This window comes from Clinocottus analis, unplaced genomic scaffold, assembly GCF_023055335.1.
Source record: "Clinocottus analis isolate CAN_PGR_092001 unplaced genomic scaffold, fCliAna1.0.p SCAF_6, whole genome shotgun sequence".
NCBI lineage: Eukaryota > Metazoa > Chordata > Actinopteri > Perciformes > Cottidae > Clinocottus > Clinocottus analis.
Window position 1 is genome coordinate 14,326,573 of NW_027176218.1, and position 115,968 is coordinate 14,442,540.

The 115,968-nt window shown below is 41.7% G+C and overlaps 1 protein-coding gene across 4 annotated transcripts; it reads left to right on the top strand.

The window, feature by feature from the left end:
- The first annotated feature begins 6,619 nt into the window (after window positions 1-6,619).
- Window positions 6,620-75,441, top strand: ldlrad3 (low density lipoprotein receptor class A domain containing 3). Of its 4 annotated transcripts, XM_068603149.1 has the most exons (7): window positions 6,620-6,742; window positions 7,827-7,941; window positions 31,067-31,213; window positions 40,799-40,924; window positions 42,325-42,459; window positions 72,607-73,003; window positions 73,542-75,441. In XM_068603149.1, exons 2-7 carry the CDS (start codon window positions 7,890-7,892, stop codon window positions 73,735-73,737), a joined length of 1,053 nt encoding a protein of 350 aa, XP_068459250.1. In that variant the 5' UTR covers window positions 6,620-6,742; window positions 7,827-7,889; the 3' UTR covers window positions 73,738-75,441. The 4 variants fall into 4 exon arrangements, with proteins under 4 accessions (XP_068459250.1, XP_068459251.1, XP_068459252.1 ...); XM_068603150.1 differs by lacking the exon at window positions 6,620-6,742 and having other exon boundaries at window positions 7,466-7,941; window positions 42,328-42,459; XM_068603151.1 differs by lacking the exon at window positions 6,620-6,742 and having other exon boundaries at window positions 7,467-7,941; window positions 31,067-31,153.
- Window positions 75,442-115,968: the final 40,527 nt, after the last annotated feature.

Consider the following 115,968-nt stretch of genomic DNA (forward strand, 5'->3'; position numbering starts at 1 on the left):
GTGTGTTTTGAGTCTGTGTGTGTCGGGAGACTCATTTTTTTGGTGAACCACATTGCCTCGCAACATTTCCACTCTGTTTTGAATGCAGTCAGAGACATGTTTAGAATTAGAAACGTGTCGCCTTCACACCTCAACGGATGTCTATTGTTGAGATGCCTCTGATGACTGGCCTCCTTTTGTCAGTGAGTCAGTGCTGACTGACTGACGTGTGTGTGCGCGTGTGTGTGTACAGACTGGTATCCCCCCGTGTCACTGTGTGTCACGGCCCCATAGCTCCTCTTCGACTCTAACAAGAGTTCGCCCAGGGCAAGGCAACGTAACCAAAACATTTCTTAGTTTGTGTGTGTGTGTGTGTGTGTGTATCTCTGTCTATGTGCCTGCCAAAAAATGAATAACAGTTGTGTAGCAACAAAGGGGGTTGATATTTAAATATTAACATTTCCCATGGTGCTTTGTGGTCGGGGCCCAGCAGCATTGGGCATTTAGCTGGTAAATCTTCCTCCCTGTGATCAAAGGCCCGGTTCTCAGCAAGCTCCCCTGCCACTTCTTGCCCTTCCCCTTATTTTCCGTCCTCTTCCCTAGCTGCTCCAATCAGAGGCCAGAGCCACCAGGAGTGAGTTATAATCCAGAGGTGGTGTATTTTAATATGCTGGATTCTAGCAGATCATACTGGTCCCACCTGACAAGTAAGCTCTCGCTGTGCCGACCGTCCAGATCCAAACTTCCTCCACGCTCGAGCTGCACTCAGACCTAAACAATCTATTTCGGTCTAGGAACCTTCCGGCAGCGCTTCTACCTCCTGCCTCCCCCGTGTTCAGTCTCTAGAACAGCTTTGAGCTCCACACATGATCCACTCTATCACGCCCTTGACAAAACCTCTCCTAACGCCCATAACTTTCAGTTTAGTTAAGATATTTCATGCTCCCTTTCCTCCTAACCCAATTTTCACACACACCATCTATATTCATGTACTTGACTGCTGAATCTTATGTATGAACCAATTATTTCTTCCCTGTTTGCTCCAACTTTCTTTTGTTCTCAATAGCTGCCCGCTGCTCCTTCTATTCTAATTCACACTTCAATAGCTCAAACACGTCACTCACTCACCGACGCTCTGCACATTTGTTCATCTCGTAGACATACAGCACTTGTGTAATATTCTCAAGGTTACCCCCCCAAACACAAATATGGCCTGGGGCACCATGCAATCTGATGAAAAATGCAGAACAGGGCCAGTGCGTGTGATTGGCCAACTTTAGCCCGTGAGAAAACCACCTAGGACAGTTGGTGGTTCACTAAACGAAGACGGCCTGCGGGTGTGAGCAGTGGGCCAAGCCAGAATGATTGCTATGAAACAGGACAACCCTGCTGGGAGCACTGGTGCCTCTTTTCATCCTGGCCCCACTCCATCACATGACCTTCTGGCCGCGATGCTCTCTTCTGTCCTTCGTTGTCCTCCTCTCTCTGGCTCAGTCTCTGTGATATCCCCACCCCTTCTATTCCTCAATATTTTATTAGATTTTGTCTGTTAAATTGGTCACGTGTGCCCAGACTTATGCACAATGAGGAGTGAAGCAAAATGTGAAAGGTTCAGTTATTTTATTCTGTTTAATCCCATTTTATTTGAACATCGCCTTTGATAACCAGAGTTTTTGACTTTAATGTGAACACCCGCTTTGCGAGATGACACTTGCAACACCTGGCAGAGGAAAGAAAATATAATTGAAGAGGTGGACATTATGCCGCAAGGAAGCACTCAATGTCTTGAAAAAGGATGAATGAGAATAATTGTTTTACTTTCTGAGACAATTTGCTTAATGCTTTGTTGAGTTTAATTCAATTCTGGTGCTTGTGAGTCGTCCAGAAAGTCCTCACAGTGCCTTCCAAAGCAACACAAGGAAACAAGCTTGCAGGCACATATTGTTTGTCTGCATCTTCCGAAAACCTGGACTATTATCAATGAGCATTGTCTGACGGGCCATTGTTATGGTTGGGATTTGGTTAGGTTGAAGGGGAAATTACTTTGTTGCTGTTAAAGGACTGGGCCTCTCCTCCTTCAGGGGTTCAGTTCCTGCCACTTCCACCTTTACGTCTGAGTGAGGACAATCACTGTGGTTGGCAGTGTTGAACAGCCGGTGCACCTCTTTGGTCCAGACTGAAATATTTTTGCCAAATCACATGGATTGACATGCAATTCAGTGCGGACATTAATGGTCCTCATGTGACGAATGCTGACGACTTTGTCGATCCCCCTGGCTTTTCCTTTAGTGCCACCTTGAGGTTGGCAATCTTGGTTTTGTGTGAATTGGCCCAACAGCTGTTGAATAGTGAGGTTAAGTGTTATACTCAGGTTTGCCTTTATGGCCCTCCTAACTTTTAATCTAGCGCCACCAGCAGGTCAAAGTTTTACCTTCTCCTATCTTACTTTTTTTATCTCTAAAAATGATCTTTACATTACCGATATCGACTATCACAGAGTCTACCGTGGTTACCTGACGTTTTATGTTGCGTCACCAGCAAGTTGACAGTTGCAGTTCAGATTGAAATGGCTCAATAATTCGCTGCCATGATGTTTGGTGCAGACATTTATACTCCCCTTATGATGACATGTGACAACTTTGTGATCCCCTGACTAATCATTGAGTGCCATCATTGGGTCAATGTTTCAATTAATCCAATACGATTGTTAACTGCAAAAACTAATGACATTCTCACCAGCCCCAGCTGCATGGTGCTCAGTGCACCTCTCGAGCCTCATTCTGACATACCGCCTCTGGTGTATCTGCTGTCTCTAATCAACCATCATTTAACCTTCATTGGCAATAATTTCCTCACATGGAGTGACACCTAAGATTGTACAAACAACAGTCTTATATTTTGCCTTAAGACAGGGGCACAATGTGAGGGATGAAACCTTGATGGGTGGTTGCAGTTGTCTACTAATTACATGTAAGTGAGAGAAGATTTCCCATTGCTCAGCTGGACCTGACCTTGTTTGAGGCTGTTATTTAAAAATGCCACTGCCTGTTGTTTTGAGACCCAATGTGGTAGTGGACTAGTGCTGCCACAGAGAGGTTTTTTGGGCTCATTTGGATCTTTATTCGTCAGAAACAACTGCTCTCAATTTAAATGACTGTGCATAGTCTGGTTCCCTGTCATTAAATTGCATTTTAAATAATACATTATTATTACTCACATTGTTGTAGAATGAGGGTCCATTATTACGTTTTACTCTATTTCAGATCTGTTTTAATCTATTTCACCATTAACATAACAGCTATTTACATTTACTGAAATAACCCAGGGATGGATCTTATTCTTTGGTATTCACATGCCTGCTTTCTCCAGTCTAATAATGTTATGCTAATGCTATATTTACCATACTTATTATCACACTTGTATTTTGCAATTTGCCGTGTCACCCATTCCAATCTGTACATCATTTTGTCTAGCTTAATTAAGAAAGTAATTGTTGATGCTGCGGGCGCTTCTCCCTCAAATTGTTATCGGCCCTCGCCTCTGAAATCCCAAATCAATATCTGTTCCTCGTTTGATTCTCTGCCTGGGCCTTATAGATTGACAGTCTCACACACACACACACGCACACGCACGCACACATAAATTACCCTTTCTGTCTCCCTCTGATTCAATTGTTGATGCCTATCTGAAGTCCCTGCAGCCCTGCCGGGCTGGACGTCAGATCTGCTAACTCATGTCAGTGGAACCAGGCATTGGTCACATAATTGAATGATTATTCAATTAATGACTTCAAAGAAGCATGAAGGAGACTCTGGGTGAGCACAAGTGTGTGCAAAACTCTGCAATTATGCAAGAACGTGTAACTGTGTGTGTTTGTGCATGTGTTTCAATACGATTGGTCACATAAGTGTGTGTGTGTGGGGGGGTGAGGTGTGAGGTGTAGGGAGCGGTGTGATTTTTCTTTTTCTGTATATTCTCCACTAAAATCAACTCCTTCATGGACCAGCAGAAACATTTGCTGAAATCTTAAGTGCATATTCCCTGAATGTGTCCTCCCCCCTGTTTTTTTCTCTCTTTGCTGCTTTCTGACTCACACACTCACTCACAAACAGAGATGTCCTTCACATTGGTGAGCTGGTTATTAAATGTAGAATGAATGTCAAGAGACTGGCGCCAGAGAATGAGCCCATCCTTGGCATATCGCAACTACCTTGATGGCATTCTGACATGACAAGGACATGTCATCCTGAAGCTGAGTTATAATATGGCTCTCTCGCCCACATTTTACACGCTCATTAGATTTTCTGATATACCAGCAAGCAGAACTAGCAGTGACAGTGAATTCAGCAACGCTCGGTGGCAGAGTTACAGTATATTTACATTCAGCATTACCATACACTTGAAAGTTCTGTAAAATTACATTTTTATTCAGGTTCATTTCTCCTCTCGTTTGCTATTTCTTTCTCTGACAATATCTCCCCTGATTTTTTTCTCACCTCTTTATGCTCACACCTCATCTCTCGCTTCCCTCATCCATCCCCCGATACTTTTTCTTGCCGCCGGCTTCCTTCCTCATTCTGCTTCCCTACTGGTCTGTAAGTGTTGTTTTCTCTCTCCGCACCCACACAAACACACACTCACTCAGAATCCCTTTGTGCTGCTCCTGTTACACGCTCTCATACCTCTCGCTACATCTGTGGCTGAATCTCTCTCCCTCTTTCTCTCAATGCCACCACTCACCCACAGGCAAAGTCATCAGAGGTTGCGACGCCCCCACCCTCTTAGCCAATCAGATCTTCTCACTACCTCAGTCATTTTCCAAAATTTGCCACTAATTGGGTTCTCCTGCGATTAAGTCAATAACAACCTTCATATTAGAGTTTAATGTCCCCTAATGAGTCTATTTGTTGGCCAGCGGCTTATTAGGTCTGAGCTGTTTATAGATAGCCTAAACTAATTGATGGGCATTACTGAAACACTGCGTCAATCAGGAACATAGTTGAGCCCATTTCTGCTTTTGGCTTGCAGCACCCACCCCCCTCCCAAAAAAAAAACAGATTATAGCGTTGTGGTTCATGGATCACGCTGTATAATTTGTGAAACAGCTCGGCATTAACATTAATGATAACTCCAGGGGAGCCAAATGAAATCCATTTAACATTGACTGACAAATCATCTTCCTCCTCAGCAAGCATTTAGTTTTATTAGTGTTGATTGTATTCAGGATTTGTGCTGAGGATGCTCGTGTTAGCTCATTACGATATTCATATCTGCCAACTATAGTCGCTTCAAGAGCAGTTACGCAGCACACATGGAAAGCCGTCTCACATCTGGACTCATAATAGAATGAAATGCATAAGACCCTGCAGGCAGCAATGGAGGGATGTGAGGACAACAGGCCCTTGCAGCAGCTATCAAGCTGGAATCTTTCACGAAGTTTTAACAGTCGAGCGACATGCCAAGACCTTCCACTGGAGTTTGAGCCTGCACGAGGCTTCAGCTTGATAAGGCAGTGTGTGGATGAATATAAAGTGAGCTGGAGGAGTCTGATATTGGGACTTGTCCCAATCTTAGGCCTCCAGGTTAGCATGCTATCAAAAGGGGGGTTTGTTTGAAGCACGGTTGTCTGTCTGCGCACAGCTGCAGTTCTGCGATAAAGAGGAGAGAGGTTTGATAGGTGAAGCCTCCTGTCGCCTTTTAATTCAATTCAACTTAAACTGGCATAAAAATACTAAAATAAAGCGTGACGATACATTCTTGTGTCTTTTCTGCCTTGAGCTCTTTTGTATGTATGTTTCAGTGGCTGGACAGTACTCCATCTGGGTTGTCAAATATTTAACTCCTTACTGTGTGGAAGTTACTATTACTGAGTTTGTATAGGAGTACAACTAGTGAGAGATGTCTCTTTCTTTGCTTCTATCGCTCTCTTTTTGTGACAGCACCAAACACTCTTCCATGCTTTGATTTTTTCTCTTTAACTTACATCAAGGCAAACCATCTGTTTAAAGAATGCTCCAAATAGTTTTTCCTCGTGCCATCTGTTGCATTCAGATCTATTTATTTTAGAGTTTCAAAATATTTTTATTCCAGTTGAAAAAACATTCAATATTGGTCCGGCTGCTTATTTTGTTTGGTGTGGCACATTCAGTTCAACTGTAAATATTTCTGTAATATGAACCTATTTTTCTGTATACAAACCATAAGGGAGAGGGGATGAATGGTGACGCAGAAAACACAAAATGTAAATGACAGTGCTGCTGGGCCCCATCCTCCTGTTACCAAGATTAAATGTACGAAGTTATGAATTTACCTTCCATTCATACAAATAAAGAATGAAGGGGCACTTTTAATGTCTCCTGCCTAGATGTAATAAAGTCAACAGGATGTCTATCCACTTACCAAATCATGTTTGTTGTGGGGCCAAAAAAAAGATTGCTAAGCTGTTGACTTCTTCACTGTTAGATGGCATCATGTTTTGTCATAGGTGACTGTTAGGTTTGGCATCTCCAAAGACTGCTTTGTTGGAGCTAAAAAACAAACACAGTAAGTACTCCTAAGATGTAAAGTAAAAATACACATCGTCTGTCATGAATGTCCAATCGTTGGATACATAATACAATGGTTGCTTAATTGTCTTTGAAGGAACCAAAGAGGAAAACTCTGGATTGCCGGTGATGACTGAGGAGGATCTACAGGATCTTCCTGGGAGGCTTAACTGAGAGCAACACTGTCTCCACCTGGCTGTGACTCCTCCTTTGGAATTGTATTGATTTATCATTTCATGCATATCTTTGTGGACTCGAAACAGAACATGAGATACATCAGTCAAATTCAATACATTGCTACAAGGTGTCGGTCTAAAATATAAGACCACATACTATGCGCGTACCTATGTAGTTTCTCATAATCATATTGGTTTGCAATATTTATTTTGTATAGTCTTTAATATAATATGTATTCAGCAAGTTTGTGTCACAGAGACTCTTTGTATGCCTAGTGAACTTAATTATGTGTAAACCCATGATAATGATTGAACAGGGTGGTTTTTATAGGCCATTCTCAAAATGGGATTTACAATTTACATGATACACTATCTTAAAGGTGTTATCGGCTGTCTCTTTGTGGTTATCTTTCACTCTTTCTAATAGTGTTTTAGTTTTTAGAAACAATAATAACCCCATGCTAAGTTTTTATCAGTAATTCAGGAGAAAATGAGTGTGTAAATGGTCCTTGCCTAGGCCTGCTCATATCTTTATTTCATACCAAGGAAACCATATCACTAAGCAATTTGGCCCTCATTTTGTAGACGGAGGTTCTCTCCTCGCTAACTGTCCCCATTTTCATTTACCCTCTGCCGAGCACCGTCTCTGCTGAATATCTGCACGTGAGATAACGGTGCATTCAAACAACTCCTGGTTTCCACCAGTGGGGTCCGTTAGCGGTCCCTCGCCCGCAGTTTGAGAACCGCTGTCCCGGACTAAGCGACCTCTGCTCTCCGGCTCTCTGCCTCCGACTCCGCCTCTCTCGGCACCAGCGCACGGAGCGACCGTCTCCCCAGCTAGCCCGCCAGCCAGCCAGCCAGCCAGCCCGCCAGCCTTCCGCCACCCTTGAGCCCCTCTTCCCAGCTCCAGCCTGTGCGCCCTCCCACTCCCCAAACCGGACTACTTATGTCCCGACGCGAACCCGCCGCGCTCACGCCAAATGCAGTATTAGTATAATTGCCGGATGATAAAACAAACAAAGAGAGCGAGAGAGAGAGAGAGAGGAAAACTTGAGAAGTAGGACTCCGACAGGCAGTAGCAGCAGGACTGTGTCGGATAAGTTTTTTTCTTCTTCTTTGCCCCCAGTTTTCGGCCCCGCGGCGGGGCAGGACAGCAAGGGCAGGCCGGGGGGGAAAAGGAGACCGTAGGATGTGGATCTGGTACCTTCTGCTTGGTTCGGGGTCAGGCTCAAGAACTGTTGGTAAGTTTTTTTTCTTCTAAAAAAACACACGGTAACTAGTGTAGTTGTCACGACACTATCTTCAGTATACGGGTGGGTTAGAGAGGAGGGGGGGCGATGTGAAATATGTTTTAGTGATCTCTGTATGGCCGGCTAAAGCTGCACTGTTATAGGACGTTGTTGTTTTTAGCTTTTTACGTCGACGGGTGGCGTAACGCGCAAACTTTGCTGGAGCAACTTCTATGAAAAGAAGTTATCCGACTTTTCATTCCCATCGACTGAGCGGTGTTTCGTGTCTGGAGATTTGGATTTGAAGCAGCACGCTCTCTGTTGTTTAGTGCACGTCCCCCCTTCACTCCTGAGCGAGAATATATTTCCCCCCTGATCCCCCGTTTCCATCGCCACATCCACCCACTGAGATGTAAAGAGGTCATAGCCTCCTACAGGTTAGGGTTATGACGGAGGGCTTGTTGACAGGACGGTGTTGACAAGTCAATCCTTTTCCCCGGCCCCGCCATGGCCGCTTGGGGCCCCTGGTGGAGGACGCGTGTACGGGAGAGGACAGCCAGTTTGCGTTTGACTCCTTATTAACTGTGCGGCTGAATAGTTTCGAGCTGGTATCCCAATCAGTGATAACACACGTGGACATTACAGTGGACTTAACAAGTCATTTTTTACCGATGGCCTGCAATGAATAATCACGGTGATGCGAAACACGTGCGTGACAATCAGTGATTTAGAAGTAAGCAGCCCCAAATTAAGTGAGATCATTGGGAAAATTATGCTTTTTAAAAATAATCTTTTACCCTTAAAATAATTAATGATGGGCGTTTTCTGATGTGTAAAAATAGATTGCACTTTTTTAATCACATTTTTCATCACCATCACCATCATCTACTGTATAGTGTGTGCATACCAATGAGCCAAACTGTTATTACAGGAGCATTGGATGTGCATAGCTAAAACATCTCTAAAGATGCTCCGGGTCCTTTCTGGAAGATGTTTTTGCATGGCACTGTATGAAAGGCACAGGAGTACACGATACAAATAATGATCGGTGGTGATTTCTACTTAGCTGCTTTGGTTTTCAGGGTTCTGATATTGTGGATGTTGGCTCACAGTCACAAGGTCATGGCTGACTCGAACACTTTGATAGACAGAGAATCATTGTAGGTTATGAGTGACACCTATTCATGCAGCACATGTGCACATGAATATCTGTTTTTGTCACTGCAAGTGAAGTGTGAAGTGAAGTGAAGTGTACATGTATTGGGTGTGGAACTGTTTAGCAAACCCCACCCTGTTTGCTTGTACACATGAGTGATGTCAGACATTTACCTGCAGTCGTTTCTTCAATATTGCTTGTGTGTTGTCAACTTTCAATAAACAAGTTGTGCTCAACCTTTTATTAGCTCTGAGCTTCTACTAGCCCTTAGCCTGACCAAAAAATATTGTCAACTGGACTCTCTGTGTTTGTGTAGATAAATAGATGGATGGATGGATAGATAGATAGATTATTCAATTATTCATCCCCAAGGGGACATTTGTTTGTCACAGTACTAAGCAAAGAAGACACAAAATATCAGGAATGAAAAATACTTAATATATACAACAAAACAGCAGAGAAAGTGCAAAAATGCAAAATATATGAAGTGTGTATAAAAATATGTACAGTGACTAACAAAACAACTAAAATGGTTCAAGGGCTGTTGATACTGTATTGGTGCCCAGACCAGTAGCAAGTTATAGATCATCTCTATTACCAACCACATTTGTCCTTTAACAGGACATTGCTATTGGTTAATATTCTTGCTACATATGTATTGATATGTTGCAGATGTGGTTGCAGTTTATTCCTTTCACAGTGGCATGTGGAACCTAGGAATCACAACCTAGTAAACATTGTTATGCATGCTGTGAGCAATGAACTCGCATTGACACTAACATTATGATGTTGGATTATGAAACCCTCAAATGGAGTATTTGAGTCTTGCAGTGAAATGGGGTTCAGTCTACCGATGACAATGGCTTTAATACTCAACAAGATGTAGATATTATTGTGTAGCTCCTACATACTTAATGAGCCATACAGTATACAGAACCATGTATTAGCTGGCCCATGCCAATTTCAAAGCTAAAAAGACATTCACAGTCTCTAATACATTTCTGAAATTTGCCAGAAATATCTGGGTTAGATGCACACCCTGGTAAAGTTCCCAAATGTGAATCTTATCAAGTGTCACTCCTAGTTTCCCTTAATTTTGAACTGTATATATGTGTGCATTTGGTTGATGAAGTGGTTCTAGTAGTTCTTTAATGTGTTTTAGCTCAAAACAGATAGAAAGTGCTCAAATCCTGTGTCCCAGTATACGTACAGCATCTGTCTCATGGTAATAATGAGATATTGAATATAGCAAAGACTTCTTTTTGTGGGCCAACTCCCTTTCAGAGGATGCTTCCAGACTTTGTTTTGCACTTCGCAGCCTTGCACTCAATGCTGCCAGACATAAATCAGTGCTATTATGTATTATGGGATTTAGCCACACGACCCACTGATGATGGAATGTTGCAATGCAGTTACAAATGAGGCAAATTTATGGTATTGGGCTGTGCAGCCTGAAATTACATTTAAGATGTTGAGCTGGTCTGCCAGGCCATGCACCAGGGGGATTATTGATATGAATGAAGGTACAATCTCAGAAAGATGAGTTAGCTTTACATAAGTTATTTCCCAAGGATGATCATTGCTTGTTAAGGATCAGCATTGTGATGTGATGTATGTATGTATGTATGTATGTATGTATGTATGTTGTATGTTTGTATGCCAACCTTGTACATTGTTCTAACACAGACTTCTGCCCTAGTTCTTGGACAGATTTTTAAAACCCTTAAAACTATATATTTAAATACTTGCTGCAGTCCCACAGTTCAATAAGCATTGATATAAAATATCACACAAACGTTCAAAATGCATGTTCTTGTCTGGCACTCCAATATGCGAATACATAGTGTAAATGGGACCACTTCCCTTTGATATATTCCCCAATAAAATCTGTGTTTAAGCTTGTTTTCATGCGTTTAAGCTTCAACATTTCTTGTGCATTTGGATTAGCATCCTCTTGACGTGTATTTTCTACCCTTTATCTTGAATACGTAACCTCACTGAGCTCTGAAAGCCAGTGGCTTGCCTCTGTGAGGAATTCTGGAGGAAACCTTGATGCTTTACATGTTGTTGTTCCGCTCTCCAAGCGGAACAGCTCAGGGCTTTAGTTCACCCGCTCACCCACCACAACTGTACAGTACAATCTGCAATACGACTATCAAAGCTACTCCTGAGTTCCTTTGCTTTCCCAGAGTCTTGTATGTAAGGAGACCATACACACTGTCCTGACACTAATATGGCTCAGTTAGCCAACTGACACAGCCACTTAAGTATCTCCTCAATCAACACAAATGACCGCTCTGTTGCCTGCTCTGTGTTACCAGGCCACACACCGACCAGGTGGTTGGATTTTTTCATTCAGAACCAAAGACAGACCATTCGGGTCATTTCCCTATTAGAACGGGGAGACAGAATCACATTGTCTTCTGCTTATTATTCGTTGTATTTCGGCACTGTGGCTTCCCAGCGACGGGCCAGTTCTCTGTGCTTATCTTTGCGTGTCTTTGGAACAGGAAAGAGAGAAAGAGATGTTGTGTGTTTGTGCTGGCAGACATGGTTGATGTGCTTCCAGCCACAGTCGCACAGAGAAGGCCAGGAATTAGAGGGCCAGCGTGGCTTTGTTTCCTATAGCTGCTAAACAATGCCACACTACTGGAGTCAAGTTTCAGACAATGATAACACAGCGGTGTTAAGGCAAAGGTTGGTAATGTTCTTCAAACTTTTTTGGTTATATTTGTTAAAATTCTCTTTGCATCCCGACAGCAATCAATAAAACGAATGCTCTGACAAAAATAAAGAAAAAAAAACTGAAACTGTGGCTGTTGCAGGACTGCAAAACTCCTGTGTATTCATTTAATTCGGGCAGAATGATTTACCAACTCTATATACTGTAAGCATACATTAGTTATCAGTCAAATGTGATAACACGTTACGCATGCTTCGTGCCTTCTGCCAGTAAAGCATATGTGCACAGTGTAGGGTCTTTCACCACCAGATGTAAGTCATATTGTGTTTTTCTCTGCGTGGGATGTCAGTTCTGTCTTTATTCTCTTTGAGCATCTGTGATCCATAAGTCATGAAGCTAAATGTTTCATGAACTCTGCGATATATATGAATCAAATGAGACCAAGAGAAACTGAGAGGTGTAAAATTGACTGGAAAAAAGTTTGGAGACAGCTCATTACATATTGATTTTGGATTGATTTGAACTAATTTGCCATGCAGTGATGCACAAACCTTGTTAATCCCTGATGGTTGCCTGATATTGATCCACCACATTCTTGGATGCCAAGATCAGACGTCAGTCTTCAAAAAATCTGCTTATTTACTGAAGAGAGTTGTTTTGAGAATACTATCCATTCGATTTTGGCATTTTGTTCACTTGTTAATAGATGGTACTCTTGCTTTTCACCAAATATAGTGTTTGCTCAGTCTGTATGCTATCTATAGTTATTCCCAGTGGAGATAACTATGAGGACAGTTTGTGCGAGACATTGATTTTAACCGTCTACAGTGCCATCGCTAAAGGCAAGGGTAACTTAAGATGTGCTGACAAGTTTGTTTTCTGGTGAAGCCCAAGCTGAGAATGTTTTTATAAAGCATTTTTAAGATTGCTGCAGTCTCTGTGTATGTTTACAACACATGTCGTGCAGATAGCCATACCCACTGTATGAGAGGCAGAGCGCCTGAGAGATGACAGGAGATTTACCATCACTGTCAAGTTTTACGGTGGACTATAAGGTAGAAACATTGTAAACTTACTTCAGTTTTACAAGAGAAGAGATGGAACTTAAAAAAATCCCACCCCTCTGTCTTATCAATTCAAACAGCTTCTCCCTCCTTAAATGATCCCATTGTTTCTGAGTTTAGAATAATGAAAACTCTCTCACTGTATATGCGAAGATAGTGACGCTGCAGCATCCCATTTGGGCAGAGTGGAAGGACAAGTTAATGTAAATGAACTGTAACTGAAAGAGATGAGGAATTGCAACGTGGTAACCAATCACATCTGACATTGTTTGTATATTTTATCAGAATCAAGAAATTTGACTGATGAAATAAGATAGTGTTGGACGCAGGCTCTGCACAGATCAGATCCTTCAGCAACCATTGGAGCGAGCAGCAAACTGCATGATTTATCGAGTGGCGGTTTGTGGGATGTATCAGCAGCCCGACAGTCTGGCCACGTTGGGTTTGTCCTCATTGTGTAAGTCCTCACTTTGTATTGTGCAACACCAACATCTTGTTTCAACATGAACTAAAACATAACATTAACAAACTTTAAGTTCTCGCAAATACTTTAAATAGGCTACTTCTAAAGCGTACACAATGTGTCCAAACTCTGAAGCTGTATCCACAGAAACAAAGTCCAGGATGAACGGGATTGTTACCTACCACACCCATTCTGTTTCTTGTTACTCCAGAGGATGTTCTGTTCCTAACATTTATATTGTATCACTTTGAGAGTAGTTAAGCTTTTGGATATACTCAGATTCTGCCAAAACAAATTTGAGGCAATTTAACACTTACTTGTCTTCATGTTGTTCTGCTTTACAGGTGAAAGAAACCTTTCCCAGGTATGTTTGCAGGTCATAGTGTAGGGCTCTCACAGTACTGTAGACTGTAATTACTTTGATTTTACATAGTTGATGTTTGAAATGGAAAGTCTTGCAGAGTACGAGGTGTCAGCAGCGGGCCGGATGCCTCTTAACTTGAAGTTTTGAGGCTCTGCAAATGCTTGACCCTGAAGTCGCTGACATACTGTATGGTGATGTATTCAGACGTGGAATGCAGACTTTGGAGGATCTGAACTTCGCATTAGGGACTCGGTTACAGTTGTGGATCATTGTGTTTGGAAGTTCCAAACACAATGATCACAGTACATTTGCCCCTTTTAATCCTGTCACCTTGGATTCCCCACTTGTATCTTCATCTACGCCAGTGTCCCCTCTGAGAGGAGACTGACCCGCTGCATGAGTCCCCTGTGTTGCTTTGCCTGCTGTCAGACAGGGAGCGAACACTGGCAGGCTGACAGCTGGCTCCTCTGCTGTCCCTCGTGATCAGCCGTCATTTGCTGTACTCCGTCTCGCAGCCAGTGTGGACAATGACAGGCTATTTTGGACTGGCATTCAAGCATCCTGCTGTCAAACCAACCAAACAAACACCTCCTTAAAGGTCAACAGCACCCATAGAAAAACACAGGTCACATTAGGGCCACCTATCCTCTGTGTGTAATTTCGACCCGGGTGAACGTACATAGTGTGTTTTTATATATTTGGTTTGTCATATGACTTTGATTTCATTTGAGACACTGAGATGACCATGGCGCTGAAAATAGGCTCAAGATTTTCTCCTCAGCTCAAAAAATTGCTCCTTTTGTCATTAGGTGAAGTCAGGGAAAATAAATGATCGCTCACTTTTTGGCTGTTTCCAGTCGGTATCGGCCACGGAGGACTGAAAACAACTTTCTGGACCGAACGGCAAAAACAATAACAAACAGTTTGAAGTAATGGCTCGACAGCAAAACGGGGCCGAAATATTTTATGTGATTTTTTTTCTTGTGATTTTTTATTTTTGAGTTATGTAGACAACTTTCTCTTTTTTATCACCTGCGTAGGAAAATTGTACATATCAGCTGCCAAAGGCGGTGATGATTATACAGCAGTAAACTTTGGTGCGGACGTACCTTTAGCTTTATGCATAATTGATTTGTAATTGTGATACAGTTCTGGCAGTTTCATCCTTCCAGTGAGTGGCCCAACTCCAGCCAGCAGCTTTTGATGCTGTAATTGGATGCAATTTTCCAAACATCTAATCATAAGTAAAATGGTTATTTTGACTAGACACAGTTTTTGATTGCAATCACACATGCATTTTTCTTTCCTTGGTTCTCTCTCTTGTGTGCCAAGCGTGATTATGTAAGCATTCAGTGTCCTGTGTGATGAATATGCAAATTGTCTTAATGGCATTGTAGGTAAAATCTGTTTTAGAAGCACAGCGTTGCTGCTAATGCATTTATCTGCAGGATTAGATTAATCTTTAGGATCATGGGGACCTTTTGTGGAACTCTTTTTCTCCTTCTGTTACACAACACAAGGATTAGGCCAGTGGTAAAGTCTGAGTCTCACATGTCAGAAATGCTGGCTCATGAAATGAGCCATTTGCTGAAGTGAAAGTCCCAATTATAATTGCAGAGTGCACTAAATTTTCTTCCCCCCTCAAAATGTGTTATTGATAGTGATTTCAAAGATTGCGTGCCATAGTTGTGCCAATGTAGATTTTTTGCATGCCATGATGTGTTTTATATTCCAGTAATCTCATTCTCAGAGCAAACAAATTTGGCCAGGTATGTCGGAGCGATACTAGCAGACCCATAAACCCTGAGTTACACTGATATCCAGCCCTATGCATGGAGAACAAGTGCAAAGGACTGATGTGTCCCGCCCTTCTCTTTGCACCAGACATTTCACTTCACCTAATATCGCGTGCTCGCTCACATGGGCACACGTCTGATTTAGCGACCTCTCTGAAATGCCAACCTGGTGATGTACAAGCTATCATGCACTTGATGCTTCTCCTCCAGGCGAGTGCATAAATTAACAAATAAGATCAATCACAATGCGGCTGACTTAAAATAATTGCCTATTTGTCACAATTCATTTCAATGCTTTGACCCAGGACCCCTTGATATTGATATTGAATTTTCCATTATTACATACCTGAAAAGACACTCATTTAATGGAGCTGAATCCAAAGAATTAGTCTCTGTGTTAAATGGATGATAAAAGGGTCAAGGCAGGCGGGGGTAATTTGAAGACTCTTTTAAGGAGGAGAGGCGAAGTGATGTAGAAGCAGGAAGTTAATGTCTTGAGAGGACATGACTCCAGCTCTGTCATGTCACAAACATGGCTTCACCCTTTGAACTTTCAGCCCTTCGCTTCAAGTGTGCACCCATGTGTTTTCTCTTTCTTCTCTAGTAAAGTCTGTGTATATGTGTGTGTTTGTGTTTAAATAAGGTGCTTTGAATGCACTATATGTATATATATATATATATATATATATATATATATATATATATATATATATATATATATATATATATATATATATATGGTAATCCTCTCTTGGACAGGACCCAGGGGAGGCTTATCTTCACAGGAACTAATCACCTGGTCCCGCCTGCTGTTTACAGAGGCAGTGTCGACAGCCAAAATTAAATGCAAAACCCATGTTAATTACCTTAATTCTGCTTCCCTGTCAACTATGGCTTGGCAAAAGCTTGAGACTAAAAAGTGAATTATTGTCACTTGTTCAATGAATTCCAAAGACAAAAGAGGGCTCCTGGTACTCCAAGAATGAGAAGCAGAAACCCATTGTTACCCTCTGATATTTTCAACCGGGCAGAGCAGAAGAGAGGTAAGGGAGGGCAAATGAAAGTGGAGGTGGGTTTGTTGGAGAGGGCAGGAAGTTCAGGCCTGGGTTCGGTCATTATCGGACCGAAGCCATTAGTCTTGCCCGGGGCTACTGTGTCAGAGATGGTAATTGAGTCGGTCTCTGTGCAGCCTTCTCTAATGAGAAGCTGCAGGACTGAGATTTGACTAATTTCTTTTATGCCCTGGACGATATGTCAGCCCGGCCTCCCTGTGCCTAATGACTCCAGATACTTAATGAAGGATTGGTGGGATTTCCTAAGACTCTGATGGAGCTTTGTATTAATGTACTTCAAAAGTTAGTGCACTCTGGAGACTTGTCTAATGACTTTCATAGACTTTTGATGTCCTGACTGCATTATGCCATGGCTCAAAACTGGTGTGTGTGTGTGTGTGTGTGTGTGTGTGTGTGTGTGTGTGTGTATATATATATATATATATATATATATATATATATATATATATATATATATATATATATATATATATATATATATATATATATATATATATATATCTATATCTTTACAAAAAATAAAATAATATTGAGCACATGTATTCATCTAATTCCTATGGTCTTAATTTGAGGAGATTGAACTTTAATTAAATTACCAAAATATAAATATTGATGTGCCCACATACACAGACATAAAAAAGCCAGGTCCATCATTCCATCACTACAACATCAAATGGGTGATCTGACCTTTCTGGTGCTGCTAAATCTCCCAAGTGACATTTCCAAAATGATAAACGTGCGACCGCTTTTTTTATGAAAGGTTCCTCAATAACTGCATGCTTCTGTAGATGTCCTGACCTGTACACATTGTCCACACAGCCCCCAATATAGTTGAGAATGTCTTCTACAGAAAGCAGTCAAGCTGGTGAACATCACATTTCACCCTCATGTGAATCTCATCTCCACCGTGTGCTGCCATACACGGGTCAGGAGCTCTTCTGTCCTGAAGGAACAGCACAGCACCTGATTATGATGGATTATGATAGATTCCTCCTTGACTGACCTCTGCATCCAGACACACCTCCTTCACAGCCAAAGCACACACTCTCACACACACACACATACACACACACACACGCACACACACGCACATATCAACAAGAAATGTAAACACGCACATAGCTGGTGATACTCAAAAATGTGACAGTTGGTGGAGGAAGGTACACATAAATGTTACCACATATGTACCTAACCCTTTTGCAGGTTAGCTCACATCTAGCACAAGCGAGTCTTAAACCAAACCCAATTAACTTGTCGCAAACTCACATGAAAGCAAATAAACCCTATGGGGAAATAGAAAAGGAAAAAAAAACAAGCCAAAGAGTGGGAGCCACTTTCAGGGGAAGACCATTTGTTTTCGTTTGGTTTGGTGTATTTACTGATGCCGAGCTGAGCCTTTAGAGCAGTGTGTCTCTGTCAGACTGCCCCACCTTCAGCCCCACCCACAACCACCACCCCTCGTTCCATTACCACAGATACTGGTGTGGCTGCAGTGAAGAGAAATGTGCCGCGTGGCGCTAATCTGATGCCGAATGATGCACGTTCACTCGCCTTGTCAACAAGGTCCTAAAGCGTTGCTGTTTGCGTTTTCTTCGGCTTAGAAGTGGAGCAAAGGCCACCACAGACAACAGCGAGTGAAAGATGTCAAAGCAGACGGGGGCGATGACCCCGCAGAAGCTACAGAGGTTTCAAGGTGCTACGGCTCTTGAGCGTGAGTCTGCATGTGATGTGCGCAGCAGGAGCACAGATCTGTTACGCAGTGAGATGGAAGTGGGTGCCGTTCATAACCCTGAGGGCATCTGAAGCTTTTTCTCAATGCAGTGTGAGAGTACGTTTTAGCCATTACCATGACAACATAGAGGTCTCGGGCTCTGTCTGTGAGTGAATGTAACAGAATTAAGGGTCTAAGTAATGCAGCTGATCTTTCAGAAAGGAAGGGAAATCAGATGAAGCAGGCTCGCCAGCAAAGATGAATTAAGTGTGTGTGTGTGTGTGTGTGTGCATGTGTCACGTTGACATGAATTTAGATGAACAAAATACTGTGCGCACAACGGCAAATGAACATCTCCCAAGCCTCCACTTTCTTTCACACAGCGGAGAGAGAATAGCTTATCACAGAGTAGGAGGAAATGAGACGTCCCCATGCTGTGAACTCGTTGCCCTGACTGTAATTACCAGTTGGAAAAAGAAATTGGTCATCAAGTACTCTCGGGACCGTTCTCATCACCATCCATGTCATTTCCTGTCACGTTGCTTCTGTATCCAAGTTAGCCTTTTAAAGACAGTGCATGGACTGAAATCGTATTGGAATGACCTTTTGGTTACAATATCATCTGCCGCGGTGAGAACTATTCACACACCTGTTACCTTTTAAACTAAAAAGCCTCCATTTTGAGTCATTACTATTCAGTTGAGTAGATATTTTATTATACAGAGAAACAGAGAGAGGAGGCAAGATAAATAGGAGACAATGACCACTGGTACTCTTTTCCCTCATCTGCATTCTGTTGAAATAAACATTAGCCCCGTATTGCTCCTGTCATTTCCCCTTTACAACTATTCCTTAATGTCGAGTCTTTATCCCACATCCCTTTATGTCGTCTCCTGCTCACCTTGTGCTCTCTCTTTTTGTTCCTCTAATGCTCTCTTTGCCCCAGTCTTTTTTGACAGATATAGTTCATTCACACTGCTTTTCAACCCCTGCAGTGACTCCATGACCTGGCTACACAATTAGGAGCTCATTATTTGCTAATACACAGACGAGAAGATAGACAAAGGCAGTCTGTGCCTTTCTTGTTGAGCCCTCCCCGCTTCCATCTCTCTCTCTCTCTCTCTCTCTCTCTCTCTCTCTCTCTCTCTCTCTCTCTCTCTCTCTCTCTCTCTCTCTCTCTCTCTCTCTCTCTCTCTCTCTTCCCCACCCACTGACACTTTTCATGTAAAAGGGTGCAACTTATCTTCTTCCTCCTCCTTCTCACTCCTCTCATCATACCCTCTGCTACAGTACATCTTCTCCACGCTGCAAAATGTGCCTGTGTGTGCTAAGGATATTCATAGTTAAATGTCAATACTTTTAGCATTGTTTCTATGAAACTAAACGTACTCACATCCCATATACCTTTTGACTTTTGAGTTAATGCATCTCATTTTCTGGATCATTTAGCATCTGTAAAGTCAGTTAATGCCTTTTTAAAGAACTAGATTGAAGATGTTTTTCTCCTGTCATCATATTTAGAGCTCAGTATGAAGCAAATACGAGTCTCACGGGTGTAACATAAGGTCAGCACCGGCAGCTTCCCTCTGTGCCGCTTGTCTGCATCATTTCTCACTATCTAGCTGGCGCAGCGGAAATGGCAGTTTACTCGGTAAGGGGTCTCGCATGGCGGAGGCCGATGAAGAGTGTGTGCTGTTTACCGTTGTGTTATGCGACAGTCGACTTTATGATGAAAGAGACGTAGGGGAGTGTTGACATTTGGTTTTGTGCTGCTGATGGGCCACTGTGGGGAATCAGAATTAATGGAATAGATGTGTGTGTTTGACAAGAGAAGCTTCCTTCTCGGGATTGATGAGGATCTCTAGTCCAAAAGAAGATATTTGTCTGACTATCCTTGTGTGCACTTGTGCGTACATCTCGGTTGTTGTACTTTGTGTGCCTTGTTATGTGTATTTTTGTTTGTCTGTGTGTCAGACAAGACTGTTTTTTTTGTCTAAGTGGTAAGCAGCTTGCCCGCAAATCTCATTTTTGTCATCGTTCTCCTCCTCATCCTTCCTCCCCTCTATCTCCATCAGCTCTTCCTTGCTGTGAAGGTAATCCCAAGGTGATGTTAATAGGCTGGGATGCTGTTGGAAAAATGCCTCTGTCATCTCTTAGAGGATTAGATGGACAATTGCTTCTCTGCAACCCAACCCAAGAGGTTAAAACAAAACTGCAACAAAACAACTTTTCTTAAAAGCAATATACCTCCGTGGGAGAATGTCGTTTCTCGCACCATAACATAACCACACTGGGTTTTATGACCTCTATATTGAGCTTCCATTGTAATGCATTTATGTTCTCATCACCATTTCAAATTCAACAGATCAAACTCATAAACCGTTGAAATAAACTAAACCAACGCTATGGGATTATAGGCTCAGTGTGAGCTGTGAATACAGATTAATGAGAGACCAGTGTGTGATTAATAGGGCCTTGTTTAGCCAAACCAGGCTAATTTGGCCAGTCACTGCTCCAAAAATCCAAAGGCGGGCTATAAGGCAGTCATTGCAAGGTCTATTTCATAGAGGAGAGGCCGCTAATGAATGCATAATAGCAAGACAGAGGCCAATGAAGCAATCAGTGTTGACAAAGAGCTTGTTTGTTTTGCAAAGTAAGCATTTTGGGTTTCTATTAACCTTTATGTATCCATACGTAAGAACACAGAAATAACTTGAACACACCTCTGTAATTTGTATATTATATGAATACCATACAGCCACTACTTTCTGAACTGAATTATTGTTTTCTCCACTGACCCTCCCGTTAACCTGGATGAGTTTACATTTCGCTTTGCAACAACCTTTACCCCCAATTGCCTTCATGAATGCTTTGTTGGGATTTTTTTTTAACTCTATTTTTAGTGGAAAACTAATTTTGAATACATTTTTAATTTAATAAACATACAGATGTAGTTAATGTTAACACAAATTGTACATTTTTGTTTAATAATACTAGTAATAACATTATTATTTACATTATTATAGTAATAATATTTCCAGGATAAATAGAAATGACTTGAATGCAATCCATATGTCCTATATTTACTGTACATTATATATAATGTGTTTCTATTGTGTCTATTAACACAATACATGTCTAGAAATTACATTTGTGTTGGTTTAAAATCACGGTTTCTGTCTCTTCGAACTTGTTCTCTCTCTGTCTGTCCGTCTGTCTGTCTGTCTGTCTGTCTGTCTGTCTCTCTCTCTCTCTCTCTCTCTCTCTCTCTCTCTCTCTCTCTCTCTCTCTCTCTCTCTCTCTCTCTCTCTGTCTAGCTCTGGTACTATTTCAGCCCACAGATGCACTATCAATAATGCAGCTTCTTAAACAAGGCTGAGGCTTTCAAGAGGGCTTGTCTGTGCCCCTCCCTTCTAAATGTCTGCTAGTTGCTGGGTGGCCACATCCTAGCGGGAAATCGTTGCTTTTGCTCTGAAGCCAGAAATAAACAGACGTTTTATACTTCATTTATATTGTTATCAAGGCTTTTACTTCCGAACCTCGGAAATGCTGAAAAGCACTTAATGCTGGCAGGGCAAGAGGTCGCTATCTCGCTAGGGAACTGGATTGCTGTAGGCAAAAATGAAATGGAAGCTAAAGCAAGAAGGAAACACAGCCACAGTAACACACCATAAAGTTCATATACTACTTGTACATACTACAGAACACAGACCACAGATGGTTTAGGAGAGCATTGCAAACCTCACACAGCCTCATGCTGCACTTCAAGTGAACTATCTTCAGGCAAACCTGTGTGTGTGTGTGTGTGTGTGTGTGTGTGTGTGTGTGTGTGTGTGTGTGTGTGTGTGTGTGTGTGTGTGTGTGCACGTGTGCGTGTGTGTGTGTGTGCGTGCGTGTGTGCGCGTGCAAATAAAGGATGTTTGTTTTCTGAGTAATGTTCTCTAAAATCACAGTTATCCCTCAATGTCTAAGATAATGCTATAAGCTATAGGAGGTTAGAAAACTTCCATTTATTCTGGCATGTTGACTGTAAACAGCACTGTGTTTGAAGTGAGTCAGAGAGAGTAGATACAATGCAGAAAAACTAAAATAAATTCTGAGATAATGATTGTACTGGGATGTTGCCATATCCTTATTTTCAGAAAAGCAAAACATGAGGAAGAATGAAAATCCAATGGCAATTTTTTGTCCATCAAAAGGAATCTGACAGCTGATAAACTTTGGTAAAGGTTATGTAATTTTAGTTTTCATGATGTTGCAGTAAACTACTGTGCATGGCTGTGTATATATGCTACATTGGTGTACTGGCAAGCTCTGTGCTTGCTGTACTGCACGTGTGTCATTCATATTGCATACAAAAGAAACATTATAAAACGGTAATTGGTTGGGCGTTAGTAATAACATTTCACATATCTGTGTCTGCCTTCTTTTGATTACAGTACATACAACACAATATAGTGAGATGCTGTAGAAGAGAATGTTTTGCACATCACTAGGCTTATATTTTGTTTCTTCCCTCCTTGAGAAATTTACTCTGACTTTCTGCCTTGAGAGCCAGTGTCCTTATTTAATTATACAGCAAAAGCTAAGTCCCAAAGACAAACAATTGCCTCGTTATCGTGCCGCATGGATGGTGTCTAATCCTGCTTTAGCTGAGAGGACAAGCTTGTGGTCCTTTGTTTGTTGCTGTCCAGATGCACCCTGGGGGATTGGGTTTATGCCCCACCTGTGAGAACTGACCACAACTTTGGCCAATCCTGTTGAGAATCAACCACTCTCCTATTGTGAAGTTGGTGCCAAAGACTTTCTTAGATCTAGTTTGACAGTGGGTGGTTTTTGGGATGTCCTTGGACTGTAAATCCTTTTCCCAGGATGGTGAAGTCAGCTCAAGTCTCCTTTTTTTCTCCTTTTTTTTTATAGTCAAACTTGGACTTAAGCCAGAGAAGGGACAAACCTCCCCCCCGTCCCCCGAGTCATTTCAATACAACATACTGTGTTTAATACACTACTGTAAAGGATTAAAAGTACATTCAACTTCTTTGCACTTATCAAAAATTCCCAAATCATTGCATATTCAAATATGGAGATGCTTGTAGGCGCAGTGGTGCTTCATGTTGAACTTTTAATTCTAAGCAGGTATGTTGCATGAGGTCTGTGCTACATTCAGCCAGACAGGTGGGTGGGTTTCGAAAGTCTCTCTTTTTTACTAAAGTCTGTTTCCTCAGGATATTGGCACATGTGTACTGACATTTTCATGTTATTAGTTGCACAGATAAATGTGTACGTGGTTATGAATATTTAAGTGTTATGTGCAATGGGGAAATGTATAATATTGCTACACTGCTTAAGTAATGGAAGAGGATTCATAGGCAGTATCTTTTTTTTCTTCTTTTTCTCTTCAGCAGCTACCATGCTGCTACTGTTTAACTTTCTTGCTCAGCATGCCTCCTCCGCTCTGTCTATATCTCTCTTTGGTGATATTCATATGCATGGTTTACCAATAGAAATATAGTGTCTTCTGTGTGTGAGGAGTGTGTTGCTTAATGTAATGCCAGTGAAAACTAGCGACACACAAACACATACACACACACACACACACACACAAATAGAGAGAGATGTTTTTTTTTATTTTTAACATTGTATAAGTGCATTTGGAAGATGGGCAGGGCTATAATGTACAAATCTAAACATTACAATCTTTTTTAACCAAATACCTCGATATTGATAGTGCAACAGTCACTCAATGAGATCGGTATTGTGGATATAATGACGACGTACATGGTGGAAAGATGAATAACAGAACAGCTAGAACAGTTTGGTAAGTTCAGAAAATGACATGGACCATAATGCAGCCTGTAAAATGCAAAGACACGTCTGCTGTGAGAGGATCACAATATAGACTATATTAAAAAAATCTCTGAATTCTCATCAGTAGAGAAATGCTCTACAAATGCAGGTGCTGTATACACAATTGGGAACATTTATATTACTAAATCATATCAACCACTATATTAAACATTGCATCTTTGTCTTAGCTTCCTATCTGTCTGACTAACTGACTTATTTTTACTTCCTTAATTACCACACGTGATGACAATGAGATGAGGCATGAAGATATATCTGTTTACATAACAAAGTGTGTGTCACTGCTTATGAATCTTTTGTAGCAAAGAAGATGACGTGGTCTGGTTTTCATCAAGTCAACCGTTCAACAATATTATATAATGCCTTTATTTCAAAGTGAAAGTTATAGTTGTTATGCAAATAGGCTGATTTAAATGTTCTTTGTGTTTTGGAGATTTAATTACAAGTTTAACTTGACCCACTGCACCTAGAGTTGTTTTACAAAGTAGTGCAAGATTGTGATTTCTTGTTCACATCTCCAAATGTGTTCTTTATACAACTAGTTAAATCTGTGATTTGTTTAATGCCTGTCTGGATTACTCATGTTGGTCGCATTGTTGTAAAGTAGTGCTGCCAGTGCTGCGGTGTTTCTACTGCAGCTGTCCCCACGACACGGGTCAGTGAAATGTCGAATGGATGATTGTTCGTGCGAAATAAAATCTGAAAATGATCATGTCTGAAAATGGAATTAAAATGCTTCAATGATGAAGTTGTGATTAGTGCTCAGTTCACGTCGTCATGTTGATGTCAGAAGTGTATCAGACTAGATGGAGCAGGCAAGAAGTCAGCTGTCTGGCCTCTCATATTCACAATCCTCTACTCTGGGAACAACAGAGGCTCTGCAGGAAGTCTGACTCACATCAACCCCTTGTCTATTTTCCTCTTGTGGGGAAGTCTTATTTTTGGAGTGTGCTACACGTTCCATGCTGCAGTAAAAGATATGGCCTACATATCGAGTGTACCAGTCACACCACGACGTGCAGAGAATGGCCTGAAACAAGATGAAACAATGTGCATTCTTGACAAATCAAAGCATTTGTCTCAAATTATATGGGCCCTATTATAAATACATGTGGCTTCATGGTAGATTATATTTATCAAAGGGCTTACATTTATACACTGTAGACACAGCAACGGAGAGCCATTAGGGGTTAAGTGTCTTGCTCAAGGACACATCGACGTGGACTAGCAGAGCCGGGGCTCGAACCCGCGATCTTCTGATTGAAGGGCGGACCTGCTGACCAATAATCCTAAATTTAGCTTGAAGTTACCCAGGATTAACTACAATGTTCCCACCACTACTGCATTTTGGAAGAAATATTGAACATTAGGGTTTGCAACCCAGTAAAAGAGATGCCGCACACAATAAGTGCATATTGTCATTTGTGCTCTGACACTGAATGATGTATCTACATCTAGTAACTCAGCATTCATCCGTTGCTGTTTCTAACAGATTATCCAGAATCCTGGGCTTCATTCATTAAGCATATACCCATTTTCTTCATCAAAAAGAGCTTTTTTAATTTACTTCCCTTAACTTTTATCTTTTTTTCTACAGTTCCATATTAATTTGCATCTTGATGCAAATGTATTTTATTTGGCCTTTGACATGTTATCCACTGCACACTACTGGCTGCCTCTTTAGATTACAGTGCTCACTAATCTAGTTTACTGAATTACTCAAACAGAGGACCCCAGTCAAACTAGAGTGTGTGTGCACCGAAAGCATTATTCCACTGCAAACCATCCTGTGTGTATGTTCGGGGATAAATTACTGATCAAATACATCTCAGATTTCTTGTTTAATAAGGAGGTTTTCATGAGGATGCTTCACATCTTATTAATGTGAGTTCTCAAATGTTATTATCGAGGGCTTGAGATGTGCTTAATGACTTTTGCTCTTTTTTTTAAAGCCTGATTGCATCTATAATCTGCTGCTGTGTTGTATTTTCCTCATTGGGTATTTACACTCTGTTGTGGATTTCACGAGGATTTGGTTATTGACAAATATGAGTGTGCCTGGCATGCATTTGTGGTTGTGAAATGTAGCCTATTTTAAGAGCTGTATCCTCCTCACTTCAGAATTAAGTCCAAGATTAAAACTATGAGTCTTTGGCTCAGTAGCTCATTTAGCATTGTCGTGGCCACCACAGTAAGGACGTAGCAGATGATGCAGCCTGTGGCCCTTCCTCTGTGATGCATAGATTCACAGAGCTGCTCCCATAAAACAGTTTCCATGTGGCCTTGAGAGGTTGAGAAAGTCTGAACAAAAGCTGAAATAGGCGCAGGCTTATATGTAGGCAATATTATTCAAGTTTTACGGTCTTGTTTTCTGCACGACTGCCCTTTTCTCCCTCTCTCCCCTCTAATGCCTTGCTCTGTTGCTCTGTGCTTATGCTGTGCTGCCTGTGTCTGTCTGTCTGTAGGGTGTCTTTAATTGATGCAGACCAGATTCTCTACACTTGCGCTTATTTATACTGGATGCTTTAGTGAGCTGAAGGAACAGGATGGAGACACTTTCTCTCTTACACACACACACACACACACACACACACACACACACACACACACACACAATGACAACTAAATCACCTCCACCCCCTGCTGCGCCTCAGAGCCTGCTCGTGTAGCCAGACCATTACGAGTTGTGTGTAATTGAAAAATAAGTTTCTGTCCTTCAACCTGAAAAAGCTAGTTTTTGTTCAGAGCTAGGCCATATTGATTCTTTCTCCTTATACTCCAACATGAGCAGACATTACATTCATGTTTGCATCAACATTGTCAGGCTGTAATGTAACTTGACGTGCTCTTTTCTAGCAGTATGTAGTATTTTTGTGGACAAAAAGCTGAGATGAAATGATGGGGATTATTTATATGATGACACAAGCTGTTTGTGTCCTTTGGAGAGGAACTCCCATTTATACATTTGGTGTGATATTTCTCCTACAGCCATGCCATCACTTTCAATTCTACAGCAGCTTACAAAGGCAACTCAATCAATGTTCTGGTGCTGTTTCAATTCGAGGCTCAACCTTTGACCCAGGGCTGATCAATGCAGGTCAGATATCTCAGCCTGCTGAGAAAGACAAGGTTAAAGAAGTAACAGCTAAGCCAATAGTCATCTCAGATATAAATTTATATCACTGACCTTTCATGCGTAGAGCACAGGGAATAGAACTTTCTTCAAAAGGAATTTACGGGAAATCTGAAGCGAGAAAATGATGGTACTGTCCACCTCTCGGTTTCTTTTCTTTTTTTACTCTTCTTCCATGCTTGTTTCATGTGACTCCTTGTCCAGCTATATCTTTCCCTCCAATGTATTCCCTTTCATCTTTTCTTCTCCTTTTCTTTTTTGGTTCTCCTCACCACACTGTGCTCTTCTTTGTTTCCCCATTGAGTATTAAGGCAGCAGTTATGTCCCTGAAAAACCTTAGAAAGGAAGCCATCCATACGCTTAAAGCTCCATTACATTATTAATAGGCTTTGTTAAGAGTAATAATGACATTGCTACCAAATTAGATGTCCAGTGTTGAGTGGTATGCTGACATTTGGTGTGAAACTATTCATGTGGGTGGCTGAACTCTAGGCTGCCTGGCGCGGTGCAAGTTTACATATTCAGAAAATTGCTAAGGGTGCACTGAAGGCTCCAGGCTGCAATTTCCAGCTTCATTATGTGTGAAGTGCACCCATGGAAAATTGTGGAATAACAGTTGGCAGCTTGCCATTATCGCACTGACTTGATTTTTGCTTGTTCAAATGGGCAACAGTGGTCAAAAGATTGAACAATGTACAACATTTCAAGAGATTTTGGGAGTGCAGATCTTTTCAATTCCAATTATGCAAAAAGTAATCATCTTTTGAAATAAATGAAAAAATCATGTACTGAGGAGATACTTAGACATAAAGACCCAGACTCATCCCCAACATTTCACAAAAATGTTCTCGAATTTACTTCAATGTGGACTGAGTAAAGATGTATTCCTCGCTTCAGCCCAGAAATGCCCGTTTTGATTACAAGTGCCCTGCAGAATTGTATTATTACTCACCTGATAAACATGTTGAACGGCTTCCGCATAAAATGCCAATTACGTTGTATTATTTTTGGATTGTTGGGATTGTTTACATCTATGTTTGCTAGCTTGCAATTTTCTTCCTTGACCTTAACCGTCACTGTGCAGAGTAATGTTGAAGTTGAACTTTTGACACATTTTCTTATTCATATATCTAGGCGTAACTGTGATTTTAGGAATTTCAAACCATGTTGGGTAAAAAGCATATCAGACAAATTATTATTGAAAGCAGGCAATTTTATGGGTAAAATAATATCTGAAGGGGATTTTAAAATTGTATGTAAATATGCAAGATGGTTGCTTTTATTAGTACCCTTGTGTTCTGAATACAATCTTTAACAGCACAGCAGTCGTGTTTATAATGTCACTTATATCTCAACAGGGAATAAGGAGAGATTGCATTAAGGATGATATTGCATTTCGAAAATATTCAAAAATATACCAACTGTGATTTCATGATTATCCAGAACCACTGGGAAATTAGACTCATGTTTATGCTTGGAGTTCTTTTTGTTTCAAAATATAATTAAGGAAAGAGAGGTTTAATTTATATACTCTACCAGCAACAGCAGCTCAGGAAAAAGTTGGTGAGGAAAGAATTTCAGCCTGTGTGAACCAGTGAAACTTCTTAAAAGTACCGCAAATGTAAACGCTAATTAGAAAAAGTATCCAGCTGAAGCCGGAAAGATTCTGCGCTCTATGATTCAACAGTCTAAATAAAACCTTAGTGGACACAAACATAGTGAAGATGGGAGGCAGAGGACGGGTGCGCAGAGGCAAGGATAGTATAGTCAATATTTACCCTGAGTAATTGGTCTATGCTTCCCCCAGCAGGATACATAGACGTCCAGCGTCATCCCAATCCTTATCTCCTCCAGTTCTCCCCCACACAACCGCTGCGTGGCCACAGTTGCACACAGCAGAGTTGTGCAACCGTGCATAATGTCCCAAGATACCCACAACATGGTAGTTCAAAGCATAAAGGATCAATGAGTGAGTTACTGTACATGGACACTGCTATGTCCATCCAAGTTCTCCAGGTGACCTTAGGAGCGTTGCAGCGCCCACACAGAACAGCAGCGTGTTATAATTCTGTCAACAACACCTTTATTCATAAGGCAATCTTTGGTCTGCTCCCAAACTATCTGTGTGTTTTCGTCATGCAGAGAAGTGTCGGACAATACTTTTTTGTATGCTCACTGTCCCGAATGCCAGAACGGAAATGTGAAAACAGGCTTTTGTGTACACTGCCCTCTCATCTTGGAATATGTTGCAGAATGTTTTAAAGCTCAAGGAACTGACCACTTTTAAATCTAGATTGAAAGAAAAAGGGGCAGGTTCCCAAAAATGTAGCTGTTTTGTAAAGGAAGTAATCACAAATATTGCACATATTCACTGACGGTTACATTGGGTGAGGCCCCCCCACAAATCATAAATGGTAATTGGAATGCGTTTCAGTTCTCATAAATTGCAAGAGCCGTTGCTCTTTATCCATCCCTTCCCCTTCTGTATATTGCAAGAGGCAAACGATGGGTTTGCATCATCCCGTCAGAGGATCAGAAGGGTCGTGTTCTCTCATGAGAGGATCTATCTATGGTTTCCACAATCTGCTGCGGTAAAAGAGCACCAGGAGAGCGATGATGTAACAGCGGATGGTTTCTATGTGTCAGTTACTCAGCTGCACTCTGAGAAGTAGCGACTAAGTGAATATCAACTGGCTTTGAACCTGAGCGCTTGGTTATGAATTCACAAACACTGAAATGTCAAAGCTTTTTATTTGTACGGTGGTACAATGGATCCCTCAGTAATGTGCACTGCCTCGTTGAGAATGTGTCCCTGTAATGATTAATTAGAGAAAACAAGCCCTGCTCAAAGTGAATTCATTTATCTGATTTATTTTGAAATGCAGAAAGAACAGAGGCTGCATCTATTCCTTAAACAGCACTATAGTATGACATTTAATCTCTTTGAACACTGAATATGATATCTTTGAATGGTCAACTAATAATGATGATATTAATGTCCCTGAGGACCTTTTTTTTCTCCATCATTTTCACATCGCTGTTCTTCTCAATCTGAGTCGTTGAAGAAAGAGAGATACATTTTGGGACCCAATCAGTCACTTTACTGGTTAACCCCATTGTTCCTTGAGGCTTAAAGGTCCACACCTCTTGGCTCCAGTCACCCCTCCTCCGCCCGGCTCTCTAATGTAATGAAGAGGCCTCTACCAGCTGAACCCCGCTTCCAGCACTGCAGCATGAAAGTGTTCCCCGCTCTGTCCGGAGCTCCTCATTAACGCCCCATAGTATTGTTTATGAGCTTTGCTGTTCACCTCATAGTGTCGACCCTCGGCCGAAAGCCCATGTTTCACATTCCAGCCCATTATACCACAGCTGCACTGCGTCAACTATAAATGCCCGGAAGGAGCTCAGGGCACTTACTGCTGTGTCTGCATATGTGTGTGTCTTTGTTCAAGACACAGGCTTCATGTTTTATTTGTTTGTTTGTACATGATGGTTCTTTGGGAGTTTCCTTATCTGCCTGATTATAATACTGCCTTGCTTTAAACTTGACTCTACCGCGCAAAATACTGTTAACATTAAATGACCCACCTTTGCTTTTGTATTCATGAGATCGCCCCTGTGTATATTTACAAGCGGATTGATATAGCTTTTTAAGGAGAGACACTGCCTTTATTGTTTTGCTATCTTTAGAGAATGGAGATAATAACGGTCTCCCAATTTGCCTGTGTCGATGCATATCGCTGGAATGCAATATCTCTCCACCTGTTTAATTTCTTCATGGTGGTAGATCGTAATAATCAGTTCTCTTTCATTCTTTCCCTTCAACCAGAGAGCCAGCTTCTCCCAGGGAATAACTTCACCACAGAGTGCAACATCCCTGGAAACTTCATGTGTGGAGATGGGAAGTGCGTCCCAGGTGGGTGGCAGTGCGACGGATTGCCCGACTGCTTTGACAACAGCGATGAGACAGGCTGTCGTAAGTCCAGTTTAGACTCCATTATCAAATCCTTTTTTCTTTTCTTTTTTTACAGCCCTTAGCTGTGCCTTAAAGCAAGGAAGCCAGATAGCCTATCTGTCACACCAACTCGCAATTCCTGAACTCCTCTTGCTATCCAACATTCTCCCACCCCGACCCATACAGCCATAAAGGCCATATAAACCTAATTCTCTGCCAATTTAAATTAACTTTCTTCCTCAGTCCTTTCCTCTCCCTCACAGCGTGCACCCGTCCTGCTTCCTGTTAGACCCACGGCCTCCAGTTCAGCACCAGCGCGCCAACTTAATACCATCAAAGCAAAGGCCGATTAGGTCTGTGCGCGGGAATAGTAGCGCATGCATAATTCTACTGTAAGGCTACAGTAATAGTTCCGTTTTGATCCTCACTTTTAGTTGGCTTTGATCTCTCTGGTCTGCTGCTCCTCCTCTTCCCCCGCCCATCCCCGTCACAGCACTATACAAAGATGAGACTGCTGATGGAGATTGACTTGGAGGCCTCGCCACACTGAATGGAAACCCCCATCCCCTTATATATTCATTCATCTCTCAATCCCGTTTTTGGTTCTCTCTGCACCCTATATGGTCAGATGGTTTTTGTTTTTTGACTTGGAATGTGCTTCACAGAGGCTTGTTTCCAATTAGAAAAGCATGATCATCTTCTTAGAGTTTTTTTCCTTCTTTTACCCAGCTGTGTGGTTTGTCCTCCATTCTGTCAGTTCATTTTCATCTTTTCTCCTCCAGCAGTCATTTCTTTCAATGCGCTTTCTTTTTGGTAGCTGAGTGAACCGGCAGACTATTCTTGACAAAGTTGTCTTCTGTAACCTACCAGTACACAAACAGACACGCTCAGCCCACAGAGTTAAACATTACAGTAATCAACCTTTTAGTTTGTAATGCCTTAATCATCTACAGTATATACATGGGTACATTTCAAGAGGTGTCTTGAAATGTCAGCTTTACTCTTGACATCCCTGTAACTTAGAATAAGTCATACACTACTGAGATGGATGTGTCCTGTGCTCATGATTCTCATCATTCAATGGCCTTAAACTGTCAGCAACTGTCAGAATGATATTGCGATGCATTGAGGCTAATTGCATCAGAATGAAATGCATTAAGGTCTCCTGTTTTATCTAGTTACGCAATTTGTGTTTCAGTTTGTAACACTCAAAATCACCTCAAGTACTTTTACTTTGAACCCTCAGACAAGCAAGACTTTGCTGTTGGTTGCTGACACTACATGCTATACTGGTAAAGATAAAAGCAAGTTATCATAAAGCATCAGACTCAGCCTGCCTCTTCCGTTGTCAGAAGACTATTTGTGTTTGTTGTCGACATCTACATTATCTGCTCTGGCATAAGTAGGCCTTATTATCCTCAAATAGATGGCTACTTGTCAGTCGATATCTCCGGCGACTGCTTCACAAAACTCCCAAGACAAACCTCTAGCTCCATTAGGGGCTTTGCAGCGTCAGACAGACAAGGGAGGGGAAGACAAGGGAAGGGAGTGAGCGAAGGAAAGGAAGTAGAGAGAAGGACTCATTACGGTGGTGTACAGCAGGAGCTCAGTCTGGATGTCTATTATCTGAGGGGAACACAATGCCTGCAAGCTTTGAGACTGCAGTTCTGTATTCACAGCAAGAGCAATCTTAATTAGACACCCCCCCTCCAAGAAAACACACACAAAAACACACGCACATACACATGTATTGAACAGAGGAAGATGGTACATTTGCTAACTTGAAAGACAGTGTGTGGACTTAACTTATTCTCTTTCTGTCTTTGAGCTACATGATTTTTAAAAAAATGCACATTCCTTACGAAATGCTAAAAACAGTGTATCGTTTTGGAATGAAAAGGACCGTGTCTGGCCACGGTCCTTTTCATTTTACCACAAGATCAGTAGGTGGCCTACAATGATCTCTATTTTTTACCACTTTTGCACCAGAAGACGGTTGTGGTAAGAGAGTGCATCCCCTGTAAGCCCACACTCGGCAGCAGATTGTGCTGATGTGAGTATTTCTAATGAAACGAATACTTATGCAGAGCCTGAGGTAAAGGTCATATATGGTGACATATCCCTGGTCTCTCATTAATGAGAATTTTGGAAACTGTGTAGCTAAAAGGGAAACACAAAGAAGAACAAATCAGTTTGGACTTGCAAATTATTTAGCGGATCAATTTTCCTTCTGAATCTGTATGAAATTAGTAAACTTGAAGACAGTTTTACAAAGCATACTCACTTGAATACACTGTGATTGTATCAGTCCAATCAGTACAAAAGTGCTTTGCAAGACCGAGCAACCCACACGTGAACTGACGATGACACTGTCTGGCAGAGTTTCATTTTTCTCGAGCAGAAATACCCTTTTTCTGGCTGTTTAGTTGATATGACTATATTTTATTCCAGTGCTATCAGAGGGTGAAGAAGTTCAGAATACAATCATGCAAACCTGGTCTGGGCCTGCTCATCTTTGTCCTTAATGTATTTACTTATTGTAGATGTGTGTGCCACAGTCTGCTACACCTCACAGGCCAGGAATTGTCTCTCTAATGGTCAGGGGAATGTGTATTCACTTAGAAAAGACAGGCTTCTCCCTTCCTCCCGATCCCTGCTGCTCCTCTCTTGTTTGTTTGTTCTTCCGGTCCCCTCAAGCACAAGGGTCAAATTGAGTCATGTAAATATCTGTTGCGTGCTCTTAAATAACGGTCTGGGCTAAGAGAAGACGCAATATCTCCAGCCTGAGTTTATTGCATTTAAGATGCCGCTTATTGTATTACTCTCTTACTGCGCGAGGCCGGGACCTCCCTACAGATCATTTTAATCAAGTTCTTTTTTTTTTTAGCTGTAACCTCTGTTTATACCACGTACCTGAATTTAAGATGAAACAATATCAGTACTTTTTTTTTTCAGTATCTCCAATACTGAACATCTGCTTCATGTGTGTGTGCTTGTATGTATATGTGTTGGCAGATCTGAGGGGTTTTCAAGCTATGATTCAGATACAGGCTGCTTAGTAATTCCTCACACAAAGAGGTCAAAATTACCACCCTGCTTGCCGGTGTCCATAACGACAGGCTGGGAGAGTGTTGGACGAAATGGATCCTGACAGAGGAGAGAAGGAGGAGGGCTGACTGCGCTTACTGGGCCTCAGAGCCAGGATTAGCCTCTTTGCCCTTGTCTGGGCAGGGCATGGGCAGGCAAGCGAGGACAGATGTGTAGTGGGGCTGAAACAGTGAGTGTACATGATGTATAAAGCAAGAAGTGGGGAATCAAAGATGGGGAGACAGAAATGCAGTATGGAGAGAGAGAAAAGACAGAGAAAGCTATTTCAAAGAAATGTTGTGTTCTAAACTGGTCCTGCAGTCTGAGGCTGTGGCCTCTCTGTGTGGACGTAGTCATGTATTCAGATTATCCAGTCCTACTTTCTCCATGCTTTTAGCTTGACGATTCATCAGTAGCGCCAGTGACTCTAAAAGATCAAAACAGAACACATAGAAGGACTGCTTCTCTCTTTATATGCTGTCCAAAATGCAAAAGAAAGTTTGCATGTGTGAATTTGTCCATAATGACATTACATATAATCTTGGGTTTCCAGTCACAAACTGGATGTTGGATGTTGGGCCCTCCTCTTATTTAGAGAAATGGTTGGGGAAACAGGTTTTTAAGAACACCGAAGGGGTCCCAAGATACATCTGATGTGTCACGTGATGAGAAATAGGCTAGGTGACAGTCAAAAACAGTTTATTTCTACAAAGATTTGTTGGTTTTTCTGACTTCTTTCAAATAATCCCCATGTTTTTGTGAAATAAAGAATAATTTTTGACATTCAGGCTTCAAAGCAGGGCTGAATAACACAATCTCCCTCCTCAAATGACTCGTTAAATTCATAAGCAATAAAGTGAAACATTGCTCAATTCAAAGCACTCTTGGGTTTGTACTGCATCAGCCTTATTGGTCTGGTATAACCAGCAGCTAATGCTGTCCAATGTTCCACTTCAGATGACTATTGCTGCGTAACTAAAATTGCAATGTCAGTTGGCTGACTTTAATGACTCCTCCTTACTTGAGCTACACATTTTTAGCATGCACTGTAATGCTTTAATTGTCATTTGTGGCCACAGTGGTGCTGATCAGCAAAAGTTATGTAATCTGGATTTAAACAGAACAATTTCTGAAGAGAAAGTTAACAATCGTAGACATGTAAAACATGTGACTTGTGCCACAAAGCAAACCTTCTTTATTTAATAACATTTGCTGCAACATGACCTATTTATCAATTGTACAGTAGTCCTGGCCTCTCCTGCCCTACTTTATTCAATCACTGGGATGAACAACAGGATCGGTGGCAAATTGGAGGCCCAAAGGGGCTGATGTTTTCTTGGTTACTTTAGAAGTCTATTAATACTTGATAACAATTAGGGGATGCAACCATATGGAGTTTTCATTGCCCAAGGCACTATTGATCCGGTTAGCTCTTCATGTAGGTAAACAAAGAATTAATTTTAGTGGATTACTGGAATCGTATCATATTATTGCTTTCCGCAGTCAAAACACAGCCAAAGCCTGGAGCAACATCAATGGTGCTTTTTGTTTTTCTGTCTACTGACCTCCACAAAATGCCCACGAGATATCAAGCTCAAAAGAGCCAATAAATGCTGCAACAAAGTTTTCCTAGACAGCAGGGGTGGAGATAGCTAAAAAGACTCCTGAGACAGATTGGTTATGATTAAGATATGAAGGCTCATGCTCAAAACCACCCCATGTGGGGAAGGGTTTGTTTATGAGTGTGTTTTAAAAAAAAAAAAAGAACAATGACCAATGCACTTGAACACAAAAAGGCAAATGTGTTTGTTCTTCTGTTGGCGCTCCGCTTCCTTGCTTAAAGGTAAACTTTGCTCTGAGAGTGTGTTTGCATGTGTGTGTCTGTGTGGGTGTTTACATTTGGAAAGACACCCGGATGAGGAAAAGCAGGTGGGATTGGAAGACTTAAACTGGAGCATGTCTGTTTAAGGCCAGCCCGGAAAAAAAGAAAAGAGGAAAATGAAGAGAATGGGATGCACTAATAGCAGGAAACGTTAGGACAGCAGAGGGAGGTTTAATGGGACGGAGTCTGGTGCATCCCCATGCGCCTAATGACTGACTGATCAATGAGCTGCTGTAATTAAATACCAAGGAACAGGGATGAAATATTGATAAGCGTCTTACATGCAGTCTCTTAGACTGATTCTGTCTCCTGATGTCTGTCTTCTTCTTCTAAGTTGCTCTTTTAGATTGAATGTCATGCCAGATTGGAAGTCACAAATTAAGCAAAATGATTGCTTTGAAATTTTCAAAGAAATAAGAAATGCAGCCTTGTCAATTTACAGTATTGTGTTGGGCACTACCAGTTAAAATAATGTAATTGTAGCAGCATATTGCTTTCTATGATGAATATTGCAGCAGGGCTTTTATCTGGCAGATCTTACTCGCTGCATCCTCACTGTGTGCCCTGGCCTTTCTCTCTGCATCTTTTACAAGGAGTTGCTAAAATATAACTGATATTTAAGCACGTGCCGACTACTTGCTTCCTCACCTAGCATGAAGTTTGACGGTGTTGCACAACGCCATTGGTCTGTAAACTCTCGGCCCTTGAGTTGAAGGCAGCTCAACGATGTTGCAATGTCTCTTCCTGCACACAGGAGGTTATTATATTGTACAACTAACGTGTAGGGCTTAGACAGTGAAACGCACCGAATGATTATTTTGATCCCCAAGCCCTGTAGACTGAAACTACCCTTGCCCTTCTTGCTTACACCCTGACTCCATTACCTATTGATTTCCTCCCCGAAGAAACCTCAACAAGGTCAGAGGAACCTTTCGAGCCGTCAGCTGTCTCCACTCTTTCGCAGCCTCGGTTCTCCCCCGCTCGCTCGACTCGCACTGTTTTCTTTCTTGTTCGTCTCTTCCCCTGGTCTTTCGCCTCACTTTGTCAATCACACATGCCCATCACGACTGAGCCTACCTATGCCGAACAAGTTATTCTCTTCTCTGGGGAGTTGAGGAGAGAGAGAAAAGGGGAAAAATGTGGAGAAGGGCATAGAGGTGCATATTTGGGGAAGAGCAAAGCACTCTATCTGCAACAGGAGTAATGCTGTCAGATTCAGCCTGACATGAATGCCGAACCCACAGGGGAGATAAAGACTGTGAAGAAGTGACGAACGGTAGAGCATTCTGTTTCAAATTGCATTATAGTTTATCAGATGATGGTCTGGATTTTGTTTTTTACTTAAGATGGAAACGTTTGATTTCAAATCTATGAAAATAAAACAAAGGAGGCATGCATTTTTGTAGAAAGTACACTGCAGTATTGCAGAACCAATTTTAGGCAGATGTGAAAATAAGCACCTCGGTGGAGTGTGTGGGTGCCTGTAATTGTGCAGGAGACCATAAAACAGAGGAAAAGAGAGAGAGGGGGCACATTTATGTGTAGGTTTTTGTGCCTTTGTTTGTGTGTCTCGTGCATTTCTGCGGGATCCAACTATGTTTCTCTGCTGGTTACAATCGAGCTTGACTGCTATTCATTAGTTTTCGTTTGTGCCGCTCAGCTGAACACTGGAACTTAGTTTGGAAGTCGTCCAATACTCTGCCTGCTTTTCGTAAACAACTAAAGGCTCAGCGAAGAGATCGAAAGCGTGGCATTGGACTTTTGCGGTTCAGACCTAGAAACAGAGTGTTGACAGAAGGGATCAAGACTGGGTATACTGGGTCATCGTAGGTTGCATAGTAAGGCAGAGGTGCTCAAATCAGTCAGCATTACCTGATTCTAAAGTCCCAGACCTGGAGTCAAACAGGACCCCTTCATAGGAGCATCAACGGAAGTTCGTTTGCGCTTCTTCTACCCTCAACTTGCTCTTTCTAATTATTGTTTTCTCTTCTTGCTCTGAAAGCTGCGCAGCTCAGGCTATAAAGGGCCACACATCCCCAGAATACAGCTAAGCACATTATCGCTATGTTTCCAACCAGTGCTGTCTCTCCCACCCACGACTTTCCCTTCCTTCATAAGCTTGCCCTTCGTATGACTTTTGAGCTAATTTGGAACACAACCACTGGGTCAGATGAATCCTACCAGCAGTACAAGTGGTAATGAGGATTGGGATGAGGGAGGGAGTGAATGGGGAATTTCAGAGCAATAACAGAGCTGTCCCTATCGCCAAGCAAATAAAAATAGCAGACAGGATTTATGTGCATGAGAAGAGAAATATGCTAAGCGCACATCTTTCCAGACCAGCACATGTTTTCGTTATTTCTCATAATAGGTCAAATAAAAAAAAAGTATAAAAAAATGACTATAAATGGTGTTTTTGTTATTCTTAGTATTTTTATTACTTGGTCTTTGTTTGCAGCCAGACACATTTCAACATGCCCCCCCACAGCTGCACGTCTTTGTATCTTTTCTTTTATGTGTTTCCGCAGCTCAAAGCCATGACTGTTTTCTCTCTGGACTCCAATGAACGTGATATACCATGCAATATGAGCTTAGGGTGGTTAGGGCCTCTGCTGTCCAGGTAAACAAAGGCTTCCCAGACTACAGACACAGAGATCGGGCGCTATCCCAGCTTCCTCCTGCGTTCAGCGGATTACATTTCATCCTGGAGACGGGCGCTCCAAACCCTCGTGGTTGTTATGCCCAACCCTCCCCCTCGCTACACATAATCGCCGCAGCTTGAAAGAGCTCATAAATCAGCCTACCACAATACATTGTAGAGGGAAAAATGTGCGCCCCTGGCATTTGAGGTGGCACAATGCCAACCTACGAGGAGGCCAATTCCAGGCTTTGTATTCAGTAGAGAGGGAAAAACAGAGACCGTTTGGTGGCTTGCTTGAGATATCTCGCATGCCCACTCACTGTCGCCGCCCTGTGTGTTTGAGTGCGTGGGCTGCTCCATCCTTTAGTTGTTCTGTAATGTTTGAAAGGCTTAAAATGCTCGAACCTCACTGGCATTAACTTATATTCTTATTTAACTCGTATCATGTAAATGTATCAGCTGTAATTGGTAGCTTTCGCTTTCTCTCTCGCCAATAGATATTTCTTATTCCTTTATTAGTCCCGCGGTGGGGGAATTTCAGGATTACAGCTGCAAACAGGGTAAAGTGCACACAAGAGACAGAGTAAAAAATCAAAACAAGTAATATAAATAATAAACGGTAGAAAACAGTAGAATCTACAATACTGAATTTTATATATATGTAGACAGAATACAAATATAACTATTATATGAACAATGTATTAATATTATTATTGCACAGGTTGAAGTGTTTGAAGTGTTATTTGTGGTCTACTGAAAAAAAGGTCAATAGCTATTACAATTCAAGTGTAAACCTTTTTTTAATGCACCATCAACTTGTTGCCATTTAAATTCCAGCATGTTATGTATATTGTTTGTAAATATAGAATTTAATTGAATAGATTGTTTTCTAGTTCCCGTACCGGTGCATCGTTAGTCTCCGATACGTACAAATACAACAGGAGTAGCTCTCACACAAAGCTTTTGTATTATAATGCACCGAAGGGAATAATGCATGAGTAGAGAAACCGAGGTCTGAGCAACGATCCTGTATTTCACACACGTGGCTTATTAATTTAAACCGCAAATGTCGATGCATGCCCTCCCTGTGTGTTTGGAGTGTGTGGGAAGCTCCATCCTTTTGTTGTTCTGCAATATTAAAAATTTATTATGTAAATGTATCAGCTGTAATTGGTAGCTTTTGCCTTTCTTCTCTCGAATAGGGATGCACTAATCCCAATTCTTTTAGTCCCGATTCGATCGAGTTTTGGGTATCGGATGTCTTTTGAATAACTTTTTGGAGTTGCCATTGGGCTTTACAATTCTTATATCCCAAAGATTGAGCTAAAGCAAGGTCTTTTATTTCCTGATGTCTTTTTCAGAATCTACCTGCAATCTTGTTTTTCACCTTCTGCCACGGAAGATCAATGTGTTTGAGTTAAAACGAGGGGCTAGTGCTAAACGAAGGCTGCCAAGCATTGATGTTCTGCAGGCTCCTCACTCAGTCTCAGTCAGGCCTGTCCTGGGAGATAACACCAGTGGCCTGCTTAGGCTGATCAATGGCGTAATCCATTCAAACACTCTCCCACACGACTTGCTCTCTTTGTCTTTGTCATTCATTTGTTTTTATTCTCTTATCAGTACTTTTTGTTCAGGATTTTACCCTTTACTTGTCATACTTCAGAGACCACAAAGATAATCATTAAAGAACAAAAAAAAAGAGCTGAGTAATTAATTAGTCTCTATAAGAAAGCAGCTGTTTGACGGTTTCAACTTTGTGCAACGGGTAAAGGTTTAATGGTTTGCTGTTTTAATTTTAGAACATGCAGTTGTGTCTGTCATTTAATTGTCAATAAAACCATTAAGGCAGCTTGGCCTCCGTTCTTTTGTACATCTTGGCCAAGGTTAATTCTGTCTTAAAACATAATGTGGTGCATTAAGAATTGCTGCATCATTGCATAGACTAAACCATTGTTTTTCTTTCCACCACTTCCCCCAACCCTCCATCTGTCTTTAGCTAAGGTCAAGTCAAAGTGTGCCCCTACATTCTTCGCCTGCGCTAATGGTGTCCACTGCATCATCGGACGCTTCCACTGTAACGGCTTCAGTGACTGTCCTGACGGAAGTGACGAGGAAAACTGCAGTGAGTCTCGCACAACAACTATTTCCAATAATAGCAATCTGTCTACTCATGCCATGAGTCATGTTCTGCTCCAGTCTTAACGGTTTGAACTGCAGCTGTGTGCTAATGGGTTGAGTATTGAATATGTAACTATTCCTGTGAAATCTGAGCAAGGAAACAGTTCATTTTGTTTCACTATGAACAATATTTATTAAAAGACCTTGCTTACAAAACTCAACTGACACCCTGTGACCTCCATCTTTAACGAAGATTTAGTTTTAAAAGCAAAGATCTTTTTTTTTCAGAGGGACAGAACTCGCATGATGGTGGGGGAAGGCGTGGTCAGGCACAATCATTTATTTTTTAAACCTGGTTACTTTTTTTTTAATCACTTTAGTTTTTGTAATACCAGAGCAGTATTGGTCATACTTTTGTAAGTGTTAAACAAGTTTTCTGTTTGTCCTTCCCTTCATAGGAATGTCATTCTCTAAAGGAAGCATTGTTGCTGTCTCCTCCAATCACTATCAAATTCTGTGTTTAGAAGAGATAATAATCGAGGTGAAGAGTTATGAGTGGGAAATGTAGCAAATTCTATCGCATGAAGACGAAAGTTTGAGTAATTTTATTTGTTTTAATGACTTGTAACTTCCGAATCTGCAGTCTTGGGCCTAGCTTTGCCTTCCAGGCAGGTTATTACACATATTGAATTGAAATGATGGACAATAGGAACGTTGGGGTCCAGGTATAGTCTGTGTTATCAGGCATATTGTTTTGTCCTCACATGACCCCATCCCTGCTTTCCCGTTGGGGTGTTTGCATCAAGCCGATCACTCACCATTGTCAGAGGCAGTGTTCCTCGCCTGCAGGGCACCACGCTCACAAATCTAATCTAGCCATTTAAATGGAGCTTTTGCTCCACGCTCCTAGCACATACTGCGTCACCACTGTGTAATTCTGGATCTTCTCAGGAGATAAATCTGCCTCATTTCGCGGAAGCTAAAGACCAGAACATAAAAGGAAGTGATAGTGCCGGCCAGGATTTTGTTGTATTTTTCAGTTTGATTTTCATCAGCCGCACCAGATCAAATTATTTACTACTGTAACTCACACTGTTTTTAATGTTTTACTTCTGCACCAAAATTCCCCATGAAAATGTAAATCCCATGTTTTTCTCTTGCATTGAATCAAATCAAAGTGTTGTTGATGGGAAGGGAAGTACACAGCGCAACTTCTTACAAAATGTTCTAAAACAGAATAATAATTAAATATGCTTTAAAATATTTTGTTTATGCTGTGAAGTTTTTTTTTCTTCTCAGAGTCACTCACATAGTTGCTCGTGTTTTCTCAAGTAGCTTTGAACTTACTGTGACCCTGTTTGAACTACCACTTGACCCTTGACCTCTGCCCTGTCGCAACCACAGCAGGCAATCCATTGGTGTGCTCGGAGGCTCGCTTCAAGTGTAAAAATGGCCACTGTGTAGACCGCAGCTTCTTGTGTAACGGCCAGGACAACTGTCAGGACAACAGCGATGAAGAGCTCTGCCTAACTACAGCAGGTAGGCTATTAACTCGATGTATGAAAGGCTCACGTGTGCTGAAAAGAAAGAGGTAAAGGAACATCTAGTTAAGTACGGGCAGACTCAGGATGAGGATGAATGAGCGACAAAGGACAGTGAATTGTAGCAGAGCAGAGATGTTTTCCTGATCTCTCTGATCTTTAACTCACACATTTCAAACTGTCGTTATTGAGGGTTTCGTTGGTTAACTCACATATTTCCCCAAGCTTTAAAAGACAGAAGCCAGCGAGAGGCACTAGAATACTCAGATACTTTAATAACTCTTATAAGCACATTGGACTGCTGCAGCAGCAAATTGTGAAAGGATACAGCAGATTCAATCATAAAAGTACAGCCAGTACCTTTATGCAAAGTAAGATTTCCTTTACTTGCAGGTTATTTAGATTAGATTTAAAAGTTGCTGCTAACATACACAACTTTCACAGTTCCTATTTTATGTTGTTTATAAATGCTTGTTGTATATAAATGGTTCTTAAATGTTTTTTAAACCTTTTTGCACTTTATTATTATTATTCACTTTTTCACTTCATCTTGGACAGAAGAGAAACATACTTTCAATCTTTTGTATGCTTGCACATATGTAAAAATTGACAATAAAACTGACTTTGACTTTGAAAAGTTCAACAGGACTAAAGTATGTAATGCCAAACATAATGCAAAAATAGCAATATAGTTGGATGTATGTAATATGTAGCAAATTGGAAAGATATAAAAAAAAATGAAACAGTTATACCTTACATACATACACTACCGTTCAAAGGTTTGGGGTCACACAGACACATTTTCAGTTTCTTCACATTTTCTCGCATATAATAGCCTTCATTTCTAAGAACAAGAATATAGACTGGCCAGTTTCACATGAAGTTTCTCTTTTTCTGGCCATTTTGAGAGTATACTCAAACCCACAAATGTGATGCTCCAGATACTCAACTAGCTTAAAGGAAGGCCAGTTGTATAGCTTCTCTCACCAGCAGAACTGTTTTCAGCTGTGTAACATCGCTGCACGAGGGTTCACAAATCATCTATTAGTCTATTGAGGCGATTAGCAAACACAATGTACCATTAGAACACAAGTGATAGTTGCTGGAAATAGGCCTCTAGACACCTATGTAGATATTTCATTAAAAACCAGCCGTTTCCACCTAGAACACTTATTTCCCACAATAACAATGTATATAGAGTGTATTTCTGAATAATTTAATGTTATCTTCATTGAAAAAAAACAGTGTTTTTCTTTGAAAAATAAGGACATTGCTAAGTGACCCCAAGCTTTTGAACGGTAGTGTATATGATATGAAAAGATATATGCTTTGACAATGTATCACTTCTTAGAGAGTGTAAAGACATGTGGTTTAACAATACGTTGAATATGGATTCAAAATTTGTGATAGGATTTAAATTTTAATTAGACTTAGTTTACTTCATAATTCCAGATTGAGGGACCGTATATTATACAAAAACTGAACCTATGTGTAATGATGTCTGTATGTATTATCTCCATGATGAGCTACAGCTTTTGAAGGAGTATAAAAAGTTGGAGATATGAGTAAAAAACACAGCCGAGAAGTCTAGATTCAATGTGTCAGAAATAGCTGCAAAGACAGCAATTATGCAGGAGTTAGATATATTTCCTCTCACAGTTAAAAGGGAAGCCTTGAAATGATACCTATAAATATTAATTAACTTCATTTGCTTCATTCAGACTGCATCCACAACAGCATTACAAGCTTGAATAATTAAAAGATCAAATTGGGTTGCAACCACCGGTCATCTGTTTAGACAAACCAGAGTTTGTTAAATGTACATATAATAAGGCCATGATTGTTGGAACTATTGGCGTGAACTTTGCAGAAGATTTCAGAATAAGCGAAAGCTTGTGGATCCAGTATTTACAGTGTTGCTATTCAACTGGATAAAATGATGATAGCGCAGTTGTAAATTTATGTCACTCAATATGTCACATCATCGGATATTTCTGAAAACATCACCTAGGTAATGATTTATTCATACAGATACAGCAAAGCCACTGACGGATTTGACTTCCTACAGAAGATGTGTGCTACTGTGAACATTCCTCTCTCTGCGTTTTTGACACTGTTGAACACACCACTGCATCATTAGTGTAACGTTGTGAAATCGAACGGTACGGATGACATTGTGCTGACTTTGCATTGTAACACAAAACACAGTGTTGTAATCCCTGACAGCGAGTGTGACTTGTTCTGGTTCAGAGTGTCTGATTCACAGGCAAGATCCACTTACATTACATCTGGCCTGCCGTTGGAATTTCACTGGCAGCCTCGCTTCTTGCTGCCACTATGGCACACCAGTCAGCTCCTGTCAACGCTTCAGCCGTACTTCCTCTGGCAAGGCGACATGACTCCTGCCAGCAACCCCGATGTGGACCGCGCTGTCAATGTGTTTGCTGCTGTTCAAGCAAGTCATATGCATTCCTATCCTTTTGTGTAGGTCTTGCTGTCACACTGATTTGCTCTTTTAGAAATAACAAAACAGGCTAAGTGTGGGGTAGAAAAAAACTGTCAGTATCTGCAGCCCACAAGGCAGTAATGTTATAACCAATGCTGCGATAGGCCAAGTCAGCAGAAAGTTGATCGAAACTCAAGAGGCAAAACGCGTCTAATAAACAGGAAAGGGGCTCTGCGGCAGTCCCACATTTGACACTTTTCAACACCATTCAGTCTTCTAAAATGAAATTAAACTGTTTATTGCTTTCTTCGGCGGTAAAAAATTGCTCTGATCTGACACTATTGACAAACTACAGATCGGTTAATGGTCCTAGCAGATAATTATTCTGCTCATTATAATTTAGTCCGCCAATGTGTTATTACCCCGCAAATCTAAATTTGATAAGCTAACCTTAATGAATTTTTTGTTTTTGTTACCTGATTAGTGAAGCTGATTAAGTTTGTTTTAAATTGATTGTTTTACTTGTGTTTAAAAGGAAGATTAAAAGGAGTCTCTCCATCATCACTAGTGTGTGTGTGTGTGTGTGTGTGTGTGTGTGTGTGTGTGTGTGTGTGTGTGTGTGTGTGCGTGTGCGTGTGTGTGTGTGTGTCTCAACGGAGTCTTGTATTGGACGCTGTGTGAACAGCTTGCTGTTTGCAGAGAATGTAATATGGGATTAATTTAAGGAATGTTTGCTTCTGTTATATATAATTAAAATAATAAAGGTAAACTAAACATTCAGTTATAACTATCTGGCAAATAACATTTTCCATCAGTTGCCTCCATTTCTAAAATGTTTTAAGGTGTCTAATGATGGAGTACTAAGTTATACATTTTTCTTCTCAAAATAATGTGCAGCTTGTGTAGCGCAGCGTAAAGTACGAGTGTTGAGAAGTTGTGAGCTCCGTGTTGTCGTGACCTTCAGAACACATGGAAGAAGAGCAGCTTTTTTCTTTGTGCTTTGTTCCTTTATTTTTTATCATCAGCTTCTGCACTTTGAAGGCATCACTGTGTTTTGACGCTGCAGCTCTTTCCTTCATGAACTATCCCCCCCACACACACACACACACACACACACACACACACACACACACACACACGCTGACCTTTCCTTCTGCTCTGACTTTGCCTCTCTTTATAATACGCAAGCAGAGACCTGCAGGTGACAGATAAGCATACAATATCCGTTCCAAGCCGCCCGAGCACAGCATCTCCTTTCTCACTTTCTCCCCTGCCCTATACTTCCTCCTCTGTGCGACTCCTCTTCCTCATCCTTACCCATAATTACTTGCTTCAGTGTCTCCACATTTCTCTCCTTGATTTGAACGGTCTACTAAGAGATCAGCACGCTGCCTGTCAGCGGACAGATCATCGCGGCATACATGATGTAGCATTTGGTTAGGCTGCCTTCGAGGTGTCGGATAATTAGATCTACAGAAGCAGCACCATCCTCTTAGCATCTTTATGCCTCCAGTGCTTTTATTTCCCATCACAGTGATTTCAAACAATTTGGCACAGTTAGACACAAACAGCAAGCTCAGAGCCGCTTTTATCGTTTATCGTTTTATTTGATGGGTAATTGATTTTTGAAAGAGCAGAGAGGTGGCAAAGTGGCAAACAGTGCAATGTAACAATACACAATCTTATATGAATTCATTGGTGCAATCATCACACAGTGAGATAGAAGAGTTGGGATGGGGAGCCTGTTACCAATAACAGAGATAAAGAAATGGAAGGCACACCACATAAACATAATATAGTGAACCAGAAAAGGAGTCGCAAGGAGTAATAAATAGCAATGGGCAGGAAGATGGAGGCAAGCAAAGAGTCAGGTGATTTGGTAGAGAAAGGCGGGATTTGAATAGAAGTGAGCGAGGGGTAGCGATTAGCCGAGAAGGATGAGAGCATCCGTCTCAAGACGAGCCCCGAGGCCGAATAATGTAACTCTGGAGACAGAAATGACATGAAAGCAAGTTTCGCAGAACTGAGCTTCTCATTGCTCTCCCTGGTCTGCCGGGCTGCTCATAGCAGGGGATAGAGGCTGCCAGTGATGGAGCGCATGTTTGCCCCTGCAACGAATTGTTGTTGAAACATCGCCGCAGGGCTCACAGGATTTAGCCAGATGCTGGGGGAGCCCTCGCTGAGAACAAGAGAACCACTCTGCATATCCAAAAAAGCATGTGCACACACACACACACACACACACACACACACACACAAACACACATTGGCACATTACGACGTGAGAGTGTTTGTTTTGCATATTTAATTCCCAAAATTAACTGCAACCTCCAGAAGAAAGTTCCTGAAGGTCACAGGACTGACGAGTTTAAAGACTTAGTCTCAATGTGACGATCACAGAAGTTGAAGCTTTTAGTCTGACCATCCCCTGAGAATTATTTAAGAAAATTAATTGATTTAAAATGCACACATCAGCATCTCTCGTTACGCATTAACACAAGTAGACAAAAAATAATTGATGGTGTGGTGACTACGGGAAAGTGTCATTCATTCTCAACTCTATTCTGTCTGAAAGAAGCTTCAGCTGGGCGTCTTTCTAAACGGAAGTTGTTTTGAGATAGGAAAAGTAACACAGTGAGGCGGAGTGTGGGCGTTGTGAAGGTGGAAACAGAGGACTCGGGTTTGAGTGCATCAAAAGCTCTCCAATGGTTTTGTGTGTTGTGGAAGATAAGATATGCTTTGTGGAGTCACAAGCATACCGTGTGTGTGTGTGTGTGTGTGTGTGTGTGTGTGTGTGTGTGTGTGTGTGTGTGTGTGTGTGTGTGTGTGTGTGTGTGTGTGTGTGTGTGTGTGTGTGTGTGTGTGTGTGTGTGTGTGTGTGCATATGTTTCAATGTGCATCTGGTCTTTCAGTGGACAGCACACACAACGGTCTAAATTATTTGATGTTCCTGTGTGAAGCTGGGACTTTAATGCTCTTCAATCCTGCTTAACTTTCACAATGTGCTGTAACTTTTCAACACCACACTGCTGTGTTTCCTCTTAACTCAAGATATCTACTTCAACATTAGTGTAAAAATTGAGGAAATAAAAGGCCCACAAATCGTTAAACTTGTAAAGCCTGCACGGCTCACAAGTACTTTGAAACCATCAAAGCATCAATTAGGCTTCTTCTTTGAACAAGGGGGGCAACATAAATTCTGCAGACCATAATGGTTTAGCAATTTTTACATTCAGGACACATCTTGGAATGCATTTACATTATTTGCTGGATACAAGCATTTACATATGATTTAAATTACAATGCATTATAAACAAAATGATGTATAGTCTGTCTGCTGAATGGTATCTCGCGTCACTGTTACGACAGAATCACTCCCAGGGGTATTAGGCAATTGTTGTTTACACAGTGCTTCAATGTGCTCTGGGCAGTGTACAGATTTTGAAAGTATAACTGCCACCGCACATTTTGTTCAACTTTCTTTTTGGCAGTGACCCCATCAGAGTAATCATTGGCCTCAAGGACCTCAGAGAACTGTCAGTCAGAGAGAGATGTTGGCCAGCGAGCTGACAATTAACATTAGTCTGCTACATGAGTAAACTGTCAAAACATTGGCAGACAACATCACCCTTGACCCTGATTGGTTTGATGAAAATTACACCATGCACTATACACCATCTAAGATCTGCAAAATGAAGTGTCACCTTAAAAGAATTGGGTAACATGACTGTGTAATTATACTTGCCACACTCTTTTGTACATTCTGATGAGCCTGTCAGAAAGAATTACTTCTTTCACAGCGATTGTCAAGGGAATTTGGCTTATTGTAACAATTTCTGTCCAACTAAAACATTAATATGACCATGAGCTTAATTTTGTCCACCTTCGCCACATGACCTCAAACACTCTCTATTCACCGACAGTACAACAAATACTTTTAACCTTCTGGTTTATGTATGGAGCGCCGCTCACCGAGAAGTCAAATCCTTCATTTTAAACTCCAGGGATGCTCCCTTCCCACAGAGAGTAATCTGCAGCTTTCTATTTGTTATATCCTCCTAAGGCTGTGTAAGAAGTACTCGATAGATCCACTAGCACTGCATCTGCTGTTTTGCATAAGCACTATGTATTCAACAACCTCACTTCACAGCCCTGCCATTTACAGGGCCAATAAACAGCAGTAATTCAGACTGGGCTGTATATACTGCCCCGTCTATATACAGTGACTGTCTGCTGACACCCAGCACTAACTCCTGCCTTTCCATTAGCGTCACCAGCAAACTAGACATTAATATATAGTGTCAGTCTCGTATAGCTAAAATAAAGAACGTCATAGTGATTAAAAGACTGTTGATATCCTTTTAGCTCGCTAATAGTTTCTTACACGGCCATGTCCTCCCCCAATGATTCCTGTCAGACTTTGTGCCCGAATAATTCAGGTGCTATAGATTAAAATGACAAGTTAATCCATTTTCAATTTTTGTGGTAGAGACGTGTGTGACGCTGAGATGGTGGTCCGTTCGTGGCCTTCGTCAGTAGCACTCGGAATGCTGGCAGAGAGAGAAAGGTGTGGGAGGGAGCGTGAAATGGCGTAGGGGGATATAATGGCCGCAGACTGAGGTGTGGGAGTGGAATGTAATGGTGCCAGTTTATCAGAGCCAACGCACACTTGTCAGGCACAAATAGGGGAGGTTGCTCATGTCGCCGCCCTTGGTTTTGAACTCTGGGACAGTTTAAGGTTTTTGCTTTTGTGAGCCTGAAGCATGTTCACAAAGCAGCGCTGAGGAGGCTGTTGGTGCACCGGAGAGAAAAGCAAGATGTTGTTAGCTGCTGCTGACAACGTTAAACTGAGGGGGTGCTGCTTCCTATTTCTGTATTTTAAGTTGTAGATTTAATTGTTTTCCCTTATTGACAGAGTGCATTTGGAGTTTGGAGGTCTGGCATTAGCATTTAGCATACTATATATATATATATATATATATATATATATATATATATATATATATATATATATATATATATATATATATATATTCTTCATCTGAGAATATATCCTCACTTGTTTCATATATTTTATTTCTCACCCGTTCCTTTCTTCCCCTCCCACTCACCAAGGCTAAGTGTCAGTTTTTATAGAGCTGCTGTTGTTTAAGGGCCTTGTTGCCATAAGCTTAGGCCACACAAGTGTGTGTGTGTGTGTGTGTAGGGAGGGGGGGGGGGGGGGGGGGGGCGTGATTCATCCCGTCCTTGAATCAGGATCAGACAGCCATTGCTGTTCAGGCTCCTGTAAATAAAAAGCCTTTCCCTCCTATCGTTATTCAGTCACCATGGTGATGGTGGTCCAGTGACGACCTGCACCCACAGACTTCAGGTGGAACAAAAGCTCTGCTGTTGCTATTGGGAAGAGTTGTAGTGCTTTTTGTGTGTTTGTGTACTGTGGTTGTATAGGTGTACAGGTGATTATTTTCCATCACTTCTTGTTGACATTCTTATTACACGAATAGCTTCCTGCACATATACATATACATCCAAGATAGTAAAGGTTCTCTATCCTTAAATAGTATTATAACACACATGTAAATCTCTTGTTTGTGCTAGCTCAGTCCATGATGGCTACGCAGCAGCCAAAAACATTGGATCATGATAAATTATCTGATTTTAAACCATTTGATTACTTAAGTAGCACTGTAAAATGTAAAACCCCTAAAAGGACATAAGCGCATCAGCTCACTAGTTTGTGCTTCTACGAGCATCACATTTGCATCAAAGTTTTTTATGCCTGGCCTCATTTGCAACATTCCCCTGCTCCATGGACACTTGGCATGAGAGACGTGCCCCTGTCTGGCCCCTCGGTACACGCTCACTGGTTGGCTGACAGCAGAAAAGAAGTGAGATCTCTATGTATGTGTCTGCCTGAATGGGGCTCCATCCATCTGAGCCTATTTAGTCTTTGTATCTAAATCATCTTAGTCATTAACTGTACCTCCACTCAGTTCACAATACACTAAAATTGTGCCTGCCTACTCTGAATTGTGCAAACTCCTTTGAGGCTCACAAAGCCGTTATCTTTCATGAACAATATCCTAATAATGAAAGAGTATTGACTGCTCATTAGCACCCTGTTAAATTACTCGATAGCTGACATACTCTGACTACTTTTTTGAACAATTTTAGAGATTAATAATGAAGTCCTTAAAAGGTTCAGCATGCAGTAAAAATAACTTAGAAGGAACATTTAATCAGTTCTTGTCTTTGGTTTCTCTTAGAAATGTTTCTAAAAGTTTGCACAAGTTTCTGTTGGCCCAAGAGAAGGAAAAAATGCTGTTTTTGCATTTTTAAATTGCATTAAGTTAAAAATGGAGGAAATTATAAAACCAGAGCTAAGAGGTGCACTGAATGTGATTTCATTCTCATGGATGGCTTTGATGAATGTTGGAGAAATTTAGATGCATTACTTTCAAGAGACGGATATGTGCCCAGAGCTCAATTTAATTTCCCCACACACAATTTTTTTTGGCCATATTATCTTTTTCTTCAGGCATGTCTAATGCAGCCATCCATAAGTAGCAGTCACTTAAAGGCTGCCTCCCAATATTGCAGAAAGACTGGTGTAATAAAGCAAATAACGGAAGCTGAACTATAAAATGTGAGTAATCAACACTGGCATCAGGTGCATCTTATCAAAATAAGTGGCTCCATAAATTCAACTCTCTTTGGCTCCCACTTAATGGCTGACATGTTGCAAGGGGTTTGGATGACTAAAGACTTCTTCTCGTCTCATTGCTTGATTACTGATTTACCTTTTCACGCGTGATTTCTTCCTGATAACCTGACAGTAACTAATTCAGTATTAAATACTACAAAGAGGCAGCATGATCCCCACATGAGCGTCGCCAGAACAGTGGCAACACACCAAAATGGTGCGCAGCTATTATGGGAAAACCGATGGACACCCGTGAGTGATGCATTAGGTGTCAGTCAGCTCGCTATAATGGGCCGGGTTATTTTCTGCAAATGCTTTTTCTGCCAATACTCTAAGTGTGCATTCACCCGTGATATGGTTGAGCCGAAGGTGTTGCTTGATGACAAGAAGCCATGCCAATTATATATGGTGTGATGGACAGCAGATATCCATTTAGGTAGTGATAAAAGTGTGTGTGTGTGTGTGTGTGTGTGTGTGTGTGTGTGTGTGTGTGTGTGTGTGTGTGTGTGTGTGTGTGTGTGTGTGTGTGGTATGAGCGTCCATGTGCTTGGTGTACATGTATCCATCAGGGAAATGCAAAAAGAAGGAGGCTTTAGTGGAACGGGAAAAGGAGTGCCCTGGAGAGAGGAAAGAGGGATTGCATGTCAGAGAGTGTGAGAGATAGACATGTTAGAGGATGGTGAGAGGGGGGAGGGGTTTAATATGGGATGATTTTTTTTTTTTTATGCGAGTGTGAAGAAGATGACGCAGAAGAAAGATGGAACACACAAGGGATAGAAAGGGAGAGGGAAAATTGATGGAGATGAGGGATTAGGGAGAGTAGCAAAGCCATTGGGGGAAAAAAGAAGATAAAACCACTGGATTCATTGTATAAAAGACTAGGAATCAGCGGGAGCACAAAAGAAGTGGAGGGAAACAGGGAGATGGAAGCAGTAGCTGGGGAGGGAGTCATGAGTGCTGGTAGAGGGGAAAAACAACCCGAAAGACAGGTACAGAGTGGAGCAAAAGATAAGAAAGTAAGCAGGAAATATCTGCAGCGATGGGATTACGCAGAAACCTTTGAAACAGGAAGTGCAGGACGCACAGATGCAAGCAAAACAGAGGAACAGGAAACGATAAAGTGAGCGATCAGGACAAGTTGATTGAAGCCACAGCGGTGAGGTGGGAATGAAACGAAGCAGGGCAGATTAAAGAAGAGAGAATGTAGGGATGAAAATGGCAAACAAAATGGAGAATAGGACTGTGAGTGATGACAGGCGATTGGAGGGGGGTGAGAAAAACTACAAGGTATGAGATTTGGAAGGAGTTCTTACTTGAAGCTCAGAGATCGAAGAGGGGGCTTAGATTAGTCCCTGCATGCAACAGTGCTCTCATTCATGGTAATTACTGGATTCTGCACCATCTTTCTCAATTGCTGCTTTGTCTTTCTTTTCCTTATTACTCTCTCTCTCTCTCATCCGTCTCTCGGACTCATGTGCATTAACCTCCCATCTACTTTTTCCCAGTTTTTGGTATTTGGCTTCCATCTCCACCCTTTATTCATCACTTATCTTTACCATTTTACCTCCTCATGCCCTACTGTCCTGTCTCCTCTCATCAGGAGTGTTCTCCTCTCGCCTCTGTTCTTTGGCTCTTGCTTCCTCTGGCGGTCTGTGGTCGTTATGTTCAGAAGGGCAGGGCTTAAATGCTATGCTTCAGACGATAATACCACTCTGTTTCTGCTCTAGCGTTTTTTTTTTTTGTCTTTTCACCATCCCCTCTAACATCCTCCTCATCCTGTTTTTTTTCTCGCTGCCTCACCCATTCTTTCTCTTTATGTTATTCTCATTGTTTGACACTGTCATATGCACCCCCACATGCTTGAGGCATGGTAACAATCATGCTGGTGAAAGCCAAGCGGCGGGGAAAAAATAGCAGCAAAGCATAGCAAAATACAGCAAAGACTAAAAAGAGATTTGTGTGGTGGATTTCACCTTTGCTCCTTCTCTTAAGCAGCTTTGTTTGGTGGAGAGAATGCACAAAAAGCAAGGACAAGTGTGCCTCCAGGACAAACGTGTACATGTCTGTGGTAATTATATGTCAACTGTTGGGTAGTTCAGCAGTATACAGTTGCAGCAGCGATGAAGAGTGGAAAAAAATATTTTGCGCACAAAATGTATTGCACACGAGCCCTTATGAAAGTGATATTAACAGTTGGTATAGTCCATAAATTTATGTGTCCCCTTTTGAATTAGTATCTGAGTTTTCACCAGAATACAATGGGAACTGACATTGACAGATGTTCACATACAGCTGATCATATACTCGAAGCAATCAGTATGGCATGACTAACTTTTTGTTTCAGTATTAATGATATCCCACACTGCTTCAATTTCTTTTCTAAAAAATGCAGTGAATGCTCCTTCGAGTTTTAGATTATCTCAGATCTTAGAGCATGTAGCAATGCATGTAGCATTTATATTCATTTGCTGCCTCAAGTGAAGCACTAAATCCTGGGTTCTGATTAGAAAAAGAGCTTTTATGTGAGATTTTTAATGTTTTTTTTTTAATGGGTAAATTCTTGGACAACTTCACAACACGAAGCACTTGTACGTTTTATCGGTTGAGTTGATACCTCATCGGTTAAAGATCTAAAACCTCTGGAAGGCTACTGTGTTAGATGTTTTTATTTTACAGTGGAGCAGAACCATCATCAGCAACATTAGAACTACAGTCAGAAAGCATTTGGAAGAGTACAATAAATGATGATTTCTTGGTGTTTGAGGAGCTGAATACACAGTTTTATTACAAATGTAAAACTGGTGCTTCTGACATGTTTTATAGCTGTGCAATCATTCTGGTATACACCTGTATTTATTTTTCTCCATTTCTTCCCTCGTTTTTGCATACATTTTTAATTGGACTGATGAGCATGTTTAACAACTTGTGGCTTTCCAGAAAAGCTTTCACACAATGTCGACGGCCAAAGTGCAAAATCTCTTCTCAGCAAAATGATCCAGGAAACTCTCCTTATCTGCACTTTGTGTTTTTTGTATTTTGTATTATTATAATGTATAGTGTATCCTTAACAAATAGCATTCTGCAAGAAAACAACAAGTCTTTTTTTTCTTCACAAAAAAGTGCATTTTTCAGCTGGTTTTGCTCTTCGGCCATCGTGTTGTGGTAAGATATTGCTGAATGGCTGTGTTTCTGGTTTATGTGTTGGTATGATTGTGTGTTATGGGACGTGGGTGGTACTTCAAGTGTTACTTGCTCTTATTGACATTATTATGAATTTTAATGTGTGTTTGCGCGATTAATGCGCCAGACTTTGGTCAGTGGTTTGTTTGTCAGTTGATTGAGTAACAGTGCAGTAGAGCATTTCAAAACAGTTTTATACAATATAAGAGAAACTAAATAGTAGGTACTTCTGCAGGGGAAACCTAAATAGAGAGACATTTCTGGCCTATATGAGAAATTCCTACATAGCTGTCATCCAGATGTTTGGGTTGCAAAACCAGCCTCATTGCCAACAAGAATCTCAAATGAAAATGCATGAAAGTTGAAGGCGGACGACAGTTCTCTTTTCTTCTGTGTGATTATTGCATTTGAAAAAATTCTATCTTTCAGATGTTTAAATAAGCCTGAAAACAGCACACAGTGTAGTTCCATTGTTCTTTAGAGAGCTTTCTTGCTTCGGGGTTATCTGCCACGTTGCAAATATGTTCCTCTTATTGCCTGTAAAGGCACCTCGCAGTGACTATTATGTGCATTTATTTACTCTTTTTAATTGCGAAAAAAATATTCTGGGAATGTGTTGAGCTATAGGCGTTTTCCTTGTAGACCACGCACAATGGATATGGATGCTTCGACCAACTGGGTTTATTCCTGATGGGCCGCTTTGAGTGGTGTTTTACAGCTGCTAGCCTAGTTTCTCAAAGCAGCATCCTCTCGCTCAGCCAGTCTACTGGGAAACATTTTAGCTGTGTTGGTATTCACAGAAATATCTTCAAAACTCAAGGAAGGGATTTTCTTCTCTCTTTTTTCACTTAGTTTAATTTCCTTCTTGAAATGTTAAACATGGTTGTATATATGTCAGTTATTCACCTTTTTGAGAGTAGTATTCATGTTTTAAACTCATATCACCCCCATGTGTTACCAATAATACTATGCAGATCTTTCTGCTGATTGATTAGGTTAATCTGTTAGACTAACTGATCAGAGTTAGCCCATGTCTGACAATGTGGACCCGGGCCTGCTTTTTTTCAATATAGCGTTTTATTTTCTGGTATTTAATAAGCAGTGCAGCCACATTTTGTCATTGTTATTGCTGCTGTGTCTCAGTTCCATACATATTAACTTTTAGAGTTGTGATTTTCATCAGGACAATAAAATAAACTGCACACGCAGCTCCAGGGGTGTTGTGAATGGCAGAAATTAAATTTGGAAAGAACACTTTGGCTTTCTTAACTCTCAAAGTTATTTAAAGATCCTTCTTCTGTTTGTAAAAACAGACCTGACTGCAAAAACACATTACTATGAAAACATGTATTTAAATACTTTATAGTAGTATAGAATTATTTTTGATCCCGTAATTGTATCTGTGAAAGTTGTGCCTCAACAGAGAAACCCTCCACAATGTGCTACACGATCAGCCGCCCTCACACAGTATCAGATGACTCCCGCAGTCTGCTGATGATGAATAGCTGGAAGCTGCATTATTAATTAGATGGGCATTAAGTTGACACACTTGCACTGTGCCATAGCTTGATGTGTGGTCTGCCTCATCTGTGGTTGTGTGGGCTGAAGATTGTGTTTCTGTGTTACAGAATATGTGCATGCATGCCTGAGCCTGGTGCTGATGGATGGGATCCAGAATGAATGCGCATATTCTCAAAAGTATTAATTACAGATACAAACGAACTCGTGCGTGCGATTGCATGGACGAGGATCCGTGTATTGGGAATGATGCAGCGTAAGTGTATGTTAACATATACTGCGCCTGGCTGTTATTGATTTGGAGGAATCCATTAATGTGGCTGTCTAATCTATTAAAAGAGGCTCCTGCTGAGAATAAGGCGTATAAAGGATCAACAGGCGGAGACGCACTGAATCGGCTGATACAAGCTGGGGAACAAAGGAATCTGGGAGGGAGAAAGACAAACAAACATTCATCGAGATGTAGTGATCAAACAGAGGAAAGAATGCTGTCGATAAAGATGAACAAAAAAACTAAAATGCAGCAATTAGAGTGCAACAATAGAAATGGGAAAATGATATTTAGCAAGTAAGCTGTACACTTAGAGTATGAAAAATAATATTTCCTAATTTTTAGAGGTTAAACACACAGTGAATCCTATTTCTTTAATTCTGCCAATAAGCCACAGGGCTCTTGTGCACGTCAAACATATACAGTATAGTACATACATAATTGATTTAAGAAGCATTAATCCTAATTGGCTGTATTGTGTTAATGTCTGTTTCCCATCAGCAACATGAAAAGTTTTATTTTCATTGTTTAACGAGGCTTTGGGGTAAATAGCCAAGGGAAGAGGTGACAAAGGATGTTGTTTGTCACATCGTTGCAATTTATCGAATGTTTAGTCTTTTTGGTCTTCAATAAGACATCAGTCAGCTCTTTCCAGCTGGGGGCTCTACTTGATGTGTGGGAAGATATAATGTAGGTGTAGGAAGAGAGAAAGAGGATGAGAGATGAGATAATTATTGGCTTGCAATAATAGCTGAGCAGAATGGAAAACACCATACAGAGATGGTGACACACACAGTATACCTTCTGGTGGCAAACCAGGATTTAGTTTCTATCCCTTTGTCATTCTTTGTCAGCACAGTTCCCCATTTTTAGTTCAGAACGCACAGCATGCATGACCTCCCTGTCTTCTCACATGTTAAAGGTCATGACTTCAAGCTCTTGTCTCAGAGAATGCTCTGGGATCAGCCTTATCTCTGACCTCCAGGTACCAGCCTCTCCATTGGCACTGATCTCCAATCTTTCCATGCTTCCTCAACCCAAACTGTCACAGTCGGAGCAAATATGTACAAGCTGCACAACTGACCATCATGCTCCACTTCTAATCACTCAGACAGGCAATTGATTATCCTCTGACTGAACACAGAGGTACAAGCAGCAGCTGTAGACCTTCAGCTACAGGCTGTGTTGTTCTGTTTTTTGACTTTGATAAAAGACGCAGGGGTTCCTCGTGCTTCCACCCGCCTGACCAGGCTCATTGTTGAAGGAGAGGGTATTAGATGGTGGAATGGGCATCAAGGGTCTTGCTCTGTTTCTTAACCAGGAAAAGAACAGGGCAGAACTAAAGCCATGGGAGGATTGGCATTGTGCGTGGACAATGATAATGTGTGTGCGTCTCCACGGCCTTTTCTTCCCAGACAACCCTTTTGGCGTCTCTGTGTTTGCGTGTCAGTGCCTCCATTATTGTGTGTATGTATACTGCGTGTGTGTGGGTCCTTTGCAGGGTTTATCCCACTTGATCTGAAGCCAGATCCCAGCCTGACTTCCCTGTGCCCTTCTCTCCTCTGAGCTCATTCTTATCGTAGCGTGGCCTGCCTGGATAAAGTGGGCCTGTCATGTGGGGGCGGGTTAGCTGCTGTTCACTGTACCTTTAAAAGATAAGCCTTGTGTAGGCTGTCCACGCTGGCCTACCCTTTAGCTTTGGACCTCATTCACTGGCCCAGTTTGTTTATTTTCTCACCGTATTACTTTATGCAGCAATATATTGTTTAAAAGTGATCTTAAAGTCAGTTGTTGGCAAGTTTGATGTATGGTACTCTGTGATCTAAGTGATACACAATCGGCTGGAAAATAAATCTAACTAGAAAATACCTGGAATTCTTCTACAAGTTGTCCATTTCAGCATTGTAATTAAGAAAAAGGTCCGAATGCATCTTGTTTGTTTGACTATGATCTGCTCTGAGAACTAAATCAAAGGCTTTCAATTGTAACTTCACTCACTGAAACAGCGTCTCCTGTTACTACCCCTTCTCATGAGATAATGTCACCAAGAGGAATGCATTCTTTGTTTGCTCATGCATGTTCTTGCGTGTGTGCGTGCGTGGTATAGCTTTTACTTGCAATGCTTTGAAAAATGCAATCTAGAAATTCAGTTTGACAGTTTTCCTTTTATGATTCTGTGTTAAGATTTAATATCATTTACACATTATGTTGCGTTTTTGAAATAACAAAACAAATATTGGATTTACACAAACATAAAAAAAACATGTCACATAATGCTAACAAATACATTTATTTTTCACTTTTTAGATAAGGGCTTACCGTAAAATGTATCTGTTATACGTCAGCACTAATACAAAACGCTGCAACCCCCGGCAGCCCGAGAAAGACTGGTGGCTCAACTGCCACTTATGCAATCGATACAGCTGACGTCTACACAGGCAGCTCGCACACTCAATTTAAAGCAAGCAACAATAACCATGCACTAATCTGATCACTCCCATATGTATGTGTAGCTCCCTTCGGAGAGTTGGATAAGCACTAGCAGCCTAACTACAAGCATTTACACATGGATATTGTGACATGAGTGACAGCTACAGCAAGTTTATGTTAGTGGACTATATAATTGTGTCTTTTAATTAATAGTCCTTTCCTGCACCGCAGTCATCATTTGTAAGCATTACACATTGTTTTAGATGGATTACCCAGTAAAACAACAGACACTTCCTTATCAGTGTAGTCAAGGTCGCAAATGTATAATGTAAGGATTTACCACACGTTTTTAATTTTTTGCCACCTTTATGGGCGTCTTCAAAGGTTTGCTTGCCTCTCAAATGTTGTAGTCGTCATGAATGCATCTCTAGAGAACACGTTTTCAAAGCATCCCTGATGCACAATATAGACACCATCTAACAATAGCAAGCAATGACCAAAAAGAAAACAAGTTTCATTGTGGTGCATTACCAGTTTCAAAGATGCCTCCATTCTCCACAAGATGATTATCTCACAGCATTGGAAAGAATGAAACCTCCTGAAAGAAGCTTGCCTGTTTTGGAAAATGTTTGGTTCTACACCCAATTTACAGTGTAAAAACTGAAAGCATCATTTGCTGATACACTCAGCCATAGCCTTCTCCTAATCAAACAGGCTTTCATCATGTTTTTTTGGTCAGGTTGCCTCTGGTAACATTTACTTTTTTCAGTTGACCTCATACTTCTAGTGAATGCAGCTTATTTTAGAGGAAAGAAAATGTGCTATTTTACTTCAAATTCAGGGGTTTAATGCTGCAGTATTCTCACCCACAGTCCCTACATACTATTTTAATATTATCATATACTTAAATCATCCTCATGACAGGAATATTATATTTCAGAGAATAAGAAAAAATCAATTTATTTTATATGACATTCACATTCTTTAGTTTCACATTTGAGCTTAGTGAACATCCTAATTCTTTGTGAATGTCAGGCAGAGCTTTTTTTTACACGTTCAATCACAACTGGTGATACTTCTGTGTTGTAAAAAAGTTTAATAAGTCACTGAATCCAATTTTCACTCAACAGTCAATCGTGCCTGTCACAGAGGCTGTCAGATGCGTCAGTGTGTCTCGATGACTCCTGCATGTCAGCCCGCCTGCTGTTCAGTCGATCTAGCTGCTGGTTACAGTTAATCATCTTCTGATCAAGAGGCTGGTCGAATCCCGCAAATGCACACTGGCCTAATCCCCACAGTCGTATCACTCAGCTCCATCACGTCTTGGCTTTGGGTGTTATCTGTCTGTGCGCATGCGTCAGGCGTATGAGAGTTTGTGTCCACCCTGAAGCCAGCCTCCTCCCTTTTCCAACTCACCTTTTGGCCCCAAAGAACAGTTGCCATGGTGACTGTACCCATCGTTTGGTGGGAGGGGATCTTAGTCAAAGCCTCCCAGCGATCCGGAGCAACCTCTCACCCTCCCCATTCTTCCTTTTCCTCCAGGACAATAGAGCCTACCCTTTGCAACCACCAAAAGGGTTTAAGAAAAAAAATAATTGATACTCCCACTTCTGTGCCTCAGTTGAAGCAGGCAACTTGTTACAACTAGAACAATTGAATGACGCATAATGCTTTTTGCAGCTCCTGTTCAGTCTGATTCTCTGTGATACACAAGCAAAAGTGATATTCATAGCCCATCTTTTTTTACCAAGACACAAAAGCCTGTTTCTCATGAACATACCTGAGAGTCTTTCCTCCTTTGTGCTACAGAGGCGATTCTTCTACACCACTACCACTTCACACTGCTCTCACATGTTCCCCCCTCAGCGGCAGCATTAAGTCCTTTGTACTGGAGATCCGGCAGTGGAAACTTGTTTTCGCTCTCTGCACACTATATAGGAAGCTACCTCTAGCCGCCGGTCAGTTCTGCATAAAGACTGGAAGCCTCCACTACAATAATTGTCACGTTGTATGTTGTTTGTTTCATCTGTATGAAAAACACTTGGAAAATAGCCTGTTTTGATCTTACATGGATAATGTGCTGCACTATTTCTTGGCCAGGTGCAGTGACCTTCATGTGTCTCAGGTGGTTGCCTGGCAAACTCACAGTGATGACAACACACAGTGAAGTCACTGCCCCCAGGGAAGAATACTTCTAGCACATAACACCTCACAACATGTCATGCAGACATGAGAGTGGAATCAAGCTTGTCATCTGACTCTTGGCAAGAAAGCGAATGAGCCTACATCCCATGATGTCAAAACTATTCCTATATTGAATTATACTTCTGTGTCAAAACCCACAACTTTTAGAGTTATAAGAAACCAATCAAGTACATAAGGCATCCATGTATCTATAAGCCTGTACATACTGTACTGCATATGACAGAAAAGAAAGAATGACATGGAGCAAAAGGTCCAACCAGCCAGGAATCAAACCGTGAACTGTGGCTGACGACATTTTACAGCCATGTGACAGTCACACTCATCACTCAGCTATCAGGTCTAACATCTGGTTATTACAAGTACCTACTGTTGTATTACTCACTTCATTTATCAGCTACACTGCACCACTTTTTTGACCACATCCTTGCTCTCTTTTATTTTATAGTCTATACCTGACCTTTTCACAATAGCCGTTTCTTGAATGCATCAGATAGTTGTCTTCCTTTCATCTGCCCAACCTCGTGTCCTGTCCTTCCCATCTATTCCCCACTCTCTTCCTCCCCATCTTCCTCTGTGGATGTTCTCCAGATGCTGAAATCATTCATTAACTCTAGCCCATCTCCCCTCTACTACTCTAGCGGCCCACAGTATTCTGTGACTGAGTGTTATGGGGTGGTCTGATAGTGGCAAGCAATGGAGCGGACAAGTTATTACAGGACAGGCAAATAGAGTCCCGATGAAGCATGAAAACCTCCCTTCCCCAAAGTGCCACTCAAACACACAGGGATGTACATCTAGACAGAAGGCCAGAGTTTGAGAGAGATCTTACACAACTACACGGGCTTGAAGAAACCATGAAGACATAAACAAGTCTTTAATGAGAAAAAAGACAGACAGGCGTATAGAGTACCACACACACAGCCTGTCTAAGTCCTTCTATCTCGGTGCATACTAACTAGAACAGACATATAGAACATGGTGGGGCACAGGAACAGGGTGACAGCCTGGGACATGAATATTAATCCTGGGATGCCAAAGGGATCTGGAACAGTCCTGCAGTTAGCATGCTTTGCTTCCCAGCATGGCTTGGCAGGCCAGCTTTCAATCAATCAATCTTTTATGGGCCACGAGGGGGAAGTGTGTTGGCAGGGAGGGTTTGAAGAAACAATAACACAGAACAGAGGACAACGAGGGTAATCACACGCTGTAGTAAAGGGTGTAAAGGGTATAAACTCTAAGATCTCGAAGAGGAGGAGGAGGAGGAGGAGGAGGAGGAGGAGGAGGAGGAGGAGGAGGAGGAGGAGGAGGAGGAGGAGGAGGAGAAAAGGGTGAAGGAGGGGGAGGAGGAGAACGAAAGTGTTACATTTGCTACAAATACATGAACCTTCTCACATGCAGTGAGAACGTTGGGTGCTCGTGGAATAAAGCCCGAGTGTTTCACAGTTTCTTAGCAATGATGCTTGTATCAAAAGCCATTTATCAGTGTTGCCTGAGTGGATATGTCTCATCTGTAGGATACAGCGCACAAACATCGTGAATCTCAACTGCGATAGTGAAAAATGTGAGGTGAAGCATGAACAACATGTATTAACTAGGATACAGTGTGATCTGTATCGGTATGTCTTATCGAGATAGAGAAGGTCAAATGTTAATGGAGGGTGATAATGCACACAAACACAATCAGCATGTGGCTGGAACCGCCAGACCACCTCTGGAGTTGAGCTGGCTCCAACAATTGGATGTTATTGGACAGTGTCTGCTCATGAGTTTGAAATAAAACCACTTCAGGCTCTGCACTGCTACTAGCCAAAAAGCCCCAAAAGGACAATTATCATCCCCAAAATCAACAAGAAAACATTGAAACATTCACAGTTGCTGCAAAATGCAATTGATACAGACATACGTGTGTTTTTCAGATGCCTCCTGTTGAGGAAGAACAGATATAGTAACCTGCTTTAGCATGACAAATGTGGCCTAATCACAATGTTCCCAATTATTGGGAGTAAATGCAATGGAGTGGTTGGGTTATATTCCAGATGCAGACTTAAATTTAATGTAAATTGGGTTAGAGCGACGGTAAAAGCTGGATAGCTTCAGTTTAATAATCCTTTTCAAAGTTTATTGCCACGATATCCACCACAGTCGCTTTTAAGAGTTTGTTTTTCACCCTCTAGATGTCTGTGCTTGTTGTGTCTGAAGTGAGTAAATGCACGAGTGCCCCAAACAACCCACAAGGTCCTGTTTGTAGTTTCACCCCCCTTCCCCCGATTTATCCACCATGTGGTATGGGCATAGTTAGCTAGCTCATTCTGGACCAGGATGAAAGGATTTCTGGGATTTTGCTTGTGTTTTTTTGCTCGTATGATCATCTGAATGCAGCGTGTGTGTGAATGTGTTGGTGCGTTGATGTGTTTCAACGTTATTTTATTTTTTTGAAGAACATACTGTATGGTATGCTGGTGCATGTATGTGCCTGGTTGACGCGCACACTGTATGCGGGGACTTAATTGCACGTGGATGCATCTGTTTGAGGGTGTTTGAACCAGATGGCGTGCCCCCCCCCCCCCACCTTCCTCCCCTTCACGACACCCCTCAACCCAATGCATGCCCTCCCCCTGTTCTGGATGCCCGCCCACTTCTAACGGATGAAGTGTGTGAGTGTACGTGTGCATGTTGCCAAGTAAACATGAGAGATGTCTGCCCCCTAGTGGTTTCATCATCCTCGTCTCGTACTGGACTTAACGTGTTGACAAGTCTGTCACTGGTTACGCACCTCATTTTATCACCCCGTGTTGTGGGCGTAACTGTGGCAACCGAGCTGCCAAATGAGGCAGAAGCCCCACATCAGTAATTAGCGTTAGACAAAGTGACTGCAATAACGGAAAGCACCTCTGTGACCAACCTCAATCAGCTGGAGACAGTTGTACTCGACCCGTATGCAAATCCTGGAATGCTGAGAGGATGAATCCGCCCCTCTTTGGACTCTTTTTTAAAGATGGCACTTTGTGAATGTTAAATGAGTCTTCAGTGCATCGGGAAAGTACAGCACATCTGTGACGGGCCCTCTCTTTTCCCTCAGGAATGAGCCAGAGGGGGGAATATTCCCTTTCAGAGATGTTTTAAGTGTGGCAATTAAGATATGTGGAGTTTTTTATTAGCCCGATTTCTTTTCATGTTACTCTACTTATTCATCTTTGGATGAGCGTATTCTGACAGTTGTTAGTTAGCATATTCAGTGGCAAGTAGCCAATCAGGATAGAAAAAAAATACTCTTTTAAAAATTTTAAAAAAAAAACTTGTATCTCAGCAACCCAACGACATGTCTGCTGTTGATCTGCAGCAGAGTTTGTTTAGAGACAGACAAAAGAGTGCGTCAGAGCTAGTTTTAATCACTGCGCGCTCAATAGGCTATTGTGCACTAACATGGCCTTCACTTTGCTTCAGTAGCTGCATACAAGCCCACAATGTGTGGGTGTGTCCCAATATTCTGTCTCATCTTGTTCTGTAGTACCTCTCAATGGATTTCTGTTTTTATTTCATTTCAAGACACATTTCGATGTGAAAGCTTATTGCTCATGGGCTACAGTTTAATGGAAATCTCTTTATTTTTAGAAGGCGGTGCTCCACAGTAGTATCTACTGGTAAAACACACAGATAAATAAATGTATGGTTGCACACAGTTATGTTCTTAGAGGAATAATTTAGACTTTAAATGTGGACAGTATCTTAATATATAAGAATTAGATGTTACTTAAATTGTGGGGTTCATCACCAAGGAATGAGTATTTACTGGAGCTGAGGCCAAAATCAATAATTGAGTTTAAAAAAAAACTTATGGGAGTATATACTTGCCATTACTTACAGTATACCATTAAGTATTTGGACAACATTTTTCTTATTTTCCTCTTTACTGGACTCCACACACATTTGAAAGGACGTAGTCAATATGTGGTTGGAGTGTAGACTTTCAGCTTTGATTCAATGGATGTAACAAAACTATTGCATAATTGCACGACTGATAGAAGTAGCAGGATGAGTTTTGAGGGCGATACTATCTGCTCAGATTTAGCCAAATGCTGCAAAGCTGATTGGACGTGGCTTCTCAGTACAGATGGATAATGACCCAAAAGATACTGTGAAAACAGCCCAAGAGCTTCTGGAGGCAGTCAGTCACATGAGCTCAACCCAAGTGAGCATGCTTTTCATTTCCTTCATATAAAGGAAAGTACACGTATTGACTGCGTTATTTCAAATCCATTGCAGTCGCGTAAATAGGCAAAAATAGAATTAATGTGTGTGTGTGTGTGTGTGTGTGTGTATATATATATATATATATATATATATATATGACGCACGCACATGTAAGGCCCTGCATCCCTGAAAAACCCAGTGCTAGTTTTTAGACAAAAGGAGGAAGAAAAAAGGAAACCATCTAAGAAACCCGAGGCTTGTTAGCCAGGTTTAGAAAGGATAGCACAAAGAAGAGAGCAGCACTAAAAGGGATCCAGGCAAAAAGTGTACGTTTCTGGTACTGAAGGGATACAGCAGGGGGTCTGTGTGACTGTGTCTTATAATAGATTTAAAGCTAGTTTGGAGCAGCGTGTGTGCAGTTCAATTTTCTTAGTCTCTGGTAGAGGAGGTGAGATGTGTGCGCATGATACTCATAAAAGACACTATAACCCCATTCCTCCACCCCTTCCCTTTGAATGTATCTACATCTGTTTTTAGATCTGTCCTCTTTAAACTCCTCTCCTCTGTCCACTGTTGTGCTACGTCTGTGACCCGTCCACGTCCCTGTATTTCTCTCCTCTCGCAATCAAATGTGAGAAAAGAAAGTGGTAAACTATTGGAGAGAGAAAATGCAGTGAAGAAGGAACAAGGCTGGAGAGTGAAGAGGGAAAGAAAGAGAGATTGAAAATCCAGAGTTGACAGGTTTTTTGCTGTTAATAATCATTCCTTGAGTGAATAATCCAAGCTTAGTATAGTTGTTGTATATCCTAAAAGCATGATACTGTACATGTCATCGGCATGACAGTACATTATCAACAACAGGGAGTAGAATAGCAGGTGCAGAGGAGAGGAGGGACCACTGGAGCGCACAAAGCTGAGGGGTGAAGAGGGAGGCAGAGGAGAAGCAAGAGGGGGAAACAAACAGCACAGGAGTGCTGAGGAGGAGGCAAGAGGGGAGAGGAGAGATGTGGGGAGAAAGCACTCTGATGTAATTAAAGTGGCTGAGTTGAGAGGCTGCACCTTGCCACCCTCCCCAAGCCTCCACATATGGAAGGTTTATGAGTTTATGAATAGAGTATAGAAGCACTGTGAGAGGTGCCAATGTCACTGGAGAGTAAGGTTATTTATGTGGAACAGAAGTACATCCACTGTATGAAGCTCCACTCAGAAATTCTCCAAAATGTTATTGAGACTGGGATCATGTTTACTCAAGATGAAATCCCTAATGACTAAAGATGAAAGAAGCTGAATATTTAAACATGTATGTATTACTTTTAGCCAACCATATTGACTGTTTACTCAATAGTAATACATTACATACATTAACCCTAACCCGATGCGAGCCATTACCATTATTCAAGCTTTATTAACGTTTTATTCATTGACTGTAGCGAACTATTTCAACCAGTTGCAGAGCTGCCAACAATTGACCATGAGATCAATGCAGTTGACACTTTTTACAAACACATCTAATTCCTCATGCAGGGAAAAACAAATGTGTGACTGATAACATGTACAGCTATTTAAAATTGGATACATATTATTTTAAAGTTTAATATAAATAACTGACCAATTTACTACTTGTTTGGAAATAATCCGACACCATTATAAACAATATGATCCATATGATCGAGGATATTAAAACCGAGACCTATTGCTGGAAATAAAACAAAACCTTAAACATACAGACGAGAACAGGCGGATTACCACTTGATATTATTGATGCATCACGTTTCAGTGTTTTGTTTCCATCTCTTTCTCCACAAATTGGTGGTTAGTTGATGCTCTGCAGGCTATATTTTCATAAACCCAGCCAGATCGCGGTCAAGTGTGCCCTGCCAAGTGCCAAGAAACTGTAGAATAATTAATTGAAATTGCATGTTTGATGTGCACATAAGCGTGAGGGGTTCTGTGGTTATTTTACAAGAATCTGATGATGGTTGCACAGAATGTAACCAGTGAAACCACCGTGCGTAATTGGCCTGATAGTGACATTATCTCTCCAGTTTGAGATGAAATGGATACCCGCTGCCTTCATACGTCTGTAAAGAGAGTCACAAGAGTAAAGGAAAGGCCTTCAGTTCAGTGCTACTAACTGTCATGACAAACAGACATCTATTCTGCCATTAATGTCATCACCGCTAGTTGAACAATCTGCATTATCATGTGAAGTAAAGTTATTGTTGCTGTTCTAACAATTAACTAAACTACAGATAATACCAGGTCATGCAGCTATAAGAGCATGTGTCATCTGAGGAATCCATGTCATCAAATAGAAATTATGGAAAAGCATCATAAACCACCAAACAGAATTAAGCAATTTAGTATACAGACACATTTGACTGAAATAAATGTACTTTGATTGACAATATCTTACAGTTGCCCATTTATCAGGATGCTAGATTTAAGGATGTTTTCACAGTTGGCTGGTTTCAGCTTTTTATGTGAACTCAGGGGGATTAATTAGCATCATTTGGCGATAATTTCTGGAGGTTGTTAAGTATCAACCATACATATTCATCAAATGTTGTCTGCTGAATAGTTTGAATTAAATGGTACTGGAGAGAGGGCAAGGTCAAATTGGCACCTCGTAAAGGCACTTCCTGTTGCACCGCTCAGGTGCTGTGGCACCTACGAGCTGCCACTCAAACATTCTTAGTTGACTAATAATTTATTTAGTCAACTAATTGATTTCTTGATTTAATTGACGGATCTGTAAGAAAATCATCCATAAACACCAAAAGTACCACTTTAAATCTTGAGTTTACTAGAGATGTGCTCATAAATTTTGTGTAATAACTAATTATGTATCAAAAAAAGATTTTAAAAATGACTAATGAACCTGAGTAATATTAGTGGACTACGAAGCGGCAGCCCGACTTCCTTCACTTCAGTATTAACTCCGATACATGCGTTCAACAGTGTCCAAGCAGCTTTGCTATTGGTCGATAGCACAAATGTAGTCTACCTCAGCCTTTCATGTCAGATTTGACAAGACAAGACAGGAAAGCCTCCAGTGAACTTTGATGTTCAACTTTGATCATGACACTTCCATCAAATGAATAAGGTACAAAGTAACACTGTCAGAGATGCTAGCAGGACGAGGCAGAATGAGAACATGTAGCATGAGCACAGTGCAAGTTTGAAAGCCAAATTTTATTCAAATTTACCTGTTTTAAACATAATATATGTCAGTCAAACGGTTATTGATTTTCTTTTTTTTTTTAAAAGGAAAGTAGACAAATGTTTAGCCATTGAAATTGAAATAAAACTATAGTGTGTGGCTTTTGCATTTTTCCTTTTTGATGTACTTTTAACATAACATTTCTGCTATCCAAGACTTTGATGTGTGAATTCATACTTCAGAGAAATTACATTTCTGTCATCAAAGGACAAGAAGTGTCCATGTGTCCGTAAGGTACCGGTGTGTGATTCTGATTCTTTTCTTTTGAATCAGAATTAGCAATGTTACTGTGAGACCACCCTCACGTATCTTTGAACGTGGTGATCACACCTTTCTTTGTCCCGTAACTGCAACTAACCGCTCAAAATGGTCAGAACGTGGAGCTCAATCAGACTCACAGCGGGACACACACACACACATGCACACAGCGGGACACACACGGACACACAGGACCTCCGTCCTCTAACAGAAAAGAAGCCTGCTTCAGTCTCTTTCAGTCTTTTCATCTCTCCCTGTGTGATTTGAAACAACCTTTCACGCCTCTATTGCTAATGTTCCGAATAGGCTGCCATTGTTAATGTTGCAGCATTATGAGTTCCTTTTGTGTGTGTTCCCCTCCCAGAGGACTGCACCGAAACCTGACAGGCAGCACAGGGTGGCAGCGATGTGATCTCTTTATTTGTGCTTTTTTTACAAAGTAATTATGGAAATAATTTTGCTTTGTTTTGGCCTTTCTCTGCTCAGAGTCCAGTTCATAATTAATTGGTAGCGCGAACGACTAGCCAATTTTAAATCACACGGGAGGGGTCGAGGGGGCTTGTTTTATTGGCTGGGGCTTGTTTGGGGCAGCGGGCGGGTGGAGCTCCTGAATTAGATTAGATTTAATTAAGGCATGGGGCCCCGGACTACACACTGGTTCATAAATAGGCTGTATGCCAGGCTGGTTGTTGTCGAGAATTCAACAGTGTGTGTGCACACAAACACAACACACTAATCCATACACACACACACACACACTGCTGTAGACTCCCTCAGGTCTTCAAGGTCAGGTAGACAGAGGAAACTTGCAGCACGGTGTCTCAAAGTTTTAGAAAATGTCATCCTAATGATGGCTCGCTGCTTTGTCCAGAAACAGCTCTGACAAATGTTCTTTCTTTATCGGGTGTGACAGAGTGGGTGAGAACTCACCACTTGTCCCCATATTTATGTAGTTATTCGATGTGGTATTTCATGCCTTTATCATATATTGTGTGTCTTACCATACCCATCATATGTTTCAAAGTTTAGAGGAGGCATCCTGCCATTTCCTCTATTTTGTACACTAAATAGTGTCAGCCGTGGCATCATGGGGTTAATCCAAGTAAGGGGGGGAAGTAGATTATGTGAAAGTATGTATTTAGGTTGATTCAGATTTGTTATGCATGTTTGCAAAGTATACCATACGTTAGGAGTATTTACAAGTGTTTCTACCTGAAGTGAAGGTTTGAAATATAGCTTTTTTAACTTAACATGCGTAAAGAAGTAAATGGTTTCACCTGCACTCATGATGCAAACCACAGCTTGTTGATTAAGGGCTGTATTTAAACAGATGCCTTTGGATGTTACAGGGAGGAAGACCTTTGCTGTGTAGCTGTGTGCACAAGAGGTCATGTTATCTTAATCCAAGCTACCTTAACACTGAGTAGTGATTTATTTAGTTCAGTTAGCTTTTTGTTTGTTTTGTTTCTTTTAATTGTATATATTTATATATGCATGTTTGGTTGCCCGTGTAGCTTAGCTACTAATGGCAATAAACACCTTTGGGTTTCTGGACTCAGTATTGTGTGTCTGCCTCCTACCACTTTCCAAGCCACTCAGGTCAGGCTTCACCACAGAAGAGCTTGTATAAAAAGGCAATAAAGTAGTCCATGAATATGCCATTTCAGTTTACAGTTAATCACAATTCCTTCTCGCATTTTGCTGGTAACACTCGTCTCCTGGCTTCTTCACAGTACATTTTGTTTGTACGCCCTCTGGTGCTTCGGAGAATACTGCTACGAACACAGCACTGAGCATAAGCACCTTTGTGCACGCTCGTGGCTGGCCTGCCATCTATGGAGGCTAAAAAATCCTTAGCAGGGCCTAAATGCCTGACTATTTCTTGGAAAGGCGTCAGGCAAAGAAAAAGTCTGGTACGTAACCCAGATGAAGCTGAAACTGTAACCTGTTCTTTTGAGGTATTTTTGTACAGATTAACCAAACCAAGCCAACCTTTCTGTTTCCATGTGTTTTGTTTACAGTCTGTATGCTAAGCTCAGCCATCTCGCTGCTGGTTGCAGCTTCATACATGCTGTGCAGAGTTGTAAGTAATTTCTTGGCCAGAGAGCGTATTTTCCAAAATGTGAAACCTTTTCTTGGAGTGCACATTGTGACCTTTATCGATGCATGATTTGAATTCCAGTACATATAACGAGATCTTACATAACCTACTTGGAATCCGTCAGTGGAGTTCCCTTTAGTCAGTATAGCTTTGTGAATCAGACCTATGACTCAACACTACAGGGTCACATTGCTTGACTTTTTGTGTAGCTTTGAACATTTCATTTAATTTTCCTTGTAGCTCTTGCTTGTACATGTGGGGGGAATCTCTATCTTGTGCTAAATGCAATATCCCCCAAGCACCTGTAAGTCTCTATAAGCCTGGAAGTACTTCAAAAAAGCTTCAAATGGACTTGCCTTGTTGCAGTTTCAGGGGATTTAATCCTTACAGATGGCAGCATTTTTGTACTATCGATTTAACCTTGAGATATCTCGCAATGGTCATTTCATGGCAATCCTTCTGGGCAATATCCTCAACAGTCTGCATGACGGCTAATGAACAGAGAAATGAGTCCTTGTATATTAGGCAACACAGAAACTTTGTAGACAGAGCATACAAAGTACCCCAAAGGGTGGTTTGAACTTTTTAGGAGTCACATGGAGGTTTGATGTTTACAGACCCATAAGTCAATAGTGTAATTCGAACTAAAACTGCAAAATACTTTTATGTCGCTCATTCCTCTTCAGCACAGCCTTCCTGCAGCTCCATAAGAAATAGGATTACTTCCACTTCCCCAACCTCGGTCCTTAGTTCAACAGTACTGTCTGCCGGTGAGCAGCAAAAACACCATTCACATGAGCCTCACCCCGAGTTTCTGATTTAAATTCTCCCTCTGTAATATCAGTCAGCGGAAATGTTTAAGTGCTATTCCCTCATCTCATCTAAAATAATAATAAGCTGCAGTGCTCTATGGCATTGTAGTACTCTCTTTCCTCATTTCTGCTCTGCGTTTCTTGCCACTGGCCACGGCTCTTATCGCGGACATAAAGTTCCCAGGCTTCCCAGGTAGCTTGCAGATTCCCCGTTTCCCTGCGACAAACGCGGTGGTGTGTGACGGCCGCTGATGCCTTCGCTCATCTTCAATGCTGAGCAACTCGCGTTGTGTTTGATCCAAAATTGCTGTTAGCTGTTTTGTTCTCACAAAGAATTGTTCAGCCTCTCTTTTCTTTCTCTTTCTTGAATATAAAGAGTGGGGTCCCTACGTGTGACCTGTGGGCTCAAAGCTAGCCTCTGCACAGAACACGCTGCACTGTTTGTTCTCTTGGTCTCTAAAAGCTCTCGGGGACAGTCTGACTGCTGTTATGCTTATTATGTAGCGCTCTCATCTACAAAAGAGGCGGCCTCTATTGAATCACACTGAACACATTTCAGAATGAACCTGAATTCACTGCTTTATATTCATGCCAGTCTTCCTCACTCTCTTCTCCATTCCTGAGCGCTTCAACTCCACCACTCTTCCTCCTGTATCCTAAACCACCTCGTCCATCAGGTTGTTTCCATATCCATCCTGATTGCCTCCATTCCTCTCTTTGTCTCTCCTGCCATCACTCATCCTTCCTCTTCCTCAAAGCTCCTGCATCATCCATCCTCAATTTGCTCTTCATCCCTTTCCCCCACAGAGGCTCCGGGGCAGGACTTTGTGACACTGGACTACCGTTTGCGCTACTACCCCAGCATTACCTACGCCGTCATTGGCAGCGCAGTCATCTTTGTCCTGGTGGTGGCGCTGCTGGCCCTGGTACTCCACCACCAGAGGAAGCGGAGCGTCCTGCTGCCCAGAGGCGTAAGAGGAAGCTCTCATCACCACCACCAGCCCCTGCTGCTATCCCGTCTTGTCATTTTGGACCGGGGCCACATGCATCCCGGAGGTCCGGGTCTTTCCCCCGGCTCGCCCAGCGCAGGAGGCCAATATAGCTCAACTCCTCAAACACTGCAGCTGCTCTCTGGGACCCTTTATCCCTCTGGACTCTCCATGGACTCGCCTCCGTCATACTCACAAGCTGTTCTGGATGTCAGGTGATTATTCTGTGTGAAAATGTATAATCTTTTGACTGAATCCATGTAGCTAGCTCTTCACTTTAAGCCACAACTAAAATGGCATTAAAGAAGTGTTAGTGGCGTTAAATGTTGTCTCTCTCGCAAAGTCTTTTCTAATTATGTGTATAATGTGAATACAATACAATACAACTAATTTGATTAACTAGATTTACTTGTGTCATGTTCATATACACAGACTAAATTAGTTGTATAGGATGCTATCTGAAATATCTGGCAGCATCTGTCTCTGTGGTGCTTTTATGTGATTCTCAATCAATTAACCCTTTACTCAACTGGTTACTCATTTGCTCATCTTACATGATTTATATAACTATGTAAAATAAAGGATTATATAGAGCATTGTTGCTATTTAAAAATGGGATTATCAATTAGTCCAACACAGAAATGGTGTAAACATTGGTGTCGGGAATTCTAATTAACAAATTGAAAAAGAATCTTAACAATATTCATTGTACAGTCCTTTGACTTCACATTTTTCTTCTGTCTTTTCCCCTAGTCGGCCTCCCTGGTTTGATCTCCCTCCTCCTCCGTATCTCTCAGATGGAGAGCTTCCATCAGAGGGCGAGCTGCCTCGATATGACGGCCCACAAGACCCTTTAAGCTACCCCAGAGCACACCCAGCCACACCCAGAACTGTAGCCTCAGGCACGCAGCAGAGTCTGAGCTCCAGAGAGGAGTCGGACCAGCTGTAGTTTCCCTCTTGGTAGAACTAGTTAGAAATCCAAGGCTGCAGGACTGAAGGACCAGGCTGCAGGGCCACAAGGCCATGGCAGCCCACAGCAAGGACCTGCTGAGGAAGCAACAAGGACTAAGATGCTGTTTTCTAAACAGGGTTCTTACTCGCTGCCCACACATGGACTCACTGAAGCACTGGACTGAGACGAGCTCATCCTGCGACACGGATCTTGTATGTTGGCGCCGCCTGCTGGGCCAATGGTTGCACTACATCTAAATCAGCTACACATCAATTTGATACTTTACATTTTACATCTACAGTGTTTATAATAGATCTGTGTTGTGTTCAATATTAAATATCTAAATTCTAGATACATTCTATACTGTTGAGGAGTACGGCTGAAATTGATGATGTGCGGTACATAGAACATTTAGCAATGACATGTTGAACCGTATTCTAACTCAAGTGGATTCACTTCTAAGAGTCTAAGAGAAAGTCCACATGAAGACAATACAGTAGTGTTGTGTAATTCCTAATAGTTTCAAAGAAAACATGCTGCTGTTTAAACAAGAGCAGCTTAATAATAGGTACTCAACCCTTTTAATCTGTTTTTGCTGTGTTGATGTGAACAGTGACCTGATAATATGGCTACAGTGGACTTGTTATAGTAAAGAAAATAACATTATATAACTTCTTTAGTGGTACTTCAAACTAAACATTTGTTCAGAAAAATGCAAGAAATATTTCTAGATAAGCCGAGAAGCTTAAGAAAATATGTTCACCAAACAGTATGTCTTGTCTTTCATGTAGTTAAATTCAAGGCAAAATGTGAAAAAGACCATTAAGTGAGATGCATTCATCATTCCTCTGGGCAGAGAATCCCCTCTCTTTTCTAGTACTACCTATTACATTTCTGTTTGAAGACCAATTGTGTTTTTATGGAGACACAAAAAGAAATGCAAGTTATTTTGTTGATGCCTTATTGTGGCCCAGGTAGTCACTTTGTATGTGGTTTGTTTTGGGGCACACACCTCTGAAGACAACAGCCTGGTACGCTCACATGACAACATTCATATAAGAATATCATCTCTTAGATCAGATTGTTCCAATTTTGTTTGAGTTTTGTTATGTATATAGCTGTCATTTTGTAAAATCATCCTCAGTATTAGACAATGACCATCAAATCCATATCTGAAGGATCTGTGTTTATAGATTTGTTATTGTCTTTTAACTTTGTTTTCTCGTTCATTTCAAAGTGTTCAACACTGTAAATAGGAGTTAGGGCAAGTAAAGAAATCTATTTAAAAGTAGAGTATAAGGTGAGACATGTGTAAGGTTAGTTGTGCTTTGGAACTTTCTTTTGCTCCAGAGCCAGAAGTTACAATGCAGGCACAAGAAAAACAATAAAACCAAAGATAATCATTATTAACCTTAGCCCAAGGATGTTACACTCCAAAGGAATGATTACATGTCGCAACAACTGTTTGTGCCTTTACTATATTAAAATGTACAACGTTGTATTGAGTACAAACATAATTCAGATTATATGTAGAACTGGAAAGCATTTCTCAGGACAACATTAATGCCGGTCTGTCTGTTCTGTTGTTTATATCTTGGTTTTGTTTTAAGGAATGTTGAAGATCAAATTCCTTTTTTTTCTAATTTGATATCATTGGGTTTGCATTGTACACACTTGTTTGCCCGACATGATCTTTTTTTATTCCTGATATTCTGTATATTGAAAGTAATATAAAATTCTGACTTGAAACTTGTGTGTATTCGTCTCCCTGGAGAGTTAGTTTTACATTTTCCAAACAATTTAATATGTTTCTTGCAAAGGCTGAAGCTTTTCTGCCAGTCTGGTCAGATCCATCATCAGTCAGGCAAACAGAAGCAACATGTGTCATGTGACCAGCATGAACAACGCAACAGAGTTACAGCACATTACATCAATATGACAGAAATGATTCATATAATAAGTAGGCATGAAGAGTATAGGCATAAAGTAGTGTAACATACAGATTCAACACATTAAATATGTGAATAACCAATCACAGAAGACCGATTCTTAAAGTTCGCTCTTTGGTTCATTCTGGATTACAAATCTTCTGAAAGGAACCGCGTCGCACTGAAGCCCTGGTTGGAAAGCAGCGATGGAGCCGGGTAAAGAGAGTTTGTAGACTGCAGCCAAAGAGTCTAAAAATACTAATAGTAAGTACTCTAATGACATGTATGACATCGTCAACCAATAAGTCACTGTACGCTATGTATATTATTACTTACATTTAATTGCTTCACTTTGTAATGTTACTGTCTCTGCTGTACCTGTATTCACCTGTTGGGGGGAAGGGCCAACAAGCAGCCTGATGAAACAGTTTACTTCTACAGCCGCTTACAGCCCAAGACAAGCAGAAGAGGCTGGAAGAACTCATTGTAGAAACAACAGTAAAGAAAAATATTGCTTTGATACTTTGATTATGGTTTCAGTAAGTGACATGAAACATGAAAGAATATGCCAAGATTATGTCTTGACAAAGTATGCCATAACAAATATAAATAGCATAGTATGGAATGGGATAATATATATATATATATTAAATTGCCAGAAAAATATAAGGTATAGTTTGGCATGAAAAGGTTATAACATTGTCATAAAATGCAAAAAAAAAAGGTCCCAAAAGGGCATAGACATAATTTAATAGCATAGTATGCCCAAAAAGCGAATATAGTATGCCACAATATGATTCCATAAAAACGTCATGTATAGAATAAAGTATAGAATAAAAGTCAGACACTGTAGTAAGAAGGTCTTAACCATACAAGTGTCATGGTATAGTATCCAAACAATGAATAATATTAGCACAAAAACAAGTTAGAGTATAATATGTTATTAATAATAAAATAACATGTTTCACAATAGGAGCGTAATATTATAGTCTGCAAAACAAAACGACAAAATATAGTACACTTTTCCTGTGCAATCCTCAATCATTCACTGGCTCCCTAAATTGTCAATCAGTCCTCTAAACTGAGAACATATGTTGTTGTTGTTGTTGTTGTTGTTGTTGTTGCAGTAGAAATAGCCGCACATGAATGTGAATCTAATCCAAATTCGTATGTCTCTTGCAGTTTCTTCACTTTCCAAGTCATCCAACGTCTTCTACTGTATGAACCCAAAGGTCTTAACATGTTGGGTTGTGTCTGTATTTTTGCAGCCTACAAAACACAACACCAGTATGTATTGATTATATCCTGTAATCACAATAAGTCTTGTGTAATGATGATAATGGGCCAGTTGTACGTCTGCTTTTCCCTGGCTCAAGCAGTCATGACTTGCACATACACATCACTATCTATTCGTTACCAACATGACGTCTCGCATTATGACGTGTCGGCTCTGTGCCTTATATTCTAACCATCACAGTACATTTGAACAGTTTAAATATCGTTAAAGCTATAAGGTCTACTACTCTTAACGTGCAGTTTTCCACATACCAAAAATAGATTACAGCTGTTGGCTTGCTGTTTCAATTGGTTCATGAAAACACTTGGGAAAAATAAAGTACATGACACTGGCAGCTAAAAAAAAGTCCTTTAGTTCTATATTTCCACCAGGAGAGGGCACCATATCCCCATAATAGACAACACTTAGAGCAGAATCTTTAAATTTTCAAAACCAAAGTTTGTCATTTCTGTCCTGCTTTGGTGTCTAAAAAGTCAAATTCAGGTTCTGTCAAACCTTTGTTTGGTAAAAATTATGAAGCTTTGAACAACGTTCAAGATTTTCATATATCTTAGATTCATGGCAACTATCTACGTATCTTATGACAACAAGTTCACTGAATACATGAATATTATCTTACCAGTCACCCCCTGTTTCATTGTAATGTACCCCAAAACCTGGCCTCACTCTAATATCCGCATCACATTTGGACATATCAGATAACATGCGATACCATCTCTGACAGCACACACACCCGTCCCATCTCCCGGCCTTTCCATCGCCCTGCCTGTCCCCTGCATCGTAATAGTCCTGCTCATCTGTCATGTGCTCACACTCACATTTTACCTCCCTTCACCCCTTCCTCCTCTTCCAGGGTTGGAAGCTTTTCTCTTATCGCCTCGCTCCCCTTTACCTTCTCTTAAACTGATGGCGGAGGCCCATGTTTGCTTAGCCTGAGACCTTAACTACACAGACTTTAATTAAAAGCCTGCACACTTCTCTTGTGCGGTCTGTCGTGTATATTTTCGCCAGGCAGCTGGTAAATTGGCAGATGGAATATTTCTATATATGCTGTAAAATAGTGCATTGCTGGACCAGATGACGCGGTCCTCCACAAAGACATGAGACAAAGCCCAATACTCTGAAGTCAGTGGACCCTCAGTGGACAATGACGCAGAAGGGAGCGAGCAATGACAAGAAGGAAAAGGAGCAATAGTTGAGTTGGCTGTTATGGGAGTAGTGAAGAAAGTGGTGATGTTCATGTAGAGGGGGACTATTGTTAACATATCATGGCAATGTTCCAAGGTGACAGAAAAGATAGACTACCTTTCCTCTCTTGGGGGTCTTTCATTTGGCATTACTGGCCATGAGCTATTGGATGCAGTGCAAGTGTGATAAAGCTGGCTTGTATCCCACTGACAATAAAGACCTTCATGCTTTCAACTAGTGCTGATTGCTGAATGAGAATCTTACAGTCGCTGTTTATTTAATATGCTCATGTATTGTTTTCCCGATAATGTTTCTCTCCTGGGAAAAGGAAGCGATATAAAGGGATGTATATAAAAATGTAGCTCGTGTTCACCTGATTACGCTCACGCACTTTTGCTCACACACATACGAACATGCACGCTCTCTTGGCCGGTGTGCCATAGCTCCAGTGAGCTGGAGATAAGACCCAGTGTTTTCACATGTAAATGCTGTGAGCACGGAGGAAAAGGAGGGTGTATTGTTAGCATGGAGAAGCTGTGAGGAGCTCTGCCGAGGGTTTGGCCAGCGTGGCCCTTATCAGATGAAGAGCAGGCCTCCGAGGGAAGGAGGGGTCGCTGAGGGACGAGGGCTGGGTAGGGTTGAGGGGGCCAACAGGAGAATAGAACAGCTGGCGGAGTCACGCGTGCAACCTCAAAAACACACAGAGCCCAGACACGCTGAGCACGGTGGGAATCTCCTCAGCTAAGAGATCCACAAACACACGGCCTCTTGTGTCATTATCAGCCACCAGCCAGCAAGTCTGAGCACATAATCACACACACACCGGCAGCAAAAAAAAAAAAGGAGCATTTCACACAATCACGGACACACATAGAAACAATCGTTGAGGACAATCACAGAGGTTCACAAATACACATTTCCATACAGGCGTCTTTACGCATCATTAGGCAACACACACAGGAAGAGAAAAGGAAAGACGATGGTCACCCCAAAACACAGATAGCTAAACCACCATTGAGAAATTGGCTAGTTTCACAGAATGAATAAAGGAGCAAACATTTCAGCTACCACTTGGTTTAAACTTCCTATGGCTTGTGGCATGGATCCCACAATGTGACAGATGCCTTCATTTTTCCATTCTATTCGATTCATGCCAGTCTGTCATGCCATAAAGGTGCCAATCACACCGATTCTGTAAATTTGACAACAAACAAAATGTATGTTTTGCACTAAATTAGGAATGACTTAAGGACACACACATATGTTCAAAAGGCCAGCTGACCACATTGTTGGCTGGAGGTCTAGGAAAGGTTCATGAAAAGATTGAAACAACCTTAGCTGTCATTACCTCAGTAAACATACTGGTAGCATGTATGCGTGTACGTAGGTGCATAAGTCAAACTAGCATTAGCAGCTGAAACAGTAACACTTCCCTGCTTAAGAATAGACCAGGGTGCTGGCTCTTGTCCTTTCCATTCAGGCCAGTGTTAAACACACTGACTAGCATGCTAATGGGTAATCCCTGAGGACCGACCACCTTTTGTCCCAGCCCTAAGAGGATGTCTCTTTCTGGGCACAGGGTGACAGCCACCAGGCTGCCGGCTACTGGACAACCAGCATGTTGCCAGATACTGATCTCAGTCCTCCAGAGGGATGCCAGCAGGTTGCCAGGTCCTGATTGGTATCTGATGGCCGGAAGATTGGCGTCTGTTCTGGTTTCCTTTTTGTTTGTTTCTGGTCTGAGGTGCACCAGGAGGAGCTTTGCTGTCTTCCTTGATCAGAGGAGAGTGAAAGTGTGGCGTAAGGGCATTTTGTCATGCAGCAGGTGGTCTGTATGTGTCAACAAAGACCTCCAGCTAATCTGATAGGGTACAGTGGGAGTGGTATGAGGCTGCTTTTATCTTGAGGGCAACAACCTCATACTGTCTTACAGCCCCATTCAGTGACATAGACAGCAATCTGAAGCGTTTAAAACAAGCTTTGAAAACAAATCATTAGTTAACAAGATTAAGAAGCCTCAACAGTGGACTCTGCTGGTGCAGGTCTTTGATAATAAATGTATCTTTGCACTAACTGATCAAATGACAAAAAATTCTGAATTTAAATGGTGTCAGGCAGTTGAATGGAGGTTAGATTTTATGCAAATTATTGAAAGGTGTTCCTGTGGTTAAAAACAGTTCATGATTATCAATGGATTGCAGCATTCCACATTGCAAGGTGGACAGTGGGAGATGGAAGTGAGTCGAGGTGCAGGCTGACATTGATTTGCCGAGAGGACATTCCACAGTGCAAGGTGCAGTAAGGAGGTCAAAGGAGGAGGCTGCTCCCTTGGGAATACTAGTATTCCCAATCCTTATGATGTGATGAAATAAAGAGGAAGATGTTCTTTAGATTACGCAAGGACCAAGAGCCCAGAAGAGCCGAGTGAAGCTTCACAATTGATGAAAATATCGTGTACCGTGTGTGTGGTATTATATGTTGCGGTTTAACGGATAGCCATATGATGATTATTTTAAACAATTTATCCAGGCCTGGTTCTGTAGTGTCCATGATGAAATATTGTGTCCTCGTTCAACTCTGTACCCTCATCTGTCTTTTCACCCCCAGAGAACTGAGTTCCACATATTTCAGCAGCACCCAAGAATACACACACACACACGCACGCACACGCACACACACACACACACACACACACACACACACTCACATAAAGCATAAAGGCAGTCGGCAGTGCAACCCACTAGTCTCTATTTCTATTAAAATACCATTATTAACTGTATTTTCAACTTGCAGATGTATGTTAATTTGTATTAAACTATATATCATGGAAATAGTGGATAATTAGGTGCATCATTTACAATATCTTTGTAATATTGGCTAATATTTATCAACTAGAGAACACGTCTGCTTGTAGATGACTTTTCTTGCAATTTCATAAGGGAAGCTGGTTCCAAGACAATATTTTTGTTCAGCATGCAGTCGCGACTCCAACAATTCCCCACCCGCAGTAACATCCTTCTTCACTTGTATTTCCTAAGCCATAGATTCTTCATGGACCCCGACACACTCCTTCTCACCAAGGCTTGCATCCTCCCCCCATTTCCATCGTCACTCTTTCAAAATGAAACACACAACATAGAAACCGTAAACCCCCCCCCCGGCCAGAGTCCGCCTACCACCCAGGGCCACCCCATGCCACGCACGTTCCTCTCAGACAGGGAGCACGACACTGGGCCTCTCCATCCCCGCAGCCCCCCCAACTTGTCTATGCCTCCCAGTTCCATCCATCATATCTGCCCCCCAGTCTCCATCACATCCCCACAATGGCAGCTAACCCAAAGAAAAGAAAAGGCAAAAAAAAGAGGGGAGAAGAATATAGCCGCTACCATGCAGAACAGTGCTGGCCGGAGGACCGTCTTTTGTCCTGGGCCCTGCCTCTCCTCGCCTGGTCTCTCCTGCAAACACACCCTCTTCTCCGAGGGAACAACAGCCCGAGGCTTGGGGGATGGAACCGGGGTGTGGTGCAATCTAAAGTAGTATAGTGTGTCCCGCTCGATGGCCCCCTGGTCACCAGCAGACCCTGTGTGTTGAGCTGTCAAACAGGGCCGCCCTGGCCCTCCCCTTGCGTCCCCGGCACTCCCTCTGGGGGGCAGTAGGGGCCCCCGAACTCCTGACTTACCGTGCTCTGCTGACCTGACCACTGGAGCTCTGTGAAGTGGAACAGTAAAACTCAGGTGCGGAGAGAGGCTGAGTGCATGTCTGCTAGGAAGATGGATAAAGTAGGAGATTTACATCAAAGACACCTTTGACTTTTGTGTGATATGTGCAGTCAACTGCAATACGAATGGAGCACAGAAAGAAAGAAAGAAAGGAAGCTTTAATAGCACTGCTTGTGCAAGAAAGAAGACAGAAACCAAAAATAAAAAGAGCTAAGATTAAGAAGGGGAGGGAATAAGTGAATGGGCAGCATCCATTAAGAGCAAACAAAAGCGGGTGCCTTTCTGTTGGTGCTGAAATTCTGTTGCAGACCATTCTGCTTTTGTGGCCCAAGGAAGAGAGGGAAGTCCCCGCTTGGTCACGTTCACACCCTCTGCTGATAGAGCACCTCTCACTGCTGGTCATGGATGTTAGAAATGCCTGCAGCTGCGTGGCCACAAACAGAGGCGACAGGAGAAAGACAGACAGCGAGATAGAGAGAATGACTGGGCAGGAGAAGACAGAAAAACAGAGTGGCGTATAAAAGATTCATTTAGAAGAGTCAAAAATTGACATGTAAAAAACTAACCAAGCATCCTGGATTTCTAACCTCAAAGGATTGCAGTAAAGTAGTGGAAGAAAAGATGAAAAAGAAAGGAAGTAAAAGAACAACTTAAGCAAGCCAGGAAAACTGTTGAGAAAAGATCATATACAGAAAAGGTTAGAAGACAGGGAAATTATTAATGAGGAGAAAACCCTGGTCGGGGAAACAAAGCACATGTTGGATTGTCCAAATTCAGTGTGCTACTTTATGAGACCCCAGAGACTTGTGAGGCAGATAGTAGACTGGTGGAATTAGAGGGGGCTGCAGGGGTGGAGAGAGGGAACGAATGGGGTTATATGTGGCACCGCTATTGTTAATTAGTGCCTAGCGTCAGCATGAAGAGAAGTGGGGGCCATTGCGTTTTAGACATCATAATGTATTCCGCTATAAGCTTTATTAGTAAATAAATCGCTATGTTTTCTTTCAATACATTAGACAGAAGGGGTGGAATATGGAAAACCTGCAAGCCTGGAGAAGACAAACTCAAAAGTAGACCAACCAAAACAACAACACACATACACACACATAAGCAGACATCAGTCCACAAACACACACCCTAATGGAACCGTGACTGACCACGTTCCAGCTCTATTCACTTAAAGGACAATAGTGCGCTGAGGCTGCAAAAAGCCAGTTGAGTGTGTGTGTGTGTGTGTGTGTGTGTGTCTGTGTGTGTGTCCAGTCCTGGGGTGCACAGATTGTGATTTTCCCAGGTGAACAACACCATACGGAGCGCTGCGTCTTCAAGCTCATTAAAGACCTTTCTGAGCCATTAGAAAGCATTCAGCAGGGTACGCATTCCCCCAGACTCCGCTGTCAGGGCACAGAGCCATGCCCAAAGGCCCCAGGGTGGGGACCTATGCTAAACGGGCCGAGGGAACACACCAGAAGGAGATGATCCTTTTCTTCAATGAGCACTGGTTGCTGTGTGGATTGATAGGAAGGCAAAGGGGGGGGGGGGGGGCTATGTGTAACAGCTTGTTGAGTTCCCTTGAATAAAAAAATCATAGCAACTGTTGAATAGAGAGAAGTGTCAGTTTCCAAAATTATATTCTATTTGGTCTCATTTGATACATCTTGTGTCAAAAGAAAACATATTATTATTCACACAGCTTCTTAATTTTCAGCACATCTGAATGAATGGAAGATGATATAATGCTGTGAGGATTGTGATGATCAGCAAAGACAAACAGTCCCCCTTGTGGACAGCAGCCAGATCCTCAAACATCAGACGTCCATTGATTCCACTGACCATAGAGTTGAGCTAGAGAGTGTGATGCCATTCAGAGCCCAGCGTTGCTAGGTAGAGTGCACTAGTCCATAGTTTTTGTGTGTATATGTGTGTATGTGTGTCCAACAAATAGAGAGAGAGGGGGAGAGAGAGAGAGAGAGAGAGAGAGAGAGAGAGAGAGAGAGAGAGAGAGAGAGAGAGAGAGAGAGAGAGAGAGAGAGAGAGAGAGAGCTTGGTTGAGATGCAAGGGTGCAGCATCCACCCCTGATGGTAATAAATGAGAGTCATGTCAGCAAAGGGACCCCAGGCCATCTGTGATACTCACAGATGATCACACAGATGAAACACAGACACACACTCGCACTCAAGTGAAAGCTATACCCCCGGGACACCATACTGCAAAGAACAGAAATTTATGAAATAAGTTCCCGAATGTCTGTGACAGTAGTGCTAAAACTTTAGTAAATCGGAAAACCGATTTTTTAAATTGTGTCTTCATCAGGTTTTACCTCAGAGGAAATATAGGATATGTGAATATGGGATGTGCATATACAGTATATATAATATGGGATATGGGTCAGGCTTATACTTTGCACTCATCGACTGCGTTTTCAGACTCAGGAGAACAAGAACGAGTTGGGGAGCTGGCCAGTTGTCCCGACAATAGAGCTTCATGCATATTTTGCTACAGTTGTCAATCTAAGGAGATGGCTTTCTATGTTTATTTTAATCTGACTCAGTGGAAAGAGGTTGAAATGATTTATGTTCTGCATACAGGGATTGGGATCTGATTTGCTTGTTTGTACACCTGCCAATCCAGCTGAATCACGGATGAAGATCCTTCAGACCCAAAGCTAAAGATATAGTGTTCGTTACATATATTTGAGTGTATGGATATCCACTCTACCAGTTTGACCTCTTTGAAAGTTAAGTTCAGCACTTTAGTTAAGATAAAGCTGGGTGAAGTGGCGGTTATCCTGCATTTACCTAAAAAGATTTATGTCAAATATAAGTTTACTTGGAAAGCTTTGGGAGGCTCACCCTACTTTTCCCAAATGTAATTGTTTTGAGTCGTTTTGTTGCCTGAATCTCTATAAAAGTCAACATTGACTGCAGCCTTATGGATTAGCTGTTTTCCACTACTGGGACAACTTGCCGCCTAACCAAACTAACCACAAAGTTGTGTTTCCCAAAATGAAGGCGATGAAAGAGTGTGAAATATGACCCAAGTTGAAAAATACCCAAATTGCCCTTTAACTAGTAGCTATAAATAGAAAAGAGACACAGAGATGGGAATACACTGAGCAAGAATGGCTTCAACACACATACTGGGCTCTGTTCAAAGAGGAGGCTGCACAGGACCGTGGGAGGAAGCGGGGCAGGCTTTAGCGGTGTAAGCCTCAAATTTAATGCTGAATAAGATGTTCTGTAGGATACAGAGGATAGGCCCAAACTTTTTCTAGGTCTTCCAAAAAACATGATCTATGTTCTCTTTAAGTCAATTAATCAGACGACTTGCCACCCTGTTCCCTCCGGTAAGGAGAGCAGGAATAGGCACCGCCTCTTCTCACGGAGAGGGCTCGAGGAAGGAGAGTCAAATATTTATAGAGCTACACACCGAGATTCATTTCTCTCTCGTGACATTCACTAACTCCTGCTTCAGCGAATCGCGTTTTGGCAGCCATCTCCAGGTAGATAAATAGTCCAGTGTCCAATCAGATCTGAATTTATTTTAGCTCTTCCAGAAGTCAAATATAAACATCAACTGGCCCATATAAGAAAGATCATGAATCATACCCAGAGGAGAGAAATTAAAAGTCAAAGTGACCTTTCGGGGAGTCACTGGAGAATCCTGGCCGGAGGAGGAAAGCTGCCATTTCCTCCAAACTACAGTCGAGTTGTTAAAAAGAAAGGCGGTTGCCAGGGTTACTACTGTCGGTATGTTTTGGAGGCCGAGACAAAGCAACACGTGACAGGCTCGCCGTCCCCTACAGCTGTGACCTGTCTCCCACCCTGGAGAGGGAAAAAAAAACAGGAAGGGAGAAGACATGCATTGAAGGAGGGGAAGAAATGTGGAGAAGAGCTCCATAAGTATATCGGGGGGAAAAAAAAGATAAGATCTGAGAATAGTGAAATAAATTAAAGGTAGAGAGGAAACACATATGTGTGCGGCACTACATTTCCCCACCAGCTCGATCCGTCCTGCCCACTGCTACTTCTACCCCTTCCAACAATGGGGAAACAAAGAGATCGTAAAATAGCACGGAGTTGTAAAACACAAAGAAATATAAAAGAGTGTCTTCACGCATCAAATGCTGTAACTGTGAAGGGGTCGAAGCAGCAATGGCCCGAACTCTTGACCTCCCCGGTGACCGAGAGGTGCCACCCGGTTAAGACAATCCGTTCATAATCTCTCCCTCTCTCTCAGTGTGTGTGTCTGCTTGTCTTCTAGTAGCCAACGGATTGAGATACCTCCTGGTAGGCGTCTTTTAAATACATCGCCTTCATCAATAACCATGTTTCCCATCCTCCCTCTACCGTCTGCTCCTCTCCTCCCCCAAACCTCCTCCATCGAAGACCCTCTCCAGCTCCACTCAAGTGGGTTTACCTCCTGCCAACAAAAGACATCTTCTTCTCTTCCTCCACCGAGGAGACAGAGGGATGGATGAGGAGATAGAGGAGTATCAGCTCATCCCTTTAATCCAGGGGAGACAGAAAGACTCTTCAGTGAAGAGGTGGGAAATCCACTGATCAGGGGCTTAAGATGCAAACTCTTCAATAGACCTGTAGCTCTCTTTTTTGGTCATCGCAGCAGGACGGGATACCAGTCTGTGTCCGTGCATTGTGGGGAACGCACTCTCACTGCATAATGTGCATCAAAGTCTTGATGCACATTATGCAAATTCAAACATTAATATTGCACTGCCTATATCTTGCAAAATCATGCATCAACTACTTTTACTCTGAATCATTCATTTGAACAACAGCCCTAATTGGCATGTACACATTTTGGTCATAACCACAAATTATCTTCATACTGATAAGGGACATAGTTTATCATACCATTACAACAAATCGGTACATTAATGGAGTTAACAGGGGACATGCTATGACATCTCTTTGCTCAAATTCTGGCTCACACTTTGTACACTAGTGTTGTCTGCATGTCGCATATTTAGCTTTGCATAAAAAGTGCTGGTTTAGTCTAAACTGGCTCTATTCTGGCTCTTTGCATTTACCATATGAATAACACATAATTCAAAACTTCATGCCAATCAGTTTGCAGAAATGATCCAAACCTAATAATTGTCTCTGTGTGTCTCCGCAAATTACATTTGTGAAAATGTGCACATGAGTATCAGTATGAGCATGCGTGTCACTATGTGCGTGTGTGTCATTGTGTTTCCCTGTGTGTGCGTGTAAGGCGGTGAGTGTGCGCCTGCATTCAGCGTTTCCCTGCAGCTAATGAGTGGCGGCCCACCTCTCCAGCAGGCCTGGCAGTCCTTGGCTATGAGGCTGGAGCTGGCTGTTTTCTCATGGTAATCACACACTTTGTCCCGGGGTGGATAATCCTGCACTGGCATTGTCTGGGCCCCAGAGGAGAGCCCCACAAGGTCGACCCCGCTTCACAGAGAGCCACAAAGCCCCAAACACAGTAGCAGCACCCCACTCCAGGCCTGCGCTCCTCAACACGCAGACACACACAAAAATGCATGCTTGCACAGAAATGCGTGCACACCCACCAACACACACTCATTAGTTATTCTCAATTTCAACAGCGGGCCCTGGAGTCATTAAAACGAGCTGCTGGTGCAAAAGCACAAACACACTCATTTTGTGTGCATTTGCTGTAAATATAAGCAGATACTTCTTTATGGTGTTATGTGAGCTGTACACGCACAGTAGGCCTCTGCTGGTTCCTTCAGTAACAACAACGGTACGTTTAAATATCAACTAAGTCGACACAAAAATGAACCTTCTTCATCTATACACATATTTGCAGCTCTTCGCTTCTCCCCCAACTGGCAGCGTTCCACTCTCTATCACCCGGATGACATTAAAGGCCGAATCGCTGAAAGAGGAGTAACATGCTCAGGGCTTGGCGTGGCGTCAGGGAGGATCAGCTCAGTGGAATATCTGGAGGGGCTGAGCGAGACGATAAAGGCTGAAGCAAAGGAGAGAGGAAGACAGGCTCCCACAGGTCTCTCTTACACTCCATCTACTCTCAAGTCAGTAATGAGCAGGCCTGGAAGGAACACAGTTACACCACCACCTTGTTGATCTCTCGAAGCATCAGCGCAGTTGCACAAGGTGCTGTACAACAACTGGAGCTCGATGGTCTGTGTACGGGCCTTCAGCCTGCCAGCCATTCACTTTTGAGATAACAGAAATCTCATGTCTGTGATGTTTCGGAAATCCCACATAGGATAGCTCAGAATAAATGGTCGTAGCTCAGCAAAGCCAACAAAACTTTTTTAGCAACTGCTTTCTGCAACTTGAACTTGTCAAAGTTTAGAAAGTACCACAAGCAACGTGCCTGATTCAGTGGTAATCAGCCTCTGGTGTTCACATGTTTGGTTGAGGAAATATCAGAGATGAGAGCAGATCTGTGGGCTATTTGAAGGAATGAATGTGTCTCACTGGGTCATTAGCCAGGGGGAGTGGAGCACTGTGGGCCAGTGTGAAGAGGCAAAGAGAGGGTTTGTAATCCTCTATGGCCAATGGGACACAGCCAAATGTCTGTCTAGGGACACACTAGGACATTTTTGTTCCACAAACAAGTGAGACACACACATACACATGGCCACGCATACATACATATCCGCACACAGACGCACACAACTCTAGAAATCCCACTGCTTCCAGTCTAGTAATCCTCATTGCGTATTCTGTTGGAGTTTTGCTGTGGACACCAAGTTGACAGACAGAGTTAGAGAGTAAAAGAGGAACAGAGGGTGGGAGGAAAGGGAGAGGAAAACAGACAAAAAAAAAAGTCCCCTTTCTCTGGCTTCCCCAGCCGTCATTGGTTGATAGCGCAGGGTCTTTTCTTCCGCTTTTGCTAATTGGCCACCCAGGCATTGACTCTGGCGTGAGTTCTTACCCCAAAACACGTGCATGTCCCTCGGTCCCATGAAACACCCCCTGGCTATTCTCCACTTACCTTGCCATTAAAAATAACTGGGGGGGGGGAAGCTTGTTACCATGGCAAACAAAAGCAATTTTGAGAGGAAATTGTACAATATGTTTTCACAGATGCATAAATAGTGATTCTTTTCATCAGCTATAACTCTGTCACGGGCCGTAACTGAAATACAGTTTTCACTTGGCTGTGTCAGCGCAACCAAGTGCTTCATTTAATTTGAACAACAGAATAATTAGTGCCACAAGAAGTAAAGAACCATGTGTTTCTAAATTTACCATATATATATATATATGTATATATATATATATATATATATATTTATTTATTTATTTATTTATTTCTATAGGGGTGTCTGGGCTATGTCCCCTCCCCCCCCCTACCCTTCCTCTCCTCCCCACAAGGGTCTTCACCTATAAAGCAAGGCATTTCCCCTGATGGACAAGCGATGATCTCATTATTTCATTAACTTATTAGGAGCGGTGGAATTTGGTCACATCTTCCATTTATACCCTGCCTGTCTTGGCGTGGCAAATGCAAAGGTCCACGATAATTTCTTTAAGAAAATGAAAGAAAGAAAGGCGAAGAGAAGAGAAAAAAGTAATTTGATTGCCTCCATATGGTTCCATGGCTTTTTGGTTCACCCTGGCTGGCTGCTAGCAGACTGAAGCCTTTCACTGTTTCAAACCGATGACAAACTTCCCTATCCTCCCTTCATCCACCTCTCAATATCCCCCCCATCCCCACCCTGAATCTGGTTAGGGGAATAATAGAAGAGGCAAACAATAAGGGGGCATAAGGAGGGTGTTGAAAAAAAGAAGGAGGGGGGTGTCAAGTGACCCGCAGAAAAAACTATCAAACAAGACTGGAACTCTAAGGGGCTGACAATAGAGCGGCCTGCTCTTTTCTGTGCTACGCCACTGGTGGGGCAAGATAAGGGAATTCCTCAATACAGCAAAAAGGGAAGAAAGGGGAGCACTGCTTTTGAGAGATTCAGACCTCAAATCCAAACACTCCCCCCACAGATTATAGCGTGTGTGTTTTAAGGGGTAGATGAAATAAAGCAGCACTTTGTTGGACAAGTTAGCCTTGTTGGTGTTGATCTACGCTGCCATTGTGAGTCCCAGTTTTATGCAGTTCTATGCAGATGACAGGAGATTAGGAAAGGGCCTGGGCTACACAAGGCCTTTAAAGTTCTGTTGCAGAGATCTATCACAATAATTGAAAAGGTAAATACAATGGCACTAACTACTGCAGCTGTCTGAATTTATTGAGCCTTAAAAAGCAATAGAATAAACAGTGGATTTAGCTTTTGGGTCCATACTCCTTATCAAACCTTCCCTGTGCACTCTGTTTGACTAATGCGCTCCAAGACAGAACGTCTGCACCAGCGCTGCGGCAATGTAATAGGTTGACTGATGAGAATGTCAAATAGTGGGCAAGACAGTAAAATCAGCCTTGGGTCATGTAGAAAAAGAAACTTGAAGTCGCTGAGAAAGGAAGATGTCAGATCATTAAAATTTACACTGACGCATCGTCAAAACGCTTGTTAGTAAAAGCCTGTGCCCCATCAAATAAGGTGAAGGATTTCACTGTGGCCTGACCATGCCAAATAACTGTCACACACAAACACAAGGCTGTCCCACTCAGACACACGTTTTACTGTCAGAGAATAAACCACTCTCGCCTGGCACGTCCTCATAAAGCAGCGGAGAAAAAATGAAAATTGCATCATTACCACGCCGCAGTGGTGTCTCACCTCTCGCCCTCTGCCCAGGGGGAGACTAATAGACCTGGACTTTATCCAACCAGCAGATTGACTGACTGGAAGACTAAGGTTGCATCATCCAGAATGATACGAGAATGCGGTGTTTCTTCAGTGTATTGTGTGACTGTCACTGTGAAAGATAAAGAGCAAACTGAAAAGAGCAAAAATGAACGTCCCTAACCAATTTCACAGCCATTCATTGATCACCGTGTATCACCTCGAATAGGTAAACCAGACATTTTTAAGAGATCAATATTTGATAAATCACAACTTTGTTTCATGCATTTGTGATTGAAGATGAACATGTTAAATAATTAAATAAGATCATCATGCATCCATCCATTGTCTGAACCGCTTATCCCGTTTAGGGTCGCGGGGCACTGGAGCCGATCCCAGCTGTGTATTGGGCAAAGGCAGGGTTCACCCTGGACAAGTGGCCAGTCTATCACAGTCAATAAGATCAGTTAAATACATTTGTGGGAATTAACAAGCTATCTCATTCTTTTCATTTACTCTATTCAGTACAACAAACTAGATGCAATGGTACATGGTTATCAGAACAATGCAAACATTCAAGCTTTCCTGTGTGGCTCAAAGGTGGACTGCAGATGTAAATATAAATAAATGATGGAGAAAAATGTACTTGGTGAGCCTCATAATACCTCCTGCAAGAGTTGCCTTTTCGTTATAAATCAAAGCACCTCACATCTTATCACACAGGAAACGTTTGGAGAAACTAAATTCAGCGAGTGCTTTTTCTGAGCTTTCATCGAAACGCTTCTCTCAAACATGAAGCTCAGGTTTCGGGGAAAGAGAAGGAAAAGAAGATGCAAGAGAAAACATCACAAAGAGAGAGGGGGAGACATGACTCCAGCAACTAAAAAGGGATTCATCTCTGCAAAATGTGAGTCGTGCAGCCAGTGTTTGTTCCATCATTCTACGTTATTCTTGTCACTCTCTACTGTCTGCATATGTATTTGTAATGAAAGAAAATTGATATAAGTCTCTTCGCCCTTTTTGCAGATACAGGCGTTGATTCTACAATTGTCCCAAATCATTTCTGATGTCAGTATCTCCAGTATGATTTAATGTGTTATGCTGCACTAAAACAAAATGGCATAAGCGAGAGCCCAAAAAAAATTGACCGTTAAGACATTGCTCCCTGAATAAAACCAAGCCCAATGCTTATCTCAACGTTTGGGGCAGAAGGGGCTTTACTTTGGAGCAGAGCTGCTCAAATATGCGCTATTTGCACAGCGTACAACTTCCCAGTCACTGCGGATTAGGCAAACAATACAGCTCCCCCATACTGCCCCCTCCGCCAAAAAAAAACCTCCACCCAAATTAGTCTTTCTTTGGCCAGTTATAAAGACCTGAGTATGAATGAGGGCCTCTGTTAGTCCAGGGAAGATAACACACACTCCCTCACAGTGAGGGGGAACTAGCGCTGTTTATTCTGGACCTCCTCATCTGATTGGGAGAAATTATTTATCTTCACCGACTCGATGTTCTGATTGGCTGATAAGCATAACTGGCCACGGAATGTTTTACACCTGTTCAACTGTTTCATGGTGCCGTGGTGGATGCTTTAATGGTGTGTGTGTGTGTGTGTGTGTGTGTGTGTGTGTGTGTGTGTGTGTGTGTGTGTGTGTGTGTGTGTGTGTGTGTGTGTGGGCAGAGAGTCTGTATACATGCATGTATGGCTGGTGTACGTGTGGGACAGAAATGAAAGGCCTTCTGCTACCTCCTGATTAGGTTTAGAGCACCGAGAGTTTGGTCATTAAGCCATGACAACCTGCCAGACTTGTACCAGAAAGACAGAGAAGCCACAGCCAAGCCACAAACAACACATACATCCAAAGATGAATGGCGACAACCAAAACGCCACTTGGAGAAAAATGTTTTGTGGTCGTCTCAAACATGAATGTACACAAGAGTGTGCGCGTGCATTGTTTTGTAGCACTCACTGCGTGAGCCATTGGGTTGAGGTGTTTGGATTGGCTGATTTTGATTTATGGAGCTCAGACTTTATCAGTCATATGAGGTTGCAGAGATGCCTAGAGCAAATTCCTCGCGGTCAAATAAATTGTAAAATGCCCTACTCTGATCGCTAAGTATCATTTTGCAATACTTCCCCTTCAATTGCAGCTGTACGGTGTCACTCAGAAAACAGAACAAAGCGACAAAATAACTCACACATGTCCTGATGACCTGAACTGCATCACTGCTGCTTTGTCAGTTACTTGATTATATATTTCTATTTCTAATCAGTCATATCAAACAGTTGCAATGAGTGTGATGGATGACTGAATCTGTCCACCATGCAGACAGGTATGAGGCACAAGCAGTGCCAAGTTAGAGGGTAAATCTAATGTACAATTAATTCCACTACTTGAACTCTGGAGGTGGCGTAAAGAGTACACACTGACATTGAAGAGACACATATTTCTTCACAAACAGAAGTTGTAGAGTGAGGATCGTCTGGAAGTTTGCTTTCTTTTTTTTGAGGCAGAGGTATGTGTATGTATATGCGGGCGTGTGCATGTCTGAAAGAGAGAAGGAGAGCGAGTGCAACGTAACACAGCGACACCAAGAATGTTTAATTAAATTCTGGAACCGGCTTTGGGTGCTTGTGCTCTAAATGGCCCTCCAGCTGAAAGGAAGGATTAACACAGAGCACGGACAGGCCTGCAGCTACAGCACACTCATTACTGCAGAATGGAAAGATAAGTCAAAGAAAGGAAAAAGGGGGAGAGAGCGAGTGAGAGACAGAAGGCGAGAGAGACAGAGAGTGAAGGGACAGTTGAAATGTAAAACAGAGTTTTTGTGAATTTGACTAAAAGTGGTGTACATGTACAGACTGCACGCCATCAAGGGAAGAGGGTGGGTACCAACGGCCATTGACTCTAGCAAGGAGTGGATTCTAACAGAACCTTGTGAAATATCCAACAAAAAATGAAATACACGCCACTTATATCACACTAACAAAATGACAGATTCAAGCTGCCACACTTATGCAATGTCCGTTTTGTGGCGGAACGAAGACATTGTAAGGTTTTGAAGGAAAAGGTCATCGGTGCCTGAATCATGCACCCCGGCAAAGATTTCTCTAATTAGTTGTTTGCTACCTGTATTGTGCAATTGTAAAAAGGTGGTTGTGGTGGACAAAGTGCAGACTTTGATAAAGAAGACCAGCATTTGCTCTTTGACTCCTGCATGTGGTTACATGGCAACAAAAAGTGTTTTGGTTAGGGTTAGGGAAAGTGTGTGGTTTTGTTTCAAGGCCAGAGGCGCCCCAGTAGCTTAGCAGTTCAGCTCAGCAGCAGCTCAGCATGTCCATGGTTCACTTCAAGCAAGCAATCTTGTTGCATGTCTTATTTGTTCACTTGTTTACTGTCAGTCTCACTGCCGTCATCTATCCAATGAGGCAAAAACTGCAAAAATAAATCTTAAAAGAAATAAGTCACTATTCTTTTTTTTTTTTTAAACTTTTGTGGTCAACCAAGACCACAATTTTTCTGAACCTTTGGCCCCGAGTACCCCAAACCCGCGGGTGCTGGGCTGTTTGTTTTTTCCCCTACTCCTTTGACTTTTAGGACTGCAACGGCTTCCGTGGTCGAAGGATGTTTCTTCGTACATATCACACGTCTTAAGGAGATATTTATGCAAATTGTAATACCCATTATGCCCCAATCCGAGCATGTTTAGGCATAAAGTGTATAACTATTCCATTTTTTTGAGGACTCGGGGCTCAATAGGTTTTAACCAAGTGCTGTGAGTGCTGACACATAGAAAAGGTTGTATCATGCTTTATTTTCTTTATTGCATTGTATGGAAAAAAATTAACTGTGTTATCATCAGATTGCCCCCAATACCTTTTAACATATTTCTTTCTTACAAAATTCCTTCACAGTGACTACGTCCACTTCTTCGATACAGTGCATGGTTATAAGGAAACTCTTTCAGCACCAACATTTTGAAAATGAGCACATTTGTTCATTTCTAACGTTTAATCAAAAAATTAATAGAAAATATAATCCAGGCAGTGTTACGTCTTTTAAAAAAAAAATTGCATTTGCAAATTAGCTGTGTAAAAATGTCCTTTTTAGCAGGGCAATAGGGGTTTAAACTGACATTTCAGTGTTCCTCTCTTTCAGTTTCACATCCCAAAAACTTAAAATGTGTTGTTTTTTTTATGTGATCTACATGTTTCCAATTCTCAGCAAACACTTTGGTGTTTATTTATTAGGATTATAAATGATGGTGAAAACTAGAACGTATATATGATTTGAGTTATTAAAGAACCATCTGAGTGTTTGATATAAAGGGAACTTTTATTTCCAACCCCATAAATACAAAACTTCTCAGAGTACAGGCTCTGATTAGAAAGGAGAACCAGATGGGCTCTGAGAACTGAGCAGAGAACAGATGGAAGAAAAGACTGAAAATGTCACCATCATTTCGCGATATGCATTTTTGAGAGTGGACCGTGGCTGGTGATGTTAAGATTAGTGGTCTTCAGCTCAGACATGCAGACGGGCTCTCCCCGGGGCGTCTGAACAACTGGGCAGAGCAGGTTCAACCCCAAGCCAAACCCCTTGAGCCCCGGCCACGCTGGTATTAGAGCCACAGCCAATCTAACTGTGCTCAGTGTCAACAGCTCACACGCTGGCTTCACAAGGGGCAGTTTGCTCAACCTGCAGGCAACAGCCTCAGACGTCCTGTTGACCTGGCTGCTCCAGCTGGCAGGCAAATACACACATTTACACTCTCAGCCGCAAACACCACTTCATTAAGCTTCGAGAAACACTCTGCTGGAAGCGGGTTTGTGGAAGAAGTGCAACGTAAATAAAAACACATGTACCTCTGGATCATTCAACGACTTCTGGGATTTCTGTAAGGCTTTGGTAAACTTACTCAAGGAACGTATGTACACATTGATAAGTGTTACACAAATACCATTCTTGTGAAATGACAAATGTAACTGTTGGAATGTAATGGCAGTAATAGGTGAAAGTATATGTTTGAGTGAGATCAACAGTCCTGTGCAGAGCAGAGTGCAATGTCAACAGGCAGGTCTTTTGATTAAATGGCTGTTTTGCTGTTTTTGCACTCAGACAAGTGAACCAAATTAAACGCCATTCACATGTTAATTATCATACTATAATAATGCATAGAATGTAAATGGCAGAGAACCATATCTGACTGAGAAATAATTACCAAAATATGGGGAAGTTACAAAAATCACATAATTTACCTTTGGCAGAATGAAGCCATGCAAGTAATATGTTTGTTTGCTTTTGTCTTCTTGATCCACCTCCGACCTTTCTGATGAAACTCAAACTCCATGGAGCAGGTAAAGACTATTATTTTTTTGTATTTTGCATTTTTGGGGGGTAAACTGACCCTTTAAATGATATTGATACTTTGCAAATGAGCATCCCTTTTATGAATAACTCAACCCAAGTCCTCATGACTAATGTAATAGTCTGTTCTGTGCACTACAAAATCTACTCATTGAATTTCTGTGATTTTCCACTCCTGGTTAAGGTACTAAAACTACTTGATGACCTGAAAGATAAACAATGATGGCAATGTCTAGTCACCAGCCCTTTGGTGAAAACATTATTGTTCACCATAAAGTATGTGTATCAAAGTGAAGTAATATTTCTATCACACAGTGATATAAGTAAAGGACTAAGCCAATTGAAATCAATCAGTTTAAGGTCAAACGACAGACTAACAACAAATAAAAACTGGAAATTAGATGCTGGGACCGTGTTGAAGTTTATCTCCAGACAGTTAATATTGACTTCTATTAGACAGACATGGGCTGACAGGGAGGTCTGAACGTCACGTCTCTTCCCAATCACTCCAGCTTTGTGATAGTTGTGAAGGTAAAGACCTGCCTGTGAAGGCCCTTATCTTTATTTATCTAGCTGCACATCGGCTGCATCTGAATCATACCTTTGACAGTCACGGTGTGTAAGGGTGACATGACAGAGCAGATAGATTGCCAGTGAACTCCTGTTCAAGTTCAAAGAAACTAGATGAAAAGGTAATGCAGTATCATATTAACCTGTTCCAAGTAATTACTGGCTTTGAAATTAATGTTGCTTTGATAGCTGGTGGAAACTGGAAAATTTGCAAAGCAAAACAGCTTTAATTAATCTACACTTCTTTTCGCAGCCAAAATCCAAGCCCAATGTGTGTGTGTGTGTGTGTGTGTGTGTGTGTGTGTGTGTGTGTGTGTGTGTGTGTGTGTGTGTGTGTGTGTGTGCGTGCGCTCTCATCTCCATGTCTGAAAGCCTTCTAAGAATGTGAGTAAGCACCCACGAGTGTGTGTGTGTCTCTTGGAGTTGCTGTGAGATTTAGATCCAAATGAGTGGAGTGTTGGTGCATTAATGAGCATCACACAACCCTCACACACACACACCACCACCACCACCACCACCACCCGACACCGCCCTCTCTGCTGACATTTCAAGGCTGTGTTGGGAGCCAGAGGAGGAACTTCTTCATTTGGAGTGTGAGACAATGTGGCAGGCCGGTTGGCTTTGTGCTCCTGACATCCCGCCGAGGCACAATATGGCCCCGTCAGGGATCAGTGAGAATACACAATGCCCATTACCCACGGGGCCGTGCGGAGGGCCTCAGGGGCAGGGCCAGGATGGGCCAGTTTCCAGACTACGGGGTGTCTAGGCCACACTGAAAGAAAGATGGAAGGAGGAAAGAAGATCAGAGAAGAGATAGAGAAAAGATGAGATGGGATGGGATGGGAATATAGAGGCATGCCAAAATAAAAGTTGGGAGAAAGAGGAGGGAAAGTGGAGGATGGAGGAATAGAAAGTGGGTAAGGGTTATGAGAAAGAGTCAAGCGCAGGCGTGATAGCGAAAAACCAAAAAGAAGCAGGATACAAAAGAGAGGGTATTGAAAAGAGAATAAACAGGGAGCAGGTCCTCTGCCAGAGATGGGGTGCAATGAAAGAGAGAGGAGACATCCCGCCTGGGGCTGAATCTCCCTCGGGATACAGAGGGGAGAGGGATGGAGGGGGGTCAGTTTATCTTGGAGCTGAACTTGGTTGCTTGATCCCACCCAGTATAATGGCAGCCTTGAACAAACGGGCCAAGGATGAGATGCATTTTCACCTTCACTGCTGCTGCTTTGACCCCGGGGCTCTTTGAGGGGACACAGTGGGTGGACAGGAGCACACTGGGGGTGGATGTCAGGGGCCAGAGGACCAGAGGTGGTGACCAGGGGCCACAAAGGGGCATATAGAAGCATAGAGAGAAAGATAGAGAGGGAGGACGTGGGTCAGTGAGCGAGCTGAACTTAACCATCAGTCTCCCACGAGAATCTACCCTCTGTCACTTATTTCCACCTTTGAGAAAGTGCTAAACCAGTTAGCTGGGCAAACAATCTGTGATCTCGAGTCGAGTGTCCTACCTTCAAACGAGCAGGGAGGGTGAGAAAGTGTTGCACAAGCGATACCATGACCTCTGTGTTGAAACATTAGATTATCCCAAAGTCAACCTGCCCCATTCAGCCATTACCTGCAATTTTCCCCTCACTTTACTTTCAGTTGAAAGACCGCAGGGCGCACATGATCTGCGTCGTTTCTGTAGCTCCTGACCAAACGCTTGCTCTCACCTTAGTTAGGGGTCAGCACAAGTCTGATTAAATGGGTCAGCGCTCGCCTATTTTCAGCCCTTGCTGACAGGGAGATGCATTAGTAATCTGGGAGTACATCCCTGGAAAGAAGGGAAAAAGATAAAACTGCTGTGCCGGTGGGTTTGCATGTACCCCAGGAAGTTTCTCCACAAACCTCCCAATGGTACAGCTTTCCTGTGATAGAGGTGCTCTTATCTATATACAGCCTGCTCTGGCAGAAATTAAAAGAATTTCAGTCTGGGATTTATACTCCTTCAGAAATACCCTGCACTCGTTTGGGGTTGCACACTGAATCCTTTCTGAATACCCCCCTTTCATTGAGGCCAGCTAAAAAATTGCCAGATGGCTCTCTATCTATCGCTCCCTTCACATTTATTGTCTCACAATCTGTTTCTGCAAATGCACACCATCTTTTTCACCATGTCTTTGTCTCACACACACATCAAGTATTGTGCAAATAATCTCATGTAGTTCGACGCAGAACAGAAAATGTGATTCACACGGGGTCAGAAGTTGGAGACATTGGTGTAGAAGTCCAGTAATGGAGAGCCGCACCTTTAAATACAAAGTGCAAAAACTATACAAAGGCCGACATGGAGCTCAGGACAAAATATGGGACTGTGCACAGTATGCAACCAAAACGACAAACAGTGCTCTTCTTATGCGTTCCCTGGCAAAATCCCTTCACTCACTTCATCCTCCGTCTCACCCTCCAATCTACCGCTGTCTGAGCTACAGGCTCCGCCCTAGGTGCTGCCACAGGTTTATTTAGAGCTGGGGGCATGTCCATACTGCACAGCTTGTCTGAATGGAGACTCACAACATGTGGCGCCCCCCCCCCTTCCAACACTCACCATCTGGCCTGGTCCTTCTCGCGGTATGAGAGCCACGCACAGCAACACACTAGGGACTGCACAGATGTGTGATCCAAATATTCCCATGCTCGTGCACATATGGAGGCGCTGTGATCTCTTTGGGGGGGATTTGGTATAACTCAGCCACTTTTGCTGTTGTAAAGTTTCTATTTGTATCAGCCTGTGATTAACAAGCGTAATATTTCATATTAATTGAATTAAGTATATCACAAAACAGCAAAAGATTTTTTTATATATTGGATAGTTGGATTTGGGTCTGCTGAGTCCTCAAAGTAGACAGACTGGTTTTAAACAATAGCTGAATGCCCATAAGCATGTTGACCTTTTGGGGTCAGAAATCATTGTGTCCTCTCCCTCCACTGTGTGGTCTCTGGTGTATAATTGACATTTAATGAAGGCCTCCGTTAGCATGGGACCATAATGGCATTGGGTAAAAGAATAGAGACGGGGACAGAGGTAAGATGGAGGGACAGAGAGAATTATGGGGAAACATGTTGATAATAGAATGGGGAGAAGTGGGGGGAGAGTACGTAGGGTGAGCAATTTTGGTGAGAGAAGGGCTTAAGACAGAACAGGACTAAATGAGGAGATGGAGGAGACGGAGCACATGGGATACATGGGAGCAAGGAAAGAGAGCCCAGTAACAGACACTGAGGACAACAGCCTGTTGTCTTGCTGCCAACCCCATCTGTCTACTTTCACATCACCTCCAACGCAGAGAGCAAGCGAGAGAGATGGAGAGAGAGAAAATGGACTCACTAATGCGCCTCATGTTGACTCCATGCCCTGATATGTCATCTCAATAACATACCACTGCATGAGAGGAGCACACAAGTGATCTGATTAATTATGTCAATGATGAATCATTGTTATATTACCTGTGCTACCATAATTATATTCTTCTTGGGGCATGTCCGGGTTCAAGAGCATCTCGTAATGTGTGTAGTCATCTGTCACAGTCTGTTTCTTTCTTATTCATCCTCCTTAACGACGGGATCAAAGTGGCTCAATCTATTTACCGACCAAACCGCCGAGCAGCATCTACAGTAATGAAAAGGTGTGTGTTCTTCACATCATCAGATTTCCATACCCTTTAGAAAAGTCTGTTTGTCTAAGGAGTGACTATTTCATGATTTTTTTTTAATCTGTTTCAAACTAACTGAAGTTGGCCGGGAATCGACGCTGACACAAAGGCCCACAAAAGTTGAAGAGTGAACAACTGTGCGGTTGGAAGTTAGCCATTGTGGCGTGTACCTTAATAATGTTGCAGTACAAGTGTTTAGCCTGAGGTCAGACAACTGAGGCCTTAAAAAAAACACCGGAAACAAGAGATAAGAAGGTTTATAGGTTCATAGAGTGCAGGGGAAACCCATGAAATATCTGTCACAGAAAACACGTTTACTTCTGTTCTCTTTACAGCATTGTTGGATGAGGAGCAACCAACACATATTTAAATATATAACATACAACCAATGCTATATTTTTTAGCATCATAATCGCTTCTTTGGTAAAGTCAAAGTATAGTCTCCAATGACCAGGCAATGTACAGCTTTTCCAGTCCACCTATGAATAAAAAAAAACTCAGTGATCTAGTCCTGTAATCTAGATTTAGTACTATGTGGAAACATTGTATACATTATTTCCTCTCTCAGTATTCATACACCTGAATCATTTGAAATGTTTCACACATCTGATAATCTTATTAGGGATTACAAACATCTCAAATCTATAACTGAAAACCATTTGTGACCAAAGAGCAGGGCGGGTCCACCTGAGGACACGGGTAAGAAAAGCACTAGTGTTTGTTAATAATTAATGTCAAGACAACATGCACAATTACAGGGCCCTGAAAAGCAGCAAAATGGAATTCTACCATATGTGCTTTATATACTGTGGTACGCCACATTGTCTGGTTTGAAAACGTGCATGTCGCCCAAACCAGTCCACAGATGGACACCCTTACATCTGGAGCGCAAATTTATCTATCCAATAATTGCGTTACATCCACTTTTGACACCATCAACCCTCTCAAACTGCTCAGAAAAATCCGGGACATGGTATATCCAGGATTCTTGATCTTTTGATAGAAGCTGTTGTCATCTTCCATAACTCAATAACGTCATGACAATCACTTCCCAACACCTTACCAAAAGCATGGGGGTGTCACCAAGATGCGTGCTGTTGCTCTTCTCCCTCTTTACCAATGATTTCAGATAAAAAATCCATCAGGACTCTGAAATATCACCACAATTGTAGAACTGATCACGATAGAAAGTATAAACACGAACAGGCTGGTGCAGGTTAAATGACCTAGATCTGAAGGGAAAATGAACAACTGAAAAGGTCATTGAAGTGGGAACAAAAAAAATCAATAGAAGCACCTTTTATCATCCAAAGTCAACCAATTACAATAACAAACGTCTTCAAGTTTCTTAGGCAAGGCCAATTGGTCCAATTTTCGTAATCCAGATAATCCTATGATTATCCTATGAAATACACAAAATAGAAAATAGACAGAAGCATAAAAAATAGGCTACAAATTTCCCACACTGTAGTCTGTCTACAAACAACACACCTTCTCACGAGCCATCAGGTTCCCGGCTGAACCTCTAGGCCTTAACTGGAGCTTCTTCCACAAGTCTCTGCTGTTGTTTAATACACACAAAAATGTCCTGAATGTAATTGTTTGTGGAAGAGTGTACTGTATGTATTTTCTCTTTGTGTGCCTCAATACTTATTTTTGCACTGATGTTGTATGTGTTGTACTGTTACAGCCATTTCAGCTATAATGAGATTAATTGCACCGGCCTAGACGTGTATAATACAAATTTGACTTGTAAACACAAAAATTGGTGTCTTTTCATAGTGAGACTTCTTTTCTTATGCTCTCTTGACTCCCATACATTAATCTTTATTTTAAATAATTTCCCAGACAAGGTTTTGCAATGTCATGGTTGTATTTTTTGTTTTTATTGACAGTGAATCATGTCTTTTTCATTGGGTATTAATGGCTCTTCAACAGCAAATGTCCTGCTCTTTATCTTACTTTATCTTGAGCAATATTTCAAAGAGTAAATGTTTTCCAAACTCCTTTACTTTACTTTTTTTTTGGAGAAACCAACCTTGCAGAATGCAAGGCAGGCAAAAACCTATTAAAACCTACTTTTCTCTGGGGTTTATTAACACTCTAAAATAGAAAGCTATGCGGGAGATTCATCCCTCAAGGAGCAAGTCCAAAAGACTATTCATCCCAAACAAACTTTACTGAGCTCACTCACAGCTCTGTGATATATGTGCAAAATAATAAATGACTGCTATTTGTCATTCAATTTACATTGTCACTGTAATTCAGTTCTTGAACACATCAAACCTTTACACCTGAGATATTCTGACCCCAGTTGTCGGATAATTGGCTAAATGATTACAGTTATTGTTGAGCAATAAAAGCACAAAAATCAAAATTAGCAACATATCTGATCGCATATATCTGCACATAAGTAACACGTATGCTACTGTTTACAGTAAACTCAAATATACCAAGTTCAGAAGCAAAAAAGAAACAAAAGTTTGGTCTGATCTTTCTTCCTTGAGACTGCATGTCATGCAGGATAAAACAGGACATTATGTTCTCTTATGCATTTACATTAGATCTCATCACGTCTTTCTCATTCACACACACAAAGAGCTTTTATCTTTAGTATTCTTTATTCCTGTCATCGTCCACCCTCCTTTCCTGTTGTTACTAGCTGTCTCCCATTCCTTCAGTACCTGTAACCACACACTTACAGCTGTTAACGGTGGCAATAGTGTGTGTTGTTGTGTGCACATGCACATGTTTAACATAAACAGACATGTTTAACAGGACAACAGTAAAGTACAATGCATATACACCTCTTTTTTTTCATGCAAACTGTGTAAAACTGTGTGTGTGTGTGCGCGTGTGTACGTGCGTGCGTGAGTGCGTGCGTGTTTTTTAGAGATTGGCATGTTAGAGCTAATGGCTTGTACTGGGTGTCAGGGATCCCAGGCCCACAGCGATTCTCGTCATGGTGGGAAATCATTAGCCAAAGCAAAAGGATTGACACATTTAGTGGCTCCAACACTGTTGTTCTTAATACAGTGAACGTAAAGGACCGAATAAAGACAGATTTTGTGCTGCTGAAGCAGTTACAGTTGATGTTTACCTACACACACAAACAGACACACAGAGAACAAAGTTCACTAGCTATCAGGTGTTCACACATGTGGAAATGGAGGAGCTGTGTGCATACCTGGACCTCTCCCCTGTAGGTTACCTGTCAATCACAGCATGCCATGGCTCACAGAGGCTGCCTTCAACATAAGTATTAGTGCTCAGAACTAATCTCCTCAGTCACTGCAGTCACATGTAACTGCAGTCAGCAGTTGTATAAACAATTAGTTTTGGTTAAAAATAAGTACTTCGCAATCTCTTTTTATGTAATGAAGGTGTGTTGTTTCAACTGTGTGCTTAGATTTTTCCTTTCATTTTTTCCTGGAAAGTAGGCCTACTCTGAGTTGTGTTCCCACTTTTTTGTTTATTATCATTCTATTAATTTATATTGCAATCATATTTTAAATATGAGCGTAATGACAACAATAAAAATGTGGTTGTTTCAAGACTTTTCCGCATCTTGCTTAAGGAATATTTTGGCATGATCTCAAATAATTTGGTCATTTTTCTACATTTATTTTGATTAATATATTACGCCCAAACTGATATGAAAAGTAGACCGTAAGATGGCCACATCGAGAGTTTTAATATTTTCCCTCGTAATATAGGGAAGAATATCTACATATCATTTTCAGCATTGCATATATGCTAATTTAAATAAAAGCAATATTGTTTTTCTTTCCATCATTGATTTTGCATTTTCAGTTAAAGTTCATACATGGCCCGAAGCCAGCAAATGAGAGAAAGTTAAAAGGTCAGACTTGTAAAGAAGACGACACTGTTATCTGTCATATTTCCACACTGATGCATATTTCACCTTGAGAGATGTTTGGTGGGAAAATCGAGGAACAACTGCCCGGAGGAACACTTAATTTCCTCTGCAACGGCTTCTTGTTTTTCCTCTCAGCTTTCTTAGTCCTCTTTTCCAGCTAAGGCTGCCTTCATCCCCTGCCAAAAAGTCGAAAATAGTCATAACTTCAGGGAACCCTTTTCAGAACATCTGATAGTAACCACAAATACACATTTGGCATTCAGTGTTTTTCTTCCTATTATGTAGTTACAGTAATATTGCATCATATAGTATCCGTAAAATAGTCCCTGAGTGGATATAGAGGACGCTAAATTTCTTTAACAGCATGTGAGTGTGTGTTTGTGTGTGTGTGTGTGTGTGTGTGTGCCCTTAGTCATGACATCTCCTCATGAACAATACATCAAAGGGCCCTTATTAAAGGAAACACATGCACACAATACTGTGCAAAGATGGCAATTGGTGAGTGTAAACTGCCAGTATCATTTTTGAAACAATGACGCATGCTTTCGGCTATCTTTTTCTTTTGGCTTGCTATGAAACTGTCTCAACCTGCCCATTGACTGGATTTCATAAGTGTGTGGAAAGAGAAAGACAGAGACAAGGAAAGAGAGAAACATATTTTATAACTATGCAGGGGGGAAAAACAACTAGATTCAAATTATATTCTTGCTTTGTGTGCTTGCACTTACATAGGTATGTGCATGAATACATGTGTGTATGGGTGGCGGTACTCAGCAAGCATCAGGGACAGCCAGCAGCCATTTCTTGTGCTTGACAGAGCTGTCAGTATGAATCGGTTCGTCCCCTTGCTATCGGGATTGCGGGGCATACATTCCTGCATGAAGGAATAGAAGGATGAGACCTGGGAGGTGTCTTGATTCACAAGGACAGGCAGATCCGCACAAAGAAAGGTACGACAGACTTGTAAACACACAGAATCTGACAGTGCAAGTAAGTGGAGTGGGACATGGTCTGAAGCCCCGGGAGCCAGCCCTCGTCCTAATGCGCCTCAGCGTCGTCCACCAGGTCAGACACAAGGTGTACACAACTTGGCATTTTACTCTACAGAGCAAACGTAACCCGACTGAAAGTTTTAACTTATTCTAAACGACAGTGAAAATATTGTTCATGCTTTATGTTTTCCCCTCAACTTTCTGCCGCCGCTGACACACAGGCTTACAGAGTAAAATCCATCCTCGCCCCGGGCTACTTTCATTCTCTGCTGTGTGCTGAGACGTGAGCAGACCTGCCTGTCACATCCCACGCCAAGTTACAGCAAGAGAATGCCCTTAACCGCCAACAGACTTCTAATAGGACGTGTTTTTGTCTGTGGATGAACAGTATAGTATGCATACTGACCATATTATTCATGAGTATTTGTATATATATATATATCCTTTTTTTTTAAACGCATAGCCTAAATATAAAAAAGAGAGAGAGGGATGTTATTATTTTATGAATTTCACTCTCATACATTATATAACTGCAAGTATATTTCCAGGGGTCAAGTTCATAAATCATGCCTCTCAACTATCATGAAGTTCAGACCTTTTCCATACCTGTGACATATAAAACTCATAACTCACACTGTGAATACATTTGAATAAATGCCAATTGCAAAAAATGTGAGACGATGCATGACAGGAAAAAGAGCATATTTGATTTATATATTTTACCAAGTTAAAAAGAACTGTCTCCTCCAGTTCTCCTTAGGTTGTGACGCAACAACACATTGGGAATAGAAAGTCATTGTTGAAATCTTATTTAATCTCTAGCCTGGAATTGCGATCGCCGGAGTGTCACAACAACAACACACAGGTATCTGACTCCTTCATGCTTGATGCAAATATAAACACTGGCAGGGCCGGCCTTCACAGTGCCAGTGTTGTGTGTGTGTTTGGGAGCTTCACATTCGGAGGGATGGAGCGGTTGGCCGACACTTTGATTATCTACTGCCAACGCCTTGTCTGTTTGTTTACTGTACAGGGAGATAAGCAAAACCCAAAACATAGTCAAGGCAGTCAGCTCTGAATCAAGGAAGAGTTGTTTAAACAGCAGACAGTTGTTTGATCCAACTGCCATAGCATTTTTTATGTCATTGAAGTGCTCATCAAATGGACCAATCTACATGTGGTTTGCTATAATTGTATACACACTATGTATCTGACATATCATCAGAAACTATGCTATCTTGGTTAAAGGTTTGAGAGTATTTGTAAGAGGTAATATCATTTAAAAATGGCAAGATGTCATTGTGAAATCAAATCATTTAAATAAAATTGCTGCGAGTTGGTTCCCATATGGAGCAAAGTAAATCAGTGCTCATCTTTTGCTTTGGTGAACTTTGGTTAATTTGCACTGTTGACCAGTTAACACTTCATGCTGTCAAAGATAACATAGCATTGTGAGAAGCTGAAAAGTTGAAAAGATATAGGAAATAACTGAGCTATAACGCTTGGATCTCCTGACTTAATTGCTAGTGTTCATGGTTAGTTCTCCAGCTACAATCAGGCCTCGGACTAAACCAGAGAGTCACCACCAAGAATAAGGGGATTATATGTTTCAGCCAAATGAGAATCTAAAGAAATGTGAATTTCATGAAGATAAGGTCTTTTAAAAGGAACTAATGCCTTCATGACATTGACTGAAATACAGTTTTTTATTTACATTAGCGGCTATGAAGATATGATGCCTGGACAACATAAATGAACAAGCTTTTAATTTACAACCTTGATTTACTGCCACATCTAAATCTATAGGGAGCACCGAGTCTAAATCATTCCAACATAAACACAGCCCCGCCTCCATGCGCCAAAATCTACGCACACGCACGCACACACATACACACATACACACCCCCCCCCCCCCCACACACACACACACACACACGCATACCCTCATATAAACACACAGCACAACTCTGTTTTTTTTTCTTCATTTTTTTGATCAGCCTTTTTAATTGTGCGTCCTTGCATCTCGCGTGGTGTATTTACAGAAAGCGTAACAAGGCCATTGGAGCCAATTATACAAAGAACGGTCTCCAAACCCATCGTCCAGGCGGAGGAATCACAGAAATATTTATCCTGTTTAAAAGTTTAGGAAGGAGAGAAAGGGCCTTGGCACTAAACCCTTTAGTGAGGCAAGGGGAATGAAAACCTCCAGTGTAAAAGGACCTATTAGTCTCAGGACATGGGCATTAGCATGATAGTAGACTTAGCCTCTGGGCTGAAGGAGAGGGACGCTGTCTCTACGCTTTCAGCGAGCAGGAGAAGGGGGGTTCCTATACATAAACACACACACACAAGCTCTCTGATAGGCAGGGAAATGCAAAGTGGGGCCCTATACAGAGCATGAGGCACACCAGCGACCCAGTAAATAAGAAGGAGGAGGAGGCGGGGACGAGAGAGGGCGGGCCGGGGACTGAAGGAGGGCGATGAAGAGAGAGGAGAATTAAACTTGCACACAACAGACCAAGAAGAGGAGAACCATTAAAAGATGTAAGGAGCAATTTGTAAAACTGCAAGTGACAACAATGCTTTCCAATCATGAAGAGAGAGTTTATACCGTCTGCTGTCACTCTGTTAAAGCTGCAAATGTTCTACCCTGCTCGCGTTTGTAATGATGAGCAAACAGGTGGATTGTACTCCGGGCAAGAATATCAGAAAAGTGTAACGGTCAGCAAGTCTTGACGGTTTCAACGTTTTCACGCACAGCGTGGAAAGGAAGCAGGGAAAGTCGCTTAAGCTGAGGAGGTACAAATGTATGGGAGGAGTTAACGTGCGCAGAACAAGTTGACCAACACTTCACGCCGAGTTTGGCGAGAAAGAGTCGAACAGGAAACCCAGTCAGACATCACAATTCCAAACACATGCACACAAACAAACACACCGAGTGTACTTTAATACACATGCCTGTGTGTGTGTGTGTGTGTGTGTGTGTGTGTGTGTGTGTGTGTGTGTGTGTGTGTGTGTGTGTGTGTGTGTGTGTGTGTATTTGTGTGTGTGCATGTGTTTGGGGTCACGGAGGGCAGTTATGTACAAAGCGTGTTTATATAGTGTAAAGATGGAGGACACACAAGCAACCCATGCAGGGAGAGGGCAACAAGTGGAGAGAATGAAGCTCATTGTATGTCCGTTAGGGAGATGCCGAGCATGGAGGGGTGGTGGTGGTTTTGGTGGAAGGGGGCGGAGGGGGTGGGGGGGTCTCAAACTAAACAACAAAACTGAAAGTGCGTACTGGCATTGAACTGTGCACCGACAAAACAATCAGCGGGCAGAAGGAGGGAGGGCAGCTTCAGAGAGAAGACACCTCCAGTCAGTCCCTGAAAATATGATAAATGGGCTGTTTAATGTCTGCATTCATAGTTTTGAGACGAGGCAAAACATTGAGGGATTAGGGCGTAAGAGTCAATATTAGTGCTGGTGGCATAAGGAAAGCCCTGTCTGGTTAAACACAGTAGGGAATAAAGCGTTTCCAGCTGATGTCAATGTTTGAACAATGATTCTCATCATTTGCACAGAGATGAGGTCTGCCTTGGTTTATCTAATAGATCAGACGCTGACGTGGGGTTGACAGAGTCCTGCATAGTAAGAGGAGTTAGATAGTTTTCTGAATGGACAGATGGGGTGTTGAAAACAATCTGATCCCGATTTAGCGCGATATCAATTCCAGTTATTGTCATTCGCTGAGTTTCTGTTTAAAGGTGTAATAATTTGATGCTATATAGCGTATTTAATATCTCCCTTATTGTCTGGTTGCACATATTTTGGCCTCAAAAAATGTTGGTGTGCTTACACCTCCACCAAACCCGAGTGGTAGCTGTTCAGCAAGAATACATAAATAAATAAACTGTTATTAACCACCCCTTCTTATTTCAGCCACAACCCGTTGAAATATATTTGTGGTGAGATGATGATACAGTAGGTGGTGAGCAGCAATCTGTATTATTTTGGAAAACTATGGGTCACAGCGACAGATTTACCTCCTGCAGAGGCCAGATCTGGAACACCAACAATGCTGGAAAGCAGCAACTGATCACGACTAGAAAGCACAGTTACCTCTACAGGGGCTGAGTCCAGTCGCCAGGGAGAAATTGAACAGGTATATATATTATTATGATATGCAAACTCAGGTCTTATTATCTAGTTATTTTACCATAGAGGTGGTAACCTGGAAATGTCTTAGTCAAAATGCTTTGGCTATTAGAAATGTGTAAAATGATGTTTCGGTTGTGGTTCATTGAAAAAGCTTTAACAAGTCAAATATTACAAATATGACTGCAAGTCACTTTTTTTAATTAAATCAAAAGCAAATCATGTTAACTCATTACAGTTCAATATAGATTATTATGTATGGTTTTAAATGCATGAAAGCAGACAATGAAACATGAGGTCATTGGGTCAACTTGAAGGCTCTGCACTTCCTCACAGGTGTTTTCACTTATTCTGACTGATTAGACCTCTTCTCAAAAACAATGACACATTCTACGGCTGTTACCAGCTGGATCAGCAGGCCCCTTTTATACCATATCACATTTTGACTTGTCAGAGGAGGAGGAACTGTTTTTACTTATAACATGAACGGTGTCGGGACACTATTTATGTGTCCCAATAAGCAGGGATCACAACACCAGCACTGAAAATGAAGCAGCCAAATGGTATTCAGCCATTATTGTCAGTGCTTTTCCTCCTGTGACATTTCAAACTGTCTTTTCTGTTAATGGCCCATAACACGCCCACATTGTCCTGAGAACGAGTCTGATTATAAGTGAAAATAGCTGAGTAGGTGGACCTGTATGATGACTATTATTGCTTACTTTTTATGTTATCAGTTGATGCTCAAATGTATGCAATATCTAAAAAACGTATTGTTTAATTACAGTCACAAAGAGCAGCTCTGGTAAAACACAAGTGCATAAACCAAAACCCTCCTCTGTTAAACAAAGGGGCCTTCTTGTTTTTCAGGGGAGATTTTGCATCTCATGTTTCAGTTGTTTGTTTTGATCCAGATGATTTATAAACACCTCTAGTACAGCAGGAGCCCTGGGTTGTTAACTGCGAATTCAAAACGACCTCACATAACCTGCAGTACCGTTGTTTCTTCAGTCAGATATGACGTACGATATGCAAATGAAACTTCACTGATAAAGCATCGGTATTTCATAGAGTTAACACTTGTCCCTAAAAATAACTGGTTTATAATTGTTTGCATACGCACACATTTAGGCAAAAGCAAAGTATGTGTGGGGTTGCAGTGTGTGTGTGTGTGTGTGTGTGTGTGTGTGTGTGTGTGTGTGTGTGTAGAGGTATCCCTATAAGACAGGGGGAATATGCTTGGCCCGCCTACAGCTGTGATGAATGGGTCTGAGGCTTTGTACCACAATGCCCCTCACTTCATTACTGTCACATGGAACAGATGGTGCCTTTCACCGTAGCATCACATGTACACACACACACTCACACTCTCTTTCCGGGGATGCCGTCGTTCTGTGATGTGCACACACACACACGCAGAGGACAAGGAAGCTTAATGGATTCCACACCACATGCAGCTTCTGCGCTCAGCTGAGGCATTAATTTACAGATCTGAAGAGCAACCAAACAAAAAATTAGATCATGAGTATGAAATGTTAAACAAACCAAACAGGGGGTAATTGAATGAAGCAGGGAATAAACAAAGACCTGTGTTCCATCTTCCAAATGGAAAATTGTATTGGTACTTGGGCAGCTTCATTTGCCAGCACAGCAACACAAAATCCCAAGATGTTTGAGGAAAAACAACAATGTGTTTGTGTGTGTGAGAGCATGTGTGTTTGCATTGAAGCCTTCGGGACAGCAGGTTACACACTCTTCTTTTCAATGTGTACCTTAACTGGTTCAGTGTATGACAAACACACACAAAGTGCAACATCTGGGCCTTGCACTTTTCTTTATTATGCATGCAAACGCGCTTACTAAATCAAACATGAGGTATGCCAAAAATCACATTAAATATTGCAAGTGCGTTGAGATGGGCAAAGACTACAAATCTCACCTACTTCTTGCCCACTTGTCTTTCTTCTGTTTTCCTTCATTCAGGCCCCAAAGCCCCGAGCCTGTGGGCGCGTCACATTTGTGAAGGCCCACTGCTTGGACAACTTTCTGCTGTGCCTTAAACCAAATGTCCCCACCAAAGTCCGACCATTATCCCTTTACTTCCACATGGGTCACAAATTAACAAGTGCCCGTTCACTCAGTCGCACAAGAGCGTCCCTGGAGCACACACATGTGGAGGGTAAATGGGGCACTTGCCAAGGGGGCTGAGCTGTGAGGAAACAGGGTCGTGGGTGTTTAGGTGAAATTCAACTTCTTCTATGAACTGGCATCTTATCTTTCTCTTCTTCTCTTCCGTTTATTTACTTATCGTGTTTTAAACTTTACACACCTTCCCTTTATTAACATGTTCTGTTTAAAGGCTGTTTGACCAACACTCGCGGTGTGACAGGCAAAGTTCACAGGGCTACACACATCGCTTTAAAGTTACACCTGCCAATAAGTGGGTGCTGTAAACACTATCTTTTTACTTAGCACACACACGTTTTGGCCCCATTATCTAACGGAAAATCAGAGCCGCTGATACAGGGGCCGAGACCACACGCCAAACAGTACCCAGTCCAAGCTCTATCTCTGCATGGAGCGACTCCAGACTGCATGGTACCAGCATTATCTTATTGGTTTAACATTAAGCAAACTGTGGCAGCACACCAGACCACCAGCTATTGGTTCCTCTTTGCTTTATCATATTTCTGTTTACTCTCCTTTCCTTCTGCTATCTTGAAAGAGGCTATTAAAGGAGCATCTTTCTTCTTTACAGGCAAACCAAGGCAGGGTGTGTGCGTGTGTCCATGCGTGTTTCAGTCCTTTTACAGTTAGAAGTAATTAAAGAGATTGAGAAAAGGTAAAGAATAGAGGGAATTGTCTTCGGCATGTTAACCCCATAGAAATAAAATTATGATATTGTAAAAAAAAAAATCTAACATCCTTACTTTCCCAAATATTTGCTAAAAATAACAATTTGGATACAAGCTAAAATGAGAGATATTAGGACAGAAACGGCCTCTTTATTTCATAAGAACATGTGCATATATTATAAGGATCTGTGTACAACAATGGCTGAATAAATTGCCTTTTTTTGGACTATGAGTGGAGTAACTGGTCCCAGTAGGCAGCAGATGCAGGACAACCTCCTCACCATGTAACAATAGCTCCCAGTCCTGTCCATCCATCTGTATCTGTCCAATACAGTAAAGAATCCCTGCAGGAAAACCAACTGGCATTCTTCTGTTGTCTATTGGGATGCAACTATCACAGGAATGGATCACCAGGAAGACAATCCAACCTAATTCTCTCATCCCAAACCGAAAAGAAGGCCAAGAAAGGACTTTGATTGATAAGTGAACAAATGGAGCAGATTTTCCCCTGCCTGCCATACAATTTAAATGACTAACTTAGTTAATTTCCACAGCCTGTGGCTTCTTCCCTGTCAAAGTCTGATGGAGTGGCTGGTTTCAGTAGGTGGCTTGTAATGACGAGGGGGTTCATACATGCTACCGCTGCTGCTGAAGGTCTTCGCTGCTGTCTCTGAGGTGAGTGACTGTGGACCCCCCAGTAGAGGTGAAAGCACATCACACATTCCTTTGTCTACAAGGAGATTACTTATCACTGCGAGGACTCTGGATGTCGTTGGGTCAACCAGACACACCTTCACATCAACCCCTGGAGGAGAACACCTTTCTCATTAAATGACCGGATGCATTGATTCAATTAAACTTCCTTGGCAATCACAACAGGGCAAGGCCCCATTTTAACTTGCAGTGGTTTAAATCATGGCATGTAGCATGTCATCGTAGGTGGGTGATATACGGTTCATGAGCTGGAACCTGTCACAGCATGACAAACAGTATATGCTTCTGGGCTACTCTCGTGTCAAACACTGATGCCTCCAAATGTTTTATGAGCCTGAAAATTGACGTTGTTAGTTATTATTTTTAAAGATTATTCTCCAACATAGTTAAGACAGCGGGGACAAAGGTGGCTTTCTGAACAAATGTTTTCAGAATTTTGGCTTTGTTATAAAGTAAATATTGTGTACATATAATGGGGTAATATATGAGTGGTGGGAAGACTAGAAAAGCACTATGGAAGTAGGTGCATTTACCATTTAACAATGAAACGCTAACAGGGTACAGCAGTAGGCCAACAAGGGGATTAGAAGGTAAGACATTTTAGTTAAGGGATCTAAAAATAAATTCTTGACGTAGTAAAAAGACATATGGACTAAACCTAAAGTTGTCTGTCTCCTGTAGACTAATTATTTATTATGTACTGGGTCATTTAGAAAATACCTAAACCTTCTTAGTGTCCCTCAATAACAAAGGCAACGTATCCTCAAACAACAGTTTGTATGACCTCTTGTGAAAAGTCCCTCCTCGTTTTTGCTGCAGGAAACAACTCACTTAGGATTTAAACAACACTACTTGGTTAGGTTGAGAAAAAAATTGTGAAATACTTCGTCAAGTTCAGGAAACAACCCCTTTTTGTTAGGTTTAAGAGTAAATCGTAAAATACTTGAGTTAGGTTTGGGCAACTAAAGTAATTAGTTTCTGTAAAAAACTGTTGTTTGAGTTATGATAAAATACAGAAGAGCAAGGGAACTCCTGGCTGAAAGATCACCCTACAAAATTATCTAGTGAGACACCGATGAGTTACATCGTACATGTGCTCTCTGCCCGTCTGCCGGGTGGTAAATCCCCAGCTTGGACTCTGCCCAGAGAAGAGCAATGGGGGAGGAGGGACGGGTGCAGGGAAGAAGGGTCTCATCCTTTATTGCTCATAAAGACCCAGGAATGGAGTCACTCGTATGCAGTAAAAAGCGATCCGCACCTGCCAGGATGTTGACTCAAAATCGTTATCACCAATATCTAATCGCTCGCCTTCCTCCCTGATAAATGAGCTTATGTCGGAATTCTCCCCTCTAACTAAAAGACGTTCTTAACACAGGTGTGAGTATGTGTGTGGGTGTCTGTGTGTGTGTGTGTGTGTGTGTGCGTGTGTGTGTGTGTGTGTGTGTGTGTTTAACATCGAGCGAGGATATGTAAGGAACTGTGCATTTATTCACGTATGGTTGACGTGTTTAATGCTTGTACAGGTGTCGGTGTGTTGATGCCTCTGGATCCTGGAAGAGGCCATGAACCTGGACAGGACATGAAGAGGAAAGACAGAATAGGGTTGTTATCTAAAGAACTGTGATTAATAGTGAGCAGAGCAGACCTGCTGCCACACGCCATCAAAACTAAACGAAAATCAAACGCATATGCACAGAAATTCAAAGGGAGTTGGGTTGTTATGCTTATTATGAAGTGGATAATTGAATTCAATGAATGTGGTGAGTCACTGCTTTCATTTTCTGTCCTTCTTTCTTTCTTTGTAATTCTCCTAGAAATGTCTGTGACATACCTCTCAATGACTAAAACAGCAGAAAAGAAAAAATTTCAAAGCCAAAAGCAGGTTGACAGTTTCTTTAGATCAATCACAATGATATTCTTCTTGCGGGCTCTGTGTGATGTGAGACACTAAGATCTTACACACTTCAAAGTGTAAGGATTACACTCTTTGCTTGTGTTAATCCTGGGAGTCAAATGACAGGAGAGATACCTGGGCTGGCAACAAAAACACAAGGGGGAGAAAGCCAGTGCTCTCAACCTGAGTCCAAATATTGATTCTGAAGTCTGTCACCGCGTTCAGTGCGTCAAGAACCAGAGGATTCAAGTTGAAAGCTCTGCACTTCAAGGAAGCCATTACAAAAGCTCAAATCAGAAAGTGTTATTAAGTGTTAGAAATCTTATTTTTTCACTCACTGATAAATATTTAATGAGCACAATGCTCCTCACAGAGGTGAACCTCCATATGTACGGACAATAAATGGGTCGGGTTTTAGGAGGGACAGTAATTGTGATGCGTTGTGTGGATAACACAACACAGGAGCACGGCATCGCAATGTGGTTCAAGGACTCCAGGATAACCTGAAGGTTTGGTATGTGTGTGTGTGTGTGTGTGTGTGTGTGTGTGTGTGTGTGTGTGTGTGTGTGTGTGTGTGTGTGTGTGTGTGTGTGTGTGTGTGTGTGTGTGTGTGTGTGTCATAAGTCTGCACATGTAAAGTGACGACTGTCAGTAAATATAAAGTCTTGCCACATCCAGAGGTGCATGTTATAATGGTCCAAAGACAATGTGAACAGACTCTCTCTCTCACACACACACACACACACACACACACACACACACACACACACACACACTAAAGGTCTATACTGAACTGCAATGTCCTTGTCCAGTGTGACATAAAACAAATAAAATCAACACTAGTCATGTATGTGTTGAGATTTGTGTAGTTGAGTTTCCATATTTAATTCTTACATCACCACATTTAAGAGAAAAATGTTGTACTTTCTATGTTCCAACATTTTTTCACAGCTTATGTGTACTTAGTACTTACTTTGTGAATGAAGACTTTACATAGAAAAATATCACGACCATATAAAATGAAATGCATTATTAGATCAAATGAACCCTCAAGTATATAAAATACTGAGAATAAATTGAATGTGTATCTACTGTATATTAGTAACACAGTACTTATATCCAATAGAATATACAGTACATTAAACACATTCTTCTTCAATTGAGTACTTTTACTTTTGATACTTTAGGTAACTTTGCTAAAAAAAAAATTAGAAAAACATTACTTGTAAAATTGTATTTTAACATTCTAAGAGGATGTTAAAATGTGCAT

What these genes read in the sequence shown, in the direction of transcription:
- ldlrad3 (XM_068603149.1), top strand. Translation starts at nt 7,890, where the DNA reads ATGTGGATCTGGTACCTTCTGCTTGGTTCGGGGTCAGGCTCAAGAACT. An exon ending in CAGCGATGAGACAGGCTGTC is followed by an intron (nt 31,214 to 40,798) that starts GTAAGTCCAGTT and finishes ATCTGTCTTTAG; the next exon opens with CTAAGGTCAAGTCAAAGTGT. An exon ending in CAAGCTGTTCTGGATGTCAG is followed by an intron (nt 73,004 to 73,541) that starts GTGATTATTCTG and finishes CTTTTCCCCTAG; the next exon opens with TCGGCCTCCCTGGTTTGATC.